A 144,179-nucleotide genomic window follows, 5' to 3' on the forward strand; every position below is an offset into this window, starting at 1 on the left:
GATCAATCTCTATATCAATCCTCCTAAGGGTCCCGCCATTGACTGCATACTTTCCTCCAGCCTAAACTTTGTTTCAGTTTAATAACTTAAAAAATTTCGATCCAAGTCTACTGTCTTGGAAACTTCACAAACGAAAACACTTTTGAGATAACCAGTTTTCCTGAACTGAAACTTGATTATCTTGGCACAATAAAATTAAAATTTGTTTTGAACAATAGAAAAACTGCAGAATAGAAAGGGGCAATTTGGCCCATCATGTCTATGATGGCTGTGTAAACCGCTGTTTTGATCTCACATTATAGTACCTGATTTGTAGTATTGCAGATTACAATGCTTCAGGTACCGATCCACATTTCTTTTAAATGAGTTGAGGGTTTCTGTATTAATCTGTGCAATTAATTCTAGATATTTACCATCCTTTGGGTGAAAAACTTTTTCCTCAGAATATTATGCTGCTCTTTTTACTTCTGACTGGAAACAAGTGATCAACAAGCCAGAAGAAAACAGCAAGATCGAAGTCTGGTGCTTTACTAATTGCTTATGTACATTTAGCCAGTGTTAATAAATAGCAGACAGAAAAAGAAATGTACTCTAAATGCCAGAAGTCTGAGCTGAAAACAATGCTTAAATTTCACAACAGGGCGGGTAACAATTTACAGCTGTGCAGTTCCAATATTTTCCATCTTTAGTGACATTTTGTGTTGGATACATGCACCACATTGAGGGGTTTAGGGTGTGCACAAGCAAACGACAGCTGAGTTATAACCTTACATCACTGTTCTATTCAAAACATCTGGATTGGTGGATGGAAAAAAGTGTTTTTTTTAAATATTAAATTAAAATGTGAAAGAATAATACAAAGAAAAACCATGCATGGCTAGCTGTCAAAGTTGTTTCCAGTGGTTTGGTGTGCAGTGCAATTGCAAGGGTGGATGACATATTTCCCCTTATCACTATAGATGTGAGTCAAAATATATTTACTGTCTGGTCAATGTATAATAGTGTTCCATATATCGAATCATAGAGTTGTACAGAATGGAAAAAAAAACCCTTCTGTCCAACCCATCCATGCCAATCAGATATCCTAATCCAATTTGCAAACCTATCCCCACTAGTCTTGGACTCTCCTACCCTTGAAAAAAGACCTTGGCTATTCACCCTATGCATGCCCCTCATGATTTTATAAACATTTGTAGGATCACCTTGCAGTCTCCAATGCTCCAGGGAGAATAACTGCAATCTATTCAGCTTCTCCCTATAGCTCAAACCCTCCAACCCTGGTGACATCCTTATAAATCTTTTCTAAACCCTTTCAAGTTTCACAATATACTTCCTATAGTATGGAGAGTAGAATTGAATGCAGTATTCCAAAAGTGACTTAATTAATGTCTTGTGCAGCTGCAGCATCACCTCCCCATTCCTACACTCAATGCACTGACCAATAAGGGCAAGTGTACCAAATGCCTTCTTCACTATCCTGTCTCCACCTTTAAGGAACTATAAACCTGCACCCCAAAGTCTCTTTGTTCAGCAATACTGTCCAGGTCCCAAAATTTATTTGTACAAGCCCTGCCCTGATGTGTTATATCAAAAATATAGCACCCCGTGTTTATCTAAATTAAACTCTATCTGCCACTCCTCAGCCCATCAGATCAAGGTTCCACAGACCCTGAGATAATCTTGTTCACTGTCCACTACGCCACCAATTTTAGTGCCATCCGCAAACTTACTAACCATTCCTCCCATGTTCGTGTACAAATCATTAGTATAAGTCACAAAAAACAGTGGACCCAGCACCGATCCTTACGACTCCGCCCCCCCCGCCCCGGTGGTCACAGACTTTATAGAAATATCATGGCACATAGAGGGAAATGTTACTTTCAGCTCATGCTGTCTTTTGCGTGTGTAATCAATGTTTCATGAAACTTAAAATGCTCGAAAAAACGCAATAAATTTGGTAGCTAGTAAAATTGTGAACTTTTGTGAATCCGGATTGTCGCTGCAAAAACTGCAACAATTAGGGGGATTTCCAGCCACATTTTCGCTCTGATAAACCTGGAGTTAGTGCTGTGTCTTCAAAATCTGCTGCCAGTAACAATAAACCAGTGAAAATTATGTGTTTCCCCTCCTCTTTCTGGAGGTAGTATGAATGTCAGAAGAGTTCCTGTTTCTAACAACAAAGTTTCATGAAATCTGGTCAATCTGTGTCGTCGGGTGGTGACTATAGACATATCGTCAGCCAATGTTTTTGTTCCATTTTTAAAATCATTTCAATCCATGGAAGTTCCAAGTATTACATCAAACAATGGGATTCAAGATCAATTATCCATATTTTATATCACTATGCCTAGAATAGAATTATAGATGTGTAGGTAGAGTCTGATTATATTACAGATCTGTGATTGCAGTATAACAAAAGGTAGGCATTTGTAATGTGGCAGAATAGTAGATCGTGTTCAGTAGTGCCGCACATCTATGGATAGTAAAATTACAGAATTGTAGGCAGTGTAAACTGTAGTAATATTACAGATCTGGAAGTACTGTATGAGGAATATTACAGGGCTGTTGGTCTTGCACTATGGTATTGCATTCCACATGACTCTGATTTTGTCGAGTGTCAAAAGGCAGAATTAAACTGACACCCGAAGCAAAGGCTTGGCTTCCACAGCCGACATAGCAAGTCCAAATGATTTTCCAAGTGAGTCACTTCTTTATTTATCTCTGTTTTCAGGAACCAATGAGCCCCGGTGTGCATGATAAGCATGCAATCATTTTTAATTTTGGCAGCGCGTATGGTGCAGCTGTGTTTTCGGGGAGGGGTACAGCGACTATAGGCGGTTTCCGCTAGCTGTGTTGGAAAAGCTGATCCATATTCAAGCAATCACACACACGCACACGCAAATTACTGCCAGAAAGAAGAGGAGAAACTCGTTGTTCTAGTGGTTTATTGTTACCCGGGTTGTGAAGAAACTGATTGCATGCTTTTCAGTGCGAAAATGTGGCAGGAAGTTACCCTCGTTGTTGCAGTTTTTGTAACTGTAAACTCCGGCGACAATCCAGGTAAGGTCAGAATTTCATCAACACTCAAATATATTGTGCTTCTTTTTCTGTTGGGGAATTGTAAGCGATTAATATGATTACTTCTGCTTTATAAATGAACACATCTCCAGGAGAGGTGGGATTTGAAACCGAACTAAATCCTCTCCTCTGTGTCTCACAATTACATTCAGTCACCAACTTCACTTTGCTCCAAGTGGTCGGTGGGAATGTCTTCTCTGAGCGTTTGAATGGATATAGCGTCTATTGCTGAAGGCGTTCTCACATTGTCAAGTTCCTGCATATTTCATTAATTCACCAACCGAATGTAAAATGGCTGGAGGTCAATCAGGTGACGATTTTACTCTTTCCCCCCTCCTGGTTTGAGGAAAACAGATTGCAATTGTAAATAGTGGGCTGAGTAATGTCTAAGAATTATGCCAGGCAGGCATTCTTGAGTTAAAAAGATAAGTCTAAGAGTTCGTTTGGTTGTGCTAATACCATCACAGATACAAAATATTACAACTACTAAAATACACAGAGATAGTAGGAACTACCGAAGCTGGACAATCTGAGATAACAAGGCGTAGAGCTAGATGAACACAGCAGACCAGGCAGCATCAGAGCAGCCGGAAGGACGGTCGGTCCAGGGAGGACTGACCCATCTACTCGGTAACTCCCCACTTACACTCACCTTTACTGGCTTCAACTCCGCCTCCCTGACCTGTCTGTCTCCTTTCCACCTATCTTCTCGTTTATCTGTCTTTCATCGCCTCCCCCCTCTCTCCCTATTTATTTCAGAATCCCCTTTCGCCCTTTTCTGAAAGAGGGTCTAGATCCAAAACACGAGCTTTCCTGCTCCTCTGATGCTGCTTGGCCTGCTGTGTTCACCCAGCTCTACTAAACTGTACACTTCTGTTCTACTTCCCACCAACGCACACAGTCACGCCCTTAGCATGCAGAAACAGGCAGCTTTCAGAGTGTGGGAGGTTAAACTTGAGTAAGTTAAAAATTCAGATTTTGAAGTAAAAGGACTCAGTGGTTGTATCTGCAGGTGCTGTTTCTTTCACTCAAGCAGGTGGTTTGAAGTTGTAGCTGGTATGTCCTTTGCCTCTTGTAAAACATTTGCAGAACCCCAAGGGCTTTTAGTAGAGATTGTCTCTTGTTAGAAAGTACATATGTTTTTCTTTCTGAGCAGAACAGGTTTCAATGCTTCGAAGGGCTCTTGTGGGGATAGAGAGAGATAATGAGAGGGCAGCTACTTGCAACAATTGTGCAAAGTCTTTGCTCAAGACCCAGCTCAATCTTTCACACAAAAGGTTATTTTACATGATTGCTCTCCAGGTTGGTTGTATATTCTGAGAGACAGGCTATCCTCGTGCCTGTCACCAGTTGCTTCTTAAATATTCTGGCTGTTGCAATTGCTAAGTTTTTAATGATCTTGTTATTGACTGCTCAGTGATACATCCTTTAGCTTGATAAGGTATGGGAGAGCTGTTTACATCTCCAGAGGTACCTTTGACTCTATTGGAACCTGTTTACTTTTCCAATAGGTGGAATACAGCTTCACTATTTGTTTCAGCTACCCTGAATTTCAATCAATGTTCTTTGTTTTGGTTAAAACTGCCTTTTACATGTTGAACTGCAGGTTAATTACAATTAATGTTTGATAGCACATTTTCATAATAACATGGGAGGCAGAGCCACATAGAGATGAGACGCAGGCTAATATTCTAGGGGACTTAGGGCCTTCTTGTAGCACAGTGGCCCCTACCCCTAGACTGTGAGGTTCAGGTGTCAAGTCCCACCTGCTCCAGAGGTGTATAATAACATCTGTGAATAGGTTAGTAAGAAAAATAGTATTTTTACAAAATGGATTTGAAACCCACTAGGCAGGTGGTGAAATTTAAATTCAGTTAAAAGCTAGACTAATAGACTAATGAAACCATTGTTGTAAAAATCCATCCACTTCACCAATGTCCTTCAGGGAAGGAAAATGTGGCATTTCACCTTGTCTGGCCTGCATGTGACTCCAGAACCACAGCAATGTTGGTGGTGACGTGAATACCCTCTAAATTGCCCTAACAAGTCAGTCAGTTATATCAAATCAGTGCAAAATTTGACAAAAGGAATGAAACTAGGCAGAACACATTGCATTGATCAAGGCACTGGAAATGACAATGGCACATATAGCTTTAATGACCCTGCAAAGTCTTTCTTGGTAACATTTGGGCTTAAGCTAAAATAGGAGCGTTGTCTCAATGCTACAGCCAGGCATTATTGTTCTTATCATGTCATACCTTACAATATCCCAGATACAACTATCACCCATGGGTATGTCCTCTATCCCAACAACAGGGTAAATCCACTAGAGGTGGCAACACAATGATATACATTTGAGAGGGATTCCCAGTGGCAATCCTCACCATTGACATTGGGCCCCATGAAATCACATGTTAACAGACCAAACAGGGATAAGAAAACCTCCTGCTGATTACTATCTGCTCTCCATCTTTGCAAATGAATCAGCTCGCTTCTATGTTGAATGCTACTTGAAGGATGCACTGAATGTGGCAGACCCACAGAATGTATTCAGGGCAGTGGGCTTCCATGTCCACCACCAATTGTGGCTCATTAGTACCTCTACTGTCCAAGCTGACTAAAGGACGTAGGTAGTATGCTGAGCCTGTGACAAATAGTGAGGCAATCGAAGTGATGACTTCCTCCTCACCAGTCTACAGATGCAAGTGTCCATGGTAGTATTCATAGGAGTATCTACTGCACAGTCCTTGTGGAGACAAAGTCCTACCTTCACATTGATGACACCATTCATCGTGTTGTGTGACACTACCACCATGCTGTGGGATAAATTGTAGAATCACAGAATTGTTATGGTGCTGAAGAAAGACATTCGGCCTGACATGCCTGCACCAGTTTTCCCAACAAGCGCCAACGTCCTGCCGTCTCCCCATATCTCTGTATGCCATTATATTCAAATAATCATCCAATGTGCTCTTGAATGCCTCAATTGAACTTGCCTCCACCACATTATAAACTATTAATCACTAATTATTATTATTAATGATTATTTCCATACAGATCTAGCAACCCAAGATTTGGCAACCATTTGGAAGCTATCATTAGCAGCAGTTTGGGATTCAACCGTATTCTGTAAGCTCATGGCCTGGCACATCCCCACCCTATTATTACTGTCAAGTTGGGCATCAAACATGGTTCAATGAAGAAAGAAGGTATTCCAGGAGCAGTAGCAACCAAACCTAAAAATGAGGTGTCAACTGATGCAGCTAAATCAGTGGACTACCTGCATGCCAAGTAGCATATGATAGATAGAGCTAACCAGTCCCAAAACCAATGGATCATATCTAAGCTATGCAGTCCTGCTTTATCAAGTGCTTTCAGCCATTTATTGATATGCAGGGTAAATTAAATCTATGAAGGCTCGTACCTGTGATGCTGGAGACCTCAGCAAGAGGCTGAGATGAATAATCCACTCAACACTAAAGATGGATGTAAATATTTCATCTTGTCTTTTGCATTATCTCCCCATCATTGAGAATGAAGATGTCCAGTCTTGAATGGTGGTGGACAAATAAACAACCTAGCAGGATCTCATTCCCAAGTGATGGGGAGCTGAACACATTAGACTATGAGTCTTGGAACAAAGATTTGTTTGGCCAAAGGGGTTAATGAATGATTTGATATTGTTGTACTTACATTTGTATCTCAAATACCAGAAATAACCAATCTTTCTCGCCATGTAATTAACCAGAACTCTAGTCATGCACAACTTTGTCTGTAAGTATATAAAAAATTCAAGCCTGAATTAGGTTTTCAAATAATTTAAGGTACCAAAAATACAAAGAATGATCTTTACTGCTGCAGATAATAACATTGGAGGACCTCCTGGTGGGTCTGCTCCTGTGCCTAGCCAGACTAGTGTAAAAGGTCCAGGCAGTGGGAAGTGGAGGGTGTTGTCCCTGACGACTGACTGCCCCTCTTCCACGGTTATGTTCATGTTTCAGTCTCCTTGCAGAGGGAGCACATGGTGTCCACCAGTACTCTTGATACCTTCAGAAAGAAGTGGGCATCACAGTTTGTACAATGCTTATCCTTCCTCCAACTTCATTTTGGTTTAGCCCCGTTCCCTTTCTCTCTCATCATTGATGGTTTACGGTGCCTTAACAGGCTTTACATATAAATTACTCAAATGGAAATACAGGTGATTTACTGCTTTTGGTTAATAGATGAAAGAAAACCATCTCTGGTTTGATAATGGGTAAAGTAAACATTCGGTTGTGTGTAAAAGCCCCCCCAGATATAAAACAACAAAAAATTGTGATGGTTGAAATAGAAAATATATATTTCTAATACATATCTCTGAAAATAAAAGCTTATAAAATGTTTACAGAATAGGTTCCATTTTTATTTTGCACTGCCTGTATTTCTGAAATAACCAATGATTAATGTAGCTGGGGAGATGGAAAAGTTACTAATGTTGCTGAAAATTTTACTCATTATTGCAGTTAAATGTATTCTGCTCCCATAGCTGCTAAGGGTAACTTCATTACTACTACAATGAAAGAAGGTCAGAGGAAGCAGAAAATTGAGATCCTGCATATATCCCTTTATAATTCCTGTTTATTTGAAATATATGTCTGCTTAGAATCATAGATTCCCTACAGTGTGGAAAACAGGCACTTCAGCCCAACAAGTCCACACCAGACCATCCCACCCAGATCATATAAGCCAAATAATCTACACATCTCCACACCCAGTACCTTTCCCTGCAACTGCAAGAGGTGTAACTCCTGCCCCTATACCTCCCCTGTAACCTCAGTCCCAGGCCCCAAACAATCCTTTCAGATCTGGCAGAGATTCACTTGCACTTCATCCAACCTTATCTATTATATCCATTGCTCCTGTTGTGTTCTCCTCTATATGGGGGAGACCAAATGCAGACTCGGGAACCAGTTTGCGGAGCACCTACACTCCACACCTAACAACTAGCCTGACCTTCCAGTTGCCATTCATTTTAATTCCCCCTCCTGCTCCCCTGATGACTTGTCCATCTTTGGCCTCCTCCACTGTCAGAGAGAGACCAAACGTAAACTGGAGGAACAACATCTGATATTTCACCTTGGGTGCTTTCAGTCTAATGGCCTTCACTTTGCTTCACAAGTTTCAAAATCCCTACACACCCAGCCTTATCCCATGTCCAGCAACATCCCGCTGTCCTCCTGACATGACCTAACCTGTCCACCTTCCTACTCACCCATCTGCTCCATCCTTCCCATGGACCAATCACAATAACCACCCCTGCTGCATCCATCTATCAGCAACTGTCCTACACTTGCCCCCCCCCCCCCCCCCCCATCCCACAACCCTCGCTCAATTTATTTCTGGGGTCTCTTTCCCCTCCCCAGCCCTGATGAACCGGTTTAGCTAGAAATATTGACTTTTCTGCTGCTTTCTCATGCTGTGTTTTTCCAGCTTCACATTTGTTGACTCTGGCTTCCAGCATCCGCAATCTCTATTGTCTCCGAGTCATTGGATTACCATGAGTTGGTAGTAAAACAAAACTTCAGAGCTTGAAAATCTAATACAATGGGTTGAGTTTTATGTTGTGCCCTGTGTGAACTTGAAAATGGAGAAGCTGCAATTACACAGGCGAGTAGGAACTTTGCCATGTTTCTATCTCTATCCTGATTATGTCCGCGACAAGGAAGTGTGTGGGAAGACTTTCCACCCTGGTGCCAAGTAAAGGCCCAGTTAATGGCCTCTTCCTGCCACTGCTTGTTTTTGCCCAGTAGAGGTGTCACCACACCAAATCTGTGCAGGTTGTATGCAGTTTCCCAGGGGGTATCCCTTCTTCATTTGTCTGATCGAATGAGTTAGCATCAGGAAGGTGGCCCCAATAATTATCAATCCTCTGCCCATGCTACGGACCCCCTATACCTCTTTCTCTGTGACCAGACCTGCAAGACTCCTACGGCCATCACTTACCTCTGTCCTGGGTCACCCTGAAATTGTGGTACTCTGGTGGGTGTAGTTCTGATTGCAGCCACCACCTCTCTGATGGCACTGTTGAAAGAAAGAGCTGTTGGCCTCTGATTATTTAGCAATACTTAGCGAGTGGTATATGACAAACCCACTAAGGATCCTGATCTCCGGGAAGGTCTGTTAATTACTTCATTGACCAGCGCAGCCATTGTTTCTGTAAAATTCATCCCAGTTGTGAATTTAGAACAGTATATTGCATTAGTGTATTTGCCTTTCAGTGGTTCATGCAATATAATTGTAGAATGTTTCCGGCATGGAAACGGAACACTTGGCTCATTGTGTCTGCACCAGACAAAGATGAACCACCCAGCTTAATCCATTTCTCCTGGGTACATAGCATTGGCTACCAAGTGCTATAATTGGCAAAGATCTTCTAAGTGAATTGTGGGTGTCTGCCTGTGCTATTCTTTTGGGCAACCAGTTTCAGGCATCTAGGTTGAAAAATATCTTTTCTCTTCTCCCTTTCAACCTTTCTACAATCATTTTGAATCTATGCCCCTCCAATCATAGACCTCTTTGCTAGGGAAATAGACACTTTCCATTCTCTTGATCCAGGCCCTTCATAATTTTCTACGTCTCAATCAAATCTCCCCTGAGCCTTTTCTGTTCCCAGGACTACAATTCCAGCCTACCCAAACTTTCCTCATAGTTTTATGCCTTCTGGCAAAATCTTCCTAAATCTCCTATGCATTTGCTCTAGTGCAATTCCATCCTTTTTGTAATGACCAAAAATAAACATCATATGCAAGTTTAGCCCCAACTAATGATGTTGCAGCAAAGCGTCACTGTTTTTATGTTCCATACCTTGTCTAAGTGCCATGGCTATGTTGAGTTGATGGCTGTTATTCTCAGCTATAGTAAAATTTGTAGAACCCTTGATTTCCTAGGAAATTGTTGTTTCTCTGATTTGCTTTTACACTGCTGCTCACCTTTGAGAGATTATGAAGAAACTTTGAGACAGAAAGAGCACACTCTCCAAATTATGCTGTTACAAATCCATGTTCTATCTCTGCCCCATCCAAAATCTGCTTTCCTGCAATACAGTTTACTTGTATATCTCCATGCTTGGTGTCATTGTCTTTTTCAAGCAGCATAATCTAGAGGCAATTTTCATCCTATTATCTGAAACTTCTGGAACGGTATAAATCAAAAACGGAAGACAAGAGTTTCTTCAGGCTTGAGGGAGTTTCAGTGCCATTTGAAAAAAAATGTTAGTTTTGGCACAAACTGTCCTTCTTTATCTCTGTGTTAGCAACTTCATCAGGTGATCGTTGCTCTGATCTTAAGTCAATGTTTTCTCCTTTTTGTTTAGAAACGATTTTAGTGCATGAATGCCTCCAATATTAAAATCAGATGATAAACAGTAAAAATTTATAGTCAATATTTTACTACTATTATGGTAATTTATAATATAAATGCTAAAATAATTGTGATTTTTGCAGGTCAATGCCAAATTCCACCATTTGTCAAATCAGCTGTCCTACTGGATCAGCATCTCATTCAGGGAAGTTTCTCTGTGGGTCAAGTTGTTTCCTACAGATGTTTGCCAGGTTATAATCGGAATGACAGCACTCCAAATTTTGTTGTTTGTCAAGCCGATTTAACTTGGTCCAGGCCATCAATGAATTGCATGCGTAAGTATACATATCGATATAACTTCTCAATGCTCCTCTTTTAAATTTCTTTATGAAATAAATAAACAAAAAATTACATTTATCTCAGAATCATGTAAAGTTATTTTTGTAATGTTGGAAGAATGACAACAGCCTAGATTTTTGAGGCATGTATTACATGTCTGAATGTATAAAGCAGCGCAAAGGCTAGTTCCTTTTCATTTCAATGGGATCATCAACTTGTAGTGCATGCATTCTTCATTAATTCAAGACTACTTTATGCATGTTCCCAGATTAAAGTATTAGGCCTGCGCTCAGCTCTAGTTCCAAATTCTTAATTCTGAATCAGAAGATCTGAGATTCGAGTTGTGCTCAGAAACCTGAGTGTATGATATTAATCTGATATTTCAGTGTTGTCCCGTGGATATATTGCATTATTGGAGGCATTGTCATTTGAATGAGATCGTGAACATTAGCCCTACCAGGAGACTGTAAAAAGTGCTATGGCACTGTATGAAGCTGAGTGCTCCTTTGCTGCCTTGACGAACACTTATCCGTTAACCAGCGTCACAAAATAACAAATTATCTATATTTTTGCATGACTATTTGTGCAATTATACCAGAGATAGTAGGAACTGCAGATGCTAGAGAACCTGACTTAACAAGGTGTAGAGCTGGATGAACACAGGCCAAGCGGCATCAGAGGAGTGGGTAAGCAGATGTTTCGGGTCTAGACCCTTCTTCAGAAAGGGGGGAGGGGAAGGGGATTCTGAAATAAATAGGGAGAGGGGGAGGCGGATAGAATGTGGATAGGGAGAATATAGGTGGATAAGAGATAGACAGGTCAAAGAGGTGGGGATGGACCCAGTAAAGGCAAGTGTAGGTGGGGAAGTAGGGAGGCGATAGGTCAGTTCAGGGAGTATTGATAGGTCAAGGGGGTGGGATGAAGATAGTAGGTAGGAGATGGGGATAGGGCTTGAGGTGGGAGGAGGGGATAGGTGGGAGGAAGGACAGGTACGAGAAGCAGGGACAAGCTAAACTGGTTTTGGGATGCGGTCGGGGGAGGGGAGATTTTGAAGCTTGTGAAATCCACATTGATACCATTGGGCTGCAGGGTTCCCAAGCGGAATATGAGGCTCTGTTCCTGCAACCTTTGGGTGACACCGTTGTGGCAGGAGGCCCAGGATAGACATTTCATTTGATGAATGGGAGGGGGAAGTTGAAATAGTTCGCGACTGGGAGGTGCAGTTGTTTAGTGCGAACTAAGCGTAGGTGTTCTGCAAACGGTCCCCAAGCCTCCGCTTGACTTCCCCGATATAGAGAAAGTCACAACGGGAACAGCGGATACAGTATACCACATTAGCAGATGAGCAGGTGAACATCTGCTTGACGTGGAAGGTCTTCTTGGGGCCTGGGATGGGCGTGACGGGGGAGGTTTAGGGGCTGGTGTAGCACTTCTTGCGGTTGCAAGGAAAAGTGCTGGGTGTCGTGGGGCTGGAGGGGAGTGTGGAGTGGACATGGGGGTCCTGGAGAGAGTGGTCTCTCCGGAAGGCAGACAAGGGTCGGGATGGAAAAATGTCTTGGGTGTTGGGGTCGGATTGCAAATGGTGGAAGTATTGGGGAGCATGATGCATTGGATCCGGAGGTTGGTTTGGCGGTAAGTGAGGATGAGGGGGATTCTGTTTTGGTTGTTATTGCGGGGAGAGTGTGTGAGGGAGGAGTTGCGGGAAATGTGGGAGACACGTTCGAGGGTGTTCTCGAGCACTGAGGAGGGGAAGTTGCGGTCCTTGAAAAACGACATCTGAGATGTTCGGGAGTGGAATGCCTCGTCCAGGGAGCCGATGCGGCGGAAGCAAAGGAATTGGGAATAGGGGATGGCATTTTTGCAGTAAGGTGGGTGGGAGGAGGTGTGTTCTAGGTCACTGTGGGAGTCGGTGGGCTTGAAATTGATATCGGTTTCCAGGTGGTTGCCAGAGATGTGTTTTGTTTCTCCGTATCAGAATAGCAAAGATACTTCATAACATTTAATTTTACTTTGAAGCTTCCAGAAACATCCTAAGGTCATGTAAACTGCTATATCAATACAAGGCTGCTCTCAGTCATTAACACAGTCATGTATAAAATTCAGCAAGAATTGTAATTTAACAAATATGTGTGAAAATCACTCAATTTAAGTTGTAATATTCAATTATCAAGTCCAGCTTAGTTGCATATTAATGTTTCAAATTCTATAAGAATAATTCATTTATATGAGTTTGAGTACTGCTAAGAGTTACTTCCTGTTACTGGGATCAGTGTAAACATTGAAATTATGTTTTAAATATCTCTATGTTTTACACAGCTAAAGAATGCGGTTCTCCAAGGGAGTTAGAAAATGGTTATTGCATTGTTAGTGGACAAACATTTGGAGACACAGCAACTTACCACTGTAATACCGGGTAAGCATTAACTCACAGAATTACAGATTGAAATAACTGATCAGGAATAGCCTAAGGGCAATTGACATTGTGATTTACTGAGACTGCATATGATGGCAACTTCAAGTTAATGGATGTGTGCATGGGTAGATATGTTACAGACAGAATATATATGTATGGATCATGGGAATAAGGTGGGTGCATAGCACTAACTGGATTATATGACAGAGACAGCAGGGCCTTAACAGTCAAATGGTCTTTTTCTGTGCCATAATGACTGTATGACTGGATTTTATGAGGTTAACTGGGTCTCATCCACCAGTGGACAACTACCTTTGATACTTCTGTGGGGGGATTCCTAATGGAATCAAATCATTGAGCATTTGCATAGCCTCTGTGGGCTTCCCACAGAATTGAAATTGCTGGTGGTGTAGAGAGTGCCTTCAAGAGCTGCCAACAAATCAAAGCCAACTGCTCCTAATGTTGGAAGCACAGGTGGAAGCAATGCCTGCTGGAGGGCATAATACCACCAGAACACCCAAAGCCAGAGGTGAGTCTGAGAAGGATGAGGGTCAGCAAAATTTAGCAAAATATTGAAATTTTGCAAATACATAGAAAATTCATTCAAATTAAGTTGTGACATTCAGTTATTGAATACAGCTTAGTTGTAACAGATATAACTTACATTATAAATTAATGTTTCAAATTCTGTAAGAATATTTTAGTTACATGGGTTTGACTACTGGTGAGAGATGTGGAGAATCAGGTGGGGATCACAGGCTGGAAGAAGGAATGACAGGAGGGGACAGGAGTGGCCTTCATCTGCCCAATGCCAGCTTCCTTGATTGGGAGGGCAGGGCCTGACTACAAGGGACCACCTCCTGCAGGAGGCGGTTGGGAAACCAAACTGGGTCATGTTGATCAGAAGTAATGGGAACTGCAGATGCTGGAGAATCTGAGATAACAAAGTGTGAAGCTGGATGAACACAGCAGGCCAAGCAGCATTTTAGGAGCACAAAAGCTGACGTTTTGGGCCGAGACCTGCCATCAGAGGGGGATGGGGAGAGGATTCTGAAATAAATTGGGAGAGGGGGGAGGCGGGCTGAAGATGGATAGCGGTGGAGATAGGTGCAGAGGAGAGTATGGGTGGGGAGGTAAGGAGGGGATAGGTCAATCAGCAGAGAATGGACAGGTCAAGGGGGTGGGATGAGGTTAGTAGGTAGGAAATGGAGGTGCGGCTTGGGTGGGAGGAGGTGATCGGTGAGAGGAAGGACAGGTTAGGCAGGCGGGGACAAGCTGATCTACCTCCTCCTTACCTCCCCACCCATACTCTCCTCTCCACCTATCTTCTCCTCTATCTATCTTCAGTCCGCCTCCCCCTCTCTCCCTATTTATTTCAGAATCCTCTCCCCATCCCCTTTTTCTGATGAAGGATCTAGGCGAAACCTCAGCTTTTGTGCTCCTAAGATGCTGCTTGGTCTGCTGTGTTCACCCAGTCCCACATTTTGTTAACCTGGGTCATGTTGAGTAGCTTTTGGGAGAAATAGGAATTCTGTAGAACATAAGAACTAGGAGCAGGAGTAGGCTATTCGGCCCTTCGATCCTGCTCCGCCATTCAATAAGATCATGGCTAATCTTTCCGTGGAGTCAGGGCAACTTACCCACTTTCTCACCGTATCCCTAATTCCTTTATTGTTCAAAAAATAAGTAACTTAGCTTTAAAAACATTTACTGAAGTAGTGTCAACTACTTCACTGGGCAATGAATTCCATAGATTAACAACCCTCTGAGTGAAGAAGTTCCTTCTCAATTCAGTCATAAATCTGCTCCCTCTAATCTTGAGGCTATGCCCTCTTGTCCTAGCTTCACCTACCAGTGGCAACATCCTCTCTACTTCTATCTTATCTATTCCCTTAATAATTTTATATGTTTCTTTCAGATCCCCCCTCAATCTTCTGAATTCCAATGAATATAATCCCAATCTACTCAGTTTCTCCTCATAAACCAACCTCCTCAACTCCGGAATCAACCTAGTGAACCTCCTCTGTACCCCCTCCAGTGTGAGTACATCCTTCCTCAAGTAAGGAGACCAAAACTGTGCACAGTACTCCAGCTGTGGCCTCACCAGCACCTTGTACAGCTGCAACATAATGTCTCTGCTCAATCCTTTAGCAATGAAGGACAAAATTCCATTTGCCTTCCTAATTACTTGTTGTACCTGCAGACCAACCTTCTGTGATTCATGAGTAAGGACACTCAGGTCCCTCTGCATAGCAGCATGCTGCAACTTTTTTACCAGTCAAGTAACAATCCTTTTTACCATTACTCCTACCAAAATGTATGACTTCGCATTTATTTACATGGTATTCCATCTGACAGACCTTTGCCCAATCACTCAATGTATCTGTGTTCCTCTGCAAAGTTTCACAGTCCACTGCACACTTTGCTCTGCCACTCATCTTAGTGTTATCTGCAAACTTTGACACCCTACACATGGTCCCCAACTCCACATCATCTATATAAATTGTAAATAAATGCGGTCCCAACACCGATCTCTAAGGCAAACCACTTGTCACTGCCAGCCAGAAGACCACTCATTTATCTCCGCTCTTTGCTTCATGTTAGTCAACCAATCCTCGATCCATGCTAATACTTTACCCCTAATGCCATGCATCCTTATCTTATGCAGCAGCCTCTTATGTGGCACTTTGTTGAAGGCCTTTTGGAAATCTAGGTACACCACATCCACTGGGTCCCCATTGTCCAAATTGTTTGTAATATCTTCATAGAATTCCAAAAGATTTGTCAAGCATGGTTCGCACTAAGCAACTGCACTTCCCAGTCGCGAACCATTTCAACTTCCCCTCCCATTCCTCAGATGACATGTCCATCCTGGGCCTAGTGCAGTGCCACAACGATGCCACCTAAAGGTTGCAGGAACAGCAACTCATTTTCCTCTTGGGAACCCTGCAGACCAATGGTATCAATGTGCACTTCACAAGTTTCAAAATCTCCCCTCCCCAGGCCTGCATCCCAAAACCAGCCTAGCTTGTCGGTGCTGCCTAAACCTGTCCTTCCTCTGACCTATCCCCTTGTCCCACCTCAAGCCCCACCACCATCTCCCACCTACCAGCCTCATCCTGCCCCCTTGACCTGTCCATCGTCCCTGGACTGCCCTACCCCCTCCCTAACTCCCCACCTACACTCACCTTTACTGGCTCCACCCCCACTCCTTTGACCTGTCTGTCTCCTCTCCACCTATCTTCTTCTCTTTCCCTATTTATTTCAGAACCCCTTTCCCCGCCCCCATTTCTGGAGAAGGGTCTAGGCCCGAAATGTCAGCTTTCCTGCTCCTCGGATGCTGCTTGGCCTGCTGTGTTCATCCAGCTCTACACCTTATTATCTTACATTTTGACCCCCTTGGCAGGCAGAATTTTATGTAAAATGACTAAAGAACAGAATGGATGCCACAACAAACTTACATTAACAACAATCCAGTCAACTGAAATATAGAGGGTTGCTCATGTGGTGTATAACTTCTGACATAGTCCTTGTTGGTAAGAACTGTTTTGGTCCAGTGGGACCATGCGGATTCCTCCTAGTAAACCATTCCATGAAAAAGCCTGACTTATCATAGGTATAAGTTGTGAAGAAGCGCGGGTCTGGTAGTACATGTGTGCTAGAAGGTACCATCTTGGGAAATGTACTCTGTGCCATCAAGGATATCTCAAAATCATACCTTCATTCTTCATATGGATACATTTAAGTTGTTTCTACCCTGCCCACTACCTGAACACTCACAACAAGCACTGAGTCAACTGTCTACGATATGGGTGATTGGATGGAAATGTTCCAATGCTGGTAATTGTGCTGGAGCTCAGAAAGCTGTACTTACTGTGTTACATAGAAAAGAAGATGATTTTTCTCGTGACACGGTTTGTTTGGAAGAAATCTGAAGCACAAGCAATAATGCTTTGGCATGCTGTGTTTTTTCTTCTGGTAGTATTCCTCATCTTGTTCCACCTATTTTGCACATCATTAAAAACACTTATTTTCTATCATTCACCCAAGTATCAGGCAAAGTCTTTCCTCCCAAAGCTTTGGTATTGTGAGGCTTCTCACCTTAGAGATTTCTACCTCCATTTTACCGTGCTGTCTCTCCTCTGAGTTCGCTGACCTAACTTTCTTTAGTTGCTGTCACTACATATAATGACTCTAACTATACTTACTGACCTCCTGTTAAACATGCCATGTGACATTGATGTGGCAATACAGATGAGGCCATCTCCTTTGTTGCTGTCCACCCAGATTCCTTTTTACTGTCACAACTCTATTTTCTTCTGTATTTGGCCCTAGCAAAAAAAAAATCCATTCATTTGAAAATCACACTGTCTAGCATTAACTGTTTCAGCACAATATTTCTGTGACTGGCAGACTGCTGAGCCATGCTGTTATTGTCATTTTTTTCTCCTTGATCTCATTAAATCATTGTGCTCTCTCATTCTGGTTGTACACTCTCTGTGGCCCTAAATTGCTGACTTCCCACCTTCCCTACTTGGTCCTAATCAATGTCGTCAGATACTGTCTCTTTCTCTTTCAAATCTGTTGTCATCATCTACAGCCCCAGAAAACAGCTCTTTGTCCTTGCAAATACTGAAATAGCTGTTATCAAAATGGCAAATAACATCCTCTGTTGCTGAGACTGTGGCGAGTGAACTCTCCCCAACATTTTCCACCTGATTGTAGCCTTTGGCATGGTCATCCATAAAACCCACTTCCAGTGATATTCACCTGTCACCCAGCTGGGTGGATTTGCACTTGCTTGGTTCTGTTCTTATCTAACTGCTTTATTTATCCAGAGAATCACCTGCAGTGGCTTCTCTGTATGCCCTTGCACTGTTATTTCTGCTGTCCCTCAAAGATCTATCCTTAACTAGTTCCTTGTGGAGAATTGTCAAATGATGCATTTTGGTAGCGAGAACATGGAGAGACAGTATAAAACAAAGGGTACTATTCTGAAGAGTGTGCAGAAGCAAGTACCTGAGTGTCCATCAGTCTTTACTGATTGCAGGACAGATAGAAAGAGCAGTTAATAGATCATATAGTTTTCCTGGCTTCATAACAGGGAACATAAAGTGAAAGAACAAGGAGATTATAATGAACTATGACAAGATACTGGTTGGATCTCAATTGCAGTATTGTGTGCAGTTCTAAATACCACATTACAGGAAGAATATGAATGCATTGGAGAGAGTGTAGAAGAGCTTCCATGGAAATAATTCCGGGGATAAGACACTTCAATTATGAGGATAACAAGGTGTAAGCTGGATGAACACAGAAGGCCAATCAGCATCAGAGGAGTAGGAAGGCTGACGTTTTGGGCGAGACCCTGCTTCAGAGAGTCTATGCCCAAAACGTCAGCTTTCCCTGCTCCTCTGATGCTGCTTAGCCTGCTGTGTTCATCCAGCTCGACGCCTTTTCTCTCAGGATCTCTAGCATCTGTAGTTCCTACTGTCTCTCAGTTATGAGGATGTTTTTGTTGTTGCTGTGGGATCATGTTCAATAATGGTTGAGATCGGTGTGTCCACAGTAGCACAGTTTGAGGCAGTGAAGGGATCCAAAGTACAGTTTTACAGTAGCCTCTTTTGTACACAGTTTTTATATACATTAACATTTTAGCATTATGGTGTCACATTGTTCTTTCTATTGTATACAAGTTCGTGTGACTTTGGTCCTGGGGAAGCAGGAGAAAGATTAAACATTTGATAAATGCTGGCTATTACTACTGATGAGATAAGATTGTCTGGTCTGAACTTGCATAATTAAGAGGTGCTAGTCCATTTGTCTTTAAAGTTAGTAATGTTCGTAAAAATACCAGACTTATGTGATGTCAATAAGTGAGAAATTTATACATATACTAAATAAAAGTGTAGAGGATATTAAACTGCTCTCTTGCAGCTGGGTCATGAGATTTCATTTACTATTGCCAACTTTGATAGTTCTTAAATATTCATATTTAAGTTTCATGGAGGTGCTTTTTTGATAGTAATTTTCTTAAACAAGTAGAGGCTCTATTTAATATATATTTAAACAGTACATATCAGTGGAGGAAGCCATGTAATGTTCTGCAACCCTTTCAAGTCCCAAGAGATAGTTGCTAAATGCTAATTAATATTATAATCTTTCCGTAGTTTTGAGTGAGTTATGGAGACAGAATAGTGGGTGTGGCATTGTCCTGAATAGGTTACGATATTAACACTTATTAAGGGTAGCCTTTGATACAGAAACACTGTTTGCATGGAGCCGATAAGAACTAAAAAGTGGTGTAAAGAACCGTAATGGTTTGGAAGGGATGTTTAATTTAGTTTAATGCTGTTTTATGAATGAACAATTCGAAATGCGGCATAGTAAACATAGTGCGCTTGTGAGTGAGTTAGTAAAGAGTCATGAATGAATAGAAATGAGATATTGTAAACATAGAGCGCTTGTGAGTGATTTGGTAAAGAGAATCATCATACAATATCTCACATGCTTACATCCAAAGACACCTCTGATAACAATCAATTTGCTGTTTAAGGTGAACTTTGTTGCAGATTTTTAGCATTGAAACTATAGAAACTGAAGTCAAAACTGAAAAACTAACTGAAGTCTATCTCCCTAACTAGATTGCTTTATGTGTCAGCTAAGAAAGGATTCTACATCAATTTTTTTCTATTTTTTCAGAGAATTTTCATTTGCATTTGTCTTCCTGTTCTAGCTATCAACTGCTTGGCAGAAGTCAGATACTATGCACCATTCGTGGATGGAGTAGGAGTTTTCTATTCTGTGAGCGTAAGTAACAAACCTTGTTGTTTGTAAGGATTAACATCAGAATACTCTTAGAATCTAGAGCTGGAGGGAATTATTCCGCATTTATGGTTCCATTTATTTCCTTATTTCCTGTTCTAATCTTGCTAAAGGTTACCATGCCTATCATTATTCACCAGGTGACTGACAACGTGCAGTTAACTACATGGAGTGATTGAAAAATAAAGACTGGAAAATGCCTGCTTAAGCTGAGTTGGTTGACCCATACCAAGGTGGTAGTGTAATTAGAGTGAACATTGCTCACTTAGGGAGGGAGGATGAAATTGGGTAGGGTTGCAGATCCTGATGTCACATCCAACAATTCCTGAGGAAAATTCTAGGTTTGAACTTGCTTCAGTTGCTTTGCTCTTGATGAAAAAGGAACAATTGTCAAATAATAAAACAAATTATACAAGGCAAACCAATCTCTGTTAACAAACTGGTATCCTCAATTCACTCGCTGGAGTAGGGTGTTTTAAATGAGTTGTCCAATTGTTTCATTGCCAAATATTGCAGAGTTGTTAAAGACCTGTGTCCGACTTGTGTGTCAGTGCAGTGTTTCCCATTCACTGCTGAGATGATGTCATTGTCATACAAATAGCAAATTCAAACTGGAATGAAACATTGACAGTCATAAAATAAAGGAACATCTAAAAAACCGATATTGTACAATATATCATTTTTCATGGTGATTGTCTTGCTTGGCTATTTTCAGGCAATCAAAAAAATCACCTGACATTCAAAGTTTGGACTTTAATCATTAGAATGCTAATTTACAAGAAGATACACCTCCAGGATGTTATGCACACACCAATCCTGATGGTCACATGGGGAAAGATGTTTTCTTCATGAACTTTATTATGAAGGACAGGTTTTATGGCTACTGGCCAAGTGTGGAGGGAGTTCTGTGGATGGCCAGCCAGACCCATCCTTCACAACACCTGGGGCAGGAGGTACCTCAGCACAGAGTGACACTTGGTGTTTGTGTACAAAGGATCTGTGTGCAGCCTTGTTGTAGCCTTAGAGTAAAGCGGCAATCAGGATGAGGGCGATGTTGGGTATGGTTTCTCCCCTTTAAATCCACAAATTTGCATTTCCTTACAAACACAGTTGCTTTTCAACTTCCAGATATGGCAGAGGTGTTCTCCCTGGTGCAGGATTGGACTGAGGAATGTGCCATATACAGCAACATTGGGAAATCCTGGCACTTGAGAAGCAGAGAGAGAGTGTTCCCACTTGCCCAGTTTTGGGTTACAATGTCTGCTTACTACTTCCAATTTTTACAGCACACACTAAAGCACATCTCAGCACATCTTGGTTGGCGATAGGTACAAATGCAAGAACAGAGAAAAACAAATGGATTAAATTCCTTCAAATATTTTCTTCAGAGTTCATCTGTTACACTTGAATAGCGCAGCGAATAAACATCACATTCCTAAAACATCATCAAAGCATAACCCAGTGAGGTATATTTTAAACTTTTGCTAATAATTTAAATTGGCTGTGAACTGTTTGAGATACACCTCTTTGCTTTCCATCGAGTTCAGTGGCATTGTGTAATTTTTCTTCTGAGGAAATATCTGTGTCACTAATCTCAAGATGTTTCATACTGAAATGTCGTATTTTCAAATTTCTTCTGTCTCCTCAATATATTTATCAAAATCCCTCTACAAAGCATTCACTTAAGAACATAGGAACTGGAGTAGACCATCAGCCACACAAACCTGATCCGTCATTAAATGGATTTTTAACTGGCCTAACTCCGCACATCATCCTTTTACCTATAAGCCTCGACACCTTTACTTCGCAAACTATAATCTCCACTTGATCGAAAACTAACAACTGATCTGACTTGAACTGCCATTTCTGAAAGAGAGATCCAAACCTTTACCACTTTGTGTGTAGAAGTGCTTCCTAACATCTCTTCCAAACAGTCAAATCCTAATTCTCAGACTCTGCTTGTCAATAGCATCGCTGTTCCACCTGAGGCATCACTCACACGAGTTTCTTGGATTTATGAGAATAACAAGCTATCCAGATTTGTGGTGAAGCATTTAGACTGAAGTCATCTGAGATGGGCCTAACTAGAATTTCTGGAGTTTGAAGGCAATATCTTTCTGAATTTTCTTTTGGAATCTTGCACAGCATGAAGTGCTGTCAGTCTTGACATGAACGTTTATACTACTTATACATTCAGAAGGACTGAGCAGATGAAGTTAGCTTTCATCATCGGCAGATCTCAATTCTACACACGAACAGGATAAGCTGTGGTAGGAATCTCTCAAGGTGGGCCACATGGCAGAGGCTAACAGTTGACTCACTATCACCCTGATTGGTGCTATTAAATCTGTTTCACATGTCAGTGTGACAAATGAACTCTGCAGCAAATTTGGCTGTATGTTTCTGTTGGGCCAATATGGAGCCAATGCTGATGGAAATTTCTGCATTAATGTCATCTACAAAATTCCTGTGTATTAAATGGCAGTGTGTCCATGTTATTATGAAATTTGACATCCATCTGCTCATTATGAATAACATCTTCTGGACTCCAAGAGGAATACATTGAAATTTGTAGCGCGGCTTGTACAGCTAAGACGCTGTAGTTGTCAGCCCGTAAGTGTCCCCCTCTATTACAGATACAAAACAATTCTAATAAGTTGGGGGTTTTTATCTGCAACTTGAAACTGAAAAGACATTCCAAACAGCTAAGTTCCCAGGGAACGAATTAAACCTAGGATTGACCTAAGATTTAATAACAATTGAATAATACGCTGTATGTGGTTGAACATCCTTACCTTTAGAAAACAGAACATCATCCAACTAATTTTAACTATTGACTCAGTGTGTGGGGAGCAGATTTCACACTTTGGATTGCCTGAAGATTGACCTAGTCATCTGGGCTTGAAACATGAGCTTGCTCTCGCTCCATGAATGCTGCCTGACCTGCTGTGATTTCCAGCACATTTTGTGTTCAGATAGGGAGGATCTTACAGCTTCTGAGAACTCCGGTCTTTCTTTTAGCCACTGGGAGGCCTCTCTTTCCAACACAATACCTAACATCTTGGAGAGTCCTGGAGGCAGTATATAAAATTCTACTCAGTCTCTGACAATTGGACTTAACAGGTCTCTTCAGAGCCACGATGTGACACCTACCATCATGGCTGGATAATGCTGCCCCTACATCAACAATCCCTTCCATCTCTGGGGCTATAGCCTGGGGCAGCATGGCGTGAATAAATTGGTACATCAGCTGGCTGTGTCAAATTCCACACCTATCTCTCTCCATGCTTGGCTACATTGGTGTTTATGAATTCAGCTCATGATGAAGATCCAATCTGGTATCTTGGCAAGCCAGGAAATCTCTCAACACATTTAAGCTGATTAGTATGAATTAAATGTGTTTATAACACTGAGAAATGCCCCTGCACTTTTCCAGGAAGCAGAATTTATTCTTATTTTAAGCAATATTGTGTGCAGATGTCTCAGGGAGTGTTTGTTTTCCCTTAACATGGCATTTTACTTGCTGTATGTGGTCTATCATAATTATTTTCTGCTCTTAAAATACAGCCAGGATGCCACGGTTATACTTATATAATTTCCATATGCTAAAGCCCTTTCATGTCTTGCAAAAGTTAGCAAGTTGCCAATGCTTTCAGTGCTTTTAACCTCAGTATAATATGAAACTATTGAAACAATGGGAAGGTCACCAGTCAAGTCCCAAGGTATAACAATAATGGTAAAGGTGGTTTGCTTTCTCCCAGTCAATGATTATCTGCCCTGCATTCCTTTCCACATTTACTTTGAGCTTAGTTACTGAATGACTCAGGGTTATTTTACTTGTTAATGTGCTCGGTGGCTGGTCAACAGGCTAATCTGAAAGCTGAATCTTCATTTTGTTTAATGCTCAAAGTGAATGGCCCCCTTTAATCACGCATTGTAAGTTGTTCAATAAACTGTATTTACGATGACTAATTCAAGATCCCTGGAATACATTTCATTTAAATCATGAAAGAAAGATCAGCTGCATTCCTTTCCAAGATTACGGACTGATTTTCCAAAATTCCCTGTTCCCAAATGATCCTATCCACTTGGGAACAGACTAATTTGTATATAGTTTATAAAATGCTGTGTTTATGATTACTCATTGAATGAAAAAATTGATCAGAGCGTTTTCTGTGGATTTGTGTTTCAGCATTTCTTAACGATAAAAACCAGGCTTCCACTCCTTCTACAGTCTCAACTATAATCAGCACAGTATATGAAACAACAGCTCAGACTCGCTCCCTTACTACAGATGGTGCACAGACAAACCATTCATTTACATTACCTAGCTGTGAGTATTCTTGTATCATTTAAATTTCATGGGCAGGACCGCTTTGCAGAACACCTCCGCTCAGTTCGCAACAAACAACTGCACCTCCCAGTCGCAAACCATTTCCACTCCCCCTCCCATTCTCTTGATGACATGTCCATCATGGGCCTCCTGCACTGCCACAATGATGCCACCCGAAGGTTGCAGGAACAGCAACTCATATTCCGCCTGGGAACCCTGCAGCCATATGGTATCAATGTGGACTTCACCAGTTTCAAAATCTCCCCTTCCCCCACTGCATCCCTAAACCAGCCCAGTTCATCCCCTCCCCCCACTGCACCACACAACCAGCCCAGCTCTTCCCCCCCACCCACTGCATCCCAAAACCAGTCCAACCTGTCTCTGCCTCCCTAACCGGTTCTTCCTCTCACCCATCCCTTCCTCCCACCCCAAGCCGCACCCCCAGCTACCTACTAACCTCATCCCACCTGCTTGACCTGTCCGTCTTCCCTGGACTGACCTATCCCCTCCCTACCTCCCCACCCACACCTTCTCCACCTATCTTCTTTACTCTCCATCTTCGGTCCGCCTCCCCCTCTCTCCCTATTTATTCCAGTTCCCTCCCCCCATCCCCCTCTCTGATGAAGGGTCTAGGCCCGAAACGTCAGCTTTTGTGCTCCTGAGATGCTGCTTGGCCTGCTGTGTTCATCCAGCCTCACATTTTATTATCTTGGAATCTCCAGCATCTGCAGTTCCCATTATCTCTCAGCATATTCCTGTTCTGTTTTCCCATTCTCTTTATATTTGCTGACCTATTTTCATAACATTTTTCTTTTTTAGTCCTTGGAACCATAAGATCTGTAAATACGCCATTCTATCCCTCAGTCCTGATTTGATATTGAACGAGAACGTGATTGTTCTAAATCTTAACTCCAACTATTCATCCTCGTTCAATAGCCCTGAACGCCTTATCTAACAAAAAAAACTATCAATCTTAGTTGAGGAAATTTAACTATTCACCTGATTTCAACAAATATTTTGGGGAAAGAATTCCAGCGTTAGGATCTGTTTTCTGTGAAGAAATGCTTTCTGATATATTATCTGTATAGACTGACTGTAATGTTCAGACTAATCCATCCTGTTCCACACAGTGAACATTGTCCACACTGAGGTGTTGTAAAGGAAATTGCTCCATCTTACTTTAATGTGGTAGCTATTTCCTTACATCAGATACAGTATGTGTGGGTTTTGCAGCACTGGCTTTTATTATTGCATGCATTTCAATGTTTAGAGTGTAATGAATTAGCTTTGCTTCATAAATATGCTTAATAATTACAATCCAGAGTACTTTTGGCTTCAATGTTTCACTAGATTAACAGAGATCCCAAAACTTAAATAACAAACAGATTCGGATTTTTGTTACCGAATATTATTGACCATTACGGAAATAAGCTTGATGACAATACTCTTGAAGATACTAGATAACCAAGATACACCAATGAAAATGATGTGAATATGAAAGCTTAAAATCCAAGGTAGAAATGAGTAGAAAGGACATAGATGTAGAACTGGAACAAGAAGAATGATGACATAGGTACCTGCATAAGGACATACGTTTCACAATATTTTAATTTCCAAAGTGTGGACAGCATCTTATTCTTAGTCACACAAATGACTGGGTCCTTTTAGGAACTACAATACCTGATTGTCCACAGAAAGGACAGAAATTTGTTCCTTGTTTGATTTCTGTGATGTCCTGATGAACAGGAATCTTTCCACAAAGACATTGTGGGCTAGAATCAATCCCCTTTGCTTGTCATCATGACTGTGTCCTACCCATTGTCTTGCCTCTACAGAACCCACACACAACATGCTGCTTTCATGCTGATGAGTTCCAGATCCAATTTTGTTTTATCTTTGGGACAATAGCTTCACATTTTGCCACTTGTGGAAAATGAAGAAACTGGCAAAATTAAAATTCTTTCCCTGAAAGTTTGACCTCAGTTTGTAAAAATGTTGTGTTTATAATCACTCATTGAATGAGAAACCTAATCAGAGCGATTGTGTGGCTTTCTGTTTCAGCTCGTCCTTACAATGAAGACCAACCTTTCATTCCTTCTACTGTCGCAACTACGATCGACACAATGAATGAAACAACAGATCACACTCTCTCTCCTACTATAGATGGTGCAAGGACAAACTATTCATTTACATCATTACCTAGCTGTGAGTATTCATTGTATCATCTGAAAATCATAACAGCACATGCCTGTTCTGTTTTCTGATTCTGGGAATTGTATTGCTGATGTACATTGGTTTCCTGTCCACCAACCATTCAAATTTCCTTCTGTTTAAATCCCTGTGCAGTTTAGGCAATGTTGTTTCTTTAACATCATCCAGCCTTGTATCTCTCCAAGCATTCTTTGTTCCTCCAATTCTAGCATTTTGTGTACCCCTGATTTCCGACACTTGTTATCCTATCTGATAGTAATGCTGCTAAACCTGAACCCAGACTGAAACCTGGCTTCATAGATAATCATATTTATTTTTACAATTTGGCCACTGAATGTATTCACATGAGGCTGCTGATAAACTTTTTAACAAAAGAACATCAAAGTTAAAATACAAAGTAATATGAAAATACAGATTTTTAATTGGAAAGATCTTATGTTTGACAGAAAAAAGAAAGTTTCTGCTGTTCTCCCAGCAATGTCCTTTACAGACATTCTCTCCTGGTAAAGTAGCATACTGATTCAAGATTTTTACTTGACTAACTTCTTCTTGCCCCATTCATGGAATACTGAGACAGTTTAAATATTCTTCTTATCTGTAATGGCCTGAAGATTTCTGTTCCAGTGGCCTTGAGATTTCTACGAACTCTCACAGCTTGTAGATTTCTAAGCACTTAAAAAAAGCTCTCCTTTTGTTTGTATGATTTCTCTTCTTATGACCTTGACCTGATAACAAGATGTAAAGCTGAATGAACACAGCAGGCCACGCAGCATCTTAGGAGCAGGATTGCTGACATTTCGGGCCTAGACCCTTCATCAGAAATCTGATGAAGGGTCTAGGCCCGAAATGTCAGCTTTCCTGCTCCTAAGATTTTGCTTGGCCTGCTGTGTTCATTCAGCTTCTCGCCTTGTTATCTTGGATTCTCCAGCATCTGCAGTTCCTATTATCTCTGATACAATGGACCCTGATAATGTTTTTTCTGTTTGTTATAAAAGTTCAACTTTGTCAATACACGATCAATTAACACCCATGTAGCTGATCAAATCATTTAACTAATGTCAAATGCTATGATGGAAAATCTGCCTTGACCCCACTATTCAAAACTGACTTTTTAACCTGCAAAAGAAACTCCCCTTCACAGAACTGAAACCAAAATCCATGTACCTGACATTTACAATTCAAATTCCAAAATAGTAATGATATGCTCGAAACGTTTTCATACACTCCATCATGTATCTTGTCTTTAAGTATCTAGGTCCCAAATCCAGGAATTCACATTCTATACCTTCTGCTTTACCTAGCTCTCCTTTCACTTAAGACAGTTTTTTTGACCAAACTTTGAAGCGCTCATCCTAATATCTTCCAACATGATGTCTCATAAAGTTCAGGGAAGCATCTTGGGATGTTTCACAATGTTGAGGATGTCATATATATGCAAGTTGTTATTTAATTGGAGATAGAGGACGTCAGTGTTTATCTGAACAGGATCAATGGATGAAAGAATCACTTTATGAAATGACAAAATTGGAAAGGTTGAAATGGTTGAAGAAAGGAAAAGATTAGAACATAGAACAGTACAGCACAGAACAGGCCCTTCAGCCCACGATGTTGTGCCAACCATTGATCCTCATGTATGCACCCTCAAATTTCTGTAACCATATGCATGTCTAGCAGTCTCTTAAATGTCCCCAATGACCTTGCTTCCACAACTGCTGCTGGCAATGCTTTGTTGGGTAAACTAAAATTGTAGGAGGGGAGAAACTGCTTCAGTGAACAGAAAACTGTAAATCTAATCCTGGAGTTGGATCCTTACTGTTAGAATAATGACAGACAGAGAGAATTTGTTTTAGTTTTTACATAGCACTGTTTTATGACAGCGTTTCATTACACAATTGTTTATGCATGTTGCTTACTAAGCCCGCAAACTGGAGCTCACTCTATAGGGTCGTTGATGAAATCTTCTTGCACAATTGCCAATTACTGACTAGGTCACTCCTTCCTGGCTGCAGTACCAAGCTAATCCATGGCTTTGTATTTTAACTTCTTGTCTGCATTAACTTAATACAACATTAACGCGTCTGCTGGGTCTGAGAATATTTGGTCAATTCACTTTCACTTCCCAGTCACTTCATTGTCTGTGACTAACCAAACTTTACAGACTGCATCTTTCTTTGTTTCTACCATGATATTGATTTCATTTATTCCATTGGATTCAAAACTTTACCGTACATACCGTTCTCAGATTCTTCAGTCCAATTTATTCTCTAATCTCAATGTTCCACAGTCCCCCTCAGTGCTCCTTTCATGCCGACTTATGCCAGCATTAATTTTCAAATAATGCATGTCTATCAACAGGTGTAACTTATCTTTTCAGTACAGGAAATGTGAGAGAAATAGTTAAGGGGAAACGTGCCTCTTCAAAGGGCGTTTTTAGTCATGGAGACTAACTGATGAGATTAAGATTGTATAAGTGAATGATTTGGTATTCTAAATGGCACTTATTTCACTGATATTTTAAACTGAAAAGCTATCGATCTTAATGAATAAAAGTTTTTAAAGTTTAACAAATTGTATACTTTGAATTTTAAAATGTGTGTGTGTTTTAGGGGACAAAGGCCTGGCTTCTTTTAATGCACCAGTAATTGAGGCAGAAAATGAAGGTAATATACAAATATATCTCATAAAATCCAAATTTCATGCCATCATCCTGTTCAAAAGTCCTGTCAACTATATTTACAAGTTTTCCAATAGGAATTCTATTCACATTTTGTTGCATATGCTGTAATGATCCCAGCTGATGGTAACTGGCCAAGTCAGGTTACAAATTGAATCTTGGCTTGAAGAATCAGTTTTCTTTTTCACTCTGGACACCATGGTGATCAGTCACTGAACATATCCACAAGGGGCTGCCAATATACTTTATCAGAAGTTTCTGACACAAGAGGAAATTATGAACTGTATTACACCAGACAAGAACTATTGGAACAATCTGATGACAAACATTATAAAGAAAGGTTCAGCATCTTTTATATCAGCTGTATTCTTATCGACACTCAAATCTCTGGATAGTCGCCCCGTTGCCATCGCTAAACCTTCTGCTCAGCTAGCATGGCTATTAATATTTTCCTTTCAGCAAGTTGCTGTGTGTTCACTGGACATGATTTTCTACATTTACAGTGCCTCTTTGAGGCTCCTAAAACAAACACCTAACGACCGCGCTTTAGTTAACAAGTGTTCCCCAAACTCCTGCATTCAACAGTCTTGTTGGATGTATTCCGCTCTGACACCACCAGAGCCATCTGTGGCTTTCTTCTCAGTGACCTCTACGCTTCTCACAAGCCGTGAATGCTAAGAAAAGGATCTCCCTTCTCTGCACATATCTGCTTCTACTTCAGGGTCCTCCTCTTTCTCTCTGGTGGTGGCTAAATTTAAGCTAGCAAACACCCTTGCAATTATATCCTCAGGTGGCTTCTGGCTGAAATCACATGGTTTCTTGTAAATGCTGTTTTGAAACCACCGTTCAAAATGACATACTGTTTTTTAAAAAAAGTCAGATCTTCACAACTGAAAAAAAGCAAACTGTCTCTACTTTAGAACTTAAATGATCAAATAATAATAATAATATACTGTGGTGTTTGATAATAGGGATATTACTATGTAATGTTACACATAATTCTGGGTGCTTGTTTATGAGTTGAATTTGACAATCATTGGTCCCGCAGACGGAAATTATCTTTCTTTCTCTGAAATAGTTTTAATTTTTGATAAAGTCTATTACCATGACTGTGTAATTATGATGTCACAGATCTTAGCAAGAAGGCTAAGTTAGCTTCTTTAAAAATGGACACAATTCACAAGATCATTCCCAAAGGTCACGTGACTGGCCTCGTTCATTTAACAATAAGAGGTGTGTTTTTCTATGAATTATAAAGGGGGCCACTTATAATTCTGATCAACCTCAGACAACACAATGAATTCAAAATCTTCAGGCACAAACAGGAGACTGCAATCAGTCAGTGATTTCCAGCATAATTAGCACTACTTTGCTGGACATTTTTTTTTCCTTTATTCATTCACAGCATGAGGGTATTGCTTGCTAGGCCAGCATTTATTGCCCATCCATAATTGCCCAGAGGGCAAGTTAAGAGTCAACCACATTGCTGTGGGTCTGGAGTCACATGCAGGCCAGATCAGGTAAGGATGGCAGATTCTTTTGCTAAAAGACATGAGAGAACCAAATGGGTTCATTCATTTGATGAAACATTCATCGATTGCTATTTTATTTAAGAAAAATGTCTGATCGTTAGTTTACTTGAGTGAAATAAACGTTTCATCCTTATCTGGTTTGTCTATCACATGAGTCCAGACCCACAGCAATGTTGTTCATTCTTAACAGCTGTATAAAATGGCCCAGCAAGCCACACATTTCAAGAGAAATTAGCAATGGGTAACAAATGCTGAGGGATATCTACAAGCCATGAGACGGCAAAGAAAATAAAACATACAAGTGTCTTTTACCTGCATCTACATCTAATCTTTGTACCTGATCACCTTATCCTCTCTTTACTCAATAACAATTACAAAGTCAAGTAATGTACTGACCATTGACCTTGCTTTAAAACTAAAGATGCTCCGCTGATCATATTTGAATTGTAACTCTCAAACAAACTAAAAGGAAGCTAAATATATAATGTCAATTTACCATTCACAGACCACAATGCGGATATGCCTCGTGGTGATAACAGTATTATTTAATAACATTTTATTGGAATAATCGTAGTTGTCATCATCGCCTGTACATTATTGCTTAAAGGCAGGTCTATTTAAACAAATCAGCATTATGTTATTTACTGACTGGATGTTCATTCAATAACTAGTTGAGTTTTGTAGACCAATTTTCGATTTGATCCTTTGTCGAGATGAGCTTACCATTCTTATCTGGCCTGTGATGCAGGCTACCCCAGGCCTTTGCTGCTTGGTTGATTATTCGCCTTGTCTCAGATATAAAACAAAGTGGACAAATGAACAACAAATGCAGCACCCTGAGATCAAACGGCAAACTAAGATACCAGACCATTTGCAGTTGCAGTGATGCTGAGCATAGCAATAAATAACACTTTTTGGAGGATGGAGCAGGGCAGAGAAAGCAAAAGAATAGATTATTTTTCATAACTTTTTTGGGCTGTTACATTTCAGATACTACTACATATGAACAAAATCAAACAGATTGTTCTATGAACACCAGTGTGAACGCAGTAATAAACAAAATAATATCTCCAACTAAACTGCAAATTTCTACAGACAACTTTGAAAAGAGACTAACACTTCAGCAGCTCCTAACAGGGAGTATCTACTTTGAGCAAAATGAGTGGTAGCAAAGGAAAGTTGATAAAGGTGTGAATTATTTACAGGAATTCTCTGTTCAACTATAAATTACTTGTTTTCGACTTCTGTTGGTCGTCAAGTCCCCAATTGTCCATTTCTGGCATCACATATTCGGAAATGTGTTTTGGACTTGCAGAGGTGATTTACTAGATAGGTAACAAAGATGGCAAACTTTAATCATTTGGAGTTGCTGGAGAAGGTGGGCTTGTTCTTCATGGAGAGAAGGTTAAAGTAAGACTTAGGGGCATTCAAAATCATGAAGAGTTTCCATACAGTGAGTAATGAGAAACCACTTCCACTGGCTGAATGCTCAGGTCCAAAAGAGATAGTTTTAAAGCATATTGTGAAAGAGGGATTTTTTCTTGTTAATAGCTTTTTACGAACTAAAATATATTTCCTGAAAGGGGAATGGAAGTATTGGATTGTAACTTTTAAAAGGTGATTGAATAAGCACTCGAAGACAACGACAATTGCAGGACACTGGGGAGTGTACAGAAGAGTGCACACAATTGAATAGTTGTCAGTGTCAGCTTAGGTCTGTTGGGTCAAATGATCTCTGCCTATGCTGCAAAAAAAGTATCATTCTAAGATTGGCAATTACTTTTAAAGACATACAATAAAGAACAAACTGAATTAAATTCACACTGAGGTCATGATCTAAGGTCCGGACAAAGTGTGTTGTGAGAGCAAAAAACAAAGAAATTTCATCTTCCATTGCACGAGTTAGAAATAGTTGAATTGAATATATTTAAAGAAGCAACTTCTCCTCACCCTAGCGAGCAGAAAAAAAAAACCTTCAATCAATATTCCATGATGGTTTTTGTTTCTATCTGTGCCAAGATTTTATCAGCATGTTGGCTGTGACTACCCAGTGATCCCTTCCCAAATACCCAAAGTTGCATGCTTGAACATTGATAAATGGCACTAAGAAGATGGTTGATTGTGGCAGAAATCACTGCCATCTTGTCCATGATCTCACCTGTTGTTAGGTGGGAAACAACTGCCGAACTATAAACGGGAAGCGTAAAATGGTGAGAAATGATAGTCTAGTGGTAATGTAACGTGATTTACAATCCAGAGGCAGAAACTGATAGTTCAGAGACATGAATTCAAGTCTCACCAAATCAGCTGCTGGAAATTTGAATTAAATCAAATAATAAACGTGGAATTTAAAATAAAAACTAGCTTTGGTTATGGTAACCCTGAAAAACCAAAAGAATCAATCTGATTAAGAGAAAGAAGTATAGGGTAAGATAGGTTCAGACCCATAGAAAATGTGTTAGATATAATCTCAACTTTGAAATTGTCTCTTAAACCACTCAGTTATGCACCTTTTCCAGAAGGCAGCTTGACCAGCACATTCTCAGGGACAATTTAGTGATGGGGAAACAAATGTTGGCTTCACCAGCTACACTGACAACCCACAAATGAGTAAAAGCAAAATGTAAAGAGCAGTGCAAACATGCATACAACTGAAATGTTTTGGAGGGAGTATGTATAATTTGTGCAAACTGGAGACTGTTAAATAATTAGTCCTGTTGCATTGTACAGAATCCTTTGGTCAATAATTGTTACTTGGTGTTGAGCAAGTTTGTTAAGAAATATTAATGATACACTTGATTGATAAAGTAGTGGCCACATGTTCTAATTCTGCGGTGGAAGTTAGATTTGTCACAAAATTTTAGTTGGCTAAGTTAAATATCCCTGTAACAACATTTCTTCAAATGAACAGACAAATTCCTGCTGATAATTTTAAACAGGTTAATAATTAAATCTTTAAGCATCAATCTTGTGGAGAAAGCAGAGGTATCAGTGCCATGAATATCCAAAATCATGCACTCTTAATTTTCAACCTTCTGCACAACATGTCAATTATATTCAGTAATAATTGACAAAAGCATAACTTTTCACTCACAATTTGCCTTGCCTTATGTAATTTCCAGGTACAATGTATTTGTGCACAATGCAACTTTTCCTTTATTTGAATAGTAATAAATTTATTTGGGTTGTGTAAAGGACAGGAAGTAGTTTAGAAGGATAAATACAAAAGTCTTTGCTTTTTCTGTGGAGTGGCAGATGCCTCTCAAATCAAATATCGAATGTTGCATTCTTCAGGTGAGCATACGATGGAACGTGCTATATTCTTGTTTTTCTTAATGTGAATTGCCACTGTCATATTGGATTGGCAAGTGATGTGTGTTCAATTTATTGGATTAGCTCAACTTCCCTGATGCCAACTCAGATTGAGTCAATTTATGGAGGAATGGTGAACTCAGATTTTTGCTTTGCATATGATGCACCATCAAAATTACTTCTTGCACTCATGCAGCATTGTCCACATTCAAAAGAACATAAGAACGAGGAGCAGGAGGAGGCTTTCTGGCCCCTCAAGCCTGACCTGCCATTTAATAAGTTGGCTGATCTTTGAGACTTAGGTCCACTTACCCACCCACTCACCATAACCCTTAATTCCTTTCCTGTTCAAAAATTTGTCTAGTCTTGCTTTCAAAGGCAGCTTCAACCACTTCACTGGGCAGGGAATTCCACAGATTCACAACCCTTTGGGTGAAGAAGTTCCTCCTGATCTCAGTCTTACATCTGCTTCGCTTTCATTTGAGGTGATACCCTCTAGTCCTAGTTTCACCTGCTAACGGAAACACCCTCTCTGCCTCCATCTTATCTATTCCCTTCATAATCTTATGTGTTTCTATAAGGTCTCCCCTCATTCTTCTGCATTCCAATGAGTATAATCCCAGTCTACTCAGTTTCTCAACATAATCCAACCCTCTCAACCCTGAAATCAAATGAGTTAATCTCCTCTGCACCCTGTCCAGAGCTAGTCTATCTCTTCTCAAGGAAGAAGACCAAACTGCACACAGTACTCCAGGTGTGGCCTCACCAGGACCCTATACAGCTGCAGCATAGCCTCCCTGTTTTTATATTCCATCCCTTGAGCTAAGGCAGACAAAATTCCATTTGTCCTTTTAATCACCTGCTGTGCCTACAATCCCACCTTCAGTGATTTATGCACAAAGACAGCCAAGTCCCTCTGCACAGCAGCGTGCTGCAATGTTTTACCATTTAAAACATGGTCCATTTTCAGATTGTATAAGTGAATGATTTGGTTTTCTAAAAGGCACTGATTTCACTGATAGTTCAAACTGAAAAGCTATCGATCTTAATGAGTAAATGTTTTTAAAGTTTAACAAATTGTGTATTTTGAATTTTAAAATATGACTGTGTTTTAGGGTTCAAAGGCCTGGCTTCTTTTATTGCACTAGTAATGGATGCAGAGGAGACGGCAGAAAATGAAGGTAATACACAAGTATATCTCACTAAAATCCAAATTTCATGCCATCATTCTGTTCAAAAGTCCTGTCAACTATATTTACCAGGCTTCCAATAGGAATTCTATTCACATGTTGCTGCATATGCTGTAATGATCCCAACTGATGGTAACTGGCCAAGTCAGATTCCAAAATGAAACCTGGCTTGAAGAATCAGTTTTCTTTTTCACTCTGGACACCATGGTGATCAGTCACTGAACTTATCCACAAGGGGCTGCCGATATACTTTATCAGAAGTTTCTTACACAAGAGGAAATTATGAACTGTATTACACCAGACGAGAACTGTTGGAACAATCTCATAACAAACATTATAAAGAAAGGTTCAGCATCTTTTATATCAGCTGTATTCTTATAGACACTCAAATCTCTGGATAGTCGCCCCTGTTGCCATTGCTAAACCTTCTGCTCAGCTGGCATGGCTATTAATATTTTCCTTTCAGCAAGTTGCTGTGTGTTCACTGGACATGATTTTCTACATTTACAGTGCCTCTCTGAGACTCCTAAAACAAACACCAAACAACCTCGCTTTAGTTAACAAGTGTTCCCCAAACTCCTGCATTCAACAGTCTTGTTGGATGTCTACACATAATTCTGGGTTCTTGTTTATGAGTTGAATTTGACAATCGTTGGTGCCGCAGAGGGAAATTATCTTTCTTTCTCTGAAATAGTTTTAATTTTTTATAAAGTCTATTACCACGACTGTGTAATCATGGTGTCACAGATCTTATCGAGAAGGCTAAGTTAGCTTCTTTAAAAATGGACATAATTCACAAGATCATTCCCAAAAGTCACGTGACTGGCCTCATTCATTCAACAATAAAAGGTGTTTTTTTCCTATCAAATATAAAGGGGACTGCATATAATTCAGTTAACGCTCAGACAACACAATGAATTCAAAACCTTCAGGCAAAAACAGGAGACTGCAATCAGGCAGTGAATTCCAGCATAATTTGCATTACTTTGCTGGACATTTTTTTTTTCCTTTATTCATTCACAGCATGAGGTTATTGCTTGCTAGGCCAGCATTTATTGCCCATCCATAATTGCCCAGAGGGCAGTTAAGAGTCAACCATATTGCTGTGGGTCTGGAGTCAAATGTAGGCCAGATCGAGTCAGGATGACCGGTTCCTTCCCTGAAAGACATCAGTGAACCAGATGGGTTTTTCCAGACAATCAACAATGGATTCACGGTCAACATTAGATTCTTAATTCCAGGTATTTATTGAATTTAAATTCCACGGTCTGCCATGGCAGGATTCAAACCGGGTCCCCAGAACGTTATCCCGGTCCCTGGATTAACCGCCCAGAGATAGGACCGCTGGTCCATCGCCTCCCCCTTCAATGATTCATTGAAAGTTAACATTGCAGCCATCTTAAGGATGATCAGTAGAAGGTACTGCAAGACACCCAGAACTCTCCTGGAAGATCTGAGAGACATCATCATATGAATTCTCAATTTAAATAAAAAACGATTTAGAAATAAAGAACAATTCTGCATTAAGAATCCAAGCAATGTGCAGTGCCATAGCCACAGAACTAGTGAGGAACGAGAAACCTTCTGTTTCTCCCAATTTTCTCATTGCCTGTTTTTAGAAATGAGTTCACCTGTAAAACCAGCCTCCTACTATCTAACTACAGAAGCTCCGTTGGTTGATTTCTGACTTAAGTATACAACATTCATGTTTGGAAAGATATGGTGATTTCTTTGCAATGTCACTGAGACAGAATTCCCGAGGTCGAGGCAACTGGATTAGGGCATGGGTTCAAATCTGGCAATGGCAGCTGGTGAAATTTAAATTCAATTAATTGAATCTAGAAACGAAAGTAAGCACCTATATGATGACCTTTGAGCTTGATTTAAAACTAAAGATGTTCTGCTGATCATATTTGAGTTGTAACTCTCAAACAAACTGAAAGGAAGTGAAATACACAATGTTAATTGACCATTTACAGTCCACAATGTGGATATGCCTGGTGGTCATAACAGTATTATTTAATAACATTTTATTGGAATAATCGTAGTTGTCATCATTTCCTGTTCATTATTTCTTAAAGGCAGGACTTTTTATACAAATTAGTAATATGTTATTTACTGACTGGGTGTTCATTCAATAACTAGTTGAGTTTTTTAGACCAATTTTTGATTTGATCCTTTGTAGAGATGAGTTTGCCATTCTTATCTGGCCTGTGATACAGGCTACCCCAGGCCTTTGCTGCTTGGTTGATTATTAGCCTTGTCTCGGATGTAAAACAACATCAACAAATTGGCAACAAATGCAGTCCGCTGAGATCAAATAGAAAAGTGAGATACCAGGCCATTTGCAGTTGCAGTGAAGCTGAATATAGCAATGAGTCAACACCTTTTGGAGGATGGAGCAGGGCAGAGAAAGCAAAAGAATAGATTATTATTCTTACCTGTTTTGGGCTGTTACATTTCAGATACTGCTACATATGAACAAAATCAAACAGATCGTTCTTTGAACACCAGTGTGAACGCAGTAATAAACAAAATAATACCTCCAAATAAACCACAAATTCCTACAGAAAACTTTGAAAAGAGCCTAACACAATCAGCAGCTCCTAACAGTGAGTATCTACTTTGTGCAAATTGAGTGGTAGCAAAGGAAAGCTGATAAAGGTGTGAATTATTTTTAGGAATTCTCTCTTTAACTATAAATTACTTGTTTTCTACTTCTGTTGGTCCTGTACTCATCATTTGTCCATTTCTGGCATCACATTTTAGGAAGTGCGTTTTGGACTTGCAGAGAGGATTTACTAGATTAGTAACAAAGATGGCAAACTTTAGTCATTTGGAGTTGCTGGAGAAGATGGGCTTGATCTCCTTTGTGGAGAGAAGGTTAAAGTAAGACTTAGGGGCATTCAAAATTATGAAGAGTTTCTACACAGTGAGGAATGAGAAACCACTTCTACTGGCCGAATGCACAAGTCCAAAGGAGATAGCTTGAAAGCATATTGTGAGGATAGGATTTTTTTCTTGTTAATAGGTTATTATGAACTAAAATACATTTCTTGCAAGGGCAATGGAAGTATTGGATTGTCACTTTTAAAAGGTGATTGAATAAGCAACTATTTCTAACTCATGTGCAATGGGAGACCAATAAATAGAGAAATTTTGTCTTCCATTGCACGAGTTAGAAATTGTTGAATTGAATATATTTAAAGAAGCAATTTCTCTTCACCCTCGTGAGCAGAAAAAAAATCCTTCAATCAATATTCCATGATGGTTTTTGTTTCTATCTGTGCCAAGATTTAATCAGCATTTTGGCTGTGACTACCCAGTGATCCCTTCCCAAATACCCAAAGTTGCATGCTTGAACATTGATAAATGGCACTAAGAAGATGGTTGAATGTGGCAGAAATCACTGTCATCTTGTCCATGATCTCACCTGTTGTTAGGTGGGAAACAACTGCCGAACTATAAACGGGAAGCGTAAAATGGTGAGAAATGATAGTCTAGTGGTAATGTAACGTGATTTATAATCCAGAGGCAGAAACTGATAGTTCAGAGACATGAATTCAAGTCTCACCAAAGCAGCTGCTGGAAATTCAAATTAATTTAAATAATAAACGTGGAATTTAAAAAAAAAAACTAGCTTTTGTTATGGTAACCCTGAAATACCGAAAGAATCAATCTGGTTAAGAGAAAGAAGTATAGGGTAAGATAGGTTCAGACCCATAGAAAATGTGTTAGGTAAAATCTCAACTTTGAAATTGTCTCTTAAACCACTCAGTTATGCACCTTTTCCAGAAGGCAGCTTGCCCAGCACATTCTCAGGGACAATTTAGTGATGGGGAAACAAATGTTGGCTTCACCAGCTACACTGACCACCCACAAATGAGTAAAAGCTAAATGCAAAGAGCAGGGCAAACATGCATACAACTGAAATGTTTTGGAGTAAATATGTCTAATTTGTGCAAACTGCAGGCCATTAAAGAATTATTCCTATTGCGTTGTACAGAATCTTTTGATCAATAATTATTACTTAGTTTTGAGCAAGTTTGTTAAGAAATATTAATGATACACTTGATTGATAAAGTAGTGGCCATGTATTCTAATTCTGCAGTGGAAGTTATATTCGTCATAAAACTTTAGTTGGCTCAGTTAAATATCTCTGTAACAACATTTCTTTAAATGACCAGACAAATTCTTGCTGATAATTTTAAACAAGTTCATAATTAAACCTTTAAGCATCAATCTTGTGGAGAAAGCAGAGGTATCAGCGCAATGAGTATCCAAAATCTTGCACTCATAATTTTCAGTCTTCTGCACGACATGTCAATTATATTCAGTAATAATTGACAAAAGCATAACTTTTCACTCACAATTTGCCTTGCCTTATGTAATTTCCAGGTACAATGTATTTGTGCACAATGCAACTTTTCCATTATTTGAATAGTAATAAATTTATTTGGGTGGTGTAGGGACAGGAAGTAGTTCAGAAGGATAAATGCTAAAGTCTTTGCTTTTTCTCTGGAGTTTCAGGTGCCTCTCAAATCAACCGCATAGTCTTGATTTTTTCAGGTGAGCAAAACAATGGAACGTGCCATATTCTTGTTTTTCTTAATGTGAATTGCCACTGTCATATTGGATTGGCAAGTGATGTGTGTTCAGTTTATTGGATTAGCTCAACTTCACTGCTGCCAATTCAGATTGAGTCAATTTATGGAGGAATGGTGAACTCAGATTTTTGCTTTACATATGATGCATCATCAAAATTGCTTCTTTGCACTTGTGCAGCATTGTCCACATTCAAAAGGACAGAAGAACGAGGCGCAGGAGTAGGCAATCTGGCCCCTCAAGCCTGCCCTGCCATTTAATAAGTTCATGGCTGATCTTTGAGACTCAAGCTCCTCTTTCTTGCCCACTCACCATAACCCTTAATTCCTTTCCTGTTCAAAAATTTGTCTAGTCTTGCTTTCAAAAGTTTCAGTGAGGTAGCTTCAACCACTTCACTGGGCAGGGAATTCCACAGATTCACAACCCTTTGGATGAAGAAGTTCCTCCTGACCTCAGTCTTACATCTGCTTCCCGTTAGTTTGAGGTGATGTCCTGTAGTCCTCCTAGCAGAAACAACCTCTCTGCCTCCACCTTATCTATTCCCTTCATAATCTTATGTTTCTGTAAGATCTTGCCTCATTCTTCTGAATTCCAATGAGTATAATCCAAGTCTACTCTGTCTGTCCTCATAATACAACCCTCTCAACCCTGGAATCAACTGAGTGAATCTCTTCTGCACCCCCTCCAGTGCTGGTATGTCTGTTTTGAAATCAGGAGACCAAAACTGCGTGCAGTACTCCAGGTGTGGCCTCACCAGGACCCTATACAGCTGCAGCATAGCCTCCCTGTTTTTAAACTCCATCCCTCGAGCAATGGCAGCCAAATTCCATTTGCCTTTTCAATCACCTGATGCACCTACAATTCCAACTTCAGTGATTTATGCACCAGGACACACAACTCCCATTGTACAGCAGCTTGCTGCCAATTTTTACCATTTAAAACATATTCCATTTTGCTGTTATTCCTAACAAAATGGATGACCTCAAACTTATCAACATTGTACTCCATGTGCCAGACTTTTGCCCACTCACTTAGACTATCCATATCCCCCTGCAGACTTTCAGTGTCTTCTGCACACTTTGCTCTGCCACTCACCTGAGTGTCATCTGCAAATTTTGACACACCACACCCTGTCCCCAACTCCAAATCATCTCTGTAAATTGTAAACAATTGAGGTCCCAACACTGATCCCTGAGGCATGCCACTAGCCACTGACTGCTGACTTGAAAAACACCTATTTACCTTTATTCTTTGTTTTATCCTGATCAACCAATCCTTTAACCATGCCAATACATTACCTGTCATACCGTGCAACTTTATCTTATGTAGCGGCCTTTGGTGTGGCACCTTGTCAAATGTCTTCTGGAAATCCAGATACACCACAACCTTGTCCATCATGCAAGTCAGGTCCTCAAATAATTCACCTGTTCTTCCACAGGTGATTAAATTCTAGCTCACATTTTCAACTCCTCAAATCTCTTATTGCTCAAATGCTCTTGGTTGACCAAACCTGCAAGATAAAATGCTTCCAAAACATTACTGCCAACAATCCCATTACCACCAAGTTACACACTCCTGTCCACCTATCTTCTCCAGATGCCGTGGTTTCTTGCGCTTCACTGATGTTGGCTTTAACATTCTGTACTTTTCTTTTGCTATATAGCCCTCATGCCATCTATCTTTTTTGTCAGTGCGCCAGCAACTGCCAGGTGCAATAGCAACTTCAGAAGCCAGAAGTCAGTTAGCAACAAAAACAAGTTGCTGGAAAATCTCAGCAGGTCTGGCAGCATTTGTGAAAGGAAGAACAGAGTTAATGTTTTGGGTCTAGTGATCCTTCCTCAGAACTGACAGTGCATGGGAAAACATCAGTTTATATGCAGAAAACAGGGAGGTGGGTGGGGTAGGGAGAAAATGATACAGTAGGGCCCGATGAGAGAGAAAGACAGTTGGACAGACAAAGCAGTTGCTAACGATCAGGCTGGGAGGGTGACTAGTTGTTAATGGGCACTGTTAGTGACTAACAACACGGGGGTGTGTAATGGCAGACAATGTGGTAACAAGGCCTGGTGTGTGGGGTGGCGGGGGGGGGGGGCTGCTGCTGGGACATGGGACAGTTTAGGCCCTAAAATTATTGAACTCAATATTGAGTCTGGAGGGTTGTAGGGTCCCCAAGCAGAAAATGGGATGTTGTTCCTCCAGCTTGCATTGGGTCTCACTGGAACACTGCAGCAAGCTGGAGACAGAGATGTTGGCCAGGGAGCAAGGTGGTGCATTGAAGTGGCAGGCAACAGGTAGGTCAGGATTTTTTTGGGAGCAAACGTAGATGTTCTGCGAAGCAGTTGTCAAGCCTACACTCCATTTCTCCAATGTAGAGAAGACCACATTGTGAGCAGCGAATGCAGTAGACAGGATTCTGAGAAGTGCAGGTGAAATGTTGCTTCACCTGGAAGCTGTGTTTGGGCCCTTAGGTACTGGGAGGGATGAGGTAAATAGGCAGGTGTTGCCCCTCCACTGGTTACAGGGTAAGGTGCCACTGGACTCTGGGAGGTGTTGGTGGTGAAGGACGTTTGGGCCAGGGTGTTCTGGAGGGAACAGTCCTGATTCACAGCATTCACAGTTCTTTCGGTTTTTATTTGTCAATTAATTAGCTGTCAATTGGTTTGCACAGAACCTCAGTGCTGAAACACTCTGTAGAATTCTATAAATGTACTGTACTTGAGGCTTTTTGTTCCTTAGATGGTAGTCAGGCTCTTTAACCTTTAACACTCCTTTATTTATATCAGTACATAGAATATTATCAATACAGCTCTGTAGTGTAGTGTGTGAGACCTTCCTTTTTAAATATCCATTCTAGACTGGAGTTTTCTCTCTGACTGATTTCAGAGCAATTATTTTATTATGACTTAGAGTCATAGAACTGTATAGCATGGAAATAGACCCTGTGGTCCAACTCAGCCATGCAGACCAGATATTCTAAGTTAATCTAGTTTCATTTGCCAATTTTCGGCTAATATCCCTGTAAACCCTTCCTATTTATGTTCCCGTCCAGATGCCTTTTAAATATTGCAAATGCACCAGCTTCCACCACTCCCACTGGCAACTCATTCCATACACACACTACCCTCTGCGTTAAAACGTTGCCCCTTATGCCTCTTTTAAATCTTGCCCCTCTCACCTTAAACCTATGCCCTCTAGCTTTGGACTCTGCTGCCCTGGGGAAAAGACCTTGGCTATTCACCTGATCCATGCCCCTCATGATTTTATAAACTTTTGTAAGGTCACCCTCAGCCTTGAACAGCCCAGGGAAAATAGCCCCAGCCATATTTAGCCTCTCCCTATTACTCAAAACATTCAATTCTGGCAACATCCTTGTAAATCTTTTCTGAAACCTTTCAAGTCTTACAACATCTTCATCTCGCAGGGAGACCAAAATTGAATGCAGTATTCCAATAGTGGCCGAATCAACAATTTTACCTCCCAACTTCTACACTCAATGTACTAACCAATAAAGGCAAGCATACCAAATGCTTTCTTCATGATCCTGCCTACTTGCGACTCTACTTTCAAGGAACTATGAACTTGCACTCCAAGGTCTCTTTGTTCAGCAACGCTACCCAGGACTTTACCATTAAATGTACAAGTCCTGCCCTGATTTGCCTTTCCAAACTGCAGCACTTCATGTTTATCTAAATTAAACTCCGTCTGCCGCTCCCTGGTCCACCAGCCCGTCTGGTCAAGGTCCTGTTGTACTGTGAAGTAACATTTTTGGCTGTCCATGACACCACCAATTTTGGTGCCATCTGCAAACTTACTAACCATACCTCCTAAGTTCAGATCCAAATCATGTATATGAATGACAAAAAGCAGTGAACCAGCACCAATCCTTGTGACACACTGCTAGTCACAAGCCTCCAGTACGAAAAGCAGCCCTCCGCCGCCTCCTCTTTGTCATGATTTACATGATTCTCACTATCACATAATTTTAAAGCCGACATTTTCAGCTTTACATGTTAATTTATTCTAAAGCTTATCTGCTCTATATTTCTCGGTATACCTGTGGTGGCTGCTTTCTCGGTCCTTCGGAACTCCTTCATGTTCCCTGGATTAATAGTCTGCCCAAAACGCCCATTTCAATATACCTTTGAATCTCAACTATGTTGTTCATTTTACCTTTTCACTTCTTATCAGTCAGATTCACTCTGCGTCTTCCTTAATGTGAACTATTCTAAGATGGCCTCCTGTCTTTCAAGACTATTAAATAAAAACACTGAAAAACTGCACTTAAAAGATAAGGCAAGTAAAATATTTTTTCAGGCAGAGACTGGGAATAGATCATGTTCTTTTCATTGTGAAACTAAGATTAAAATCCTGATTTTAATCTAACTCACCTACTGGGAATGGGGCATATTCTGTTTGCACCCTTTTTTGCACCTTGTCCAATGTTACAATCCATTTGATTTCAATACGATGCAGAAACGGGCGTAATATAACCTGTAAGTTTATGCAGAACACACCATGTCTGTTTTCTTTGATAATAAAATGTGAGGCTGGATGAACACAGCAGGCCAAGCAGCATCTCAGGAGCACAAAAGCTGACGTTTCGGGCTTAGACCCTTCATCAGAGAGGGAGAGGAAGCCGCACCGGGTACAGTGGATGCAGTATACCACATTGGCAGATGTGCAGGTGAACCTCTGCTTGATGTGGAATGTCATCTTGGGGCCTGGGATGGGGGTGAGGGAGGAGGTGTGGGGACAAGTGTAGCATTTCCTGCGGTTGCAGGGGAAGGTGCCGGGTGTGGTGGGGTTGGAGGGCAGTGTGGAGCGAACAAGGGAGTCACGGAGAGAGTGGTCTCTCCAAAGCATTTACAATACAATCCAACCCCACCACCCAAGACATTTTTCCATCCCCTCCCCTGTCTGCTTTCCGGAGAGACCACTCTCTCCTCTACATTGGGGAAACCAAGCGGAGGCTTGGGGACCGCTTTGCAGAACACCTCTGCTCAGTTTGCAAAAAACAACTGCACCTCCCAGTCGCAAACCATTTCCACTCCCCCTCCCATTCTCTTGATGACATGTCCATCATGGGCCTCCTGCACTGCCACAATGATGCCACCCGAAGGTTGCAGGAACAGCAACTCATATTCCGCCTGGGAACCCTGCAGCCATATGGCATCAATGTGGACTTCACCAGTTTCAACATCTCCCCTTCCCCTACTGCATCCCTAAACCAGCCCAGTTCATCCCCTCCCCCCACTGCACCACACAACCAGCCCAGCTCTTCCCCCCCACCCACTGCATCCCAAAACCAGTCCAACCTGTCTCTGCCTCCCTAACTGGTTCTTCCTCTCACCCATCCCTTCCTCCCACCCCAAGCCGCACCCCCCGCTACCTACTAACCTCATCCCACCTCCTTGACCTGTCCAGCTTCCCTGGACTGACCTATCCCCTCCCTACGTCCCCACCTACACTCTCTCCACCTATCTTCTTTACTCTCCATCTTCGGTCCGCCTCCCCCTCTCTCCCTATTTATTCCAGTTCCCTCCCCCCATCCCCCTCTCTGATGAAGGGTCTAGGCCCGAAACGTCAGCTTTTGTGCTCCTGAGATGCTGCTTGGCCTGCTGTGTTCATCCAGCCTCACATTTTATTATCTTGGAATCTCCAGCATCTGCAGTTCCCATTATCTATGTCTGTTTTCTTTTGTTGGTTTCAGGACTCATTATCGTCACAGCAATAGCAATAGCAATAACAATGATCAAATATATTTGTGTCAGAAGGAAGTCTGGGTGAGTATTGAGATTCTTCCATTTTAACACAGGTATGCACTACAACTGGGGTAGAATAGCCAGTAATAGAAATTGACAAATAGTTGAACTTCCCAGAACTGCCACATACATAGAAACTAGTTGTTATCAGAGACCTGATCAATATTTAGCTCCCAATCAAATGTTTTTGAAGAAAATGGTTTATCAGGATATTATTGTTATGGGAGCTTGTTGTCTGCATATTGGATGCCATATTTCCCACCACAGAAAAGTGACTATACTTCAAAAGTAGTTCAGTGACGAGAAAATGTTTTGGATAGCATGAAATTATAATTGGTATTATAAATGCATATACTTTGATCACAACTGAAACCTGACTTGATAGATTGAGATCTCACTCAATGGTTTCCTACTGAAACACAAGCACACAATTTTGCAATTTTTGTTTAAACAAGAAACGATTATTCAGCAACAAAATCAAGATATAATGGAATAACCATGCTAATTACTTTATCACAAATTCAAAGAGTTTTAAACAGACAGTGAAAATATATTCTCATTAAACCCAAAGCACTCTTTTACAAATTCCAACCTCAAAAGTTTAATCTCAACTATTGGTTTAAATCTTTGCCCCACACACCCAACCTTGTTATTTGCTGGACTCTTTCCTTTTGACACTACATTTGGAAAATAACAGTATAATGATTATTTTTTTCAACGATGTACTTTTCTTAAGAATTATATTACTTTGCATCACATGAAAGTTGACAGCAAAGGCAAGAAATGTTCCAATATTTTAACCACGGTTTAGATAATCAGAGATACAGAGAAGTTAGTTTTATATAGTTCTTGTCCAGCTCTTAGGCAGATACTAGCAACTGCAAGTTAAATAATTTGCAAGTTTTATTGGCTCATGTTTTATCTTAAGATTGAATCTTCCTGACCATCACAATCCTGGGGATACGGTAAGCCTAAAGATCCTGCTTCAATGTTATTGTGATCCTAGTCAGAGAGTCAACATACATATGTACATATGGAACTTTTCTGTGCTGGTTCCATAATGTTCTTGATGCCATACCACTGGTACTTTGTACTTACATACTTGCTAAAGTGTCTCTGCTTGTCTGAGTAAGTGGTCTATAGCTCTCATATACCGGAATGTTAGCTGCACACCCGGGATGTGACTACAGAAGAGTACAGCACTCAAATTACTCGCCTGAAAAATCCGACACAATACTGTACAGCATCAATATTGCACCAGTACCTTTATAGTGTTTTTACTGTGCTTTGTATTGTATTGAATCTTTACAACTCTTATGAAAAACATTTACTAGTTAATCATATATTGCCTTTCTATTTAACATTTCTTCCTTTCCGCCTAGGTCCTATAACACAGGGAGCGAATTCCTAGAACATCACAAGGATATGGATCTAAAGATAAAATCATTCATGTTATGGACCAAACCAGAACCCCTCTCAATATATCAATAAGATAGACTAGAGCCTAAGGTTTTCTTATTTTAAAGGCAAGTGCCAGACATTTCATTCTAGATGCAATTGGATTGGTCAAACTACCAGATTTGATGCAAAGCACATTTTACTCATACACTACAGTTAAAATACAACAAAAGAAATTGAAATTTGGAATAACTTAACTCTTTGGCAAAAAGTAATAGAATAATAGATTATTTTACTACTATACAATAACTGATCCAAGATAGTAACATCTCAAAAGCACACCATTGACAGTGGCAAGTCAATAACACAGATGGTCTCATATTCGATTCTAGCAGCCCAGGAGGAAAAACATCAAGTGAAAATGCATAATGTAGCAGGGAGAGATATATTGCAACTTTCAAGCCCTGCTGACACCCCAGCAATAACTGCCGATACTGGAAAGCTCATAAAAGTAAAAATTCTGGTTCTTTTGAGAGCTTGGCGCCACTCCTTCAGGCTTCCTTTATTGTTCCAACTGTCTTTTTATAAAAAACCGAAGGTCTCATAAACTATTTACTGTAGTGGCTCTGAGTAGATTGCTTGGTGCCTTTGCTTCAAAACCTCGCTTGAGAAACATCATGACACAATACACCTCTTAAATTCATAGAAGCATCACATTAGAAATTGAAACAACAGTCATTTTGTGTTAAAGTTGGCTTTAACCCCATTTGTTGTGGTTGGACGAGGGAATAGTTCAGCTCTTTTGGTTCAATGGATCAAATTTGTAAAGTGCTCCAAAACAGAGAGGAATCAGAATGCAGTATAATATAATTGGTACTTCAATAACTTTGGAACCTGTATATTAAACATAAAATGTGCACATTTTCTTGCTTGAATATGGGTTTTTAATGAGAATGGTTATCAGCACCTTGTGTTGTTAACTCTAATAAATTATGATGTAAACATCTGCTCCCTTTTGCAATTTACCAAAGTTGGGTTGTATTGACTCAAAAAATGGACATACCTGTAGATAAAGGGGCTGAAATGTCTTCCACTACAGTTTGTGATATAAGGCACAGTGCAATTTTTTCTGAAGAAGGGTCTAGGCCCAAAACATCAGCCTTGCTGCTCCTCTGATGCTGCTCAGCCTGCTGTGTTCATCCAGCTCTACACCTTGTTGCAAAGGATTATTGGCAATTTGGATTTGTAAGGGATTCTCCCTTTAAAGAGAAATTTGTCACTGGCTAAAATTAAAGGATTGAACAAGTTCTGGACTTTGCAGATCTTAAAAATTATGCAAAAAAATTGCAAACCTTTGAAAATGCTTGAACAAACAATTTTGGCAAAAATGTTCTTTACTTTTTAATGATGCACACTTGAAACAACTATAAACAAATTATCTGTCATACTGATGATTGTCATCATTCAGATCTGGCTGCTGCCTGCCCTGCTGGGATTTTTTTCAGCATTTTCACATATTTAAAGCTTTTATGCATGGAGAGAGAAAACAGTGATCCAAACACCCCAAGCTCCTGTTAGATTATCATATCAAATATAACACCCATCTTAATGCCAGTGGGTGACAGAGAGGATTCAGAAAATGAAAAAAAATCATCAGAGAGACAAGTTACTTTAAAGTGAAGCTACTTCAATAAATGAATGAAATATTCTTTATGCTGGTTTTGCCTAAATGTGGAACAAAGATGGCCAAGTGCAATGTTTCTGTAATTTGGAAATATGAGTATGTTTCAATGATCATATACGTGATTGTTAAAATGTGTGATCAGAGGGTACTCATCCCTGTGAATGCATTATACTATTGTCAAGATATATTTTTGGTGTAGAGTGCACAACTTTCGTCTGGTTTCCCAGTTTAAATAAAGAGAGAGAGAGTTTGGAAGAAAAGTCATATCGGACTTAACGTTAACTTAATTTCTCTCTGCACAGATGCTGCCAGACCTGTTAAGTTTCTCTCGCACTTTCTTTTTTTTGTAATAAATGGCTTATTCATTTAAGAACAATAGAATAGTATGTGAATTATATATTTAAATGTATATGTAGAGTTGCTTCTTTCACTTCAATATAAAAATAAACTTTTAAATCTTAATCCTTTTACATTTGTAGTAAAATAAATTTAATTATCAGAGCCACTGATGCATCAGTGACTTTTAATTGACTCAGACCAGAATTATTGCAGCCAACTTAACACTTCCTGTTCTTTGTTTCCTTTTCCATGATCTCAACAATCTACTTGTAGTTGAAACATGAGAGAAACCAGCAACTTGTCTTTGGTTGTCCTTTCAAACAGGGGGTATTAAAGGAATGAAATTGGTCAATGACAGTATCATGAAACAGGCCCAAGTCAATCCTCAGTTGATTTTTCACCGCACAGTTTTGATCTTCCATTGACCTGGACTACGCTGGTAAGGTTGTTAGAATTTCTAACCATGCTGAAGTTACTGTGAGACTAGAAAAATGGGTCTCTAAAAGCAGTCTGTACCGTCATTCTGTGGACTTTAGTAGAAAGAAGCTTGGATATGTTAAAAAAAGTCAGCTGCTGGTTCAGGACAAGCCTGTTGCTTAGAGCTGGTATAGTTCAATTTATCTCCATGACCACAAACCAGAGACATGTAAACGAAACAAATACAGTTAGTGGGTTCCATTCCAGAAAGGAGATGAGTAAACCAGCTATATTTTTAAAATCTGTGCAGAATCGCGAATTACAGAGGGATTAATGAAACCAGTTTGACAATTTGTCAGGAAATGATGGAAATATGCTGGAAATCTCAGTCCATTCTGTTCATTCAGGGGCATTTTTGGAAATATTCTGGTGGCCAGCACAGTGGATATGTGCTATTTCACAAGAAACAAAGTACAATTCCATAGAAACAGAGTGAAGAAGCAAACCAGCTGCAGACTGTAAGAGGAGAGAGGCTGGAATATTCCCCTCCTGTGACACAGAGGGTGATGTGATGGAAAGGGTAATTAGGCAGGTTGGCATGGAGATGATACCTGCCTGCTTTCTTCCACCTCAGACATACTCTTCTGGATGAGAAGGCCCATGACCAACGGTCCCAGCCAGACTCTTAAGTGGTCAATGATTGACCTCATCCCATTGCTACTCAGTTAACTGTTTTCCCAGCAGGTGAACAAAGTCAGATCATCTGATGAAATAAAGCAAGCTGCCTGTTAGGTTGAGGGTGTCTCACTCTATCCCAATCTGGGGGTAATTAGGAACACCGATGAGGGTTGGTGGAGTTTGGTCCTCTAAAAGTGACATCTCAGTGACATTGCATTCAACTGTCCTGACCCTTTTCTCCCTGAAACCTTTGCCTCATGATCTCTTGATCTCCATCTCCCTAAAGGTCACTTCCTTTGCTTGAAGTTGCCATACTTCTGGGTAGTTGTACAACACTGCTGCTGTTCATAATGTCTGATTGATGCCAACTTCACATGAGGTTATCACTGATCTCACTAAGAGATCACCACTGCCTCAGATGTGATCCACTGATAAACCAGCTGAATGACCACTCGATACAGAGTTCTGAGGGAGGAGGCTGAGGAAATAACGGAGACTTTGTTCGTGATCTTTCAAAAGTCACTGGAGTCAGGGAAAGTCCCAGATGATTGGAAAATTGCTGTTGTAATCCCCTTGTTTAAGAAAGGATCAAGGCAAAAGATGGAAAATTATAGGCCCATTAGCCGAACCTCGGTAGTTGGTAAAATTCTAGAATCCATTGTCAAGGATGAGATTTCTAAATTCCTGGAAGTGCAGGGTCAGATTAGAACAAGTCAGCACGGATTTAGTAAGGGGAGGTCATGCCTGACAAACCTGATAGAATTCTTTGAAGAGGTAACAAGTATGTTAGACCAGGAAAACCCAGTAGATGTTATCTATCTAGCCTTCCAAAAGGCCTTTGATATGGTGCCTCATTGGAGGCTGCTGAGCAAGGTGAGGGCCCATGGTGTTCAAGGTGAGCTACTGGCTTGGATTGAGGATTGGCAGTCTGACAGAAGGCAGAGAGTTTGGATAAAAGGCTCTTTTTCGGAATGGCAACCTGTGATGAGTGGTGTCCCGCAGGGTTCAGTGTTGGGGCCACAGCTGTTCACCTTATGTGTTAATGATCTGGATGAAGGGACTGGGTTCATTCTGGCGAGTTTGCCAATGATACAAAGATAGGTGGACAGGCAGGTAGTACTGAGGAGGTGGGGAAGCTGCAGAAAGACTTAGAGAGTTTAGGATAGTGGTCCAGGAAATGGCTGATGAAATTCAATATGAGTAAATGTGAGGTTTTGCACTTTGGAATTAAGAATACAGGCATGAACTATTTTCTAAATGGTGAGAAAATTCGCAAAGCAGAAGTACAAAGGGATCTGGGAGTGTTGGTCCAGGATTCTCTAAAGGTTAACTTGCAGGTAGAGTCTGTAATTAAGAAAGCAAATGTATTGTTGTTTATCTCAAGAGGGTTGGAATATAAAAGCAGCGATGTGCTTCTGAGGTTTTATAAAGCTCTAGTTAGGCCCCATTTAGAATACTGTGTCCAATTTTGGGCCCCACACTTCAGGAAGGACATACTAGCCCTGGAGAGTGTTCAGTGGAGATTCACACAGATGATCCCTGGAATGGTAGGTTTAACATATGATGAACGTCTAAGGATCCTGGGATTGTACTCATTAGAGTTTAGAAGATTGAGGTGAGATCTAATAGAAACTTACGAGATAATATATGGTTTAGAAGGGGTGGACGCTAGGAAGTTGTTTCCGTTACGTGGGGAGACTAGGACCCATGGGCACAGCCTTAAAATTAGGGGGTAAATTTAAAACTGAAATGAGATGACATTTCTTCAGCCAGGGATTGGTGGGTTTGTGGAATTCATTGCCACGGAGTACAGTGAAGGCCGGGACGTTGGATGCCTTCAAAGCAGAGATCGACAAATTCTTGATCTCAGAAGGAATCAAGGTCTATGGGGAGAGTGCAGGGAAGTGGAGTTGAAATGCCCATCAGCCATGATTTAAATGGTGGAGTGGACTTGATGGGCCGAATGGCCTTACTTCCACTCCTATGTCTTATGGTCTTATGGTCTTATACCTGATAGGCACTGATCGACTGGGCTTTCTCATTCCAGGAGCTGGAGGTTGCCCTGCTTATAATAATACTCACCCACAAGCTTTTTTAAAAAATGGGTAGTCCCAGTTATTGTTCTGGCCTATTCTCTCTCTGTCTCCCAAAGTTTCTCATCACTTTTGTGATACCTTGGAAAGTCAGCGGGCTAATGTTTTAACTTGCAATGCTGACACAACCTGAATTAGGAAGGCCAATGTTGAGTGAGATGGTTGGCATCAAATTTTAATTTCCATGACGACTGCCATTTCCCTAGGGTCAGGAATCATATAAGGAATTGTGAATCTTTTCACAGTTTCATTTAAGATCTGTCATCATTGCTCTCTTGTATCCTGTTCCTATCCTAAAGTCCCCCACACCTCCTCCACACCCTCTCAATATCAACTCTGAACCCTCTACCATGTCAGGTCACCAGTTTGAACTGCTTCTTTTGATACCATTGGAAGATGGCCACACAATAAATGCTTGGTTTAAGCTCCAAGAATGATGAAAGAAGTACTTGATTCAATTTGCAATGTTTTCACAGATGTAAACAGAGTGCAAAACCTATGGATATTTTCATTTACTTATAGTAAGTTGTAATTTCTCTGTTGTGATACCTCATGTCTGAGTGTCAATCTTGTGAAAATAAAGAGATCTGAAGTATATTACAGGTTTGGTCTTTCCTACCGCAGGCTGGACTTTCAAAGAGCTGAGAACACGTTGTTATGGTGTAAAAATGGCACATGGTCCCAGGTGCTGAGATTCCTGCCCATATTCCATTTTTGAACAGTGTGACTTAAGGATGTAGACTAGTGTTAGTCATGAGTCCTCATCCTGCAGCCCTGACCTGCTCAGCTCCATTGTGGGAATAGGTATTTCCTAGTCTTCAGCAATTCTCATTGAGTTGGGCCAGCTTTTAATTCTGAATTGTGAACCATTCTCTGGATGAGAGAACTTTTTGAAAGGTATGTTCAAAAGTTCTTGCCCATGTAGCCTCGAAGCCAAGCTCTGCCCTTCCAACCAACCCCATGGTCCCTTATACTCAAAGTTCCAGGCAAATAAATGCCTATTATCCACAATATATTCAATACAGTACCAGTAAACCTTTAGTTGTCAGTAGATTATGTGAAAATGTATTTTTTAAAAGTCACTTGTTAATAACCACTTTCTGAAAAAAATATCGGTTTTTGCAACGGCCCATAAAAAGTTAATCATCCGGACACTTGAAAATGCCAATAGCAGAAATTACAAACATTAGAAAGCTCTTTGTCTTATGTAAATAAACATTGTGCAATTAACAGAAAGTATCTCAGATCATTAGCTGTCAATCAAGTCATATTTTCTCTGTGGCAATCTGTTTCAATGTTCTAATGGGTTCTCAGCCATAATGACGCTTGGGTGAGATATGAGGCTGAAATTATTTTATATTACATCTGCCACTCACTTGCCTTCTCTCCTCACCTGTCCAAGTCCTTCTGGAGCTTCCTAATTCCTCAACACTGCTACTAATTTTGTGTCATCTGCAAACCTATTAACAATGTCCTCAGTTCCTCATCTGCTACACCTGAAGTTAGATGCCGACCCTTTCTATCGTCTGTGTCCTCCTACTTGTGGAAACTTTAATAATTTCCCTTCAACCTTCCTCACCTTCAACCTTTTCCACAATTTTCTGTGCAACTGGACCCAAAACTCTTCACTCCCCAGTACTATTTAGTGTAAATGGTTCTGCGATCTAATTAACACCTATAATTGCTTGTATTTCCTCAGCAGAACCTCTTTCCTTTTTGCATCTCTATCGTTGGTACCAACGTGAACTACAACTACTGGATCTTTCCCCTCCCATTCCAAATATCTCCGCAATGCAGATGAACACAAAGGCATTTTACACTTATGTGAGGAATAAGAGAATGGTCAAAGAAAGAGTAGGGCCGATCAGGGATAGCATAGGGAACTTGTGTGTGGAGCCTAAGGAGGTAGGGGAAGCCCTAAATGAGTTTTTTTTGCTTCTGTCTTTACGAAAGAAACCAACTTTGTAGTGAATGAAACCTTTGAAGAGCAGGTGTGCATGCTGGAATGGATAGAGATAGACGAAGCTGATGTGCTGAAAATTTTGTCAAACATTAAGATTGACAAGTCGCCAGGCCCGGACCAGATTTGTCCTCGGCTGCTTTGGGAAGCGAGAAATGCAATTGCTTCACCACTTGCGAAGATCTTTGCATCCTCGCTCTCCACTGGAGTCGTACCTGAGGACCGGAAAGAGGCAAATGTAATTCCTCTCTTCAAGAAAGGAAATAGGGAAATCCCCAGCAATTACAGACCAGTAAGTCTCACGTCTGTCGTCTGCAAGGTGTTAGAAAGGATTCTGAGGGATAAGATTTATGACCATCTGGAAGAGCATGGCTTGATCAAATACAGTCAACACGGCTTTGTGAGGGGTAGGTCATGCCTTACAAACCGTATCGAGTTTTTTGAGGATGTGACTAGAAAAGTTGATGAGGGTCGAGCTGTGGATGTGGTGTATATGGACTTCAGTAAGGCATTTGATAAGGTTCCCCATGGTAGGCTCATTCAGAAGGTTAGGAGGAATGGGATACAGGGGAACTTAGCTGCTTGGATACAGAATTGGCTGGCCAACAGAAGACAGCGAGTGGTAGTAGAAGGAAAATATTCTGCCTGGAAGTCAGTGGTGAGTGGGGTTCCACAGGGCTCTGTCCTTGGGCCTCTACTGTTTGTAATTTTTATTAATGACTTGGATGAGGGGATTGAAGGATGGGTCAGCAAGTTTGCAGACGACACAAAGGTCGGAGGTGTCGTTGACAGTGTAGAGGGCTGTTGTAGGCTGCAGCGGGACATTGACAGGATGCAGAGATGGGCTGAGAGGTGGCAGATGGAGTTCAACCTGGATAAATGCGAAGTGATGCATTTTGGAAGGTCGAATTTGAAAGCTGAGTACAGGATTAAGGATAGGATTCTTGGCAGCATGGAGGAACAGAGGGATCTTGGTGTGCAGATACATAGATCCCTTAAAATGGCCACCCAAGTGGACAGGGTTGTTAAGAAAGCATATGGTGTTTTGGCTTTCATTAACAGGGGGATTGAGTTTAAGAGTCGTGAGATCTTGTTGCAGCTCTAAAACTTTGGTTAGACCGCACTTGGAATACTGCGTCCAGTTCTGGGCGCCCTATTATAGGAAAGATGTGGATGCTTTGGAGAGGGTTCAGAGGAGCTTTACCAGGATGCTGCCTGGACTGGAGGGCTTATCTTATGAAGAAAGGTTGACTGAGCTCGGTCTCTTTTCATTGGAGCAAAGGAGGAGGAGAGGGGACCTAATTGAGGTATACAAGATAATGAGAGGCATAGATAGAGTTGATAGCCAGAGACTATTTCCCAGGGCAGAAATGGCTAGCACGAGGGGTCATAGTTTTAAGCTGGTTGGTGGAAAGTATAGAGGGGATGTCAGAGGCAGGTTCTTTACGCAGAGAGTTGTGAGAGCATGGAATGCATTGCCAGCAGCAGTTGTGGAAGCAAGGTCATTGGGGTCATTTAAGAGACTGCTGGACATGCATATGGTCACAGAAATTTGAGGGTGCATACATGAGGATCAATGGTCGGCACAACATTGTGGGCTGAAGGGCCTGTTCTGTGCTGTACTGTTCTATGTTCTATGTTCTATGTTCTAACCCAGGAACCAGACAGTCCTTAGGACTCTCACTCCTGACCACACAGAAAATTGTCTATTCCCTTGATTATACAATCCCTGATTACAATTACCTTTCTTTTTTCCCAGCTTGAATGACTCCCTGTACCATAGTGCTTTTGTCAGTTTTGTCACCCTCCCTATAGCCTCTCCTCCACACAGGAAGCAAGAATCTCAAACCTGCTAGGACAGCTCAAGGACTGAGGCTTCTTCTGCATTACCTCCTGGATCCCTCTACTTGCTTTGCTGATAGTCACATCCTCCTGTCTTTGACAACTGACCAAACTCAAAGTGGTTAATCTATGAGGCAGCTGAGTGGCTAGCACTGCTGCCTCACAGCACTAAAGACCCAGGTTTGATGCCAGCTTCATTAACTGGTGTTTGCACATTCACCTTGTGGCTGTGTAAGTTTCTTCCAGGTGCTCTGGTTTCTTCCCAAGCCAAAGCTGTGCGGGTTAGGTGGATTGACCATGGTAAATGTGCAGTTATGGGAATGGCATGGGGGCCTGGGTCTGGATGAAATGCTCTTTAGAGGATTGGTGTGGCATCAATAGGCCGAATGGTCTCTTTCTGCACTGTTGAGATTCAATGACTGCATCCTGAACGCAGTATCCACATAACTCTTCCCCCTACCTGACATGTCTCTGTGTTTAAAGTTCAGATACCGGCTCATGAGCTCTGAGTCACCGTTCTTCAAGCAACCAACATCGGGCTACGGCTGTGGTCAGTATGAACCATGATGGGATCCACCAGTTCCCACATTATGCAGTTACAACACATTACCTGGTCCTGCATCTCTTTTTATTAGTTCTTAATTTGTTTTAAAAGTTTCCTACTGGTACTTTAGTTTGTAATTTGTAAATATTTCTCCTACTTACCTTCAATATGAACGTAAGTTATAATAGATAGTCAGATTACCAACCAATGAACAGGTTTTCCTCTGATATCATTTTCTTTTTGTGCTGGCCCCTGGGCTTTAATTTATCTTGTTTAAGAAAGCCTTATGAACTATGAGCCAAAAAAGGCACGCAAAAAGCACCTTCTCCCCTCTGCACTAAACTCCTACGCTGTATCCAAATTCCAAACTATGCTCTCACTTTAGATGTGATGTCTCCTTCCTGAATACGTGAAGCTTGATGATCATGCACTTTCAACAAGGTGTCTCTTCAAGCAAGCTGAATTAATTCACACTATCCCCCTCGTTCTCACACACCACCCTACCAACCTCCGGATACAACGCATCATCCTCCGACACTTCCGCCATCTACAATCCGACCCCACCACCCAAGACATTTTTCCATCCCCACCCCTGTCTGCTTTCTGGAGAGACCACTCTCTCCGTGACTCCCTTGTTCGCTCCACACTGCCCTCCAACCCCACCACACCCGGCACCTTCCCCTGCAACCGCAGGAAATGCTACACTTGCCCCCACACCTCCTCCCTCACCCCCATCCCAGGCCCCAAGATGACATTCCACATTAAGCAGAGGTTCACCTGCACATCTGCCAATGTGGTATACTGCATCCACTGTACCCGGTGTGGCTTCCTCTACATTGGGGAAACCAAGCGGAGGCTTGGAGACCGCTTTGCAGAACACCTCCGCTCAGTTCGCAACAAACAACTGCATCCCCCAGTCGCAAACCATTTCCACTCCCCCTCCCATTCTCTAGATGACATGTCCATCATGGGCCTCCTGCAGTGCCACAATGATGCCACCCGAAGGTTGCAGGAACAGCAATTCATATTCTGCCTGGGAACCCTGTAGTCTAATGGTATCAATGTGGACTTCACCAGTTTCAAAATCTCCCCTTCCCCAACTGCATCCCTAAACCAGCCCAGTTCGCCCCCTCCCCCCACTGCACCACACAACCAGCCCAGCTCTTCCCCCCCACCCACTGCATCCCAAAACCAGTCCAACCTGTCTCTGCCTCCCTGACCGGTTCTTCCTCTCACCCATCCCTTCCTCCCACCCCAAGCCGCACCCCCATCTACCTACTAACCTCATCCCACCTCCTTGACCTGTCCGTCTTCCCTGGACTGACCTATCCCCTCCCTACCTCCCCACCTATACTCTCTCCACCTATCTTCTTTACTCTCCATCTTCGGTCCGCCTCCCCCTCTCTCCCTATTTATTCCAGTTCCCTCTCCCCATCCCCCTCTCTGATGCAGGGTCTAGGCCCGAAACGTCAGCTTTTGTGCTCCTGAGATGCTGCTTGGCCTGCTGTGTTCATCCAGCCTCACATTTTATTATCTTAACTCACACTAGTTGTGCTTCAGGAGAAGGTGGTAAATTCAGCATCACCAAGTCTGAAAATGGTGTAACATGTTTTCCAAATCAAAGGGAAGATGGGACTCAATAAGTACAATAGCTTCTCCACAAAGCAGTTTCAAGACTGGCTTAAATAAACACTCATAGTCATTCTAGCAAGTAATCTATGATTAGAATGTGATTATACTGCCTGAAATGTAATTGTAAAAAGAATAAACAGGATGCAATATTCTACCCAATATTTGTGTCATTTATGCATGCTTCTTCAATCTCTTCAAAGACAGAATGAACACCTGACGAGAGGGTGCCAGCCACAAATTCTTATTTTAATTTGTAGCAATGTGAACATACAAAGCAGTAGTTACTACCAAATAACATTGTTTTTGTATCACAACAAAAAAATAATTAAACCAGACTTTGGTACATCAATATAATGTCTTGGTTGGATTACACAAATTGCATTTTTAATGACTTGCCTGCATTTTTTATTTCGTGGAGCTTAGTTAGACTTCACTGCCTTCACAAGATTTTGTTTTGAAATATTTGATTCAGTGGTTTTCTGTATCCAAGTTTCTGAAATATTTTCTCCTGCCTGTCAGAAATAAAGCTAAGGAACACTCTTCGTATGACATATGAATCAATTACCAAGACAGGATAATGAATTGTGCATTACTTACATTTGTAGAGAAAACAACTTGCACTCATCAACCATGTTATGTCTGATGGGTGCTATTAATCCTTTCTCTCCAATGTAGCCTGGTGGGATGCAATCAAAGCTCTGAGATATTTGCCCATAAGACTATAACACCCTAAGATACAGGAGCAGATTTAGGTGATTTAGCCCTTCGAGTCTGCTCTATATTCAATTATGGCTCATATGTTTCTTAACCCCATTTTCCTGCCTTCTGCCTGTGATACCTGATCCCATTACCAATCAAAAAAGTGTCAATATCATGATTAGAGTTCATAGAATCACGAAAATATTAGATATTAGTAGTAGGCCATTCAGCCCACTGTGCCTGCACCAAGTAGCAGGATCTCATCATTCACAATTCTTCTGAACAGGGTTTCCACCAATAACTAGCCTGTGGGGTCTTTTTCTACATATGATATTCCTCTGGATCCTGCATATGTAGTCTTTCCTTACCTTTGATTCTTCCAGTTCACTTTCCAACACAAGACTTCCACAAGACAGCTGAGAAAGTAAAATTGCACATTTGTTGCATAAATGGTCAGCCTCTGGGCTGTGTCATTTTCCACTTGTTTGTCAATTATCCTACAGAATTTAAATGAAGGTCAACCATTAAAATTGACCTGTGTTATTGTCTCTCCAATGAAAGCAGGTCAGAAGAGAGGTACCTTCCCAGAAATGTACATGAAACTTAAGTCTAGGTCCAGGTGAGATTTTATTTTCCTTATTCACTTTCTTTTAAAAAACAATCAACACTTTGCCTTTCCTCACCGCCTGCTCAAAGTGATTGGTGCAGAAAATGGGAGTAAAAATCCCAAAATGCAAGTAAATACAAGACAATTAAAAAATAAAACTGAGGTTTACTGCAACTGAAATTACTTGAATAGAGCCAGTTTGGCATTTGTGAACACCCTGGATATTTTCAGATTGAGTAACATGAAAGACAAGATTTAACAAATTTGAGAACCATTATTAATGTAGCCAACAAGTTGTTCAATGTTTTGCAGAATCCTTTCCAAGTTTTGAAGATTTGCTGTTTCATGTGTGAAAAGTGCCTGTTCTAATTTGATGCTCCTTTCTTTCTCCTCAACCATTTGTTTTCCCAATGCAACAATGTCTTTAAGCTTGTCTTGTATTGAAATTAAGCCTCTGCCTGGATCTGTGTTGAGAATTAGAAATGATTACATAGAGTTTGAATATACTGTCTTTTCAACTATACATAAAACATCATATGCGTACAACAGAGAGAGGAACATGATGAGGGATTGATCACAGAACAGTTATCTGAGCATGGATACACCAGCAACAGCGCAAGACATCCACAGTCTCCCAAGGTCCAAACTCTGATCAGCCAAATAAATCTGCCAATAATAGTCACATGGCAGATATGTAGAACTCCAATAAACATCCAACTGCTAGGAAAAGGAATATTTGAAGGAAGTGATTGGACTGGAGACAACGCAGAAGAGATTCACCAGGATGTTGTGTGTTGAAGTCATTCAGCTACGAAGAGAAACTAGATAGGCTCGGGTTGTTTTCCTCAGTGCACAGAAAGCCGAGGGGAACCCAACTGAGGTGTATAAAGTTAAGAGGAGTATATATCGGATAATTAGGAGAAAAATTCTTTTAGTCAAAAGATCCATAATCAGGGCACAATTTTAAGGTAAGGAACAGGACATTCAGAGAGGACTTGAAGAAAACTTGAGGGTGGTGGGAATCTGGAACTCAGTGCCTGAAAAGCTGGTAAAGACAGGAGCCCTTAAGACATTTAAGAACTAATTAAATAAGCAATTGAAACGGCACGGAAAGACAAAGCTACAAACCAGGTGTTGGAAATGGGGTTAGAATAGATAGATGATTAATGACTGTTGTGAGCATGATGGGCCAAAGGGCCTTTCCTCATGATATAAACACTCTATGACACTATTTCAGGCATAAAACCTGACTCTTCCTGATATTTATATCTAAAATTCTGGAAACATCAATAAATATTTAGGTGCGGACAGCAAAATTCGGGTCAGCAAAATTAGGGTGAAATGTGCAACAATCCATGTCCCATCATGTAAATTTTAGGTTACTGTCTCCAATGATGAACACAACTATAGCAATAACAAGCCATCTTGCTGGAAGTTGGTTTGATTATGAATGAGTTTGTTTATGTTTGCCAAATGCGACTGTCATTCTGCTGGGAGAAGGCACGAAGGGAATGCTTTTCTTTTAGCTTACTCTGCAGCCTGACATTTAGCTGATAGCATAGGTGAGTATGGCAAATGTACTGCCCCAGTCAAAGAGAACCCAACACCATCATGTATCTCAGATAACAAAGTGTGAAGCTGGATGAACACAGCAGGCCAAGCAGCATCTCAGGAGCACAAAAGCTGACATTTCAGGCTGAGACCCTTCAGCAGAGAGGGGGATGGCGAGAGGGTTCTGGAATAAATAGGGAGAGAGGGGGAGGCGGACCGAAGATGAAGAGAAAAGAAGATCGGTGGAGAGGAGAGTATAGGTGGGGAGGTAGGGAGGGGATAGGTCAGTCCAGGGAAGACGGACAGGTCAAGGAGGCGGGATGAGGTTAGTAGATAGGAAATGGAGGTGCGGCTTGGGGTGGGAGGAGGGGATGGGTGAGAGGAGGAACAGGTTAGGGAGGCGGGGGCAGGTTGGGCTGGTTTTGGGATGCCATGGCGGAAGGGGAGATTTTGGAGCTTGTGAAGTCCACATTGATACCATTGGGCTGCAGGTTCCCAAGTGGAATATGAGTTGCTGTTCCTGCAATCTTCGGGTGGCATCATTGTGGCACTGCAGGAGGCCCATGATGGACATATCGCCTGAGAAATGGGAGGGCGAGTTAAAATGTTACGCGACTGGGAGGTGCAGTTGTTGATTGCGAAACGAGCGGAGGTGTTCTGCAAAGTGGTCCCCAAGCATAGAGTTTGAATATACTTGGTTTCCCCAATGTAGAGGAAGCCACACCGGGTGCAGTGGATATGGTATACCACATTGGCAGATGTGCAGGTGAACATCTGCTTAATATGGAAAGTCATCTTGGGGCCTGGGTTGGGGGTGAGGGAGGAGGTGTGGGGGCAAGTGTAGAACTTCTTGCAGTTGCAGGGGAAGGTGCCGGGTGTGGTGGGTTGGAGGGGAGTGTGGAGTGGACAGGGGAGTCATGGAGAGAGTGGTCTCTCTGGAAGGTAGATAATGGTGGGGATGGAAAAATGTCTTGGGTGGTGGGGTCGGGTTGAGGATGGCGGAAGTGTTGGAGGATGATGCGTTGTATCCGGAGGTTGGTGGGGTGGTATGTAAGAACGAGGGGGATCCTCTTGGGGCGGTTGTGGCAGGGGCAGGGTGTGAGGGATGTGTTGCGGGAAATGGAGGAGATGCGGTCAAGGGCATTCTCGACCACTGCGGGGGCGAAAGTTGCGGTCCTTGAAGAACATGAACATCTGGGATGTGTGAGAGTGGAATGCCTCATCCTGGGAGAAGATGCGGCAGAGGTGGAGGAATTGGGAATAGGGGATGGAATTTTTGCAGGAGGGTGGGTGAGAGGAGGTGTATTCTAGGTAGCTGTGGGAGTCAGTGGGCTTGAAATGGAAATCAGTTTCTAGCTGGTTACCTGAGATGGAGACTGAGAGGTCCAGGAAGGTGAGGGATGTATCTCCCTCAGTCCCTGGATCTGCAATGGAAGAACTACTACATTCCACTTGGAATTATAGAATCGTAGAGGTCTACAGCACAAAAAAAAACCCTTTCAGCTCTGAGTGTCGGTCAATAGCAAACACCTAACTAGGGAGAGGGAGAACAGATTACAAATGCAATCTTGCAAAATGGACTGTAAAAGCTTTTGCAGATACAGAAAAAGAAAATGTTTGGCCAAGGTGAGTGCATGTCCATTGAAAACAGAGTCAGCAGCATTTATAATGGGGAATAGAGAAATGTCACAAAAGCCAAATGACTGCTTTTGTCTACTTTCACTGATGAAGATGCAAGAAATCTTCCAGAAATTAGATCCAAGTGACTATGAACAATACGGATGTAAAGGAAATTAGGGTTAGTAAGAAGTTTTTCGGAGAAATTAACGAGGCTGAAAGTTAACAAATCCCCAGGGCTTCATCATCAATGGCCCAGAGTGTTGACCAAGGTGATCATCAAGATTTTCGAATGCTTTGGTAATAATTTGCAAAAATGCACAGATTCTGGAGTGATTCCAGCAGATTGGAAGCTTGTAAATTTCACTCTTCTATTTAGGAAAGGAGCAAGGGGTTAAAAAACAGAGAAGTACGGACCCATCATCATTACATCTAGAGTAGGGAATTTAACTAGAATCTATCACAAAGGGTGTGATGAGTAGATATCTGGATAAAAATGATCTGACTGGGCATAGTCAGCAGGATTTGTGAATTAAAAATCATCTTTATCAAATTGTTGGTGTTTTTTGGGATGCTATTAACTGAATTGTTAAAAAGGGAGCCAATTGTTGAATATTAGATTTTCAGAAGGCTTTTGATTATGTCCCAAACAGGAGATTGTCCATTTCGCTAACCATTCTTGGTTTACAAGGCAAAGTACTGCCTTGGATTATGATTTGACTAAAAAGCAGAAAACAGAATAAATGGGCCTTCTCACGTTGCCTTACTAGGACTTGTAGAGTAATGCAAAGATCACTAATGGGGATCCAGTTATCAATGATGTGGACATGGGAACCAGATGTAATATTTCCAATTTGCAAGTCTTATAAAGCTAAGCAGGGATATGTGCGCATGTGGTAGATGTAAAATTTTACCAGGAGGCTTCGTGAATGGGAACGATTGATTGAACATCATGAGAGATAATCCACTTTGGTAGGCAGAGCTTTTAGTAAACAGTAAGAAGTTGAAAAGTGCAGAATTGCAAAGGAGCTTGAGTATCAGTAGGTCAAAAGGCTGACATGTAGGTGCAGCAAGTTATTAGGAAGGTTAATGGAATGTTAGCCTATATCACAAGATGACTTGAATACGAGAGTAGTGACATCTTGCTTTAATTGCATAGGAGCTAGGTTAGACTGTATCTGGAAGACTCTGTTCAGATTTGGCTCCTAATCTCAAGAAAGATACTATTGCTATCGAGGAAATGCACACAACAAAAGTTCATCAGACTTATTCATGGGATGGCAGGACTGACCTATGATCAAAGATTGGGTTAACTGAGCCTGTATTCTCTAGGGGATCAGAGAATGAAATGTGGTCTCAGTGAAAGCTACAAAATACTTAAAGGGATCCACAAGGTAGATACAGGTAAGATGTTTCCAAGAGTTGGGAGTTTTCGAATCAAGAGGCATAACTGGAAATTAAGGGGGACTTCATTTGAGAATCAAGGCAAAGAGAGATGTTTTTCCTCAGAAGGTTGTGAATATTTGTAATTCTCTATTCTAGATGACTGTGGAAGCTGAATCTTTGAGTATATTTAAAGTAGAGGCTGATACATATTTGATTAATAATGGTGTAAAGGGTTGTCGGTTTTGAAATGATAAATCAGGCATGATCGTATTAAATGTTGGAGCAGTCTCAATGGGCTGAATGGCCTATTTCTATGCAGATTCAGAAGGAGACAGCTCAATGGGAACTAAATTGAAGGGGTGCACCATCCATCAAGATGTGGTACTGAGTGCTCTGCGATGCATCATGATCCTAAGGAAATTGGTGAGTTTAACACAACTGAGGCCAATTGTATCATCAAGTAATTAATGCCAGCTAGAAATCAACATTTATAAGGCAAAACACTGTGTAACAATTAATCAGAGGTATTTTAGTTATATAGACAAAAATCTGTGAAGGTGCCCCACTCAAGATTCTATTTTACTTCAAGGTCATTGCCAAATCTCCTTGCATTACTACAGGTGTAGCAGAAGAAGTGGGTATTTATGAAGGACACTGAGGAGATTAAGACCATCATTGGGTGGTAGGATTTGTGAAACTCAAGCTTTAACTTACAAAGCTATCCTTGAATATGCATCAACTCTTGTTAGTAACAGCAAAATTGTTAATCATTTTGCATTGCTTCATGAAGTGTAGGAATGAAGGTGGCAAAATCAGGATTAGGAGCTGGCCAACGTAGTGGTCAAGAGAAGGTGTGTCCTGTACTTAGAGGGGCTTCCCTGTAGTTTTAAGTAATACAGGTTTAAGTGTATCATTAGGATACAGGTCATACCATAAGTGGTGTAAAATAAAGGCTCAGGAATGTGACATAGCTAAGGAGTGATCAGAAGAATCCCTGGACATCTTCTAGATACATGGTCTTCCTGGCTCAGAGGGCTGGAGCAGAGCCAACAAGAGGGACTAACTTAGGGATGGGGCATTAACATTAATGGGTTAAAAATTAATGTGCAGAATAGTCTCAGTGGCAGTTATGCTTCTTTTCAATTATAAAACTCATCCATCGTTGCAAAGACCAATGGGAAAAGGGGTTGCTAAAGACTGAAGCATCACAGAAAGCAGCAGATCCAAGGCTGAGATTGAAACTTGGTACCAAGTTAAGCATTATAAACTATGCTAAAAACCTTTGTATTTTTTCTCATATCTTCCTGTGGAACCAGGGGGAAACTTGCCCCTAGAATTGGTTGGAATAAATCTTTGCTGGCTGAAGTTAAGACTCAAAGTGATGGTTTACATCATTATGCAGCTGTATCTCAGTGGCCATTCCTTCTTCTCTGTGAGGTTATGTGGCTGAGGAGAAGGCAGCTCTTCCAGTTGCAGTTGGATCATATTGCTGTGCTATGTCTTTGCATTAAACACTCAGGAAAGGGACGCAGTCAAGTTGCATATTCTGCTCCTACGTTATCGTGAACACTGGAAGCAGGGAAGGACAGCAGAAAGTGGGTGAAGTGATGCTCAAGTGAAGTGTTTTGCAAACAGTTGTAATCATCTGTCCCATAGTTTGTGGAATCAGAGAATTATACAGTAAAGAGATCTGGATGTGAGTTACTCAACCTGAGCTACAAATCTTCTCAAAACTCGCCAGTAAAGAGATCGGTCAGCCAATCGGGCCTGGGTTCAAGTGCTACCTGTTCCAGAGATGAGGAAGTGTTGGATGCGGGCACTGTTATAGTGTTTAAAAGACACTTAGATAAATGTATGAATAGGAAACATTCAGTGAGATACCTGACAGGAGGAGGCAGATGGGGCTAGCTTAGTTTGGGATTACATTGGGCATGGACTGTTGCCGTGCTGATTGCCATGCTGAATGGCTCTAAGTGTCATTACATTTCTGAATTGGTTGATCAAGCAAAATCCCAAAGCTGTTGCTGCAGGTTTGGTGGATTGCCAGCTGTGACCACTGGAGACATTACTGGGCCAAAGAGCTTCTAGACCTCCATGTGATAGCATCTTAAAAGGTCCATGTCCAGACATTGGGTAGTGATTTTCCTGATTCCCACCAAATTCTGTTTATGGCCATTCAAAGTTGCTGTGCTTGGATTGCTCCCATTTTTTTTTTATCCTGTCACTGGGGCTAAGAGGGAGAGACAGTGGTATAGCTGTACTGTCATAGGGTCGGAGAGGTCCACAACACAGCCCCCTTAGGTCCATTAGCTCTGCATTGGTTAAAACTTACTATTGTATTCTCACTTGCCAGCACTAGGCCTTCGTCTTGTATGTCTTGGCATTGCAGGTGCACATCTAAATACTTCTTAAATGTTATGAGGGTTTCCACCTTGGCCACCTTTACAGGCCGTGAGTTCCAGATTACTACCTCCCTCTGGGAGAAATGATCTTTCCTCACATCTCCTGTGAACCATCTACATCACGCCTTAAATTTATTTCCCTCAGTCATTGTTCCATTCACCGAGGGAAAATGTTTCATCCTATCTACCCTATCTATGCCTCTCATAATTTTATACATCTCAATCAAATGCTCACTCAGTCTCCTCTGCTCCAAGGAAAACAACCAAAGTATATTCAACGCTATTCATAGTCTCCAGTCCACCCTCTCCAGTGCAATCATATCCCCGCTGTAATGTAGCTTCCAGAACTGTACACGATACCCTAACCAATGTTTTATACAGTTCCAGTGTAAGCGTCTCTACCTCAATGCTTTGGCTAATAAATGAACATTTCAAGGATCTGTTTGAGGTCCTCTTCTACTTGTGATTTTTGTAAATGATTTGGATGTGGAAGGGTGGATTAGCAAGTTCGCAGACGATACGAAGGTGGGTCACGTTGTGGACAGTGTGGAGGGCTGTCCTAGGTTACAAAGGGACATTGACAGGATGCAGAGCTGGGCTGAGAAGTGGCAGATGGAGTTTAGCCCTGAAAAGTGTGAGGTGATTCATTTTGGAAGGACAAACTTGAAAGCAGAATAGAGGGTTAACGGAAAGATTCTTGGCAATGTGAAGGAGCAGAGGGACCTTGGGGCTCATGTTCACAGTTCCGAGAGCTGCCACCCAGGTGGATAGAGTTGTTAAGAAGGTGTATGATGTGTTAGCTTTCACTAATAGAGGGGTTGAGTTCACGAACCGTGAAGTTATGCTCCAGATATACTAAAGCCTGGTTTGGCCACATCTGGAGGATTGTGTCCAGTTCTGGTCACCTCATTACAGGAAAGATATGGAAGCCTTTAAAAAGTGCAGAGGAGATTTACCAGGATGTTGCCTGGAATGGAGGGAAGGTCTTATGAGGAAAGGTTGAGAGAGCTAGGGCTTTTCTCTTTAGAATGACAAAGGATGAGAGGTGACTTGATAGAGTTGTACAAAATGATCAGAGGTATAGACAGAGTTGACAGCCAGCGACTTTCTCCTAGGGCAGAGGTAGCTTTTATGAGGGGTCATAGTTTTAATCTGAAAGGAGGTGGATATCAGGGAGACGTCAGAGGTAGGTTCTTTACTCAGAGAGTGGTAGGGGTGTGGAATGCATTGCTGGAGAGGGCAGTGTAGTTGGCCTCATTAGGAGCATTTAAGAAGCTATTAGATGGGCATATGGATGATAGTATAAGGTAGCGGTGGAGGTTAGATAGACCTTAATTTTAGGGTAAACTTTTTCACAACATCGTGAGCCGAAGCGCCTGTACTGTGCTGTATTGTTCTATGTTCTATGTTCATATCCCACATACCTTCTTACCCTATTTATCTACCTGTTCAACTACATTAAGGGACTGGTGGATGTGCACAACAAAGTCCCTCAGATCTTCAGTGCTTCCCATGATCCTAACATTCATTGTGTATTCCTTTGCTTTGTTTGTCCGGCCCAAGTGCATCACCTCGCACTGATCCAGATTGAATTCATTTACCACTGATTAGTTCATCTGACCAATCCATCTATATCCTCCTGTATTTAAAACACTGGACAAGTAATCTAGAAACCTTGGCTAATGCATAGGGGAAATTGGTCCAAATCCCACCAGTGCCAAATAGTGAAATTTGCATTCAATAAAAAAAATCTGGAATTTAAAGCTAACCTAATCTCCAACATGTTACCACTGTCGATTGTCCTATAAAAAGAAAAACCCATTTGGTCAAACAATGTCCTTAAGGAAGGAAATCTGCTGTCATTTTCTAGACTGGACTACATGTGACTCCAGGCTGATAGCAATGTGGTTGGCTTAAAAGATTCTAGAGGAAATATGCACAAATAGGGATTCAATTAAAAAGCAGACCCAAAAGACTCTAGATTACTACCTGAGCCATGAGTTAACTGGCACAGGGTCAATATGATAAAAAAGATAAATGTGCAGCTCAAAGACTGGATGGGGAGAAACGGGTTCGAATTCATGGGGCGTTGGCACCAGTACTGTGCAACTAGGAAGCTGTTCTGATGTGATGGGTTCCACCTGAATCATTCCTGGACCAGAATCCTGACGAATCATATAGCTAGGGCTGTAGACAGGGTTTTAAAGCAATTGGTGGGAAGAAGGGTTCAGTCACATTGAAAATTAGAATATCAAAGATAAATAAGAGGCATGAGCGCCTCTTAGTGATGAAGCTGATTGTTACCAGAAAATAAAAGGAAGGAAAAGAACGTATGACCATCAGACAGCACCAAGGAATCATACAAGAATAGGGAAATTTGTAATAGAACAAACTTAAAGGTTTTTATCTGAGGGCTCAAAGCATTGAGAACAAAATTAATGAGTCAACAGTGCAAATGACGACAAATGGGTTTGATTAGATGGCTGTTGCTGGGATGATGTTGCAGGGAGACCAGGTCTGGGAACTGGGTATTCAAAAATAGTCAGTGTTTCTGAAGGATAAGCAGGAAGGAAAAGGACGTGGCGAAGCATTATCGTGAAGGAAAAGATTAATACTGCAGTGAGAAACAAAATCAGTGCTGGAGGTGAAGTCATAAAATCAGTCTGGGTAGAAATAATAAATGGTATGGGAAAGAAATCCCTCATGGGAGTAATCTAAAGGTCCCCTGCAGTGGGGTACACTATGAACCAGGAAATATTAGGGACTTGTAAGAAAGGTACAGCAGTAATGAGGAGAGGTTTAAATATGCATATAGATTGAATTCATCAAATTGATAAAGGTAGTCTCTTGTGGAGCTTATTGAAGGTATCAGAGGTAGTTTCTTGGAGCAGTATGCTTTGGAACCAATCAGGCAGTTAGTAATTCTAGATTTGGTACTGAGTAATGAGTTGGGATTGACTAATAATCTCACTGTAAATGATCCTTAAAGTAAGGGTAATCATTGCAAAATCAATTTCAAATTCAATTGGAGGCTGAGGAACTAGAGTCACGTATTAGTGTTCTGGAATTCAACACAAATTACTATGTAAGCATGCGGATTGAACTGGGCAGAAACACTAAAAGGAGGGGCAGTTAATGAGTGGTGGCAGATGTTAAAGGAAATATTTAGCTGCTCGCAACTGAAATAAACTCCAGAAAAGAAGATTATGAGAGTGGGGCAGAGTGAAGAAAACATCACTCCATGGCTTAGCACAGAAGCTGAAGATAATATAAAGATGAAAACTAAGGCATGCCACATTGCAAATGCCAGTTGCAGGCTCAAAAATTGGGAAACTTTCATAGATCAACACAGTGTTAACCACAAAATGATAAATTGAGCAAAGGTAAATTATGAAAGAAAACTAGTGCAAACTATAAAAAGAGTAAAAGCTTCTATAACTATATAAAAGGGAAGAGAGTAGCTAAAGCAATGTTGGTCACTTGGAGGATGAGATTGGGGAGTCAACAGTGGGGAATGCAGAAATGGTAGAGCCACTTAATCAATATCTTAATTATTCACATTGGCGGCACAAATATCATTCCAATGGTAACAGATAATGCAGAAATTATAGAAAAGGAGGAACTTAGAACAATCAGCAGGATGCGAGAAAAATATCTAAGAAAACTATTGGGATTGAATGCAAGTAAGGAAGTAATAACGGAAAAGTCAAAATGCAAACTATTAGGGTCAGCATGGTTTTATGAAGGGTAAGTCATGTAAACTATTGCTAGAATTATTTGAATGTGTAAGAAGCAATATCACCAATGGGGTCCTGTAGATGCAGTATATCTGGTCTTCCAGAAGGCATTTGATAAGGTGCCACACAAAAGGCTAATTACACTTACTAAGAACACATGCAATTAGGGGCCATTTATTAGCTTGGATGGAGGACTAGCTAATCGACAGAAATCAGACAGTTGAAATAATTTTTCTTTACTGGTTAGCAAGATGTAACTTGTGGGGTGTCACAAGGATCAGTCCTCAAGCCCCACCCATTGACAATTTACATTAATTATTTGAATTCAGGGATGTAAAGTTCGACAGCCAAATTTGCAGATGATACTAAAATAGGTAGGAAGGTAAGTTACAATGAAAGAATAAGAAATTTACAAATGGATACAGATAGGTTAGGTGAATGGGCCAAACTTTGGCAGATGATGTTTAACATTGGTAAGTGTGAGGCTATCCATTTTGGTTAGAGGAATACAGAGGCAACTTATTGTCTAAATGGAAAGAAACTTCAGAACACTTTGGTGCAGAGAAAGATCCGGGTGCCCTTGTGTATTAATTGCAGGAAACTAGTATTCAGGTACAGGAGGTTATAAGGAAGAAAAATGGAATTTTGGCATTTATTGTTAAATGAAAAGTGTATTAAAGCAGGGAAGTGTTGAAGCAACTGTACGAGACATCAGAGAGATTTCACCTGGAACATTTCATACAATTTTGTTCCCCTTACCTGAAAATGGGTGGAGTTGCATTGGAGGCAGTTCAGAGAAGTTTCAGTATTTTGATTCCAGAGATGGTTATTTGAAGAGACACTGAGGAGGTTATGCCTGTACCTTCTGGAGTTTAAATGAATTAGGGGAGATCTAATTGACACATATACAATGATAAAGGGGATTGTCAAAGTAGATGTAGAGAGGATATCTCCCCATGCTGTACAATCTAGAACGAAAAGTCATGGGTTTAGGATAAAGATTTCAGATTTAAAACAGAAATGAAGAGAAATGATCAAAAATAACAAATGCTGGAGATCACAGTGTGTCAGAGAGCATTGATAGAGCGACAACAAGCTAATGTTTTGATCTAGGTGACTCTTCATCTAGATTTGAACCATTTCAGCATCAGCAGTAATTTGTTCCTACATGAAGAGAAATTACTTCCCTCAAAGCGTCATGAATTTATGGAAGTAACACTTCCAGAATGTGGTGGATACTGGGATATTGAGTAAATTCAAGAAGGAGATGCACAGATTTTTGAAGCATCATGGGCTAAAGAATTATGGAGAGCGGGCAAGAAAGTAGTGCTAAGGCTGTGATGAGATCAGCTATGATTGTATTGAATGGTGGAGGAGGCTTGAATCACCTACTTCTGCCCTTTTTTCTTACATTCTTATGTTCTCAGGCCCTCCGTACATTTAAGGATGAGCAATATATGCTGGCCTAGCCAGCAGTTCCCATATCCCATGAACAAGTGAATTTGAATAAATATAATCGCCCAGAAATAATCTACTTAAATAGTCCATCTAGTGAACCACAGCCTCCAAAAACAGTTCTGAGGAAGGGTCACTAGACCTGAAACATTAACTCTGATTTTTTTCTTCACAGATGTTGCCAGATCTGCTTAGCTTTTCCAACAACTTCTGTTTTTGTTCCTGATTTACAGCATCCACAGTTCAGTTTTTCTCCAAAAGTGATATCCGAAAATTCCAATTAATTCCTTTCTGGTTTATCTATTCAGTTGGCAGAGGAAGGTGTGTCTTACTTTCATCAGTTTGTTGGAAATGTTTGTTATCTAAAAGTCTGCCCAATTGCTGTTGATCTCTATGATAGCTAAGTTGATGCTGATTAGGGAATACTCAAAGCAGAGAATTATATGTAATTCCCCTTGATGGTGCTCTGGTCTGCCATATCAATAAATCAGGTGGCACAGTGGCTCAGTGGTTAGCACTGCAGCCTCACAGCACCAGGGACCCAGGTTTGATTCCAGCCTTGGGCGACTATCTGTGTGGAGTTTGCACATTCTCCCTGTGTCTGCGTGGGTTTCCTCCGGGTGCTCCGGTTTCCTCCCACAGTCCAAAGATGTGCAGGCTAGGTGGATTGGCCATGCTAAATTGCCCATAGTGTTCATGGGTGTGTGGGCTATAGGGGGATGGATCTGGGTGGGATTCTTCAAGGGGTGGTGTGGACTTGTTGGGCCGAAGGGCCTGTTCCAACACTGTAGGTAATCTAATCTAATCTAATCTAATCTTTACAAACTATCCTCTTGATTGCACAGAAGTAAATCTACTACAACAATGTGGACTTAGTGACAGTATTATTTACCATCATTGAATTTCAGACTAGCAAATGCAAACACTAAATGCTTGGGCACTTTCATCTAAAGATAATGTTACCAAAGTCTCAAATGTTTGCTCTCACATTTGAGAGGGACAACTGGTGGTGAGTTTAACCTGAGGACACTGCAATTCCGGTGGGAGGTGAGATTCAGAAGGCAGGACCTTCATGGTAACTTCACTTGGAGTAGGAATTGAACCCATGCTGCTGGCATCACTCTGCATCACAAACTAGCCACATGAGATAACTGACCCACAAAGGTAAAGCTGCTGTAGTCACAGAGCACCATTAGGTCGCTCTGTCAGTAGACAGAGAGAGAGAGAGAGAGAGAGAGAGAGAGAGAGAGACAGACGACTGGTAGTGGTCCAAACTGAAGGTCACCATGCCTTAGACAAGAAGTGAGTTTGAGAAGGTAGGACCTTCATTGTTCCCCTAATTGGTTTTTGAATTTAACATGTGCTCCTGGTGTCACTGCATCACAAGCCTGACATCTAGCTGACTTATGAACAGCGTTAGAGGGGAACTAATTAAAAAAGAGGCAAATAAGGCAATTTATTTCACTCTTCAACATCCTTTACATGCCAGTGTATATTCCAATAAAGTGTCTCTTTGCCTGTCACCTCTACATAACATGCTGTAAAAATGAACTTAGCTCAGCTGTGGATGACAACATTTTCCTCCTTATATTATATCCATGATGCAACAAGTGTGAAATGTGCAATTTTCAACTTCCCCTCCCATGTTTTCAGGTTACTGCCTCAGTGATTTTTAGCAGTCACAGGGCAGTTTGCTACCAATTGTTTTGATTCTGAAAGTGTCTAGTTTTCTCCAGTAACGCCAGTGCTCTACTGAGAAATCGGAAGGCAACACTTTTCAATTTAGTCTGACATTTGCCAGGGACGGAAAATATGCTCATTCAGCCAGATTCACTCCTGAATAGTGTTTCAGCTTTTTCACTGTATGGACCAGTTCTGGAGAATTGGTCTGCAAACAGTCTGCTGGGAATGTGGTTCTCAGGGTCTTCAAGTCTACATGGCAAGATCAGACCCCTTATTCTTTGGTGAGATGTTGGCAATATTTTTGTTTGGGAATCTAAATAGAGGACTTCTCCAGTGGCTCAATCTAGAAAACGCCAATGCCGAACCAACCTCTGCCTTTCTCAATCAGTTGGCTAGGGAGACTTGGTGAGTAAATGACATTACCTTCTCGTCTGTGTTTCTGCTTAAGGGAATCATAGCGTGTTGCAGCGATGCTCAGTTGCATTTGCAGTTTTGAGACTGCATTACACGCAGCAACCAGCAATCAAGTTGTCTACAGTCTCATCTTCTAACCTGGAAGTTCAGCTCATGCAGCTGCTGGGATGCAATGGGGTGATCTCTCACAAACATATGGAAGCAGACAATCACTCCAAGCAAGCATGGAAGTTCATAGGTAGATGAGGAAAGCATCAGCAGGAATATGCTCCTTCTCACCTGGAGGAGGTGCAGTGAGGACCACAGAAGGAAAGAAAAGGGGCGTTACACAACACTGTCTGGTGTCAAGCAGCATACTTTGGTGTCCGCAACATGCTCCAGTACACCTAACGCACAATACCCTCTCCCAGATCCATCATTCCTCATTCTACAGACACCTACACCCTCATTGGAGAGTGGAGATCACTTGGCTCCATTCCTTTGTATCTTAATTGCCATCTAGGTGACTCTAATGGTCTTCTCAGTTCAGTGCCAGACTTTGCCATGCTCACTCCAAACCACTCATATGGAAGAGGAAACAAGGTGGGGGCAGGTTGAGATACAGAACCCACAGGTTTTCAGTAATTGTTCCCAGCGTACAACATCCAGCAATCTTGGGAAAATCCTCACATTGGATATTATTCTCATTATTTTCTTATTTCTTTCTGTCATCAAGTTCACAATGTGACCCCTTACCTCTTTCACAGGTAGGTGGTGGATGAAACTGGCCATCTTCGTTGCATGTACTTATCCCGTCAGCAACTGGTTTAAAACCATAATTGCATTCGAAAGAAAGTGCTGAATTCAACTCATAGACCGTGGATTGTGCTGAAGTTATTTTGCCATTTTTAATATTATACGGGGCCGTACAAGTAGCTGCAAGAGAGCAATGTATTAGTGTTTACTTGGACATTGCTTGCAGTGAGCAATTATATTGTTGCTTCAGGATGGAAGGTTATAACTCTGTTCATTATTTTCTGAATTATTGCTATTTGTGTCTTGAAAACTTACGTTTACATTTATTTGATTGGATTTTCCCTGGCTTTAAATTCAAACATCACGTCATCGTCCTTTGGTCAGAATGCATTCTTGACACTAATCAACATGGTTAAGGGATTTGATTCCCAAGCCAGCAGAGTACAGATGACATTTGTTGACTGATAGCAATAAGTATGGGCTCATTTATGAACTATTAGGATCGTTAGCTCATGACACATCAAGCCACTCCCTCAATTTGCTCAGGGCTGATGTTCCCATTGGAAGGATTCACAATATCAGGGCCACTGTCAGAGAAATACTTGTATTACCCTCAACAACCGCCCTCCCATCACTACCTCAGGGCCTGTTGACAGTGGCACCGCAATCTCACATTTAAGGCTGCCAGTCCTGGCTTGGTGTAATCCTTGCAGGAGGCATTACTGAACTAGAAGGGCCAATACCCTCCATGGAATACCATGGGACACCATCTCTTAAGAGGACCACATCCTGACAGTACAGAGAATTGCTTGATTGTCACCAAATCATGGTCAGGGTCATCCACATTTCCTGTGATGGGATTTCTCTCAGTTTTCTGGCCTGCCATTGGGGCTGACAAGGCGGAGCATGAATATGTTGGTAATGTTGGCACTTGATAATTAGAAAGCCAGGTGACTGGTTTGGGGAAATTGGTCCAAATTCCATCATGGCAAATCATGAAATTTGCAGTCAATTAAAACCTGGAATTAAAAGTTATCTAATGATAAACAGGTAAACACTGTTGTTAAAAACGAAAGGAATCTGCTTCACTATCTTCCTTTAGGAAAGGACATCTACCACTCCTAACTGCTCTAGCCCTTATGTGATTGGCTCTCAGATCCCGTTCTATACAATTAAGGAAAGGCAATAAATTCTGGTTTAGCCAGCAACAGCAAATCCCATGAACAATTTAATTTCAATACATTTATCACCCCGAGTACAATCAGTCCAAATACTGCATCTGCACAACTGCAGCCTCCAAAACTGATATTCCTAAAAGTTCCAGTTCTTTCTGAAATAAATCCACAAAGGCCAGTATCCCCTCACCAAGTCACCCTTTATTTACAAATGCATAATACATGACACTGAAACAGCTCGCTCAGAGAGTGAGCAGAACCTCCTAAAACCCCTGTTTGTACTACTCAGCCAGGACTCCCTGATTGGACATGATTAGCAGCCTCAATTCAGCAACTCATACTTTATGAGATCCAGCTGGCTAAGCTCAGTTCAATCACGACCAATTCATTTCTAGCTTATATATTCAGTCGGCAGACGGAGACATCTGTCTTAATTTTGGTATCATGCTGCAGTTCTTTGCTTTCTAAAAAGCTGACCAACTGTTGCTCAATGGTTTTTGATATCTAATATGATATAATTACAATAAGGGGATACTGAGAGCAGAGAACTGCATGTAATTCCCTTGATGCTGCTCTGCTCTGCCACGCCAGTAAAGCTTAACAAACTGTCTTGTTGACTCCTCAGATATATAGCCATTCATAGCAATTTCATTTGCTGACTATTGTGTAGCACCTTCACTTTTCACACCAGCAACTGCAAGCATCCAAATATCTGGGCACATTAATCAGCTAATCAGTGAACAACTTGAGCAGTAACATTGCAACTTATGTCAGCTTTAAAAGATCTTTATATCCCCATGTGTACTCCAACCACACGTTTCCTTGCCTGTTATGTCTTATGTTAAATCCTGTAAAAATGAGCTTAGCTCCACTGCAGATGAGACCATATTGCCCCGAATATGATCTCCATGGTGAAATGAATGTGAAATACGGAACTTTCAACCTTTCCTACATTCCCCTCAGGTAATTTTCCCAGCACAAAACATTCCAAGGAAGGACAGTGGTAGATGAGGAAAACATCACCAGGAATATGGTCCTCCTTACCTGGAGGAGATGCAGTGAGAATGTGGGACATCAGAAGGACAGGAAAGGTGCATTACATAACTCTGTTTGGTATCAAGCAGCCTTTCTAAAGACCCCTCACTTCCTCATTGGAGAAGGGAGATCTCCTTGTACCATTCCTATGAGTTTTACTTGCCTTCCAAGTGACTCTAATGGTCTTCTCAGTTCAACTCCAGGTCTTGCCATGCCCACTCCAAACACACTCATGAGGAAGAGGAAACAAGGTGGGGGCACTTTGAGATACAGAACCCACAGGTTTTCAGTAATTGTTCCCAGCGTACCACATCCAGCAATCTTGGGAAAATCCTCACATTGGATATTATTCTAATCATTTTCATATTTCTTTTTGTCACCAAGTTCACAATGTGGCCCCTTACCTCTTTCACAGGTAGGTGGTGGTTGAAAACGGCCATCTCCTTTGCATGTACTTATCCCAACTGGTTTAAAACCACGATAACATTCATAAGAGAGTATCGAATTCAACTCATAGGTTCTGCGTTGTGATAATATTTGTCCATTGGCAATACGCTGTGTGGCTGTACAAGTAACTGCAAGAGAGCACTGTGTTAGTCTTTACTTGGACACTGCTTGCAGTGAGCAACAATAGTGTTACTTTAGGGCGGAAGGTTATTTCTTTGATCATTATTTTCTGTATTACTATTTGTGTTTCGAAAACTTTCGTTTCCAGTTAATTGATTGAATTTACCCTGGCTTTAAATTCAAACATCACGCCATCTTCCTTTGGTCAGAATGCATTCTTAACACCAATCAACATGGTACAGGATTTGATTCCAAAACTAGCAGAGTACAGACAACATTTGTTGATGGATATCAATAATTATGGGCTCATTTCTGAATTCTTATGATCATTGGCTCACAGCACATCAAGCTACTCTCTCAATTTGCTCAGGGCTGATGTGCCCCATGGAAGGATCCACCCTATCAGGGGCCACTGATGTGGGACCCCAGAAGGACAGGAACGAAGTGTTACATAACACTGACTGGTGTCAAGCAGCATATTCTGGCCTTTGCAGCATGCTCCAGTACACCTAAGGAACAAGACCCCCTCCTAGATCCATCATTCCCCTTTCTGTAGGCCCCTCACGTCCTCATTGGAGAGTGGAGATCACTTGGCTCCATTCCTTTGTGTCTTAATTGCCATCTAGGTGACTCTAATGGTCTTCTCAGTTCAGTGCCAGACTTTGCCATGCTCACTCCAAACCACTCATATGGAAGAGGAAGCAAGGTGAGGGCAGGTTGAGGTACAGAACCCACAGGTTTTCAGTAATTGTTCCCAGCGTACAACATCCAGCAATCTTGGGAAAATCCTCACATTGGATATTATTTTAATCATTTTCTTATTTCTTTCTGTCACCAAATTCACAATGTGGCCCCTTACCTCTTTCACAGGTAGGTGGTGGATGAAACTGGCCATCTTCGTTGCATGTACTTATCCCGTCAGCAACTGGTTTAAAACCATATCTGCAGTCGAAAGAGAGTGCTGAATTCAACTCATAGGCTCTGTATTGTGTTGATAATATTCGTCCATTGGCAATGCGCTGTGGGGCCATACAGGTAACTGCAAGAGAGCAACGTATTAGTGTTTACTTGGACATTGCTTGCAGTGAGCAACAATAGTGTTACTTTAGGATGGAAGGATATAACTCTGTTCATTATTTTCTGAATTATTGCTATTTGTGTCTTGAAAACTTATGTTTCCAGTTAATTGATTGGATTTTCCCTGGCTTTAAATTCAAACATCACGCCATCTCCTTTCTTCAGCATGCATTCTTAACACCAATCAACATGGTACAGGATTTGATTCCAAAACTAGCAGAGTACAGACAATATTTGGTAATGGATATCAATAATTATGGGCTCATTTCTGAATTCTTATGATCATTGGCTCACAGCACATCAAGCCACTCTCTCAATTTGCTCAGGGCTGATGTGCCCCATGGAAGGATCCACGCTATCAGGGGCAACTGATGTGGGGCCCCAGATGGACAGGAAAGAAGTGTTACATAACACTGTCTGGCGTCAAGCAGCATATTCTGGCCTTTGCAGCATGCTCCAGTACACCTAAGGAACAAGACCCCCTCCTAGATACATCATTCCCCTTTCTGTAGGACCCTCACATCCTCATTGGAGAGTGGAGATCACTTGGCTCCATTCCTTTGTATCTTAATTGCCATCTAGGTGACTCTAATGGTCTTCTCAGTTCAGTGCCAGACTTTGCCATGCTCGCTCCAAACCACTCATATGGAAGAGGAAACAAGGTGGGGGCAGGTTGAGATACAGAACCCACAGGTTTTCAGTAATTGTTCCCAGCATACCACATCCAGCAATCTTGGGAAAATCCTCACATTGGATATTATTATCATAGTTTTCTTATTTCTTTCTGTCATCAAATTCACAATGTGGCCCTTCACCTCTTTCACAGGTAGGTGGTGGATGAAACTGGCCATCTTCGTTGCATGTACTTATCCCATCAGCAACTGGTTTAAAACCATATCTGCAGTCGAAAGAGAGTGCTGAATTCAACTCATAGGTTCTGTATTGTGTTGATAATATTCGTCCATTGGCAATGTGCTGTGGGGCCATACAGGTAACTGCAAGAGAGCAATGTATTAGTGTTTACTTGGACATTGCTTGCAGTGAGCAATGATATTGTTACTTTAGGATGGAAGGTTATATCTCTGTTCATTATTTTCTGAATTATTGCTATTTGTGTCTTGAAAACTTACGTTTACAGTTAATTGATTGAATTTACCCTGGCTTTAAATTCAAACATCACGCCATCTTCCTTTGGTCAGAATGCATTCTTAACACCAATCAACATGGTACAGGATTTGATTCCAAAACTAGCAGAGTACAGACAATATTTGGTAATGGATATCAATAATTAAGGGCTCATTTCTGAATTCTTATGATCATTGGCTCACAGCACATCAAGCTACTCTCTCAATTTGCTCAGGGCTAATGTGCCCCATGGAAGGATCCAGCCTATCAGGGGCCACTGATGTGGGACCCCAGAAGGACAGAAAAGAAGTGTTACATAACACTGACTGGTGTCAAGCAGCATATTCTGGCCTTTGCAGCATGCTCCAGTATACCTAAGGAACAAGACCCCCTCCTAGATCCATCATTCCCCTTTCTGTAGGCCCCTCACGTCCTCATTGGAGAGTGGAGATCACTTGGCTCCATTCCTTTGTGTCTTAATTGCCATCTAGGTGACTCTAATGGTCTTCTCAGTTCAGTGCCAGACTTTGCCATGCTCACTCCAAACCACTCATATGGAAGAGGAAGCAAGGTGGGGGCAGGTTGAGGTACAGAACCCACAGGTTTTCAGTAATTGTTCCCAGCGTACAACATCCAGCAATCTTGGGAAAATCCTCACATTGGATATTATTTTAATCATTTTCTTATTTCTTTTTGTCACCAAGTTCACAATGTGGCCCCTTACCTCTTTCACAGGTAGGTGGTGGATGAAACTGGCCATCTTCGTTGCATATACTTATCCCGTCAGCAACTGGTTTAAAACCATATCTGCAGTCGAAAGAGAGTGCTGAATTGAACTCATAGGCTCTGTATTGTGTTGATAATATTCGTCCATTGGCAATGCGCTGTGGGGCCATACAGGTAACTGCAAGAGAGCAATGTATTAGTGTTTACTTGGACATTGCTTGCAGCGAGCAATTATATTGTTGCTTCAGGATGGAAGGTTATAACTCTGTTCATTATTTTCTGAATTATTGCTATTTGTGTCTTGAAAACTTACGTTTACAGTTAATTGATTGGATTTTCCCTGGCTTTAAATTCAAACATCACGTCATCTTCCTTTGGTCAGAATGCATTCTTGACACTAATCAACATGGTTAAGGGATTTGATTCCCAAGCCAGCAGAGTACAGATGATATTTGTTGACAGATATCAATAATTATGGGCTCATTTATGAACTATTAGGATCGTTAGCTCATGGCACATCAAGCCACTCCCTCAATTTGCTCAGGGCTGATGTTCCCCATGGACGGATCCACAACATCAGGGTCACTGTCAGAGAAATACTTGTATTACCCTCAACAACCGCCCTCCTATCACTGCCTCAGGGCCTGTTGACAGTGGCACCGCAATCTCACATTTAAGGCTGCCAGTCCTGGCTTGGTGTAATCCTTGCAGCGGTACTGGAGGCATTACTGAACTAGAAGGGCCAATACCCTCCATGGAATACCATGGGACGCCATCTCTTAAGAGGACCACATCCTGACAATACAGAGAATTGCTTGATTGTCACCCAATCGTGTCCAGTGTCATCCACATTTCCTGTGATGGGATTTCTCTCAGTTTTCTGGCCTGCCACTGTGGCTGACAAAGCAAAGCATTGGTATGTTGGTAATGTCATTGCACTCGATAATTAGAAAGCCAGGTGACTGGTTTGGGGAAATTGGTCCAAATTCCATCATGGCAAATCATGAAATTTGCAGTCAATAAAACCTGGAATTAAAAGCTATCTAATGATAAACAGGTAAGCACTGCTGTTAGAAAAAAAATGAAATCTGTTTCATTAACTTCCTTTAGGAAAAGAAATCTGCCATTCCGGTCTGGCCCTCATCTGATTGGCTCTTAGATTCCCCTCTCTCCAATTAAGGAAAGGCAATACATTCTGGCTTAGCCAGCAACAGCAAATCCCATGAACAATTTAATTTCAATACATTTATCACCCCGAGTACAGTCAGCCCAAATACTGCATCTGCATTAGTGAAGCCTCCAAAACTGATATTCCTTAAATGATCCAATTCATTCTGAAATAATTCCACTAAGGCCAGTGTCCTCTCACCAAGTCACCCTTTATTTACATATGCATAATACATGACACTGAAACAGCTCGCTCAGAGCTGGCGCCGAGAGTGAGCAAAACCTCCTAAAACCCCTGTTTATAGTGCTCAGCCAGGACTCCCTGATTGGACCAGATTAACAGCCCCAATCAAGGAACTCATATTTTATGAGATCCGCACAGCTGAGCTCATTTCAATTGCGACCAATTCCTTTCTAGCTTATTCGTTCAGTTGGCAGATGGAGTGATCTGTCTTAATTTTGCAATTATGCTGCAGTTCTTTGTTTTCTAAAAGGTTGACCAACTACTGCATTTTTTATAGCTTAAATGATATGACTAGAATAAGGGAATACTGAGAGCAGAGAACTGTATGTCATTCCCTTGATGGTATTCTGCTCTGCCATATCAATAAAGTTCAACAAACTGTCTTATTGACACCTCAGACATACAGCCATTTACAGCAATTTGACTTGTTGTCTATTTTGTTGCACCTTCACATTTTACACCAGCAACTGCAAATGTGCAAACGTCCGGGCACTTTAATCAGCTGATCAGTGAACAACTTTATCAATAACACAGCAACTTATTTTATATTGAAAAGACGTTTATATTCCAGTGTATACTCCAATAAGATGTTCCCCTTCTTGTTATCTCTTTATAACATCCCATAAAAATGAACTTAGCTCCAGTGTTCCATTTTGTTCCCAACATGTTATCTTTGGCGCAAGAAATTTGAAATACGCAACTTTCAAGCTTCCCTCTCATATATTCAGTGACTAACGTTAATCACAAGGCTGCTTGCTAGCAATTGTTTTGGCTCAGCAAGTGTCTCTTTTTTCCAAGGGACCTCATTCATCTAATGGGAGCAGGTCTGAAGGGGACACTTTTCACTCAACTTTGACACTCCCCTGATTTATGTAGCAGACCAGGGATAGAAAATATGCTCATCCAGTCACAGACCCTCCAGTTGCAACTTCCTTACTGGATTGAAAATGGGAGAATTGGTCTGTAAACAGCAAGCCAGGCATATGGTTCTCAGGGAATTCAGATCTACAAAATAAAATCAAAGCTCTTTATTCTTTGGTGCAAGATTGGCAATATTTATAATTGGGAATCTAAATGCTAGAGGACTTCTCAGGTGGCTCAAGTCAGAAAACACTAATGCCAAGCCAACCCCCATCTTTCTCAATCAGTTGGCTAGGGAGACTTGGTGAGTAAACAACATTACTTTCTTGTCTGTGATTCTGCTTAAGAGGACTGCACCCTGTTGCAGGGATACTCAGCAGCATTTGCAGTTTTGAGAGTGCAGTACACACAGCAAACAGGACAAGTTGTCGCCAGTCTCACCCTCTAACCTGGAGGCTCAGCTCATGGAGCTGTTGCGATGTCAGGTTTTCAGTAATTTTCCCCGCCCACCATATTCCACAGCCTGGGGAAAATCCCTATATGGGATACAATTCTAATCACTGTCTCACTTCGTTCTGTCATCAGATTCCTGTCATCATTGACTCCTTCCCTCTTTCAGAGGCAGTTTATAGATGCAAACGGACATCTCGTTTACAGCTACTTATCCCCACAGCAACCGTTTTGAAATCACCAATGCATTTGAATTAGCTTTTAGCATTCATGTTAAACCTGTTGTATCATGTTGATAATATTTTGCCATTGTTAACATACCTGAGTGCCATACAAGTAACTACAAGAGAGTAATGTGTTATTATTTACTTGGACACTGCTTGCAGTGAGCAGTGATATTAGGAGAAAAGATGATTTCTCTGCTCATTATTTTCTGAATCGATATTATTTGCTTTTTGAACATTTCCATTTTCCCAGTCAATTGACTAAATTTACCCTGCTTTTCAATTGAAACGTCATGCTATCCTCATTCTGTCATAGTGCCTTCTCAGCAATGTTCTGGATTGATGATTAAGAGATTGAATTGTACAGCCAGCACAATATAGACAATACTTTTTGGCAAATCTCAATATTTCTGTAGTTTATTGGTGAATTGCTACCATCATTGGAACATCATTCAGCCACTGAAGCCTTTCAATTTGTCCTGCCCCATGGAAGGCTCCCCAGTGTCAACAGCCACTGCTACAGAAACATCTCTAAGGCCCTCACCTCCATTTCTGGACCTGACTGACTGTGGCTAGTGGAAGCTGTCAGACTGTCACTTAGGGTTCTTATGATGCATTGGTAGTGTCTCTATCTTTAGGCCAGAAGACTTGTGTTGAAGTCCCATTTATTCCAGAGATGTATCATTGCATGTCTGAACAAGTTGATTAACAGGCTGTTGGTCCAGGCCTGTGCAATGCCTGCTCTGGCCATTGGGTACATTGCTGGGCCAAAGAGCTTCTTGACCTCCAGGTGTTAGTGTCTTAAAAGGACCACGTCCTGACACTGGTCAGTGATTTGGATGAATCTCACAAAATTGTGTGTATGGCCATACAAAGTTGCTGCGTTTGCATTGCTCCCACTTGGCTGGCTTGCCACTGAGGCTAAGAGTGAGCGGCAGTTGAGTTGGTTGTACAGTCATAGGGTCATAGAGGTCTACAGCACAGCTCCTTCAGGTCCCTCAGGTCTACACCAGTCAAAAACAAACACCTACTACCATATTCCCAGTTTCCAGCACTGGATGTTACCCTTGTATGTCTGGGCATTTCAAGTGCACAACTTAATTCTTCCTAAATTAGCTTGGATTTCTAGATCACTTTCATTTCCTTAAATGTACGAAGGTTTCTGCCTCTAGCATCCATACAGGCAGTGAATTCCAGATTCTCACCATCCTTCAGGAGAAATTATTTTCCATCACATACCCTCTGAACCTCCTGCTCCTTACCTTAAATCTATGCCTAATCATTGTTCTATCCACCAAGGGGAAAGTTTCCACACCCTGTCTATGCCCCTCATAATTTTATATATCTCAACCACGTCTCCTCTGCTGCAAGGAAAACAAGCACAATATATCCAATCTGTCTTCATAACTAAAATTTTCCAGTCCAGGCAACATCCTGGTAAGTCTCCACTGCACCCTCTCCAGTGCAATCATATTCCTGCTTTAATGTAGATTCCAGAACAGAACACAATACTCTAGCTGTGGCCTAACCAATGTTTTATGCAGTACCAACATAAACTTCCTGCTTTCTGTGCCTTGGCTAATAAACTCATGTGTCCGAAATACCTTCTTAACCACTTTATCTACCAGTCTGATTGCCTTAAGGGGCTGCTGGATGTGCACACCAATGTCCCTCAGATCTTCAGTGCTTCTCAAGGTCCTGACATTCATTCATGTATTTTCTCACCTCGTTCGTTTGGTCCAAGTGTATCACCCCACACTGATCCAGACTGAATTTCATTTGCCACTGCTGAGCTCATCTGACCAACCCGTCTATATCCTCTTTTATCTAAAACACTAGGAAAGTGATCTAGAAACACTGGCTAATGCTTTGAGGAAATGGTTCCAAATCCCATCACTGCCATGTGATGACATTTGAATTCAGTTAAAGAAATCTGTAAATTAACGCTACCCTAATGGCCAATATATTACCACTGCTGATAAACTGGTTGAATAAGTGCTTAAGGAAGAAAATCTGTATCCTTTTCTAGTCTACAGTACACACGTCTCCAGGCTAATAGCAACGTGGTTGACTTACAGGTTCTGTTGAGGAAATATGCACAACTAGAGACTCAATTAAAACACAGAATCAAAAGGCAATAATCTCTGGATTATTACCCGATTCATGATTTAATTGGCACAGGGTCAATACAATAAAAGAGGTATATGCGCAGCTCAAAGAATTGTTTGGGCCCTGAAAGTAGTTCATTGTTTTCCCCAAGTGACCGCATTGTCTTAATGGGAGCACCTCCACCATTGCTCCTTCAAATCCCTCTGTTTTTATTTTTCCCTCTAAGATGCTCGTTGAAACCTACCAACCTTTTTTCTTTTAATCCTGTAATCAATTTCCCTAGTAGCACGTTACAGTGCCTTGTGTATACGATTGCTGTACAAATCTCCTGCAAAATGTCTCCAGACATTTATCACTTTAAAGACTCTTAGTAAATCTTGTTTGTTATTGTTGTAAGACCATCACTTTGCCCAGGCTTCAATAATTTATCCTTAGTATTACCAATGTAATTGATAGGAAATTTCAGCATTAAGTTGTGAAAATAGACTAATATATACTTGTGTATATAGGAATAATAAAGACTGAGGAATATTCAGGCCAACCTTACAAACAGAAAACATTGAGAAACATAACACAGAACTAGTTTTGAACCAGTTGCAGGCTTTTCTTCTCAGCAGTTAGATTTAAGAAATTGTTACCTACTTCTTATGCATGCAGGTGGTGACGGCTCAAACCTGTGATTCTCCACACACCGAATGACTTTATGGCCAATCAGTTTATAGCCCCATCTACACTTATAGGTAATTTCTTCGTGTAACTCGTATACAGGTCTCTTATTTGTTATTTCTCCGTTTTTGATTGGCATAGGTTCCCGGCATCCAGCTACCAAGAGAGAAATGCATTATTCTCAAGTAGATAAGACAATAAATAATAAATCTGCCAATTCAATCATACAGATGAATGTGAACAACGTACAGGCTTGGATTAACAAAATGACCTCCTCTGCACATTCAACAACATCCTGGAACAACTGATGAGCAGTCACATCACTACCTGGCTGAAAGAACAGGGTGGATGCTTCATGTAGTGACATTAGCGGCTCACGTCATGGCCCTTTAGTACCACCTAACTAAAAGGCACGAGTCAAGAATGTGTTAGACAACTCCCAACTCATATGGACTAGAGAAGCTTCCAATTGCACTCTGGGAGTCTACTTTATATCTGTTAATTAAGTCAAATGCCAATCCAAAAGAGGATACTCCTATAGCTTCACATATACCACCATAAAAACGACAATGGAAATATATGGTGGCTTGGTTTTTTCTTTAATGAAGGGTATAAAACTTCAACCGTCTCCCATCCATTGATGTTGGGATGGGATGGGAGTGCTCTGGATCATTAATACCGAGACAAAACAAAAATATTCTGAAGTGGGGTCACTTGATCCGAAATGCAAACTCTGTTTTCTCTTCACAGATGCTACCAGACCTGCTGAGTTTCTCCAGCAATTTCTGTTCTTGTTTCAGATTTCCAACATCCACAGTTCTTTCATTTATTTTGTTTTTGTTTTAGTTAACATTAAGGCCATTGTTTCAATGACCAATGACTGTAAAATACAAATCATTTTAAAAATACTTAGTCGATTCTATCCTAATGTTTAAGTTATAGCCACTCACATAGTTGACAGGTGGGTGGCGGTGGTGAGAATTCACTGTTCTCATTGCATTCAATGACATTGTCGCCTTCAACTTTATAACCATATTTGCAACTGTAAGTTATTGTTTCACGATACTTGTAACTGGGTCCAAATCCTGCAACAATGTTGGCATTTTCAGGCAATTCTGGACGCTCGCAGTGGACAGCTGTCATGAAACAATACATAAATTGTAGTGCATATACAAAACAGAGGTTTCCAATGCCTAATTCTTTTTGACAGAGGTAGTTTTTCATTAAATTAACAGAGCTGCAATTTCTCAAATAATGTTCACTTAAAGAAATACATTAACCAAGCTATTCATGCAAATGATTTGTACTCTAAGTAGCTGGTTACACATTATCCCAGTATTTAATAGCAAGCTTAATTTCTTTTGTAGTGCTTTGAAATCTGTGTGGTAAAACTGGCCACATTTACTCATATAGGAGACATGGGGTCTACATTCTCTGTGCACTGTCTATGTAGTAAGTTCTACACGTAAGCGAATTAACAATAACAGAGTTTAGAGAAAGTAACAATATACAAGGGTTGGTAAGAGAGCCTATCTGAGACTCTATATATTCAAGTCCTGGATCAATGTTAATGTGATATCATCAGGACATAACTCCATTACATAAGCCAGTAGCAGTCACAATTGTAAACAGTGAGTTAACTATTTATTGCTCCCTGATTATTTCACCTCTTTTGGCCATTAATATTTAGCTTATTACTCTCGCTTCCCACCTCAAAGTCTCTTCCACTCAAGACAAACTGGCAACAATATTCTCAGCCCTTCTTTAGGATGGGTGCAATGAGTTTTATGTGGTTCCCTTGAAAGGGAAAAGCTTTGTCAGGTTGAGGTTTCAATATCTGAACATAATCTGAATGTAAGGCAACATCACTGCTTCCAAACTCTCATGGGCTTGAGTCTAGTCTGGAGTGGACAACAACATCTCTTGAATCTATGCCAAAACATTGCCCTTTTCTTTGGTAATGGGATGGCTATCACTTTCTCTTTTAGTGGAAATTAATCCTCTATGTATTTCCTGGCTCCTGTGTCACCAGGGAAAGCAAAGATATTACCCTGGGTTGTAGAAGACTGTGGAAAATCTTAAGAAATTAGAAACTCAGGGAATCCTTCATTTGGATCTGACAAAAGTTGACCAATGGTCATTAGATGTGGGGGCCCTTCGAAGCTCCACTGAAATACCCTGAAGACTTGATGGAAGATTCAACAATACCAGAAGGCATTCTATCAGATCCTTGCTAGTCTGGATGTAATCAAGGAATTTGGAATGGCTCAATGCTGAATACTTAAGCTCTTCTTTTTCCTTCACACTTATGGGTCTAATCCCTTCTTTGAAAGATCATTAAAAAGATGTGCTAATCCAGTATAGTTATGTAAAGTTAAAATACCATGTCTTATCTCTCTCTCTCTCTCTCCCCCTCAAAAGATTTTCCCAGAAATTGGATCATCACTTTTCGTTTATAGCAGACTGTCTTCCTTAACTATTAATTCACCGTGACCTTCAAACTTTGAATAATTAAAAGATGGACAACTAATGCTGGCTTCACCAATGATAGCCACATCCCTTCAAAGATTTCAGAGAAACATTTCAGTAAAATATAATCTTTTTCCAACTTCAGATCTTTTTTTTGTAATTTCTCCAGAGCAATGGCTGCGTCTGCACTGGACTTATGGAATTTTTCTGTCAGCTTTTATTAGTTGTGAATTCCTGATTTTTGCTAACAACATTCCTGTGGACAGATAACAACTTTTATGTTCTCAAGAATTTGCATTCATTCACATTCCATTTTTGAACTTCAGCAGTTGCTCACTTATGTTGCATAAAAGACTTGAATACCTTCTTTTTCTTTATCAAGAGTTGGCGGCAAATGTTTGATTTCCATAAGAAACTATTCCTTTTCAGCTTCTGAGACATGATAATGCTAATGTGACTGCTAATAATCGAACTTGCAGTTGAGTAGTATCATTTAGTTAGTTAGACATCGCTAAATCTTGCTTGATTTTGGTTCGTTTGTTGTTTCATATTAACGTTTTATGGTAATTCTCAGCTGTAGAGATTCTAACTTGTGCCTCTGCTTCTTTGCTAAAGAAGCTTTCAATGCTGCATGGCTTGCTGATAAGATACAATCGTAGACGACTGCTCACATCTATGCCAATTATTAATTTCTGAACTTTCAATATTGGCTTGATCCAGTTCAGTCTTAAGCATCTCCTTCCTTCGTAGATTAAAATATGTTCATTAGCTGTTTGCAGTTGTTGAATTAATTCTTATTTGGCTGTTTCTGAAGTTTGAAGGTGTGTGCTGACTATATTTAAGTGATCTTGATGTTCTTTGCTCATCATTGTAAGTTTGTATCGCAGCTCTGAGACCTCCTTCATGTTTCACTTCCATGTTTCTAGTTCATAATCTGATACTGTTTGAGATATTGTGGGCATATGCTGCCTGTTAATAAGTCTGAAGCTTCTAGGTGTTAGTTTATCAATTAACTCTGTCGTTTTGAATGCTAGGGCATCTATAATTGAGGATATCTACAGATTCCTAGTATCCACAGTTCTTTGCTTTATTTCATCTATAACTTGTATCTCTTCTTCCATTAGCTCCTAAGTATCTGTGACATTATCTTTTCTGAAAGAACAAATTAAGTCCCACAAGTCTCTTGCTGCTGGTCACCTTCATTCTTGATGTTGTCTTTTCCCAATGCTTCCAGCCTTTCTTCTGAGAGAACTGAAAGCTGTTACATATTTCTGATGTTTCAACTTAAGTTTCTTCTATAACAGTAAATGAAGAATACTTAAAGCCAGATATGCATGTCCATTTAATAAAGAAAGTCGGTGATTCAGAATGACACACAAAGTTTCAGTTATCTCTCTTCTATTGTAACAAGTGTAACCTATATCTGCCCTCTCTGCCTTATGTTTTAGCTCCCGTACTCCAAAGTTGAATCGAAGATGGTTGAACAAAGATTTTGTTTCCACTACTGCAAGGGGTCTGATAGAATAGGCACATCTGATCCTGTAACCAACTCAAAATTAGTTTCCTTGCCATTAACTATGATATCTTCATTCCAGAGTTCATCTTATGGATCTAAGTATACAGTGGAGTTGAAACTCTGCAGTAGGCTTGTTCCATTCTGAAGGAAGCATTCATCTATCTCCTCCATGTCCTCTACTGCTTTGATACTAGCAGACTGCTACAGTCTATGTTTTATTTTCAGTGTTACTAAAGCAGCTCTGACATGGACTGTGTCTTGGCATTGATGACCCTCCATAATACTGGCTGGATTAAGCACCCACTAATGGGGCTCTGTAATGTTGGCCACGCCTATTCTTCTGACAATTTCTGCTGGCAAGCTTTCCATGTGCCCTTTTATTTTCCAAGTCCATGTATAATTGTATTTTGCAAAATATCTAGCATGTACTGTTCAGCGGAATGATTCTGCAGCTTGCTGCATTTCCTGCAACTCGTATTTTATTTCTTCCACATGAGTTTTCTGCAAACTGTCTGCACAACTTATCACCTTTCTGTGACCTTTCCCATGCTTCCTTTGTCCAGCCAACTGGTCCCAGTCCTCTCTTGTGCTGGAGACCTGTCCCATGCATTCACTCATGCCTGACTGATGTTGAAGGCTCTTTATCTGCTGTGGGCTGTTCCCTTGAGAATCCTTTCTGACTGCCTTGACAGCTTTCTCCCATAGCCTGCTGCTAAGTTATTTTTCTTCTCTTTCAAGTGGGAGCTTTTTCTGAGTCTGATGTCGGCCTTGGAGCCTTTCTTGGAGATTTTTTTTAATGTTCCTGCCCAATGACTGTGGTGTTAGCTTACCTGCCAGATTGGGAATTTTTCCTGGTATTTCTTTGTCTTCTGTTTTCAAAGTTTGTTTGTCCTGGTTGCTTAACATCTGCAACTATGTAGTACGTTCAGGTCTAGACTCAAATATTACTGAATATAATGATGTACATGGGGTAATAAGAGAGACACCCTGTCTAAGACTCTTCACGGGATGGTCTTCCATCTTGTTAATACATCTTCATAACATAGTTCCTAACTTACACATTCAGTAGCTATAATGAGTGTAAAGGTATAGTTAACTCTTTACTCCACAGTCTAGGAAAGTGAACCAGGCTGAAAATTTGTACTTAGTTATCACTGGAATGGCTAACCAAGGAACTGCCAATTTTAATTTGTGCATGGCAAGGGTAGCAGTTCAGAGGGGGCTGTTCATCGTGCTGTGATGACCAAAACAGCAAGTCAGATAACAGAATGTTTTCACCAGAGCAATTACTAGTGCTGCATTAACAGCCTCAATATGAGAAATAAATTGAAAATTTGTCTTAATGTTATTAAAGAATCTCTATGCAACTATATTGAGGTATAATTTTGTGAAAATGCCTCGAAGTCTTACCTAATTCAGCAGGGCAGCACTAAGGCTCACAGCACCAAGGACATAGGCTCTATTCTGTTTTTGGGCACTTTGTCTGGCTGGAGTTTGGACATTCTCCCTGTGTCTGTGCATAGTCCCCAGGGATGTGCAGAGTAGGTGGGTTACTTATGAGAAACTCAGGGCTACAGGGATGGGGTGGGTCTGGGTGGGATACTCTTCAGAGGTTCAGTGTGAACCCGATGGGCCAAATGGCCTGCTTCCACACTATAGGGATTTTATAATTCTATCCACAAAGTTGGAGAAGAAAGGATTTGGCCTCATTAATTCCATTTTATGAATGTACACACTACTTATGTACAGCTATTGATGAAAAGATAAGTGAGCTGGGATTTCATGAGAAGGTAGAAATACAGACCAAAGACACCGTATCTGTTTTTGGGGAAAGTTTTGGTCTTGCATAGTTATCTCTCCCACTACCTCTATCCCTTGATTCATTGCTAATAACTGCCCAGTTGGTGAGTACCTTGGGATATTTTGCTAAATTAGATGTAAATTGTTGCTGCAATTGGTAATTTTTCTGCTTTTAGTAGCCGATGCCAAGGCACCTCAAATGTGTTGATTGGTCTGAATGGTCTGAATATTGAGATAGAGCACAGGCTGACTGCAATAGTCATTACAGTACTATGGAATATGGAAACAATTGCTGAACATAAAGGAAAGCATTAAGAGGGGGATTTATGCACTGTCCTTACAGTCACACAATTTGAAACTCGACCATAAGTGTGAGCCTTCAAGAGCTGGCATCTGTGCATGAATCTCAACAATATTATTTTCATCAGAAAGCAACAGCAGTGTTCGAGGAAACCAGCAGAGCTACTCCCAAAGAATACTCCAATGTTCTTTAGTCAAAATAGAGTGGGTGCCAAATCTAACCTGACCAAAAACAAATGAGAAGTCAGGCTCCCAGCTTCTCATAAAAAGAGCAAATCACTTTGATTCTGATTCCAAAGTTTAGTATCTTTGCACTAGGGGTAAGAGAAGGAACATGGAGATATTAATGTTGGAGACAGAACTGCCAGAAAAAAAAGAGAAGGGTAAGGTATAAGAGTAGAAGGAAAGGTTCAGTGGCAAGAAATGCAACACGATTGGCACAGACTAAAAGGAGGACAAGGAGAAGGCTGATAAACAAACAGGTGACATCACGTAAAATGGAAGAAATTAAAGAAGAAGGAAAAATTTAGTACCTTTGCAAATTGGAGGATTATTGTTCCACTCTCCAGTCTCTGTACAAACAAGTTCTTCAACACCAATCAATGAATAGTCATTGTCACATGAGTACTTTGCTACCATTCCATGCTCCCAATAATCTCCATTGGGTGGGCTTGGAGTTCTTCCATTAGTAATAGGTTCAAGATAATTACATTTGACAACTGGAGACAAACAAAATTAAGTTAATATTTGTGACAGACTGCAAGGTCAAAGCTATATCTTCAAATTCCTGGGCGGGGTGGGTGGAGAGGCATTTGTAATGTGAATCAGGTGAGCAGCATGTAAGTCCAGTCTACACCTGTATTTTGTAAAAACATGTTGAAACTCCAATTCATAGGCAATCAACACTTGTTTCTCCCCTGGTCACATCCTGATGTCATAGAGAAATAACGTTTTGTGACTAAGTGATATTTGATTGAGTAACTGACCACTGTTAGGAAAGTGACAAGAGGACAATTGATGGACTGCTCCTTAAATTGAAAATCACTGCCAAGGAGGGTAAAGTTGTTGTTTTAATGTCTCTGGGTTGTGGATAGGAAGTATTGTAAATGCTTTCATGTTAATACTTTGAGATGGAATCAAAACACATCCAGACTAAGAGCTGAGCTAACTTAGGAAACAGATCAAATCAAAGCCTAAGAAATGTTCACCCTAGCATGCATTAAAAATTTAAGCAACTTGGAGTATCACAGAGTCAAATATAGGATTCCCTCCTCCAGATTCCCGACAGCAAATTCTTGAACTCCATTGGACCAATTTTCCAGCCCAATGAAGACGATTAAACTATCACATTATCAATGATGGAAAAAGCTAAATGAGTGACCACTATAAGAAGCGGACAATGCAAAGTGTTGGTCTCTGTCATACTGCTGCATATTAAGCACTGCTGCCCTGTATTATCATCTATTGAGGTTTGCTTAGTGTTCTTTATAATATGGTTTTAAAACCCATGAGTTGATGACTGCCCAAACATCTGTTAGGAACCGGGATAACTTGGATCCCAACAGAAATTAACAAGGAAATTCCGCATACACCATCGAGGCAGAGCACCCTAATAAGGCTTCAGACCCTGTACCACAGAAAATGGGCACTTAGTAGAAGGATTAATCATTATGTTACAATCATTTTCTTAAAGTGATCTCACCCATCTCAATTGTTTGCAATTGCAGAACACCTCCGCTCGGTTCGCAATAAACAACTGCACCTTCCAGTCGCAAACCATTTCCACTCCCCCTCCCATTCTTTAGATGACATGTCCATCATGGGCCTCCTGCAGTGCCACAATGATGCAACCCGAAGGTTGCAGGAACAGCAACTCATATTCCGCTTGGGAAACCTGCAGCCCAATGGTATCAATGTGGACTTCACCAGCTTCAAAATCTCCCCTTCCCCCACCGCATCCCAAAACCAGCCCAGTTTGTCCCCTCCCCCCACTGCACCACACAACCAGCCCAGCTCTTCCCCTCCACCCACTGCATCCCAAAACCAGTCCAACCTGTCTCTGCCTCCCTAACCTGTTCTTCCTCTCACCCATCCCTTCTTCCCATCCCAAGCCACACCTCCATCTCCTACCTACTAACCTCATCCCACCTCCTTGACCTGTCCGTCTTCCCTGGACTGACCTATCCCCTCCCCACCTCCCCACCTATACTCTCCTCTCCACCTATCTTCTTTTCTCTTCATCTTCGGTCCGCCTCCCCCTCTCTCCCTATTTATTCCAGAACCCTCACCCCATCCCCCTCTCTGATGAAGGGTCTAGGCCCGAAACGTCAGCTTTTGTGCTCCTGAGATGCTGCTGGACCTGCTGTGTTCATCCAGCCTCACATTTTATTACCAAGCTCCTTAAAGTTGTTATCTTTGCTCCAAAACAAACATTTCTGTTTTGTTGCATTTCCAGGATTGTAAGTTTTTAAGGCTCTTCATCTCCGTTATTAGAACCTGTTTCTTTGAGGAACTGTACCTAGTCACTGCCGATGTAAAAGTTATTGTCAAACCTCTGGGCATTCTTCCCATGTGTGCATCTCAGGAAGGAACATGAGTGAGGAATACAAAACACACATTCAATTATGGTGAGCAAATATTACTGGCATGGCCAGCTTTAGTTCCCCTTTTCCAATGGACTGGGATATGTGAGTAGAATCCACCATTCCACTACCACTGACTGATAAGATAAGGAAAATTGTATTTGGATGAACTCAAGAAAAAACTCCTGTGCACAATGTGGCTCCCAAAAATGGCAATGGCAGATGTTTTTGCTGTTGTGCAACTGTTTGCACTATAGGTACATGCATAGAAAAGCATTCATTCTATGAACATGCAACTGCTTCATAAAAATTGAATCATGCATAGTACTGCTGAAGTCCTTGAAAAGTACCATGATTCCTTCACCAAGGCTGGATGGATGACTGCTGTCGGGGAGTAAAGTTTATCTCCTGTAACAAAATCCGTAAGGCTTGCTCAGCTTGCTTCGCATTAAGTTGCTGCCTCACATGAACTGAAGGAAAAGTGGAACTATTAAAGCCCAAAACTTTCCAGGGCTGCACTAAGATTGTGCTAACTGTTTAAACTAGGTTTCACAATGCAGAAAAAGGCCATTTAGTTCAATTAAAAACAAAACACAGTGGATGCTGCCGAGTTTCACCAACAGCCTTATTTAGCTTAATGTCAGTCTTTCTGCTGTTTGTGAGCCTTTTCCCATCCCTCCTCATTTAACCCTATCAACGTAAAATTATACTTCTTCCTCACTCATTCTGACTACAACCTGTTAAAGATTTTTCACCCCCCTGAATTCCTGACTGGATTTAACGACAGACACAATTTTTGTATCTCGAAATGTCATGAAAATGCAATGGCATTTAGGTAAACACACACAAACACATTTCATAACAGCATAAGAACATACAAGATTGGATCTTGAACAGATTATTTGGCCTATGAGCTGTTGAGACATATAACAAGATCATGGTTCATCTTCCACCCTCTGCCCTCTTCTCTAATTCCCATTGTAGCCTAAAGTACATAAGCCTCTGTCTTTAATATGTATGTGGAATGGGCATCCACAGCTACCTTGGAGACAAAATTCCAAGGACTCACAACCCTTCAGGTGAAGAAATTTCTCCTCATATCGGCACTGAATAGTCAATCCCTTTATCTAATATTGTTGCTCCACAAGTTAGATTGCCTAGCCAGGGAAATGTTTTCTCTGCTTTGACTATGTCAAGAGTTATGAAATTCCTAAAAATTGACAACCCATCTTACTTTTTTTTAGTGTTGCAATTAGATCGCCAGTCATTCTTCTAAATTCTTCGTATGAGATGATAGGTCTATTCACCATCCTAATTAAATGTTGAAATTCAAATTTTTAATTGTTACAAAAAGTTGATGTAAGATGTAAAATCAAATTTAGAAGTTTGATTTTTAGGGTGTCCTTTCAGATATTTGTGAACTGTAACTTTAAGTTTCCAGAATATATGACTAAATGACTAAAGTTTAATAGAATCTTTAAATGCTGGTGTTCCATTTCATTCAGGTATGTTTCTTTACAATCCTTCATGTCAACAGCTGAAAATTTACAGGAAAATTTTGAATTACTTAATAAACATCAGTTCATGGAAGATGCTCAAATTTCAAAAACGTAAAGAAGCTTTAGTTGATGTAACCATCGCAAGAAGTTGTATCAAGCTATTGACAAAGTATTCCTCCTTCCAAAAATGTAGTACCTTAACCTTTTAAGAATAAATAACTAGCCATATGAAATGAACAAAACAGTTTATTATTTTCATAAATGGAAGTCAATTGATTAACTTCAAGGGACAAAAAAAACACAATTTACCTTCACATATTGGAACATGACCACTCCAACCATGAGCTTCACAAATACGATGGACGTTTCCAACTAACTTGAACCTAAAAAGAAACAGACCAGTATAGAGAAAGCAAGCTGAAAATTATCCATTGTAGTGTACCAAGGCAAAAGTTAAGTAGAACAGAGGCACACTGTGCTGATCAACGTTAAAGATCTAGGCACTAAATTTCTGCAGACTTCCTGACAAACACATGTTTTTAAGGCAGGTGGGAATTTTTACGTTAGAAGTTTTACACTAGAAATCGGAAATGCTGGTTCTTGACTCATATTAACAGATTGGGATAATGGCTTTCAAAAAAGAGCCCCTGCATCCTGTCTGACAGTTTCCGTCAGCATCTGAATATGGGGTCAACTTTTAGTGTTGACCTTGACTTCAGATTTATACGTGACTTCGAGAATTTGTTTAGTCACAAATTGGGCGAAAGTGGTTGCTGGAATATTAACTCACCACGTGGAAAAAAGTTACATAATGGACACAAATTAATCTTGAAAGGCACTAAATTTCAAATTCTGTAATTCATTCTAGTGGACTCCTGATGCAATTCCAAAAGGATTTGAGTTGGAATATCAGAGAAAAGAACATTTGTGCCCCATAACTCTAGGATCCTATCAGTCACCTGGTGGAATTATGATGAGGGAACTTTAGAAAATGTTCAGAATTTCATGGATTTGATCAAGTGACTGTGCAAACTGTCCAAATTTATTCCATCTCAATTTGTATATCTGCTTGTTTAACTGAAATAAATATGATTCCAATCTGTTATCTGAAATAAGGGATTTGCACTCCACCTTAAATAATTTACAAATATTAAGTAATAACACAATTGGTTTGTAATGAGGTCTCTGTTAATTATATAGAAGAAGATTTGACCCCAAATATCAAACAGAATGACTTTCAAAGATGTCATGAGATCTCCCAACAGCAGTACTACAAAGCACTGAAACTGAAAGTTTGTCAGAAACTACAATGAGAATGATGATCTTTGGAGCAGATACAGAGAACATGGTACAGCTTTTACCGAAGCTTAGAAACAGTTTGATTACATAGCAATATTGTTTAAGACAATTTAATTAATAAAATTGAAATTATTTGTGCACTGCATAATTACCCAGAATTACAGTAAAATGAAACTCTGCTTCCAAATTCAGCACTTGTCGCATTATAATATCCATTCAAAATCTCCCCAGGATTGCCACATGTTATTGCTACATAAAGAAAGAAAATGGAATGTTGAGCGATTACAAATATCAATTCAGCTTTCAACACGGTTTTAATGGTTAGAAGTCGATATTAAGTTTGAAGAATAAAAAAACCTACATAGGGATGAATGTTAGGTTTTATTGGCTAAATCTGAATTTGTAGGTTTTTTTGAGGTTTGTTTTGCTGTGAGAACTACACGTTCTTTTGCCATATCTTACCAAACTCACCTCAGCGATTACCTACTCCATGTGATCCCTCATGGCGTTCCCAAAACAATTCTCTACTTTTGTGGATATTCTGGAATTCATCGGCATCCCTAGCATCTGCACCAGCTTTGAAAAGCTCTCTGTGCACCGGATAAGTTTTGCCAGTCTAGAACTACTCTGTACCATTCCTGACATTTGCCGCAGACATGGCAGACAAGAGGAAACTGGTGTCCTGCTCTGTGGGCTGGCACCTGGAGCTCTTGCTAGACATGGCAATCCAAAGGCAGGACTTCTTCTCCCTCCAGTACCAGGAGTGGAGGTCATGACACTAGGTCATGCCAGCTTGGTTCAATATTGGGCTACAGCACTCACAGCTGTCTGAAAGAATGCACAGCAAGAAGAAAGAAGATCAATGGCCTTCTCCGCTCAGCCAGCAAAAATGCCAGCATCCTTTCTCCAACACCTCACACTCATTCTATTACTGCACCCACCTCCCATCAAGGCTCATGCTCTACCACTGGCTTTATCTTCCCTTGCTCTCTGTCGACACACCATTTCCTGCCCCCTCCCACCCACCCCATGATGCCTACTCACTCATTCGGGACACATGCCCATCTGCACTAAAAGTATCAACACGCCCATCCATTTTCATTTCCATCGACACCTGTCCCTTGGTCCAGAAGAAAAACAGCCCTAGAGGGGCAGAAAGAATCAAAACAGCTGGGCTGCCCAATATTTAGCTCTTCATACCTTAAGTGGAAAGCATCTTGACCCCAACCACCTCAAATGGCTAACTGACTATTTCCAAGTCAGTGGACTGGTATCTGAGGCTGCCCTTGACTTACTTTTTGGGCCCCTTCAGCAACAGCTATCTCACTTATCTTAACTGAAATCGGTTAATAACCTTGACAAGCTTTCTCCTGCACTAAACAGAAAGGCATGACAGAAATCATTGGAGTCTGTTCATTCTAGCCAAAGATACAAATTGCAAAAAGGCCAGGCAAGGCAATGCAAGTTAGGGATGCTGTGAGCTTTCAGGTAGGCTCAGAGAAATAGAGCATTACAAAAGGAAGTAAAGAGTCAGAGATGCAGTCTGGTCCAGCCCACTAGCTGGGGGCATGTCTCTGAGGGCACATCTCCTTACTGTAGCATCACAATTATAGTTCTTGGTGCAGCTTTCTGTGCAGCATTGAAGTGCAGAAGATTCCTGTGTCTGGCCTGGAGACGTGCCATGAGCATTGGTAGCGACTGGCACATATCAGATGTCATTGTCGATGGATATGGAGTGCAGTGCCCATGAAGCATGCCTGACACTTTAGTGCCCAACGTCCAACTTAGAAGCCATTCAAAACAAGTGGGGAACTGAACTCACCAGGTTTCTACATTGAGTTTTCTCAACATCTCGCTTGGTTGGTGAGTTTGCTAAGAAAAGAAGCTGAACATTAATGAGGCATGTTGATTCACTAATAAGGAATTTAACAACCAACAATCCCCTTTAATTGGCAAGTTGCTGCTGCCTAGCAAGATATTCACCGCGTTGTTTATGAAAAAATAAAAGGTGGCAAGAAATGCTTTCAATTTGAGTTCGGCCTTGCTAGACCTGTCATCAATTCCATCTCACATGTTGCCACAGCCCATGCCACTCAGACCTATACAAGATTCCACCTGTAATTTTAAATTTCAACAGATTATGACGTCAGTCTCCTTTCCGGTTATTAACACATGGTTTGCATAACAATCATCTCAATGAAACAACTCCCATGAAAATAAATCTTCATTGCACAACTCAATAAAAAATACAAGGTAAAACTGAGTATGTGGATATGCTCAGATAATTCTGACTGTAAAAAAACTATGCCTCTATTTTCTGTGTCAGTTGTTTCAGAATTTTGAGTTGCAATTAGCAATTGTGTTGAATTGTACACAAATTTAAGCTGAAAGATCACTAGTGATAGAAACATAAAAGTGAAATTTTTTAAACTAGTTTCCATGAAGGCACACAGCCAACAGAAATATAATTGGATTAGTCACTCCGAGCTAGAATTAGATGGTGATTTTGTAGTTCACAGGATAGTTTTCTAATCAACTGTAATATCCACTGCTTTCAAGGTGGCACAGTGGCTGAATCATTAGCACAGCTGTCTCACAGCACTAGAAACCTGGGTTCAATTCTACCCTTCGGTGACTGTCTGTGTGACATTTGCACATTCTCCCTGTGTCTGTGTAGGCACACTCTAGGTGCTCTGGCTTTGTCCCACAGTCCAAAGATGTGCAGGTTAGGTGATTGGCTGTGCTTAAAAAAAAACTTGCCCATAAGGTCCAGGATGTGTGGGTTAGGTGAATTAGCCATGAGAAATACAGCATTACAGGAGGAGTAAAATGCTCTTTGGAGGGTTGGTATGGGCTGAATGGCCTGCTTCCACACTATTAGGGATTCTAGCAAACTTTTCATGCTGATTCAATTTTAATGTGTTCAAATCTTCAATCATAGCGATCCACAATGTTAGATTGTATAGCCTTTTCTGAATGAAGAAACATTGCATGTCATATAGAATCCGTACAGTGTGGAAACAGGCTCTTCAGCCCAACAAGTCCACACCAACTCTCAGAGCATCCGACCCAGACCCATCCCCCTAATCTACACATCCCTGAAACACTATGGGTAATTTAGCACGGCCAATCCATCTATCATGCACACCTTTGGACTGTGGGACGAAACCGGAGCACCTGGAGGAAACCCATGCAGACAGGGAGAATGTACAAACTCCACACAGACAGTCGTCCGAGGGTGGAATCGAACCCGGGCTGGCTCTAAAGTTTTACAAATCACACCCTGAAGGCGCTGACTTCCAGGTGGTTATCAAAAATATAATGCACTTGGATCACTGGGTCAGTCTGACTAAGTTCACAGCCAAGATTACAAATTATTTCATTAAATAGTTCAGACTTGGTCCAAGTTATCTCCTGAATTGGTTGCAATCATGTAAGTAAATCAACCAGGACTTTACCAGTATATCTTTTCCCCATTTGACCTAATTTGTTTTCTTCCTGACCATTGATTTTCAGATAAATTTAATGCCAAACTGAGAAAATGTAGAACAAATCCAATCCACAAATAACCTTCAGTCTACCCTTGATCATCAGCAAAGTCATGGATGATATTGGTGATAATGCAATCAAGTGAAATTTATAGATACAGCCAAAGGTGAGGGCCTGGTTTCCATCTCCCTGAAGCTGATGAAGTTGTTTAACTGCGCCACTCTTCTGGATTCTTCCTTCGAATCAACAAAGGACAGGGTGAAAGAAATATCTGGATGGAGTTGAAGAGGCTTAGTAACAACAAACCTCAATTGTCCTTTGTTGATCACATCATCAAGATTGTAGGTGGCCTGATTAGTAAGTTTGTGGATGACACAAAAACTGGGGGAATTGCAGAGAGTGAGGAGAATTGCCAGAGGATGCACCAGGATATAGACAGGTTGGAGATTTGGGAAGAGAAATGGCAGATGGAATTTAACCTGGACAAATGTGAGGTGATGCATTTTGGAAGCTCTAATGCAACAGGGAAGTATACAGGAAATGGCAAAACCCTTACAAGCATTAACATACAGAGGGATCAAGGCGCATAGGTCCACAATTCCCTGAGGCGATCAAGAAGGCACATAGCATGCTTGTCTTCATCAGCCGAGGTATAGAATATAAAAATTGGCAATATATTGCAGCTGTATAGAACTTCAGTCAGGCTGCATTTGGAATAATGTGTTCAGTTCTGGTCACCACAGTACCAAAAGGGAGTGGGGGTTTGGACAAGGTACAGAGAAGGTTTACCAGGATGTCCCCTGGTTTGGAAAGTACGAGCTATGAGGAGAGATTGGACAAACTTTGGTTTGCTTTCTATTGAATGTCAACGGCTGAGAGCCAATCTGACTGAAGTTTATAAAACTATGAGAGGGATAGATAGAATGGATGGTCAGAATATTTTTCCCACGGCAGAAATTTCAAATATAGGTGATATTGATTTAAGGCAAAAGGGGCAATATTTAAAGAAGATGTGAGAGGCAAGTGTTTTTTTGTTTATGTAGAGGGTGCTAAATACATGGAATGTGCCACCAGAGGAGGTGGCAAAAGCAGATAAAATTGCAACCTTTAAGAGGCATCTTGAAAGATACATGAATAGGCAGAGTATAGAGCTATATGGACCACAAAGAGGTAACAGGTTTTTAGTTTAGAAAGACACATGGCAGAGAAGGGTTGGTGGGCCGAAGGGCCTGTTCCTGTCCTTTATTGCTCTTTGTTATTCATTTAAAACTGAGACGTAAAGGACTTTCTTCTCCCAGAGGAGGTGAATACATAAAATTCTTTAGAGTTGTGGGTGCTCCATCACTGGAAACATGTAAAGGAGGATCATAGAATCATAGAATCCCCAAAGTGTGGAAACAGGCCCTTTGGCTCAACAAGTCCACACTGACCCTCAGAGCATCCTCCCCCACCAACACAAATTTGATAGATTTTTGAAATAACAAGGAGTTGAGGGCTAAAAACTGCTGGCATGACAATGTTGAGGTCTGGGGAAGATCAGCCATGATCTTATTTAGTGTCGGGGCAGGCTTGAAGGAGGAAATTGTCTCCTCCTGCCCCTATTTCTTAAGTTCATATGACCATCATTTAGAACATAAGAACCAGGAGCAGGAGTAGGCCATCTGGCCCTTCAAGCTGACTCTGCCATTCAGTAGATCATAGCTGATCTTTTCATAGCCTCAGTTCCACTTGCCCACAGTCTCACCATAACTCTAATTCCTTCACTGTTTAAAAAATGATCTAACTTCTCTTTAAAAACATTCAATGAGGAAGCCTCAACTACTTCCCTGGGCAGGAAATTCTGCAGATTCACAACCTTTTGGGTGAAGAAATTCCTCCTCAATTCTGTCTTAAATCTACTCCCCCTAATTTTGAGGCTATGCTCTCTTGTTTTAGTTTCACCCACCCATAGAAATAACCTCAGAGATAATGGGAACTGCAGATGCTGGAGATTCCAAGATAATAAAATGTGAGGCTGGATGATCACAGCAGGCCAAGCAGCATCTCAGGAGCACAAAAGCTGACGTTTCGGGCCTAGAAATAACCTCCCTGCTTCTATCCCTTCTATTCCCTTCATAATTTTGAATGTTTCTATAAGACACCCCCCTTATTCTTCTATATTCCAATGAATATAATCCTAGTCAACTCATTGGTCCTCATAAGTCATCCGTCTTGACTCCGGAATCAACCTAGTGAATCTCCTTTGCACCCCCTCCAGTGTCAGTACATGCTTTTTCAAGTAAGGAGATCAAAATTGAATGCAGTAGTCCAGGTGTGGCCTCACCAGCACTTTATAACCTCCCTGCTCGCAATGAAGGACAAAATTCCACTTGCCTTCTTAATTACCTGTTGTACCTGCAAACCAACCCCCTGCGATTCATGCATAAGGACACCCTCTGCACAGCAGTATGCTGTAAATTTTTACTGCTCAAATAATAGTCCTTTTTACTGTTATTCCTACCAAAATGATGACTTCACATTTATCAACATTATACTCCATCTGCCAGACCTTCGCCCACTCACTTAAATTATCTATATCCCTTTGTAAACTTTCAAAGTCTTCTGCACCCTTTGCTCTACCACTCGTCTTAGTGTCATCCACTGACTTTGACATACTACACGTGATCCCCAACTCTAAACCATCTGTGTAAATTGCAAACAATTGTGGTCCCAACACTGATTCCCGAGGCAGACTACTAGTCACTGACTGCCAATGAGAAAAGCACTCATTTATCCCCAATCTTTGTTTCCTGTTAGTTAATCAAACCTCTATCCATGATAACCTATTCCCTTTAACACATTTATCTTATGCAGCCTTTGAGTGGCACCTTGTCAAATGCCTTTTGGAAATCCAGACAGACCATATCTACTGAGTCCCTGTTGTCTACTGCACGCATAATGTCTTCATAGAATTCCAGTAAATTAGTTGGGCCTGACCTGCCTTTCATGAAGCCATGCTGTGTCCATCCAATGGGACAATTTCTATCTGGGTATCGTGCTATTTTTGACTTGGTGATAGATTTGAGCATATTCCCCCACGACAAAAGTGAAGCTAATCGGCCTATAATTTCCCATCTTTTCTCTACCTCCGTTAATAAACAGTGGTGTCACATTTGGAGATAGTAGGAACTGCCTATGCTGGAGTCTGAGATAACAAGGTCAGGAGGCTTCAGAGTAGCAGGGTCCTTCTGAGGCTTCACATTTGCCGTTTTCCAATCTGCTAGAACTGACCCAGAGTCCAGTGAATTTTGGAAAATTACCATAAGTGTGTTTGCTATTTCTCCTGCTATCTCTTTTAATACCTTGGAATGCATTCCATCAGGGCTTTAATTGTAGGACAGATATTCTATCAGCTAAGCAGGTCACAGCTCTCCTGTGACATCACTTTTTCTGTTTGGTTTCAGTTACTCAGGCTGCTCCTCCCTCTGACTCCACTCCCTGGAAACAAGGCCGCGAATCCCAGAGGTAAGTTCGATTTATACTACCATGTTCCAGGTGCTCCTCCCTCTGGCTCTGCCCCCTGGAAACAAGGCACAGTCAGGAGAGTGATGGAATACTTTGCACTTGCATGGATGGGTGCAGCTCTAACAACACTCAAGAAGTTTGACACCATCCAGGTCAAAGCAGTCCTCTTGATTGGCACCACATCCATGAACATTCTCATCCTTTACCACTGCAGTCCAGTAGCAATAGTGTGTACTATCTACAAGATGCACTGCAGAAATTGACCAAGGTTACTTAGACCACGGCCACTGTCATCTAGAAGGACAAGAGCAGCAGATACACAGAAACACCATAATCTGCAAATTCCCCTCCAACACACTCACTATCCTTCAGTGAAATATATCCTTCAGTGTCACTGGGTCATAATCCTGAATCTTCCTCCCTGACTGTACCGTGGTTATATCTGTACCAAATGGACTACCGTGGTTCAAGATCCCGCTCATCATTGCATTAGCCAGGGCAATTAGGAGTGGACAATTCATACTGATCCAGACAATAATGCTCATTCCATGAACAAATAAAAACAAGCTTACCACTGTCCTGTATGGTGAACGAACTGGTAGACATTTCTAAACTAATTTCAAAATTGAGCACTGATGAGTTGGAGGAAACCCAGATGTGGCAGCTTATTTTTACTTTCACCAGGTACAGGGCAACTTTCAGGAAAGGTGATGTTGGCATCAGGTATTGTGAACTTGTGAGCCACAGGTTTCTAAGTAAAGCTGATTGTTCAGTAAAGGTTCCTTACCTCATAACTCCATTCCATAACAGGGAGAAAGTCTGGGACATCCTGCACTCAGCCATCAGCTGAAAGTTATCAGGTCCATAGACTTACCTTATAGTCCTTGTTTGGTAGAAAGGTAGAAAACTGAGGTTGTGTGTTGATTTATAGGCCCTCAACACAAAGCCTTGTAAAGATGCTTACCTTCTACCTTGGGTTGAGGAAGTATTTCAAGTTCTTAAAAGTGCAAAGCACTTCTGCCGAATTGACTTAATCCACAATTATAACCAGCTCCCCATTGCTGAATAAATATTGAAAAGACATCATTCTCAATAGACATTGCGTACTTTATTAACACATGAGATTCCTATTTAGGTTCTCCGATTCCTCAGCCATATTCATGTGCGTGACGGAAAAAATTTCTAAGCAACCTTAATCTCCCATCCCTCCAAGTGTATCTGGACAATAGACTCATCTTCAAACTGACAGTCAAGGGGACCATTAAAAGACTAGACATTGTCTTAGCACACTTGTCGAGGTTTAACTTGAAAGTCACATGTCAACTGGTCCAGACAACAGTACAGTACCTTAGAGTGTCCGAAATCTTGAAGTCATTTCTTTATGAACAGATAATGCTGTTAATCCTGACCTGTTCTGCTGTCACAATCTGTTGTGGATGTAGTGACGATGTCTTTTGCCCAATGGGGCGATATTTACACTAGCTCCACAACATAATATCTAGAGGGGAGTCACATAGTACTTAAAGATTCATTTGAGGTTTATTACAACTCCTGGTGTCTCCTTAAATATTTCAAGGACAGCCCTGTGTGGGTGATTACTATGTAATATGGTTACAAACTATAGCATACTTCACCCAGGATGCAAACATGTCCCCAGTAAGTGAGTGAGATCTTTTTGCCCCCAAGAAAGATGCTGCGATGCAGTAGTGACATCATGAGTATGCCTCACAGTACCTGTGAAACATAACACAAGATCCCCCTTTGTTTCCAATAAAAAAATCCCAAACAATAAACGCTGTCAATTGAATAATTTGCCTTCTAAGCATGAATTGTACTGGGAATGGTAATCACTTAAGTGTATGCTGCTAGTGTCCAGCAGATCAATGAATAGGAATACATTGCCCTTGAGATGCAATATTAATTGACCTTAAAATTGCTAATAACATCAGATGCATTTAGCTGCTACTGTTTGAGGTCATTGACTGAGTTGATTGTATCTTAATTGTTCTACCTTGGTAAGTATGACTTGAGCCTCATGAATGGTTACTATACTGAGTTCTGGGCATAAGACCTACCACTGTCCATCCATTGGCTTCCACCTGGTAGAAGATTTTGAGAATCTAAATTGATTTGCACGTTGTCACTGCAATATGATTGCACCACTGCAAAGGAATGGTGATCTGTCATTATCTATGTGCTGATCTCTTGTCAGCTTTACCATGGAGTGTTACCTGCTGGGTTATACAGCCTTTCAGATACTTAGTGGTAATATGTTGGCACCATTTCTTGTGTTGATTTTGGCTTTCAGTTTTGTCGACCTGCTCATTGTGGACATACAACGTTAATAGTTATGAAAGCTTCTGATGGTCTAAAAGTTTGGTCATCTTCCAAGATTTGCCTTTCAGTTTGTTAGCTATGACCTTTGTTGATATGCCTGTGCATATTTATTGTTCTTGATAAGATTGTTCTTGATACCAGTATGGTGATGTTGCACTACTTAGTGGGACCTGCAAGATGATATGGGAATGGCCTGCTGGGCAGCAGAAACTAAAGCAACAAGTCTTGTAGATCAAATGACTCCTAGAGGCCTGATCAAACTAGACCCTGGCATGAGTAATCTGCACAGATCCAGCTTCCCATAGAAGATACCAATACAAGTAAAAGGCTGAGAAAGCACTTTCAAGCAAGTGCTGACTATCACTGCACCCCTACTGGTTGCCCAGATTAGTGATGCAAGATAGAAATGCTGCCAATATGTGGAACTGAACATTCTAGCCACCATGGTGCAACCAAAATTGCTTGTTAACACACCTGCTTGGTGAACAATCACTGTGTGCTATGAGTAGTTGCTGGGATTGCAAGTTTCATGCGGGGAAGTGGGTGAGTTAAGATAGAATTCCTAGCTCTTTGCCTGCTCTTTTTGCAACGGCATTCATATGGTCAGTCCAGTTCAATTTCTGGTCAATGGTAATCCTGCAGGATATTGATGGTGGAAAAAGGGACCGCCAATAGCAGGTGGCAATGTTTAGGACATACACCGAGCAGGGGAGCTCAAGCAGTCAAGTGCACCCTCTCTGAAGGAAATGGTATTTTTGTCCGAAAGAGGCCTCATGAGAAAAGGAGACCAAAACAGAATTTCCTTGACTAGATGTAATTCAATTGAAATATACTGTTTTCCAGTTTAACTTAAATTTTCCTTCATAAGACCATAAAATGAAGGAACAGAAGTAGACCACTGAATCTGCACCACCATTCAATGAGATCATTGCTGGCCCGATAATCTTGGACTCCAATTTCTTGGTTTTTGCCTGTTTATAGAGATCTGATTCCAATGAAATAAAGTATCTCTGCTTACGATGTTTGACTTGTCTGTGTGCTTAAATCTCATGTTACAATAATCACAGAAATGGGGATGTTTGTTCATGAGGCAGTGGCCTAGTGGTATTACTACAAGATTATACATCCAGAAACTCAACAATGTTCTGGAAACATGGGTTCAAATCCCCCCATGGCAGATGGTGGAATTTGAATTCAATGAAAAAGAATCTGTAATTAGTAGTCTCACAATGGCCATGAAGCCATTTGCCGATTGATGGAAAAACCCATCTGGTTAACTAATATCCTTTAGAGAAGGAAATCTGTCATCCTTACCTGGTCTGGTCTACATGTGATTGCTGAGCCACAGTAATGTGCTTGATGCCTAACTGCCCTGTGGGCAACTAGAGATGGGCAATAAATGCTGGCCTGACCAGAGACACCCACATCCCGTGAGTGAATACAGAAAACAAAATACACAATGTTCAGCACCATTTGCAATTCCTCAGATACTGAAGTGTTGGTATTCATATTCATCAAGATTAAGAACAAAGAACAATACTGCACAGGAACAGACCCTTTGGCCCTTCAAGTCTGCGCCAACATATTTTGGCTCAGACAACATCAGGCTTGGGTTAATAGGTGGAAAGTAGCCTTCATATCACAAAAGTCCCAGGAAATGCCCGTGTTAATTTGAACTATTGTCTCTTGACATTAAACAGCATTACCCCATTATCAACATCCTGCAGGATTACCATTGACCAGAAATTGAACTGGACAAACCGTATGAATATAGTGGCAAAAAGAGCAAGCAAAAGACTGAAAATTCTGTGGTAACGCATTTCCTGGCTCCCCATAACCTGCTCACCATCTACCGGTACAAACCAGGTGTTTGATGGAATACTCCCCACTTGTGTGAAAGGGTCTAGCTCCAACAACACTCAAGAAGCTTGACGCCAAGTTGTTCAACCATCTCAAAATGTTAAGAGCTTTACCTTCCTGAACAAACAGAACGGGATGGCATCAGGCCCTATAGTATAAATAACAAACCAGTCACTTACTTTAAAAGTGCAATTGTGACTTACGTTCACATTTTGGGGGCTTTTGCTGCCAGACAGATTTGTCACATGATTGATATCGTGAACCAGTCAAAGTGTACCTGCAAAACAAAATACAGCCATTTAAGGGAAACTAAGACAGATCAGTTTCTGTGAAGCAATAATTGAAAGCTCCTGAAATGGTGGGTACAAGACTGGAGAACGTGAAGAAGACAAAGTAGTATTCATTTCCTCAGAACCGGACACAAAACGTTAACTCTGATTTATTTTTCACTGATGCTGCCAGACCTGCTGAGCTTCCAGCAACTTTTGTTTTTGTTCCTGATTTATAGCATCCACAGTTCTTTTGGTTTTTAAGGGGCTGCAGAATTTTATTCGAAAGGTTCATTTTCCTTCAATAATCAATAAATGTGCTAAAAAGTCTGAGCTGTTCTATCCCAACAGAACCAACATATAAAATGCTGTTTGTAACTTTTTAATCCATCAGGGAATGGGGTCATCTCCAGCTACGTCAGCATATACTCCACATCCCTAGTTACCCGTGAAAAGATGTTGTTGAACTAGGGTGAACAAAAGCAAAGATCTGTGATAAATTGAAGGGCAAGGGTGATTAAATGATGAATCTTTTCATGGTACAAAAGCCAACAGCAGAGATGAGTAATATTAGAAAATGTGTGTCCAGAAGAAGTGTGAATGCTATGTAGTTGCTATCTGAATACAATTCGAAGGAACAAAGAAGTGAAACAAGACCAAACTATTAAAACCTAGATCAAAATCGAGACAGATGATATGAAACAGTTGAACTCAGCGTTGAGTCCAGATGGCTATAAGGTGCCACATTGAAAGATGAAGTGCTGCTCCTTGAACCTCCACTGAGCTTCACTGGAATATTGCAGTAGGTCATAAACAGAAAGATCTGAGAGTGAATAATGGGGAATTAAAATGACAAGCTACAGGAAGCTCAGGTCATGTTTGTGAACTGATTGAATATGCAGAAATATATTGCCAGTTTCAAAGTTAACATTAGAGCAATGGATAAGAAAACAGACACATGTAATTTCAATGATAAGGATATTCACTTGTGTCATTTGACGTTTGATGTAATTTTCTCATTGTCTGATTTTGTTCAGCATTATTATGTAGTTAGTAAATGTAACTAAGTAGCCATATCCCACACTCAAACTAATCATATTGCAGATACGAGATAACAAGGTGTAGAGCTGGATGAATACAGCAGGCCAAGCAGCATCAGGGGAGCAGGAAGGCTGACATTTCAGGCCTAGATCCTTCTTCAGAAAAAAGGGTCTTCAAAGAAGAGTCTAAGCCCAAAACATCAGCCTTCCTGCTCCTCTGATGCTGCTTGGCCTGCTGTGTTCATTCAGCTCTATACCTTGTTATCTCAGATTTTCCAGCATCTGCAGTTCCTACTATCTCTGAAACATCTTGCTGATACGATTGAGTTTGAGAGTAGATTGGCAAACTTCATTTATCAATAATTCTGTACTAAAGTCCTCTAACTGGTAATTTAAATGGATGAAAAATCCCAGGATAAACACGGTCAATTTCCTGAGATAGATTCCCTGCAAACTCTTTTGTCACTTGGAAGTATTAGATCTGGAATCAGTACTGACATTCTAACATGTACTAAAATAGCTGCAGTACTACTTTGATGAAAGTGGAACATCCAGGAACTAAGCAGATACACAATGGGGAAATTTGAACTCCCAAAATCAGGTTGATAGCAGGTGGGTAAAAATTGTAAAACTCTCGTAGCAAATACCCATTTCCTGTTGCAATGAAGATGCCAATCATAAAATGTCACATTTGTAGAGGCAGGTGGGTCACTAAAAATTTCTAATGAGGCTGCACATCAACATTTTATCAAAAAGTTTTTTTTTAAACAAACGAAGGATGGCATTTCTACCCTTGGTTGAAAGGAGTTGAGAAGGGCTGAGTCCATGAGATGAGCCACAATGATGCAGCAGAGTTTCCATCCATATGATTGGAACCCTTCATGTGGTGTCCCTCAAACCCTCTCGCAATGAGCCAATATCCCTTACCTCAACATGTCTCAAGAATCCCCGCAATCAAAACTCCAATGGTATCGGACATAATCAGAGTTTAATTTAGGTAAGTGTGAGGTGCTGCATTTTGGTAAGGCAAATCAGGGTAGTACTTAATACACTTATTAGTAGGGTCCAGGGAAGTGTTTCCAAATTTAAGAGACCTTGGAATGCAGGTTTATAGTTCCTTGAAAGTGGAGTCGCAGGTAGATAGGATAGTGAAGAAGGCATTTGGTACTCTTGCCATTATTGGTCATTGCTTTGAGTTTAGGAGTTGTGAAGTCATGTTGCAGCTGTACAGGACATTGGTTCGTCCACTTTTGGAAAACTGCATTCAATTCTGGTCTCCATGCTAAAGGAAATATGTCATGAAACTTGAAAGAGTTCAGAAAAAAATTACAAGGATATTGCCAGGGTTGGAAGGTTTGAGCTTTTGGAAGAGGCTGAATAGGTTGAGCTACTTTGCCTGGACCATTGGAGGCTGAGGGAGGATCTTATAAGAGGTTTATATGGAGGAACAGGTTAGGGGGAATAAACAAGGTCTTCTCCCCAGGATAGTGGGAGTTCAAACTCGAGGGCATAGGCTTAAGGTGAGAGGGGAAAGATTTATTAGAGACCCAAGAGCAACTTTTTCACACAGAGGTTGCTGCATGTATGGAACGCACTGCCAAAAGACATGGTGGAGGCTGGTGCTATTACAATGTTTAAAAGGTATCTGGACGGGTAAATGAATATGAAAGGTTTAAAGGGACGTGGGTCAAATGCTGGAAAAATGGGACTAGATTAATTGAGTATATCTGGTCAGCATGGATGAGTTGGACCGAAGGGTCTGTTTCTGTGCTGTACATCTCTATGTCAGATGTGTCTGCCATCTGCACTCTGGTTGCTGCCTCAGCCAACTGGCAGCCAGCCCTGACTGACAATTAGTAAGGAAACCTGTTGGAATTTTAGAAGATGCCCTGCAATTATGTTTTGCAGGATATTCAGAAAGTACATATTTTGGAATTTGCATTCCAAAATCTCACCTCACCGTTCCCCACCTTGCCACCTTACAGCCAATGTTCTCTTTCAGACCTTAGGAGCAAATTAGGGCCCAAGCATTGATTATGAAAATCTGTAATTTAAAGTGTAATCCTTTGAGGGTTTTTTTGCACAGCAAATACTTACCCTGGAAGACACTGATATTTAACCTTTAATCTAGAGTTAGCATCTCTTATAATTTCAAAACTTCCATTCTCAAGGGGTTTTGGTTCACCGCAGTCTGGGTCTACAGAAGAAAAAAGTGGGACAAGTAAAAGTGCAAATATAGAGTCATACGGCATGGAAACAGACCCTTTAGTCCAACTAGTCCGTGTCAACCATAATCCCAAATATCTCCAATTTGTGCCTGCAGTGTAATCCAACAAATGTTACTCCCATAGTTTGAGAAATATTACAAAATTAGAAGTGATAACACATTACAGCACATTGTCCCTTCATTTTACTGTACAGTTTTTTAAAATTCCATTTCACTTTGTTCATCCAATGGAAATCTGTTCATTCTAGAATCACAGAATTGTTATGGCACAGGAGGAGGTCATTTGGTTCCTCCGGCCAGCCCTGGTTCTATGACCTAATGCCAACCTCCAATATTTGCCTCATATCCCTCCACATCATTTCTATCCAAATTATCATCCAATGCCCTCTTGAATGCCTCATTTGAATCTACTCCCATCCCATGCCCAGGCCGTGCATTTCATATTCCATTACAATCTCATGTCAGCATAAAGAACTCAAGGTAGTTTGGGTCAGATGCAAAGCACATATCCATCTGTTTTACTGGTGTAATAGACTTTGTCTAAATATTTTCCTGTGTCTGAATACAGGCAAAAGGGACTCAGTTATGGCCTGCATGCACCAACATGTGGTTGACCTTGTGAAATTTGTACAGGACCTGTGATATTGTGTGCCAGTTGTACATTCAGCACTATCTATTTCGATGTGCTGAGTGGGTGTGGTAGACTAGATCCTCCTGGATCCAGTTTAAATTTGTAAATATTTCCATTCTTACTTGGTCTGGCTTACATGTTACTTCAGACACACAGAAATGCGTTTGACTCTGAATGGCCCTCTTGGCAATTAGAGATGGGCAATAAATGCTGGTATAGCCATTGAGGCCCACACTACATGAATGAATTAAAAGAGATAATGGGAACTGCAGATGCTGGAGAATCCGAGATAACAAGGTGTGGAGCTGGATGAACACAGCAGGCCAAGCAGCATCTCAGGAGCACAAAAGCTGACGTTTCGGACCTAGACCCTTCATCAGAAAAGGGGGATGGGGAGATGATTCTGAAACAAATAGGGAGAGACGGGGAGGCGGACAGAAGATGGATAGAGGAGAAGGTAGGTGGAGAGGAGAGTATGGGTGGGGAGGTGGGGAGGGGATAGTTTAGTCCGGGGAGGCCCAATGCTCGGTTCGCAATAAACAACTGCACCTCCCAGTCACGAACCATTTCAACTCCCCCTCCCATTCCTTAGATGACACGTCCATCCTGGGCCTCCTGCAGTGTCATAATGATGCCACACGTAGGTTGCAGGAACAGCAACTCATATTCCGCTTGGGAAACCTATAGCCCAAAGGTATCAATGTGGATTTCACCAGCTTCAAAAATCTCCCCTCCCCCCACCGCATCCCAAAACCAGCCCAGCTCATCCCCGCCTGCCTAATCTGTTCTTCCTCTCACCTATCCCTTCCACCCATCTCAAGCCGCACTTCCATTTCCTACCTACTAACCTCATCCCGCCCCCTTGACCTGTCCGGACTGACCTATCCCCTCCCTACCACCCCACCCCATCTCTCCTCTGCACCTATCTTCTCCTCTATCCATCTTCGGTCCGCCTCCCCCTCTCTCCCTATTTATTTCAGAATCCTCTCCCACCCCTTTTCTGATGAAGGGGCTCGGCCCGAAACGTCAGACTTTGTGCCCCTAAGATGTTAATTGGTCCGCTGTGTTCATCCAGCTCCACACTTTGTTATCTTTGTTGGAAGAATGAGGGGAGACAGCGTAAACAAAAATGTATCACTTCACACTTCTTTGCATTATGTTCATCTGCCATGAGTTTGCCCATTTCATGAGTCTCATTCCTCCTAAAGTTTCTCTTCTCTTTACTTTTTCTGACATTTCCATGTCTTGTACCATTTGCAAACTTTGAAATTATTACTTGTACATCCATCAAAAAGACCAGCATTAGTACTGATTCCTGATGAACACATTGTATACTCATTCAGTCTGAAAAACTGCCTCTTACCAATATTTTCTGTTTTCTTTTGGCCTCTTAGCTAACATCATATTTACATGCTTCTGTCTCTTTTAATTTCAACAGTTTCCATTTTGGCATAAATGGTACTTAGGCCAATGTTTTTTGTAAGTCCACATTCTCAATATCAACTATTTTATCCTCAGCAACTCTCTCGATTACTCTGTCAAGGAACTCAATCAGGTTTATTACACACAGTTTCCCTTCAACAGGCTTTCATTTATTAGTTCCAAATGTCTTCCCAACTGCCTTTTAATTTTGTCATGGATAAATATCCGTATAAGTTTTCCCCACAAGTATATTAAGTTTAAATGACGTACATTGGCAGGGTTAATCTATCTCCCTTTTTAAAAGAGGTATGTAACGTTTGGAATCCTCCACTCCTCTAGCACCATATCCCAAATCTAAGGAGAATTAGAAGATTCTTGCTAATTTGCACTCTTACTTCCTCCAGTAAACTATAACTTATTGCTTCTTGCCCACTGAATTTTGTTACTTTGAGGACTGTTTTCTCCTTATCTTCACCAAAATCTCCAAAGCTATGCCTGACAATTGGGAGGTACCCTTGTAGATTGTCCTGTTAATACTATTGTCCACAGACCTCAATAATAAATGACTAAAGCCAAAGCACACAGCTGCATTGAAAGCCACATGCTGTTAATTACATCAGGAACATACATAATGGTCACACCCTCTGTCAGAAAAGTTGCCTATCAATAGTATGTTGAGAGCTGGATGCCCCTCAATTTTATTTTAATCATTTTTACAGATTTGGGTGCTCTTTCCAAACAGGCTCATAAAAGCACACTCAAAGAAATTTCACAACCCACATAGTAGAAAGAAGGTGATAATAATTTGAAAAATAATATCTATTTAAGAATGGAAAGCTGGCTGTAAACTGTTCCAATTAAATTCCAGCTGTCCAAAATGGAAAGTGTGTAATGATGTTTGGGTGTGTGTAACTGAATTCCTTCTCAAGTCACAGTTGTTTTTTCAAGCAATTTCCAGTTTACTTGGGCTTACTAGTATTGTTTTGTGGTTGCAAGAACAACCTTTCAAGAAACTTTAATATAGATAATCAACCCCAATTCAGCCCCAAAACAAGCCATTTTAACTTTAAGGTAATCAAATTTGTTAAGTCTAAATAAAGGCAACTTGTTAAAACAAAAAATGTTAGTTTTATTCAAAATTTTTCATAGAATTTAAATGCATTTTAACACTCATTTACTGAATCGTATATTTGTCCAGAAGATATACAGAATGATATCCATGTCAGTGACAGTTTTCACATCTTAACGTTGTATTTGTTATTAAATATTTTATAGAAAGCTTTATGCAAACCAGCCTACTACACGACTGTGATATAAGTCTGTCGTTAGATAGAAAATATTTCAGTATTTTTTTTTAATCATTATGCTGAATTGGTATGGCTCACATTTCTCATTGTCCTTCATAGGCAATGTATAAAATGAAGCTGAATAAGACAACTATTAAAAAAAATTCCATCTCTTACCAATGACTGCAATGCTGCAACGCACAATACAAATGAATGTTATTGTTAATTCAAATTTCTGAAACATTTTTGTCATTTTCTTTCCCTTTCCAACTTGATTTTTGGTGACGCACTCCTCTATCTCTGGAACACAGATTTCAAATAAACAGCTGGGAAGTTCACATTTGGATTCTATTGATTTTCAAGGGGGTGATAAGATTACTTATTAACAGGGCTGCATCCACAAAAATCTGGCTAAAATTTCTGGGAAATTGTGAAAAAAATGCATTTTTTTAAAAAGTGGTTGAATTTGTTCAAGGGTACAATTTCGCAAGTAGCAGATACTCTTATGAAACAATTAACAGAGTTTATGGGAATTGCTACAATAGATTCCAATGAAGAATGTGCATGACTGGTAACCTTTGAAATTTCTCTCACTCCTTTTCAAGATAGCTGAAATTCTTCAAGCCACAGTCACATGTGCTCTTTAAAGAGACATGAAATGATTCCAGTATTTAATTGAGAAAAGTCAGTTAAATGGTGTTTATTAGAACTTCTAAAACCAAACTTTCCCTCTTCTGTTTACTCAGGTAGATAAAAATCTGCAAAGATCAATTGAATTAGTAAATTATTAGTTGGGAGATTGAGTCTGATTAGAGTTTACATAATCTTTTACAGCAATTAAAATGTTAAATGCATATATAATAGGCTTACCTAGTACAGTTTAAGCACAGTAATTGTGTGCAGTGTCAGAGGGACATGGGCAATTGAGTGGAGGGCATATACTTTGAAGGTTGCAGGACTGCAGAACAAATTGAGAAAACATTTACCAGAGCATGTGGAATCTTGGGTCTCACTTGTGCTGAAATTTTACAAAGCTCTGGTGGTTCAGGATACCATATTTTAGGAAGGACATAAGGGTGCAGATTTATCAGATTGTTCCAGGGATGAGGGATTTTAGTCGCAAGTTTGAAGAAACTAGGATCGTTTGCCTTTGACCAAAGGAAATTGAGAAGTGAAACATTGTTGAAAAGGCCAGCATTTGTTTCCCATCTCTAAGTATCCTTGAGAAAGCAGTAAACTACTATTTTGAATTGTTGCAATTCATTTGCTACAGGTATGCACAGAAGCTGCCAGAAAGTGTGTTCTGGGATTTTGATTCCATTATAGTGAAAGAGCAGAATTTTAGTTCTCAGTCAAGATGGTGCATGGCCTGGGGATGAACTTGCAAATGGTAGTAGTCCAACATGACTCTTGTCCTTGTCCTTTTTCGGACGTCAAAGCCACAGGTTTGGAAGCTGATATCAAGGGAGCCCATGTGGATTACTGCTGTTCATCTTATTTACCTTGCTGTTACTGTGCATCGGCAGTAGAGAGAGTGAATATTTAACTTGGCAGATGGAGTGCCAATCAAGTCAGCAGCTTTGTCCTGGTTTCTGTAGAACCTCTTCACTATCGTTGAAAAGCAGAGTATTCCATCAGATTCACTACAATGTGGAAGCAGGACATTCAGCCCATCAAGTCCACGCCAACCCTCTGAAGAGCCAACCGCCTGGATCATTCCCCTACCCTACCCCTGCATTTCCCATGGAAAATCCACCTAGCCTGCACACCTTTGGATTGTGGGAGGAATCAGAGTATCTGGTGGAAAGCCACGCAGGCAGTTGCCTGAAGGTCAAATTGAACCCGGGTCTCTGGCCCTGTGCCACCCTGCCTTGTGCTTTATAGAAACTTTAAGATGTCAGGTGCTGAGTTACTCACTTCAGAATATGTAACAGTAGTATCCACATGGCTGATCCAGTCAATTTAATGTTAATGATGGGGGATTTCAGCAATTGGAATAAAATTGAATGTTAAGAGCTGGTGGTTGGATTCTCTCTTGTTTGAAATGGTCTTTGGATGGCACTTGTGTGGTGTTAGAATTACCTACTCTTTATCAGATCAAGCCTGAATAGTCCCTTGACATATCTGCATGTGGGAATGTGCATCTGCTTCAGGAATTGAGAAGGAAGTCCATGCAACCATTAGTGAATATTGCACTTCTGACCTTATTAAAGAGGGAAGACCTTTAATGAAGCAGCTGAATCTAGTGAGCCAAGGACACAACCATGGAACTGCAGTAATATCATTCAGTGGTGATGTTTGACCTCCAACAAACACAACCATCTTCCCTTGTGCTAGATATGGCTCTAATTAGTAAAGATTCTCACTGACATCAATTATGCTCAAATTCACTGATGCTAAAGTCAATCAAGGATAACATTAAGGATAGTAACTCTCACCACACCTCTTCGGTTCAGCTTGATTATTTAGTATAACATTTCAACAGTGTTAAGTAAGGTAGACAAAGAAAAGCTGTTCCCATTAGATGGTGGTCCAAGAACCAGGAGACACAAGTTTAATGTTTTGTGTAAGTGATGTGGGAATGCAAGGAGAAACTATTTCATGTATTGTGTGACAATGGCCTGGAAGCTGTGCAAATGGTGGGGAATGTGGGGAAAAAAATGAAGAATGATTTAAAGAGGTAAATTAATGAACCTTCAAAATGGAATAACCTCACAGGGTTACATGCATCGAGCAGGAAATGGTATCAGTTGGATTGTTCTACAGAAAGCCAGCCTGAACTCAAAAGGTCAGGTGGTACAAAGGGGTTTGGAATGCTAGTACATGAATTACAAAATGTTATCTTGCAAGTGCAGAAAGTCAGTAGGAATGCAAAAGGAATGTTAGTATTTATTGCAATAGGTTGAAATGTAAAAGCAAGGTATAAAGACAAAATACTGCAGATACAGGAAATCTGAAACAAACACAGAAAATGCTAGAGAAACTAAGCAAGTCTGGTGGCATCTGTGGAGACAGAAACAGAGATAATGGGAACTGCAGATGCTGGAGAATCAAGATAACAAAGTGTGAAGCTGGATGAACACAGCAGGCCAAGAAGCATCTCAGGAGCACAAAAGCTGACGTTTCGGGCCTAGACCCTTCATCAGAGAGGGGGATGGGGAGAGGATTCTGAAATAAATAGGGAGAGAAGGGGAGGCGGACCGAAGATGGATAGAGGAGAAGATAGGTGCAGCGGAGAGTATGGGTGGGGAGGTAGGGAGGGGATAGGTCAGTCCAGGGAGGACACACAGGTCAAGGGGGTGGGATGAGGTTAGTAGGTAGGAAATGGACGTGTGGCTTGAGGTGGGAGGAGGGGATAGGTGAGAGGAAGAACAGGTTAGGCAGGCAGGGATGAGCTGGGCTGGTTTTGGGATGCAGTGGGGGGAGGGGAGATTTTGAAGCTGGTGAAATCCACATTGATATCATTGGGCTGCAGGGTTCCCAAGCGGAATATGAGTTGCTGTTCCTGCAATCTTCGGGTGGCATCATTACGGCACTGCAGGAGGCCCAGGATGGGCATGTCGTCTAAGGAATGGGAGAGTTGAAATGGTTACAGTGTTGATGTTTTGAGTCCAATATGACTGAACAACTTCTGAAGAAGAATCAAACAAAGCTCAAAATCTTAGCGCTGTTTCTCTTTCCACAGAAAGGAGTAAAGGAGGACTTACTACAACTGTATAGGGCCTATAATACTACATCTGGAGTGCTGTATGCTTCTTATTCTCCTTACTTGACAAACGCTATTAGTATTGTGATGAAGCTGTGGCTTTAAGAGGTCTGTTTTGTCCTGGTTTCTTTCAGAGAGAGATTGGGAGTCATGTGCCGAGCAGTCCACGGGGAATCAAACAATTTGTGAGGCCTTGGGTTGTATTTTAAAGTTTGAACAATAGATGCAGGATGTGAGTTTGCTCGCTGAGCTGGAAGGTTAGTTTTCAGACATTTTGTCACCATTCTAGGTATATCATTAGTGAGCCTCCGACAAAGCCCCGAAGCTTCGTCAGAGGCTCACTGATGATGTTACCTAGAATGGTGATGAAACATCTGAAAACTAACCTTCTAGCTCAGCGAGCAAACTCACATCCAGAACCTCAACCTGAGCTACAAGTCTGTTCAAAACTCGCTAACAATAGATGCAGCCTGAACGGATGTTGTCAACTCTCACAGGCCAAGATTTCTAGGTTTTTTAAAAGAAGTATTTTTTGGTTTGGCTTTAGGCAGTTGCTGTTGTAGTCTCAACAGGGTTGGAAGCTGCAATAAGTGTTTCCTGGTTGCTTCTCTGAGTTTTTGCTCGATATATTTTCTTTCTCTCTGCTGCTGCGGCTGGATTGCATGTGAGACAATCTATTTCTGACTTTGCCTTTTGTCAAAAGCTGTGTTTATGGGATGTTGCTATATTGGAGCAGTTAATTTGTAATAGTTACTGCATCTATTATTCTGTTAAATTTTCCCATAAAGATAAAATGTTCTACGTTCTTCTTTCTTTTGTTGTATTTTAACTATAATGTTCAAATAAATTGTGTTTCACTTAACATCCAGCAGTTTGACCAGTCGCATTGCAGCTGGGAACAGACACTTTACATTTAGAACACAGAACAGTACAGCACAGGAACCGACCCTTTAGCCCACAATGTTGTGCTAAACATGACGCCAAATTAAAACTAATCCTTTATGCCTGTCCTTGATCTATATCACTCTATTCCTTGCATATCTGTGTGCTTATCTAAAAGTCTGTTAACCACCCACGTCATATGTGCCTCCACCAGCAGCCCTGGCAGCACCTTCCAGACTCCTACCAATCTGGTCTGATCAAAGTCTTCATGATATTAACAGCAAAAGACAGGGCAGATAAACTATGTCCATGGGTTGTAAATTAGAGGGCAAGGGAGCATTGTCTAAAAATTGGGGCCAGATTGTTCAGAAGAGGGGTTAGGAAACACCTGTACACACAAAGGATAGTAGAATTTAGAATCCTCTTCCACAAGTGGCAATTGATGCTGGATCAGTTGTTAATTTTAAATATGAACTAGATAATACATTTTACTTCATAAAAATTAAGAGATACAGGCCAAAGGCAGAAATAGGGAATGAGGCTACAAAATCAGCTACAAACTCATTGAATGATAGAACATACTTGCTGGGCTAAATGGCTTATTCTTGTTCCTAATTATTCATTTTTTTTATTTCTAGATTTGCACAGATTTTTGATAAATAAGAGACCTGAAGATTATAGGGACAGACAGGGGAGATGAGGCCAAAATCAAATTAGTCACAAATGGCTGAGCGCGGAACTTTATGTCCCTAATTGGTCACATTCTGTTTAATTATGATTCCACTACTAGCAAATGAGTCAGGCAAGAAGTTGTAAGGAACCTGGGCTTCATCAGGTCCACATTGTAAAAAATTCATAACTGTAAAGCAATATGCCACATTATACTGGGTACACAGGCTAGTACTACAAATTTCATGTTTTACACTTCAGTTATCAATCTTTGTACAGTCACATCAAATTTTGATTCACAGGAAATGTTACCTGCCTCTTTAAGTTGACAGTGGAGAGGGCGAGTAGTAGCCCATAACATCTCAGAAATATAACAACATTTTTTCAATGATTGTTCCCAATTTCGTATTTGAGCTTCTGTGGATTTTGAACTTAGGTAATTGACAATGTTTCTTCATGGCTGGAATTATTGAGAAGTCAGTTTAAAGTGTAGCAGAAAGTCTTAAATCTGCTCCAAAGCCTCAGCTAAGAAATCTTGCTGGAAAATCTTTCGTCACTCTGTCAACTTTAAGGGGACAAATGTCTGCATTACAGATGCAGGATAGTTATGGAAAGTGCATGATATTATTTCTAGGACATGTCTCAGATTTGCATCCCAATGAGAGTCTAAAGGGGCTGAAAGCCTATGACCATACTGATCTGAGAATGCCTGATCTTGGAAGCTAGGCAGACTCAGTTCTGATTAGTACTTGGATTAGAGACCACCTGGGAAAACCACGTTCACTGAGGGGGCTCTTACGGCCCTGCCTCTGGATTAGGAGGCCTGGGTTCATGTTCCACCTACTTCAGAGGTGTATAAGATGATCACAGAGTAGGTTTATTAGAAAACATGTTTTAAAATAATTAGGTTGGAAAGGAGGTGGGATGTTGAATTTGTGGGCTGATTTAGGATGTTGTGAAAGTTGAAAAAGGTTCAGAAAAGATTTACAAACATGTTGCCAGAGTTGGCGGGTTTGAGCTTAGGGAAAGGCTGAATAGGCTTGGGGCTATTTTCCCTGAAGTGTTGGAAGCTGAAGGATGACCTTAAAGAAGTTTATAAAATCATAAGATGCATAGACAGGGCGAATAGCCAATGTCTTTTTCTCAGGGTAGGGGAGGCCAAAACTAGAGCTTAAGGTGAGAGAGGGATTTAAAATACCTATGGAGTGTGTGTTTATATGGAATGAGCTGCCAGAGAAAGTGGTGCAGGCTGGTACAATTACAACAATTAAAAAGATCTGGATCTACATATGATTAGGCAAAGTTTAGAGGGATATGAACAAAATGCTGGCAAATAGGACTACATTCATTTAGGATAACTGATCAACATGGATGAGTTAGACCAAAGTGTCTGATTCCGTTCTGTACAGCCCTGTAAGTCTAAGTCATTATTTGTGGTGGTTCTTTAATTCAGTATCTTCATTTCCATATGTGTCAGAGGAGATTCAGAGGTCCGGAACCTAGGGTGCAGCTTTGCATTCAGACTTTGAAATTATGTTGGAATCTCATTTGAGAGGAGGGTGGTGCTCCTCAAATCTGGTAGTGATTATAAGCAGGATCCAGTATTAGAAATAATTCAAAACAACTCATACACTTTGGCAAGGAAAATGCAACCTCCACTCTTTGATCCTTGGGTATTCAATCTTCTGACAGACCAGTTGAAAGAGGATAGGGCTCATGCTGCTCCTGAACATGCGTGCGTAGATCCCTCAATGTATGCAGTGCCCTCTGCTGGTAGACACTATCCTCTAAAAACCATTCCATGGCTGTAGGCCACTGTATCAGCAAACACTATTACCTACTTCTATCTTTTAGCCATGTGACTTCTTAACATATTAATGCGTTTGAACCTGTTGTGGTATTTCCCTAATGCAGATTTTAACCTTGTGTTGGAAGGATGCAGGCTATCAAGGGGAGAACAAGAAGCTGAGACTGAAGACATCAAAGGACTGTTTAGTAGGGTTATGGATATTGAGGGGTGCATAAAGGCTTACATCAGAGACAGAAAAACAAGACGCAAATTCATTTGCTTATTAAGAGCTAATAAACATGTCTAACTGTAGCAGCCTGGAGATTGAAAACAGTGTGAGCGATAAATGGGTCAAGTCACAGCGACTATTCAAGCTGGCCCTTGGAATTCTGACAGTGGGGCCCAGTAAAGGGAATATTTGGAAGGGAAAGCCACAAGCTGACCAAAGATATTGATGTTTCAATATTCCTTCATGGGATGTGGGTGTCACTGGCTAGATCAGTTTTTATCATCTATCCATAATTGACCATTATTTGGTCATTCTGAATTTAAATGTTACTAAAAGCAAATAAAAAAGCAAAGCTTTTAGCCTTGCATGCATTAGGACTCGGACTCAAAAAATACGCGTGAAAAAGAGTATGCAAGAATTGCATATGCTGGAGTCAGAGAAAACACAAACATGGAGCTGGAGAAACACAGCAGGCCAGGCAACAGAGGAGCAGGAACGTTGATTTTTCAGGAAGAGTTCTCACCTGAAACATCAACTTTCCCGCTCATCCAATGCTGCCTGGCCTGCTGCGTTCCTCCAGCTCCATACTACGTTGCCCCCAACTCCAGCACCTGCAGTTCTTGCTATCTCTGAGTGACTTATAACCCAGTTGCGAAGCCTAATTTCTGAAGAAGGCTCCGACTCGAAACATCAACTTTCCTGTTCCTCTGGAGGTGCCCGGCCAGCTGTGTTCCTCCAGCTCCATACTATGTTGTTTCTTGAAAAAGAGAACACCAATTTATACAGCAGAGAAAAAGGTGCTGGCTGGTTTGGGGTATCGTTGGCATGGAACAGCTGGAATTGTTGGGTGATAATTGGTTTATTATATGAAAAAGGCTCAAAAATAGTATAGCGACTGGTCGGAAGGTTAAAATATGCAATAAAATCTAATTTTTACTTTGAATACAATAATTATATGGTTCCTTACAAAACATTAATAGCAGGAGAGCTGATGTGTCACAGTCGCAGTAAATCGGAGTTCATGGATACCAGTTTCGTCCAGGACAAACACTCTTGCACTAGAAATGTTAAAACTGAACTTCGTGTCAAACTAAAAAGCAAAAAGGAATACAATTGTGCAAGGGCAGACTGTATAAAAATGTAAAGATTGGGAGAAAACCAGCCAGAAATATAAAAGCAGATAGTAAAAAGTTTCCACTGCTATTTTAAAATGTTAACAATGGAAAATAACAAAATGGCACAGGAATCAAACACATGTTGTGCATCAGCCCTCAAGTAACATCCAGGAGTGACAATAAATCAGGGAATTGAAAAGGAGGGAGAAATTTAGGAAAATCACAATTACCAGAGCAGGACTCAGTAAACTGTTACAGCTGCAGGCTTACAAGTAACCAAGTTCTCACGGGCTCCATCTTAAGGTCTTTAAAACAAGTTGTTCGTGAGAGAGCAATCCATTGGTTTTAATTGTCCAAAACTCCTTGAATCAGTCCGTCCCATTAAAAGTGAAAGCATGTAAACATAATTACTTTGTCCAAAAAGGGAGACAGAAAGCAGGAAACTACAGCCCAGTTAGCTTAACATTTGTCATGAAGAAAATGTCAGAAACAAGGAAATCAGGTTTGATCAATGTATTGGAGTTATCCGAGGAGTTAACACATGCCGTGGGTGAAGTTAAACTGATGAATGTGATATACTTAGATATCCAGACATTTATGAAAAGTTTCAACATCATAGCCCTGACAAAAAGTCACTGGGCTCAAAATGATAACTCTTCTTCCTCTACAGATGCTGCCGTGTTTCTCATACACTGCTTTTGTTACTGTAATAGGAAGGTTGTCGAAGAAAACTTATACAAGTTATGCTTACATCCAGTGAACTTCAGAAGATTGTCAGGTGACTTAACTAATTAAAATCCTAAACAGGTAGAACCAGAGGGATTGTTTCTTCTTATGGGGGAAAACTAGAAATGGAGATCACTGTTTAAAAATCAGGGGTTGCACATTTAGTACTGACATTCTTTTCTCAGGAGGTTTTTGAGCCTTGGAACTCTTCGTGAAGAAGGTCATGAAAACAGCCTTCTTGAATATTTTTGAATGCAGAGCTAGATGATTCTTATTATGCAAACAATTGAGGGATAATTGGGGTAAGCGGAAATATGGATCTAAAATTACAATTAAGTCAGTCTTGACCTTTTTGAATGGAGGTGTTTGCTTGTAGGACCAAATAATATATATAAACACATAACTAACAATCTTAGTATTCAGACCAGGCCTGTTGATGTTGATTAGTCAGGATGTTGCCAAGGGAATGTGGCAGATATTGGCAATCTCTGCGATCGCTTTGTTTCCAGTGTAAAAAGTGAAATGCATCAAATCATTTTGTATACCTAAAACAGGATCCCATGTGTTTATAGAGCTACTAGCATAAAGGTAAATCAATAACAGCCTCTGAGAAAATGTTGGGGAGCTGATGAACTGCTGAATTATTTGGGATAACAAAAACTGCTACAGAAATTCAGCTGGTCTGGCAGCATCTGTGGACAGAAAGCAGAGTTAAGGTTTTGGATTGAGTGACCCTTCTTCAGAACTTGAACTTACTAACCTGCTCTTGTGGCCACAGTATTTATAGGGCTGGTACAGATTGGTCACTAGTTAATGGTAACCAGCTTGGGTGGTGGTGGATTCAGCAGTGGTAGTCGAATATCAAGGGCTTTTTCACCTGGCTTGTGTGGCACAAGTTCTACTTGCAATTTATCAACGATAGGCTGGATATTATCTACATTTTGCTGTTCAAGGACATACTGCTTCAGTATCTGATGGGTCATGAATAATGTTGAACATTGTAAAATTGTCAGCAAACATACCCACATCTGACCTTATGACAGAGGGAAGATGAGTAATGAAGTAGCTGAAGGAGCGGAAGGGTGGATTAGTAAGTTCACAGACGATACAAAGGTGTGCCACATTGTGGATAGTGCAGGGGGCTGTTATAGGTAACAAATGGACATTGACAGGATACAGATCTGGGCTGAGAAATGGCAGATGGCATTTAACCCTGAAAAATGAGGTGATTCATTTTGGAAGGACAAACTTGAAAGCAGAACACAGGATTAAGGGAAAGATTCTTGGCAGTGTGGAAGAGCACAGGGACCTTGGGGTTCATGTCCACAGTTCCCTGAAAACTGCCACCCAGGTGGATAGAGTTGTTAAGGAGGCATAACATGTGTTAGCTTTCATTAACAGAGGGATTGAGTTCATGAGCTGTGAAGTTATGCTCCAACTAGACAAATCCCTGTTCTAAGCAAGGGTCACTGGACCCAAAATGTAAGTTTGTTTTCTCCTCCACAGATGCTGCCAGAATTGCTTTTCCAGCAACTTTGTCTTGTATACAAAACCCTGGTTCAGCCACATCTGGAGTATTGTGTCCAGTTCTAGTCATCTCATTATGGTAAGATGTGAAAGTGTTGGAAGAAGTGCAAAGGAGATTTACCAGGATGTTGCCTGGAATGGAGGGTAAGGGTGCGGGGCAAGGTCTTACGAGGAAAAGTTGAGAGCACTAGAGCTTTTCTCTTTAGAAGGACAAAAGATGAGAGGTGACCCAGGTGTACAAAATGATCAGAGGTATAAATAGGAGTTGACAGCCAGAGGCTTCTTCCAAGAATGGAGGTAGCTACTACAAGGGGGCATAGTTTTGAAGTTAGTGGAGGTAGATATAGGGAAGATGTCAGAGGTAGGTTCTTTACATATCAGTGATAGGGACATGGAATTCATTGCAGGAGAGGGTAGTGGAGTCGGCCTTATTAGGGGCATTTAAGTGGCTATTAGACAGGCATAAAGATGATAGTATAAAGGTAGGAGTGGAGGTTAGACAGACCTTAGGTTTAAGATAAAAGTTTGGCACATGTTGGGCTGAAGGGCCTGTACTGTGCTGTATTGTTCTATGAAGGTGGTTGGACCCGTGATATCATACTGAAGAATTAGGAATCTTCTGATGTAGTGGCTGTGTCCCTACCTCTGGGTCAGAAGGTCCAGATTCAAGTCCCACTCACTCCAAAATTGTGTTAATAATATCTCCGAACATGTCTTTTTTTTCAAAAAGCAGAAGTCTTGATACCACTGAACTACCCAAATCACAAAGTGACTGTGGTTGTTAGCCATGGTCCAATACAATAAAGATGGTATGCAAAGTGGACTACATGTAAAGAACTTGGGACTCTGGGGTACAGTGGTAATGGTCCTACCTCTGGGATAGAGGACCTGGGCTCGAAACTTACTTGCTCCAGAGCTGTCATAACATCTCTGATCAGAAGTATCTGAACATTTTCTAATCTGGTGGATCTTCATCTACCTCCTACCTTGAGGAACTCAGGAAGGGCTCTTATGGTGCAGCAGAAGTCTCTCTACCTCTAAGCTAGAAGGGCCAGGATCAAACCCTAACTACTCCAGAGGTATGTAAAAACATCTCCAAAAATGCCTCGTAAGAACTTCTGCTGTGATGTCTGGGGCTGGAGATGACGGATTTCCAACAACTAATAGTATTCTTTGCTAAGTATGGCAAGAGCCTCTTCCCCTGCACACCCCACACCCTCCCAAAAATATAACACCCATTGGTTTCAGTTTGCTAGGCCTCCTTGATATTGGCTTGAGGTCAAAGATAGTCACTAATCGTCCCTATGGAATTTGGTTCTTTTGAACTGTTTGGACCAAGGCTTCAATGAAGTCAGAGCTAAGCCTGACAGAAACTAAACTGAGCATTAGTATACAGGATATTGTTGAGCAAGGGCTGCTTGATAGCAGAGTCAATGAGTCCCTTCAATCACTTTGCTGACAAGCGAGAATTCACTGATGGGATGAAATTTGGGCCAATTAGATTTGTCCTTTTTCTTTGGATAGGGCATACCAGGATAATTTTCATTAATTTGAAAAACTAAGTGCCAGTTACTAGAAGGGGAATAGTGCATGAATTCTGCAGCAGAGGATTGAGAACCCTGAACACCCAGATTGTAGAAGAATGCTATTAAGTTTGCACAGATAAAATACTTGGTTCATTAAGAGGACTGTCAAAATCCTGATGACATTGCCAAGGTGAAAAGAGGACTCATACACCAACTTGGCACAGGGCATTGTATAGATGCTGAAACAATTCAGAATGCTGTCATCATGATTATGAATATCGGTGTTTAAAAAGGACTAGCAAGCTGGCAGCAAGGTCCAGCAAATCTGTCTTCTAAACGATTTCTAGGACTGCTGCAGAACTGCAACACAAGAAACAAACTGTTATCTCTCAGGAAGAATCACTGCTTCCACCTTACGACTGACTCAACGCCTTCTGCTTGGCTGTCAACTAGTCTGCTGCCACTTGTGGAGAGATGGTTTAGTCTGAAAATAGGGTTTCAAGTCCCACAGTTGCTAGAAATCAATCCTCCAAATTCCATATGTCAGAAACCTTCTGCCAGCAATGCTGCTGCCACTGGGGCACTGTCTTGCAACACTGTGACAAGCAAAGACAAAGTCCTACAAGCTTGTCCACTATCTAGAAGTCACAAAAGCAACTTACATGGATGAGTGCAGCTCATCAAGAAGGTTGACACTTATTCAGTAAAAGCAGTCCACATAACAGGTTCGCCCACTGAACACCTTCATTTCCAATGCACAATGGCAACAGTGTGAATCAATAAAAAGATGCTCTTCAACAACTTAACAATGACCTTTAGGCACATTCCAAACCCACTAGCTCGTTCCACATACAAGGATCACAGATTCATAAGAGCACCACCATCCGTTAAGTCCCTCTCCAAGCTAGTACTTACCCTGACTTGGAACCACGTTGCTGTGTCAAAATCCTGGCACTTCATCCAAAACAATAAAATACATATGGGCATAGTCAATGACGCATGCACTACATCAATTAAGATAAAAAGAAGACAGGAAGACAGTGGAAATGCACAATTGTGATCATTCAAGTTTCTACCCAACATAATTTCAATCGATAAATTTAGATTTGAGTATGTAGTTTGTGTTTGCTTTCCCTTTTGCACAATGTCCAACAAGACATGATGGTCAATGACAGAGAAGGTATCAATGTTTAATGAAGAGTTAGGGTTGTGGTTACTGAAGTGGCACTGAGCAGTTCCTCACACAGCGCTTGTAAGGGACTGTCCAATCTGATCCCTCTTCTGACATCAGGAGAAAGGACAAACCTGTGCAGCATACACCCACTCCAGATCTGAAGGTCTTCTCAGCCGAATAGTTCAGGGGTCCTCCAGAAGTGCTTAGAAGGACAAGTTATTTATGTACATTCACAGTAATAGAAATTGACACCAAACCAGAAGTATAAGGAAAGATGTCCTTTTTAAAAAAAAATCAATGACTAAATTTTAGGAAAAGTATTAAAAAAGGTGAGATGGCAGAGATATTTTGCAGCGGGCATGTCACAGTTGAGGGACCAGCTGGCTGCTGCTAGTGTGCAGTGGGCAAAGACAGTGCACAGGATTCTCAAGAGGCAAAGATCAGGTGAATGCAAAGTTCTCAAAGGAAAGGACGATTCATCAATGTAGACTTGAACATGAGAATTTAAAATTTAAAGCAGTTCAGAGCCAAATGCAGTAGCTGGGAAGCTCAAGAATGTCTCATCTCAGTTGTTACATGCCCGATATTCAATAGGGGTCATTAACGTAACATAGTTCTTTGATTACTCAATACTCCCTGGAGTGCATGAAAATAGAATTCTGAATGAATAAGTCTTTCTCTATTGAAAAAGAAACACTGCGATCTTAAAGAAAAGACCACAAAAAGGTTCCTAGAGCTAGCAGTAGTGGGATAATTGTGCATTGATTTTAATTTTCTAAAACTCCTTTAATTTAGAGGTTGTATTTGTTGTCATCTAATCTAATGGAACTGCTATTTGAATAAAGGGAGAGATTTAAGAAAGCAGAAAACTACAGGTTAGTTAGCTTAACACGTATCATCAGGAAAATGTTATAAACGATATAAAGTTACAGCAGGGTACTTAGATAAACTTAATGTAATGAGGCACTGTGAAAATGATTTTGTGAACAGGAAATCATGTTTGACCAATCTACTGGAGTTCTTTGTGAAGGGAACACATGCTGTGAATAAAGGGAAACAGGTGGATGCGCTTTACTTGGGAGTTCCAGAAGGCATTACATCAAAAGGTTACTGTGGAAGTGTACTGGCACACACAGATTTGCAGACTAACAGAAAGCAGAGTAGGTGCAAGTAGTTTTTTTAAAAATTAGGTTGAGAGTTGTATTCCAACATGGATTGGTGCTGGGAACTCTCTGCTTACAATTTACAGTTAGTTCAGCAATAACAGGTTTCATTGATATGAACTAGCTGTAACACGATTGAATACTGGACACGATTTAATGAAATTTCTGCTGTACAACTGTAGCAATTTTCTTCAGTAATCGCCCTGTAATGCAATTTCTATAGCACTAGTTACAATAATACAACAATCACATTATAGGAGAACTACCTGTATATAAATTTGTTGGATGAAAGATACGGTAGTCACATTTTCTGATGACACAAAAATAGGTAGGAAAGTAAGTGAAGAGGACAAAGCATGCTGCTGAGGAATAACGAGGGAGGCAGAGACAGGTTGGACTGGTTTTGGGATGCAGTGGGTGGAGGGGAAGAGCTGGGCTGGTTGTGTGGTGCAGTGGGGGGAGGGGACGAACTGGGGTGGTTTTGGGATATGGTGGGGGAAGGGGAGATTTTGAAGCTGGTGAAGTCAGTTTGCTGTACTCAAATGGATCACAATCCTGGCTGCTGCCACTTATGTGGCTGACACCAGTGTAATGCTGCCACAGGGCCCACTGTTTCACTAGCATTACATGCTCACTTTTCTCTAGCAATGATTTTCAGCTCAAAATACACAAAGTACTGACAACTTACAGTGATGAGCAAATCACAGCATCATATAGTAGGTATCAGCCATGTTGATAAACATCTTAAATCAGTTTAACATATTTAAACTTAATGCATAAGACATAATTTGGTGAATGCAATGACTTAAGACATACTGCAAGTAATAACCATTCTTGGCCCCATGCTTGATTCCAAGTGTCACTGTTGTACAACCAGGCTGGTAATCTCAATTCTCGCAAACGGTATGCAGCGGTTATCTTTTGAAATTAGGCACAAATTAAAACACTCATCGGTCTGTATATTTACATACATGTGGAAAGTACGTTTCAAAAGAATCTGCAATTTTGGAACATCCTAAGGACATGGGTTGTAAGTTACTTTACAATCACTTTTGAAGTATGGTTACTATACTGTAGTCAAATGCAACCAAACAGCAAATTTTCACTAACAGTCAGAACGAGTAAATCATGAAAACTGACTGCCACCATCAAGGTCAGCATTTGCTGCCCATCCTTAATTTCTCTTGGTCAGATCATCCATTTTTTTGTTTTATCAGTTGAGGCGATTAGGGTTGGACATTATCTCAGGAGGATTTCCCACAACAGTGCAATGTGAAATAGACACATCTAGTTGAACAACAGACAGGTGTGGCTGGACGCTATATTAATGGTTTTCTGTACTATGAAGAATTTGCACAGAACAGGGTCTCAACTCAATCTTCTGGCAAGGTGAGATTTCTATCACCCTAGTCAAGTTGAAACTTTGTTAGACTGAACCTTGTCCTTTTGCATTATATGTTATTAAATTATTGAATTTATTACCGTGTATCTGTACAGAGAGAGAGAGAGGGAGAGAGAGAGAGAGAACCTGACACCTCAAAATACCTCCCCACCTATCTTCTTTACTCTCCATCTTCGGTCCGCCTCCCCCTCTCTCCCTATTTATTCCAGTTCCCTCCCCCCATCCCCCTCTCTGATGAAGGGTCTAGGCCCGAAACGTCAGCTTTTGTGCTCCTGAGATGCTGCTTGGCCTGCTGTGTTCATCCAGCCTCACATTTTATTATCTTGGAATCTCCAGCATCTGCAGTTCCCATTATCTCAAAATATTTTGCAGGCAATGGAGAACTTCTGGGCTGCCATTGTTCTGTAATCTAAGAAATGCAGCAATCACTTTAGATTCCAATCCCTACAAACAGCAACGTAATAGGCTGATTGAAGGATACAAACTGTCCAAGAAAATATTCCCTTGCTACTCTCTGAACAGTGCTAGGTGATCTTTTATATCCGCTTCAGCAAGGAGGCAGGGCCTTGGTTTAATTTTCATCCAAAAGACAAAAGCAAGACAGCACTAGCTCAGGACTGCACTTGAGTGTCTGGTTTGATTTCATTATTCCATATTAATTGGGGTAGAATCCAGAAGCCTGTGGCCCGTCAGGGTAGGGTGTTATGAACTGAGTCATGGCTCACATATACCAAACTATTGTATAGCAGAACTCAAAGCAGAAAAACAGAGACATATGACAGGGATAGAGATCATGCGACAGCCGTGCTCTCCAGAAGAAAAATACGTGTAGAACAAGCTGTTACCCAACTTCTTGCTATGCGAGTAGTGCAGGCCCTGAGAAGGCCATAGAAAGGCAGAAAGAAAATAAAAGATCAAATTTTGACTGCATCAACATTTGGACAACATTTCTTCTATCTGTGCACAGCAGTGAATTTGATGAGGTAAGCATGTGACAAATGGCCAAAGGTTAACAAATGTGATCATAATCCAAGGAATGATTTCATTCTGAACACGATTCTTACAATATTCATTTAAATATGCCAAAATATGCAGGACTCAAAACCTTATTTTCCATCCACTAAAAAGCTAGATTACAAAAAAGTTAGCTTCTCAGCTTTTTAAGATCATTAATAAGAACAAATTCAGCTCAAATTGCAATCATAATGGCTTTGTTACTACCGAAATGCAGGAACCATTGCCTCAATTGTAGTCATTACTTGGACAATGAAAAGATTAAGGTTTTCCTGTGACTGCACAGTGATGGTGCATTCTGCAAATATGAATCCATATTCCCGTGATTACACTATTCAGTCCGACACCCAGTTTTTCATCAATGGCATTGGTGTATTTCCCTTTGCATTGTAACCGATTTCAAATGGTGCTAGAAATTAACAAAGACTCTGAACACCAGAAGAAATCAGTCACCCTGTTAAAAGGTCATGACTGATTGGAAGTTGTTTTATACAACTGATGTTCAACAGGCTCAATGAATCGAAACATCGAATAAAAAGCATTATTTTACAGTATTGCTGAATTATACGAGCATTGACCATTAGGCAACAATATATCAAAGTTATGCAGCTCTTTTAACATTAAAATGTTCCAAGGCATTTCTACAAAGTAGAGCCAGCCAACACTGGATGCTGAGCCATAGAAATATCTGGAGAGGTGAAGAAGTGTGGTCAAACAGGTGGCTTATAAGGACAGTCTTAGAAGAAGGACCAAGGGAATTTCAGGGAGAGATTTCTGATGCTTTAGGATGAGATGGAAGACCACATAATTGCCAGTTGTGGAACAGAGAAGGTACAGAAGAGCACATGATAATAAAAGGAAGAAGTTAGAGGTAGGAAGGTCTAAACTAATAATAGGCTTAAATGTTAGAATGAGAATTTACACTTGAGGCATTGGAGAACCAAAGTGGAGCATACACCCCATGGAAGGACACAGGCAGTGAGTTTGACATGAGGGAGGGTAGGTGGGTGGTGGGCAGTCCACTCTAAGTGTTCTTGACAATGGATTTCAGCATCAGATAGGCTGAGACAGAGATGACCAGGGTTAAGGCAGTAGGAGGAATCAGTCTTTGTAAAAGGAAATAGCATGGGACTGGCAATTCAGTTTGGCATCAAGTAAGATATTGAAGGTTCAAGCTGAAACCACACAGTGGCTGAGAAGAGGGACTGAACAGGCAGAACAACAATACTTAATGAGAACAAAATTCTGCTTCGTATGGGGCTTAATGCTGTTCAAACACAGGTTTGACAGAGGTAATTTTAATCTACAGTTAAATCTGCTGTGAACACCTGTATCTGATTCCATGCTTTTGGATGTTATGGCACAAGGTAGCTTCTTTGAAATGGCAAAGGGTATATCCATGGAGGATACCAGAAGTAACCTTTTGGGGCTAAGAGGATAAGCCACTATTGGAGATGCTCTTGCTATGATTGAACATCTAAGAATTGGCTGGCCAACAGAAGACAGCGAGTGGTAGTAGAAGGAAAATATTCTGCCTGGAAGTCAGTGGTGAGTGGGGTTCCACAGGGCTCTGTCCTTGGGCCTCTACTGTTTGTAATTTTTATTAATGACTTGGACGAGGGAATTGAAGGATGGGTCAGCAAGTTTGCAGACGACACAAAGGTCGGAGGTGTCGTTGACAGTGTAGAGGGCTGTTGTAGGCTGCAGCGGGACATTGACAGGATGCAGAGATGGGCTGAGAGGTGGCAGATGGAGTTCAACCTGGATAAATGCGAGGTGATGCATTTTGGAAGGTCGAATTTGAAAGCTGAGTACAGGATTAAGGATAGGATTCTTGGCAGCGTGGAGGAACAGAGGGATCTTGGTGTGCAGATACATAGATCCCTTAAAATGGCCACCCAAGTGGACAGGGTTGTTAAGAAAGCATATGGTGTTTTGGCTTTCATTAACAGGGGGATTGAGTTTAAGAGTCGTGAGATCTTGTTGCAGCTCTATAAAACTTTGGTTAGACCGCACTTGGAATACTGCGTCCAGTTCTGGGCGCCCTATTATAGGAAAGATGTGGATGCTTTGGAGAGGGTTCAGAGGAGGTTTACCAGGATGCTGCCTGGACTGGAGGGCTTATCTTATGAAGAGAGGTTGACTGAGCTCGGTCTCTTTTCATTGGAGAAAAGGAGGAGGAGAGGGGACCTAATTGAGGTATACAAGATAATGAGAGGCATAGATAGAGTCGATAGCCAGAGACTATTTCCCAGGGCAGAAATGGCTAGCACGAGGGGTCATAGTTTTAAGCTGGTTGGTGGAAAGTATAGAGGGGATGTCAGAGGCAGGTTCTTTACGCAGAGAGTTGTGAGAGCATGGAATGCGTTGCCAGCAGCAGTTGTGGAAGCAAGGTCATTGGGGTCATTTAAGAGACTGCTGGACATGCATATGGTCACAGAAATTTGAGGGTGCATCCATGAGGATCAATGGTCGGCACAACATTGTGGGCTGAAGGGCCTGTTCTGTGCTGTACTGTTCTATGTTCTATGTTCTAATGAGGGAACTCCCACCCACCTGAAAAATGGAGGAAAGGTGTTGGACGCAGATAGTGTGGTCCACTATGTCACAGAGACAGAAGGGATAGGTATTAATAGAACACAGTCATAGTGGAGATAACAAAGTGTAGAGCTGGATGAACACAGCAGGCCAAGCAGCATCTGGGGAGCAGGAAGGCTGATGTTTTGGGCCTCGACCCTTCTTCAGAAATGGGGGAGGGGAAGGGGGTCCTGAAATAAATAGGGAGAGAGGGGGACGTGGATAGAGGAGAAGATAGTTGGAGAGGAGACAGACAGGTCAGGGAGGCAGGGATGGAGCCAGTAAAGGTGAGGTTAGGTGGGGAGTTAGGGAGGAGATAGGTCACTCCAGGGAGGATGGACAGGTCAAGGGGGCGGGATGAGGCTGGTAGGTAGATGAGGGTGGGGCTTGAGGTGGGAGGAGGGGATAGGTGGGAGGAAGGACAGGTTAGGCAGGCAGGGACAAGCTGGGCTGGTTTTGGGATGAGGTAGGCGGAGGGGAGATTTTGAAGCTTGTGAAGTCCACACTGATGCCATTGGGCTACAGAGTTCCTAAACGGAATATGAGCTGCTGTTCCTGCAACCTTTGAGTAGCATCACTGCAATGGACATGTCACCCGAAGAACGGGAGGGGGACTTGAAATGGTTCGTGACTGGGAGGTGCAGCTGATTAGTGTGAGCCGAGTGTAGGTGTTCTGCAAAAGCGGTCCACAAGTCTCCGCTTGGTTTCCCCAATGTAGAGTAGGCCACAACGGGACCAGTGGATGCAGTATACCACATTAGCAGATGTGCAGGTGAACATCTGCTTCATGTGGTATGTCTTCTTGGGGGCTGGGATGCGGGTGAGGGCTTGGTGTAGGGGCAGGTGTAGCACTTCCTGCGGTTGCAGGGAAAAGTGCCAAGTGTGGTGGGGCTGGAAGGGAGTGTGGAGCGGACAAGAGAGTCACAGAGTGGTCGCTCCAGAAAGCAAATAAGGGCGGGGAGGGAAAAATGTCTTTGGTGGTGGGGTCAGATTGCAGATGGCGAAAGCGTCAGAGGATGATGCATTGGATCCAGAAGTTGGTGGGGTGGTCCGTGAGGGCAAGATTTTGTTTTGGCTGTTATTGCAGGAAGGGTGTGTGAGGGATGAGTTAGAACATAGAACATAGAACATAGAACAGTACAGCACAGAACAGGCCCTTCAGCCCACAATGTTGTGCCGACCATTGATCCTCATGGATGCACCCTCAAATTTCTGTGACCATATGCATGTCCAGCAGTCTCTTAAATGACCCCAATGACCTTGCTTCCACAACTGCTGCTGGCAACGCATTCCATGCTCTCACAACTCTCTGCGTAAAGAACCTGCCTCTGACATCCCCTCTATACTTTCCACCAACCAGCTTAAAACTATGACCCCTCGTGCTAGCCATTTCTGCCCTGGGAAATAGTCTCTGGCTATCAACTCTATCTATGCCTCTCATTATCTTGTATACCTCAATTAGGTCCCCTCTCCTCCTCCTTTTCTCCAATGAAAAGAGACCGAGCTCAGTCAACCTCTCTTCATAAGATAAGCCCTCCAGTCCAGGCAGCATCCTGGTAAACCTCCTCTGAACCCTCTCCAAAGCATCCACATCTTTCCTATAATAGGGCGCCCAGAACTGGACGCAGTATTCCAAGTGCGGTCTAACCAAAGTTTTATAGAGCTGCAACAAGATCTCACGACTCGTAAACTCAATCCCCCTGTTAATGAAAGCCAAAACACCATATGCTTTCTTAACAACCCTGTCCACTTGGGTGGCCATTTTAAGGGATCTATGTATCTGCACACCAAGATCCCTCTGTTCCTCCACGCTGCCAAGAATCCTATCCTTAATCCTGTACTCAGCTTACAAATTCGACCTTCCAAAATGCATCACCTCGCATTTATCCAGGTTGAAATCCATCTGCCACCTCTCAGCCCATCTCTGCATCCTGTCAATGTCCCGCTGCAGCCTACAACAGCCCTCTACACTGTCAACGACACCTCCGACCTTTGTGTCGTCTGCAAACTTGCTGACCCATCCTTCAATTCCCTCGTCCAAGTCATTAATAAAAATTACAAACAGTAGAGGCCCAAGGACAGAGCCCTGTGGAACCCCACTCACCACTGACTTCCAGGCAGAATATTTTCCTTCTACTACCACTCGCTGTCTTCTGTTGGCCAGCCAATTCTGTATCCAAGCAGCTAAGTTCCCCTGTATCCCATTCCTCCTGACCTTCTGAATGAGCCTTCCATGGGGAACCTTATCAAATGAGTTGTGGGAAAGGCGGGAGACACGGTCGACGGGTATTCTCGACCATGGCGGCGGCGGCGGGGGTTGTAGTCCTTGAAAAACAAGGACATTTGAGATATACAGGAGTGGAATGCCTCATACTGGGAGCAGATGTGGCGGAGGCAAAGGAATTGGGAATAGGGGATGGCATTTTTGCAGGAAGGTGGGTGGGAGGTGGTGTATTCTAGGTAATTGTGGGAGCTGGTGGGCTTGAAATGGATATTGGATTCTAGGTGGTGGCCACAGATGGAAACAGAGGTCCAGGAAGGAGGGATATTAGGAATGGTCCAGGTGAACTTAAGGTTGGGGTGGAAGGTATTGGTGAAGTGGATGAAGTATTTGGACTCCTCGTGGGAGCACGAGGCAGCGCCGATATAGTTATCAATGTAACAGAGGAAGAGGTGGGGTTAAGGGCCAGTGTTGGTATGGAGGCTTGGTGACTACTTTGCAGAACACCTATGCTCAGTTCGCACCAAACAACTGCATCTCCCAGTCACAAAGTATTTCAACTCCCCCTCCCATTCCTCAAACATGTCCATCCTGGGCCTCCTGCAGTGCCACAATGATGCCACCCGAGGGTTGCAGGAACAGCAACTCATTCTGCTTGGGAACCCTGCAGCCCAATGGTATCAATGTGGATTTCACCAGCTTCAAATCTCCCCTCCCCCTACTGCATCCCAAATCAAGCCCAGCTCGTCCTTGTCTCCCTAACCTGTCCTTCCTCCCACCTATCCCCTCCTCCCACCTCAAGTTCCATCCCCCATCTCCCACCTAACAGCCACATCCCACCCCTTGACCTGTCCATCCTCCCTGGACTGACCTATCTCCTTCCTAAATCCCCACCTACACTCACCTTTACTGCCTTCACCCTAGCTTCCTGACCTGTCTGTCTCCTCTCCACCTATCTTCTCCTTTATTCATCTTCTATCCGCCTCCTCCTGTCTCCCTATTTATTTCAGAACCCCCTTCCACTCCCCCATTTCTGAAGAAGGGACTAGGCCTGAAACGTCAGCCTTCCTTCTCCTCTGATGCTGCTTGCCCTGCTGTGTTCATCCAGCTCTACACCTCGTTACCTCAGATTCTCCAGCATCTACAGTTCGTACTATCTCTGAAACAGTCATAGTGGATATTGCTTGCAAAATGGATCAGGACTGTATCAGTGTTGTGATGGGAGAGAAACTCAAATACAAAGATTCAAATGAAGAACTGCAGGAAATATGGCATTGATTTGCAGAGGCCAAAATGGGAAGTTATCAAAAGTTTAAATGGAAAGTGAGGTCATGGGAACAGGAGTCAGGTTGCAAACCAGCCAAGCTCTGATGGTTTATCAACGGAGATAGGGAGAAACCAGAGTGAACTGATGGCTCAGGAATAGGTCGGGGAAAACCACAGGAGTTTATTCCTGTGGGCACAGTAAGGGCAGTTGCTTTACCACTAAAGGCTGAGACCAGAAGTTCATTAGCTTCTTCCATTTGTTTGTTTTTGTGGGCGGTGATAAGTGCGGGGGGGGGGGGGGGGGGGGGGTGTGGGAAGAAGGAGAGTATATGGGTGCATTGTTAGTAGAAGAAAATAGCGTAAGGAGTGCACAGCCACACCACTGTCCCATCCACCCCTTCCCATGACCGCTGCCTGCCCCAAGTGTAACAGAGTTGTGGTGATGTCATCGGTCTGTATGGCCAACTACGGACTCACGCTGAGAGCAGAAGAGAGTCATCCTCGCCTGTGAGGGATTGCTGATGATGAGAGAAAGAAAATCACTGGATCCCACATCTTAGTTAGGCATGGCTAGATTTTGCTTCAGTATCCATTTGGTTGTCATTTTTCCTCCTAGAACACTGATTTCAGATGGTGCTAGAATCAGTATTGACACAATCTAAGACACCATATGAAACCAGCTTCCAGAAGAAACCACATGCACCATTCACGTAGTTTTCACGATAATGTCCAGTTTGCCTTAAAGATTAAAAAAAGAATAAAGATGTGAGAGATTGGCAGACTCTGAATCTGAAATATTCTGTTTTGCCCAATTTTGTAGATCTGGCCATCCATTGAGGTTTGTTTTCATTACTATGTGCACACAAAAACATAAGAAAAATACCTGGAAGAGGCCTTGTAACTCCTCAAAAACCATATGACAGTCAACAACAAAAACAAACAGCAGATAGTGGAAATCAGAATCAAAAATTAATGGAAAATCTGAGCAGGCCAGATAGCAAATGTGGAGAAATCAGAGTAAACCATTTGGGTCCAGTGACCCTTCTTCAGAACTCAAATAAATGCAATAATCTAATATCATTCAAAAAAACAAGGATTGATCTTGAGCCTCAATTTTATCTTCCTGCCTAATCCATTCTCCCTGAGGTTCATATGACATGCTACACTAGATAGTCAAGTCTTTTTATCATCATGGAAAGCTAAAACAAATTAAATCATCCATTTCTTGTTAGCTATTTTTGAAATAAAAATCTTTAAAACACACATTCATTTAATGGAATTAATTTGTTCACTTGAGTTGTATTAACTAATGATCCTGTTTGGCAATATCACATTCGGTTGCCTGTTCAATAATACCAAATACATTTTAAAAGTGCAAAGCTAATTCAAATATTTGCATATTATTCCCCAAAGAGAAATCGTAATTCTATCTCAATGTTTTTCTATGAATGTAGTGGATAAGGTAGGGATGTAAGAAGTCAGAAGTGACTGACATCTCTGCACAGATATGGAAATGAATATTATCGCACACAGACTGCCAGATATCATCTTCAGCATCTTTCACATTTTGTTAAGGTTTTGTTAAGAGTTGCATGTTCTGCTGCAAAGATGTAACAAATTTGAATCTGTTCCAAGGAAAGAAAAGGCCAGACAGATGGGTTCTGGAGAATTCCAGCCATTCTCTTTAACCTTATGTTACAAGACCAGTCACTATGACAACCAATTCTACAAAGTATTACCATGAGGCCTACACTAAAACCAGTCTGTTCACTAAGTAACATTTTGCACCAATTCCACCATATGGATTATTCCAGGAACACCCAGAAATGCCTTCACGATCCTGATGTTGCCTGGGCTGGAGCAATTTAGCAACATAGAGAGACTAGGGCAGCCAGGCTGTCTTCCTTAGAGTACAGAAAGCTCAGCAGGCATCAGATGGAGATGTACACAAGTTCTGAGGGATGCAGACAGAGTGAACAGATAAGGAGCAGGAGGTTACAGAGGATTGGAGGTAATCTTTTGTCACCCAGACAATTGTGGGTATCTGGAAGTGGCTGCCTAAATGGCATTTAAGTAGTATTTAGATGAGCATTTTAAATGCCATGGTGTAAAAAGCTACAAGCTAAGTGCTGGGAAATGAGATTAGAATAGATGGATGTTTGATGACTTGGCATATTTATGATGGACCAAAGGGCCTGCTTGTGTCCTATAAGAACTCTATGACTATAATATATATAGTGATCATATATTAAAAAACATGACATACTTTAAGTCACAAGCAGCAAATTGGTCACATTAAGGACAAAAAAGAAACTTGGGAGTGATGTGGCCAAAAGGAACTACGGGAAAGCCATTGCCATATTCTGCAAGAGATGCACAATCCCAACTGTTTAAATGTTATTGGGATTTGTGCTGGCCTGTATCATAAAACAGAGGTGCAGCATTTTGATAGAGCTCATGGTTGTCTGACATCCAAAAACTGAGATTCCATTCATATGGTGCCATTGGTTCAGCTTTCTCCTGGCTGCTTACAAGGGCAAGTCATCTATCATTTGCACAGGTCAACACGTACCTGTCAACACTGAAACCATCCCATAACATTGTATAAACTATAACAATGTGGACGTGCTAACATCACTGAAGTGGCAGATCCCCATGTATTAACAATCAAAATACGTTTAATGCAAAAGGATAACCAGTATATGTGCTTCCCCCTTGACTGCTGTTCATCCTGTGACACCTCACCCTTTTAGGACAAAGGGAAATTCTCCGAGTAGGAAGAGGAAGCCTGGTCATTTCTAGGAAGTAGCATCACAGGATTGTCACCTTCATCTGCTGAGTGAACACAAGAGGAAACGTGAATTGTGTCGCTTGCATTTATAAAGGCCTCTCAACATCAGGAGTAAAAGTCTAATTCTACACATTTTAGGGAGGCAAGAAAGGACATTAACATTTCATAATAGAATTAGTTTGTTTTTAATTGGTCCATGTATATTGATTGATCTAGTGCATTATTCTGCTCAACTGTAATCTATGTTGCTTCAGTACTTTACGATTACATGACTCTGCTTTGCCTCACTTCCAAAAAAAAACACCATGGGGTTGTTAACTGAGAGAAGACAACACACAAATATTTTACAGTCACAGCTACAAATCCAAAGGACTCTGTTTATCTTATTTCTACTTGACATTCATACTTCAAAAGGTTGGATAAGGCAGAGCTGGTATCCTTTAAGCTCATTAGTCCTTATCAAGAAATCATGGTCACAGCTATGCCTCTGTATTGGTGTTGTTTTAATCTGTTTTACAATTGAAAAAAAATGTCAAAATTTAACCAGGTGTGTTTAAGCTTTTAGCTGCATTATCTTCTAGACTTGAATCATTCAAGACAATATACTGAAATATGTTTCATTACTTCACGCTTCTTAGAGGCCGATCTATAATAATTTGTTTAGATTAATACTTTGTGCTTTTCTATATTAGTTAAAAATAGCTCTGAGATTATAAGCAACTATTTAGACTATATCCTTCCCTTTTCTTTTAAAAAAGAGAAATTCTTTGCAGCCATTCAGCCACAGAGGCAAAAAGAAAATCATTCAACAGTGGCTACTCAGGGGACATGAAAACAGTAGGCAGTGATAAGTGACTGATTTAATAGGAACTTTGCCAATTAAATCAGAGGATGGGCCCATAGAAAATTGATAATTAAAGGAACCAGTCAGGAGATAGTGAGTGATGTCATAAATGTCCACCATGTTTAAGAGCCAATGAGAGATTGAGCAGGTGCCCCTTAAACCAATTAACATCAAGTCTGACCCCACCTTGGCCAATCAGAGAATGTAAAGAACGTTATTGGTCATGCTGTGGGCTGTGGCTTGGAAAAAAAGTGAAGCTTTAGCTGACCAGTTTGTGGACAGTTTGAAAGTGAGGTTATCCTGTTGTCCAACTGGAAGCAGAAGACCCTTGAAGTTTTGGAGACTGACCAGAGGTCAATTATTGACCCACAGTCTAAGCTAAACCAGTGAAGCAAGAGCTAGGGTACAGGTGTCAAGCTGCAACACAGATTAAACTATTACTGAAAACACAGATTTCCTGAGTTGCTGCACCAAGCCGTCTCCTGTTGTTTTATTGGTTAAAGACCCAAGCGAATAAATTAATATTTTGATCGGAGTTTGAATTGCAACTGAGAACTTAAACAATGCAGCAATACTACTGATGGGGAAGACAGTTTGGATGAACTGAAGGCCTGGTTTTCTGAGGCCAGCTAAAGCCAAGATATGTGTTTGTTTAGGTCACACACACACAGATTTCTCTGGTCTAATTTTGATATTCAAGGTCCTACAAAAAATAAAAATAGGAGCAGTGAGACTGGCCAACAGCTACTGGTTAGGAGTTATAATAACCAGTCAGTCAGCAGGTCTTAGGCAGCTGCTGCTGAATTTGCAAACACACCATTACCTACGGGAGGACACTAGGTCACAAGAACACTGAGTGTAACTCTGTTCCTTTCACTGAGACACCTCGAAAATACGTTTATACAAAGTGCAGCAATAGATAAATTATTCTACTGGGGAGATGATCAATCTCTATAAGAATGAAAGTGGATGTAGTCTCGCAGATCTTTCATATCTGGGGAGAAGAATGCAGAAAATTTCTGACTCCTTATTGCACTTATTATATAATGTCAGAAAGATGGAGGCCATTTGATCCATTGTGCCTGGGCCTGTTCATTGGCAGAGATTTTCAATACCACTCCCCTACTCTGCTCCTTATGTGTTTTTATTTCTTCAAGAATTGATCTTTGTTAAGTGTTATTCATGATTCGGCTCCCACTGTCTTTTCAGACATTGCATTCCAGGTCACACCAACTTGCTGCCTAAAGAAATATTTCCCCAAGTATCAACTGCCTCTGGTTCTTTTGCCATAAATCACCTTCAATTTATATCTCCTCCACTGATATCAGTGATCATCTTGAGCATCTCTGGTCATTTTTAGCCCTTCAACTTATCCCAGGTATCAATCCTGTTATTCTCTGCACCAACACGCACCCAGCCCTATTCCTGCCTTTGAGGTCTTGATCTTCTTAAAAAATATGTATGTTGTCCTGGACACAAAGCTTCAGCTGTTGTCTAATTACTGTTTAGCAAAACATCATTGCTTTTGTACAATACGCACTTCTGTTATTAAAGTTAAAGGATGCAACAGGTTTCCCAACTTTCCTGTCTCCAGGATTTGTATACATACACCAAGGTCCAGCACCCCCTATAAACTCACAGCAGTTCACACTAGTGTCTCATCTTATCAAAATGTATATTTGCACATATCCAACATTTCATGTGTGTACCCACTTTCACCAGTCCAAATCCTCCAAAGTCTGTTACTATCCTCCCCATTAATAACACAAAGGTAGGGAATAAATTCATTGGGCACAAATGCAGCAATTAGCTGCCCGGCCTGTACCAAATGTTGCCTGCAGAAATATCTCACTGGCACCAGTATGCTGCTTAAGAGGCAAAAGTTACAGATGAAGAAAGGCTGAAGGGCTGAACGGACAAGCAAGCAACCATTACAAAAACAATACCATGAGGAAACAGCCCTCACTTTCAAGGGAAGTGGTAGAAAAACCTGGCGACGCAGTTGCAATCTGCAAGATCAGAGAACAATTGTGAGATGTAATTTTTTTAAAAAAAGTTGAAACTTGTGTTCCCATAAGGCAGGCGAAAGACCACGCATGCTACAAGATTTCCAGGAA

General features: G+C 41.2%; 2 protein-coding genes across 13 annotated transcripts; one reads left to right on the top strand and one right to left on the bottom strand.

Moving 5' to 3' along the window:
* The first annotated feature begins 2,795 nt into the window (after positions 1–2,795).
* Positions 2,796–49,164, top strand: LOC125463020 (uncharacterized). 10 transcript variants are annotated; one of them, XM_059653399.1, is made up of 14 exons: positions 2,796–3,060; positions 6,136–6,207; positions 10,560–10,751; positions 13,072–13,168; positions 19,905–19,978; positions 24,186–24,326; positions 26,388–26,531; positions 29,144–29,197; positions 35,171–35,236; positions 37,711–37,857; positions 39,770–39,814; positions 45,561–45,633; positions 46,541–46,577; positions 46,995–47,114. In XM_059653399.1, exons 1-14 carry the CDS (start codon positions 2,979–2,981, stop codon positions 47,001–47,003), a joined length of 1,233 nt encoding a protein of 410 aa, XP_059509382.1. In that variant the 5' UTR covers positions 2,796–2,978; the 3' UTR covers positions 47,004–47,114. The 10 variants fall into 10 exon arrangements, with proteins under 10 accessions (XP_059509382.1, XP_048409598.1, XP_048409594.1 ...); XM_048553641.1 differs by lacking the exon at positions 46,541–46,577 and having other exon boundaries at positions 6,136–6,287; positions 46,995–49,164; XM_048553637.1 differs by lacking the exon at positions 46,541–46,577 and having other exon boundaries at positions 46,995–49,164.
* Positions 49,165–58,424: 9,260 nt separating this feature from the next.
* LOC125462903 (sushi, von Willebrand factor type A, EGF and pentraxin domain-containing protein 1-like) lies at positions 58,425–115,850 on the bottom strand. Of its 3 annotated transcripts, XM_048553394.2 has the most exons (15): positions 115,619–115,848; positions 111,973–112,072; positions 108,770–108,843; positions 97,529–97,625; positions 96,387–96,460; positions 92,530–92,715; positions 86,862–87,047; positions 85,888–86,067; positions 80,189–80,368; positions 79,155–79,334; positions 78,122–78,301; positions 77,100–77,270; positions 74,486–74,665; positions 70,958–71,166; positions 59,824–59,969 (listed from the first exon to the last, which is right to left on the bottom strand). In XM_048553394.2, the coding sequence occupies exons 1-15, from the start codon at positions 115,692–115,694 to the stop codon at positions 59,952–59,954; spliced, it is 2,091 nt and encodes a 696-aa protein (XP_048409351.1). In that variant the 5' UTR covers positions 115,695–115,848; the 3' UTR covers positions 59,824–59,951. The 3 variants fall into 3 exon arrangements, with proteins under 3 accessions (XP_048409352.1, XP_048409351.1, XP_048409354.1); XM_048553395.2 differs by lacking the exon at positions 70,958–71,166 and having other exon boundaries at positions 58,425–59,969; positions 115,619–115,844; XM_048553397.2 differs by lacking the exon at positions 86,862–87,047 and having other exon boundaries at positions 115,619–115,850.
* Positions 115,851–144,179: the final 28,329 nt, after the last annotated feature.

Source organism: Stegostoma tigrinum, chromosome 21, assembly GCF_030684315.1.
Source record: "Stegostoma tigrinum isolate sSteTig4 chromosome 21, sSteTig4.hap1, whole genome shotgun sequence".
Lineage (NCBI taxonomy): Eukaryota > Metazoa > Chordata > Chondrichthyes > Orectolobiformes > Stegostomatidae > Stegostoma > Stegostoma tigrinum.

What these genes read in the sequence shown, in the direction of transcription:
- LOC125462903 (XM_048553394.2), bottom strand. Translation starts at nt 115,694, where the DNA reads ATGACAAAAATGTTTCAGAAATTTGAATTAACAATAACATTCATTTGT. An exon ending in TCATTTTACTGTAATTCTGG is followed by an intron (nt 96,461 to 97,528) that starts GTAATTATGCAG and finishes GTTTCTTTTTAG; the next exon opens with GTTCAAGTTAGTTGGAAACG. An exon ending in GCCACCCACCTGTCAACTAT is followed by an intron (nt 86,068 to 86,861) that starts GTGAGTGGCTAT and finishes CTCTCTTGGTAG; the next exon opens with CTGGATGCCGGGAACCTATG.
- LOC125463020 (XM_048553637.1), top strand. Translation starts at nt 2,979, where the DNA reads ATGCTTTTCAGTGCGAAAATGTGGCAGGAAGTTACCCTCGTTGTTGCA. An exon ending in AATTGAGGCAGAAAATGAAG is followed by an intron (nt 29,198 to 35,170) that starts GTAATATACAAA and finishes ACTGTGTTTTAG; the next exon opens with GGTTCAAAGGCCTGGCTTCT. An exon ending in ACAATCAGCAGCTCCTAACA is followed by an intron (nt 37,858 to 39,769) that starts GTGAGTATCTAC and finishes TTTTCTCTGGAG; the next exon opens with TTTCAGGTGCCTCTCAAATC.